The 144,179-nt window shown below is 44.5% G+C and overlaps 2 protein-coding genes, 2 long non-coding RNA genes and 10 other non-coding genes across 14 annotated transcripts; 6 read left to right on the top strand and 8 right to left on the bottom strand.

Moving 5' to 3' along the window:
- Positions 1 to 40,578: 40,578 nt before the first annotated feature.
- On the top strand, positions 40,579 to 40,651 carry trnaf-gaa (transfer RNA phenylalanine (anticodon GAA)). The gene has a single exon. It is a non-coding gene; the product is annotated as a tRNA-Phe (tRNA).
- A 10,937-nt stretch (positions 40,652 to 51,588) lies between these two features.
- trnay-gua (transfer RNA tyrosine (anticodon GUA)) lies at positions 51,589 to 51,675 on the top strand. The gene is given in 2 exon segments: positions 51,589 to 51,625; positions 51,640 to 51,675. It is a non-coding gene; the product is annotated as a tRNA-Tyr (tRNA).
- Positions 51,676 to 57,966: 6,291 nt separating this feature from the next.
- LOC131129747 (uncharacterized) lies at positions 57,967 to 59,914 on the top strand. The gene is made up of 6 exons (XR_009129881.1): positions 57,967 to 58,369; positions 58,472 to 58,542; positions 58,724 to 59,032; positions 59,105 to 59,182; positions 59,300 to 59,356; positions 59,438 to 59,914. It is a non-coding gene; the product is annotated as an uncharacterized LOC131129747 (long non-coding RNA).
- A 3,739-nt stretch (positions 59,915 to 63,653) lies between these two features.
- LOC131130313 (U1 spliceosomal RNA) lies at positions 63,654 to 63,817 on the bottom strand. Its single transcript, XR_009130012.1, has one exon. It is a non-coding gene; the product is annotated as a U1 spliceosomal RNA (small nuclear RNA).
- A 1,079-nt stretch (positions 63,818 to 64,896) lies between these two features.
- On the bottom strand, positions 64,897 to 64,968 carry trnae-cuc (transfer RNA glutamic acid (anticodon CUC)). The gene has a single exon. It is a non-coding gene; the product is annotated as a tRNA-Glu (tRNA).
- Positions 64,969 to 65,351: 383 nt separating this feature from the next.
- Positions 65,352 to 65,425, bottom strand: trnat-cgu (transfer RNA threonine (anticodon CGU)). Its single transcript has one exon. It is a non-coding gene; the product is annotated as a tRNA-Thr (tRNA).
- A 371-nt stretch (positions 65,426 to 65,796) lies between these two features.
- On the bottom strand, positions 65,797 to 65,874 carry trnav-uac (transfer RNA valine (anticodon UAC)). Its single transcript has one exon. It is a non-coding gene; the product is annotated as a tRNA-Val (tRNA).
- A 532-nt stretch (positions 65,875 to 66,406) lies between these two features.
- trnak-uuu (transfer RNA lysine (anticodon UUU)) lies at positions 66,407 to 66,479 on the bottom strand. Its single transcript has one exon. It is a non-coding gene; the product is annotated as a tRNA-Lys (tRNA).
- A 717-nt stretch (positions 66,480 to 67,196) lies between these two features.
- LOC131130316 (U1 spliceosomal RNA) lies at positions 67,197 to 67,360 on the bottom strand. The gene has a single exon (XR_009130015.1). It is a non-coding gene; the product is annotated as a U1 spliceosomal RNA (small nuclear RNA).
- A 1,010-nt stretch (positions 67,361 to 68,370) lies between these two features.
- Positions 68,371 to 68,441, top strand: trnag-gcc (transfer RNA glycine (anticodon GCC)). Its single transcript has one exon. It is a non-coding gene; the product is annotated as a tRNA-Gly (tRNA).
- A 342-nt stretch (positions 68,442 to 68,783) lies between these two features.
- Positions 68,784 to 68,857, top strand: trnat-agu (transfer RNA threonine (anticodon AGU)). Its single transcript has one exon. It is a non-coding gene; the product is annotated as a tRNA-Thr (tRNA).
- A 17,743-nt stretch (positions 68,858 to 86,600) lies between these two features.
- Positions 86,601 to 89,734, bottom strand: LOC131129694 (uncharacterized). The gene is made up of 6 exons (XR_009129872.1): positions 89,447 to 89,734; positions 88,547 to 88,641; positions 88,164 to 88,309; positions 87,940 to 88,046; positions 87,691 to 87,851; positions 86,601 to 87,551 (listed from the first exon to the last, which is right to left on the bottom strand). It is a non-coding gene; the product is annotated as an uncharacterized LOC131129694 (long non-coding RNA).
- Positions 89,735 to 98,757: 9,023 nt separating this feature from the next.
- Positions 98,758 to 102,454, top strand: LOC131129608 (uncharacterized). The gene is made up of 2 exons (XM_058073332.1): positions 98,758 to 101,601; positions 102,081 to 102,454. The coding sequence occupies exon 1, from the start codon at positions 99,228 to 99,230 to the stop codon at positions 100,392 to 100,394; it is 1,167 nt and encodes a 388-aa protein (XP_057929315.1). The 5' UTR covers positions 98,758 to 99,227; the 3' UTR covers positions 100,395 to 101,601; positions 102,081 to 102,454.
- Positions 102,455 to 124,047: 21,593 nt separating this feature from the next.
- On the bottom strand, positions 124,048 to 141,646 carry LOC131129477 (uncharacterized). Its single transcript, XM_058073095.1, has 21 exons — positions 141,628 to 141,646; positions 139,715 to 139,812; positions 139,545 to 139,604; positions 139,383 to 139,466; positions 139,081 to 139,114; positions 138,803 to 138,906; positions 138,466 to 138,732; positions 138,281 to 138,374; positions 138,055 to 138,122; positions 137,830 to 137,970; positions 136,436 to 136,468; positions 136,219 to 136,365; positions 136,088 to 136,150; positions 135,865 to 135,999; positions 135,705 to 135,767; positions 135,070 to 135,135; positions 134,839 to 134,979; positions 132,983 to 133,120; positions 132,771 to 132,838; positions 124,808 to 124,868; positions 124,048 to 124,718 (listed from the first exon to the last, which is right to left on the bottom strand). Exons 1-20 carry the CDS (start codon positions 141,644 to 141,646, stop codon positions 124,835 to 124,837), a joined length of 1,857 nt encoding a protein of 618 aa, XP_057929078.1. The 3' UTR covers positions 124,048 to 124,718; positions 124,808 to 124,834.
- Positions 141,647 to 144,179: the final 2,533 nt, after the last annotated feature.

Here is a 144,179-nt window from a genome sequence, read left to right as displayed (position 1 = left end):
TTCAAAAACCATTTGTTAAAGGGGTTGTTGAATGAGAAAAACAAAAAATTCTATTTCAAATTCATTTCATTTTAGTGAATTTTTCATGTTTTATATTTACTTCATCATGAATTGTTAAGATTTATGAAGAATACTAAAAAAGAGGTAGTTTTTGTGTGTTCCTTGTAATTCCGTTTACAAATTGCATTACATGAAATTATAATAGCTCAAATTATCATTGATGATGCTTTTCAACTCGTGAGAGTCTGTTTTAACGACAAGATTTTGGAATAATTTCATGTTTTCAATAGATTCACCATATTTTAAACCAAGCGAGATAACTTTACCAATTTTTTGTTTTACCTCTAATTTTCTGTTTTCGTTTGATCGATTGTATCTCTGAAAGAGTATTTCACACGATCTAATGAAAAAACTTTCGATACTCGTTTGATTCTCAAACTGAAAATCCGATTGAAGCATATCAGCTATCACAAAAATGCTATCTTCTTGAAATTCTTTCATAAATTCATCTTTAAGAAACTGGAAAATCGACTTATCGACTATTAAGCTTACAACTTTGTATTTTATAGCCAAGTATTTATATTTTCTGATCATTTTCAACCTGAACTTGTCATCCGCAACCTTGAAAATTTGTCGTAAAATAGGATCGAATTTTTCTGTGTCTAGATATAGCAGATTTTGTTCTTTCATTTTTTTGAATGTGAATTTGGCAGTTTTTTCATCTATGAATTCTTTTAATGTTTTCCTTGCCAGATCATCAGCATGATCATATTTCAAGCATCTTTCAATAACCTGTCTGGCTGAACCATGTTTCAGTCTAAATAGCTGCAAAGAATGAGCAACTATGTTGGGACAAATGGCATGCAATGTTCTAAAAAGAAACATGTCAACTTCCTTCTCATAAAGTCTGTGCATAATCAAAAATCTCAGGCATTCAAATAATAGTGCTAGTTTTGCTGAGGGTAAAATGTAAATGCCGTTAAAATTGACTCTGTTTTTTATGGTGTGATGCCAGTTGGTGTAGTTTTCAATATTTTTTGCCTTTGTTAACACTTGAATTATTTTTGTTCTGACATATGCGCATCTGATTTCATTGAAATAATTGTTGAGAAAAAATACTTGAGTCGGCTTTAACAATATCTCATTTTGATCGAGTAAGATTCGTAATTTCACGAATAAGGTGTCATTGTCAACAGAATGCCGACATATTCTCAGAGAAAAATAATTTCTCGTATATTCTGCCATGTCAAAACTCGAAAATTTTTCAATCGGTTTCTCAAATTCATTTTTGAAAGGATTCAATCCATTCTCATTGAACAGATCCAACGTGGTTTTTTCTATCAGTGGCTTGTTATACTTTTCTTTTATCTTACTAAAAGAGCTTATTCCAGCTGTTTTATTGACTAACTGTTTGTTAAGACAACAACAACTTTATCACTTTTTGGTTCCAGATCTGTGTTTGATTCAAAAATTGACTGCTTATCACCATCTGTTACGTGGTTTCCCCAAAATTTATAAAATAATAACAAATATAATGGATCACAGACAAACTGTATTTCATCTTTAATGTCATCTAACTGCTCTATATGATTATTTAGTAAATGATGAAGTGATATTTTTGTGACCATTGGAATATTTTCTATACATTTTATTTTATGTCGGTTACAAGCGGACTGTTGACCATTAACTGGTAAATATGTTGTCAGTGTTTCGATGAGGTCTCTTCTTATGGTATTGAAAATCATGAATCGTATATATTTTCAGGAACAAAAGCACCGGTACCTTCATATCCTAATATTTTTATTTTTAAGCATGTTGATTGACTTAGTAAATTCACAAATAATAGCTCATTATCTATTTTTCTGCCTGCAGTGCATTCTAAAATTGCTTCTTTAATATTTTGGTAGTCCGATTGTTCATTTATCTGAGTGGCAACAATTTTTGGTTTGAAAACTGTCAAGCCAGTACTTTCTTTTCTTCCGAGAATATGAAAAATACTATTTTTAAATTTATTTGGGACCATTTTTGTTTGTTTTTATTTTTTATTTTTTTTTATATTCCAAGTATCAAAATAAATAAATAATCACTGTAAACATTGTTTCAAAATTTTTCTAATGATTTTCAAGTCCATATTTGACGTTTTCCCTTAAATTTTCAAAATATAGCTGTCAAATCTTAATCTAGGATAATAATAAAATCGATAATTTATTCAATATCTTGAAGCTTTTCAGACGATACAAAAATTTCTTTGAGTAATTTCATTTATTCCTCCCAATACCGAAAACTCTTTTTCTATGCATGAATCCACATTTGGCAATAACCACTATTACCAGAGATATAATATTTAAAACATACATTATCATATTCCATTCAACTATATGATTTATTATAAAAAAAAAAGACCAATTGGGCAGACCATAAAAAACATTGTAGTGCTTCTATAACCGATTTGTTCAACCATCTGTTCCCAAAATGAAAGTGCACCATAGGTTGCATCAAACGGGTCTCCCACAATTAAATGGAAGAAAATCAAAGTTATTAAATTATAGAAGAGAGGAGTAACCATCAATGCTGTATTATTAGAGTTGAGAAGTGACCTTAAAATCAAATAACCAAGAAAAATGATTAAACTATGTGCCACCATTGCTCCTTTATGAACAGTCCATGCTATGTTTTGACTCAATCCTGACAGTTTTATTTCTCGCGAATTTTTCATTTTGTGGGCGAGTTCTTCAATTCAAATAGTGATTGATAGAAAAATGATACATTTGTTTTGAATTTAATTGTAAGTTTCATGCATCAAGTGTGAATAAAAAAATATGTAAAACATTCAATGAGAAAGAACTCATGTATTCTGAAAAAAGAGAATTAGTACTGGATCTTCGAGTTGATTATCATAATCAGAAGAGTTTTGCGTTAAGAGAATTGTATTTCATGATTGGAGAAACTATGATTTCCACTTGACTTTTTTATCTATGATCCAATAACTGCAATGAATTTTGTGTTGGAAAATTAGATTATCTTTACTATACGAAAATCTTAAGCTATCTTCAACACACCAAATTCTGTCTCTTGAATCGCTATGCATAAAATTATTCAAAAATGAAGCAGTAATGCTATAAAATGAAAGTTAAAATGTGTAAATATGTTTAAAACAAAATTTGTTATCTAAGATTATAAATCTATCTGAAAAAACAATCTCACTACGTTTCTAGACGATGTGAATTTTTGCTTTGGGCCCATGTATGGATGAAAGGATTATATTACTGTATTGTTTTCAATTTTAACCATATCTACCTCTTGTTTATAAAATACTTCAAATCTGAGTAAGAGCCATTCTGTCTCCTGATCTGTTAGCATTCATATCTTTTGTTTAAATGATATCTAATCTCAACAAACAATCAAATCAGGTTATTGTTCCCCATGTAAAGGTAGAATCTTAGATTCTCCTGGAAAAAAGAGAGTATTGTAAAAAATATGATATCTATTTGCAAATCGGTTCAAATTATATATGGCAACCAGTTTTTTGCTGTTTTTTCAAAAATCATTTGGGTTCGAATAATAAGCTCACCGTAGAAAAACTGTTCCGATAGAACATTCAAAATCGGTATTTTTGATAGATAACATCGCTCTCTATTTAAAGATAAAATTTCAATCCATCAGATGTACATTATCTAGATTTTTGTGATTTGATATCTTTTTATAGTTATTTTAGCAATTATTCATGAAAATGTTTGAAAGCATTGCACAAGATTTGATGACTTTTCGAAAATGATGTTTAATACAACAGAAAATGCTCTCTCTACTGTTAAAAAGCATAAATAGATCTTGTATGTGGCCATTAAAAATTCTCATGTCTCTTGAACGAAGCATGCCCACGAGGTCGTAAAAAGATTTCTTAATTTTTTAGTAGCAAGAACAATACTGGGTTCAATAATTATTTATAGATTGTTCATCCATGCGTACTCAACAAAAACAAGGAAAACTTCAAATTTATTGTGGGCCACAACATATGAATCACAGGATCGAACAATTGTTCAGTTCATCGGAATATTCACGATAATGAGATTCAGTTTCTTCAAAATTATCAAAAAACACAGAAATCTCATCAGAAAAGTCTTCAAATGAGCTTAATAATAATTCCATTATTGGTAAATTGTCTCGTACGGCTATACTTTCATATATTTCAATGATACCAATACTGCAAAACGTTAAAACAACCCTTATCTTCATGATTTCCTCAAAAAGAGGCTTTACTGAATCGTTCATTATATTTTCTTTTTTTTTCTAACGAATTTGTATGCTTTTTTTCAGTAATCTTTTCCGATGAATCGATGATTGCGATTATTTTTTTATCTATGAGTTGAACCCTTTCTAGAGCCTGTCTCATGGTATTTACTTGATTAATCGAAATAAAATTGTTTTCTAAAGGGGTTTTTCATTTTTTTCGAGTGTTTCTTCTAGAAAGCAAGACATTTCTTGATAATGACCACTTTCAGTAGACTCTTTTATTTTCTCTTCACGCCTAAATGTATTAAATTCATTAAATATGGATCTTAAAAGCACAGAATATTCACAAAAACGCTTCAATTTTCCCAGGAGAGATTTATTTTGTGGATACTCCAGCGTTCGAACCATTTCAGCGAAATTTTGAATGTCAGCAAAATTTTCAAACTCGAATTCTTTTGAAAGTGAAGACATTTTTGTAAGAAGCTCAGAATGTTTAAGCTTTTCCGCTGATTTATTGGTTAAAGAAACATTATCCGTTGAAAAAGAGTTACCCGGAGGATTGGATGCATAAAAAGTTTCAAAGCGCAACATACCTGATAATAAAGACAAGTTCATCATTGTCGCAGATGTATTTTGAAACCACCAATAAAATAAAATGAGAAACTTTTTCGAGCAATATCTTAACTGATTTTTTTTTTAATTTGATGATAGCCGAATAAACATTTTTGAAGCCCTGCCCACAACTTATACTTTCATAATATCAATGACGTAACATTTTTTGTATATATTTTAGGAGAAACTAGAAAATTCCCGCGGAAATTTTGATGGACTGGCCACCTGTGCTGTGAACCTCGGGCCCGGTGAGCCAACGGCTACCGCGGTAGCACCTAGCAAGAAAGCCTCAAGTACGGAAAAGGTTGATGCAGTCCCCTAGTGTCCCCACATCATGCCAAGTGTGTATTTGCCTTTAAACTTGAGTAAATTAGCTAAAATGCTAACATGCTAACGGCTACCCTGCTAGCACCTAGCAAGATGGCCTCAAGTTTAGAAACTACAAAGGTTGTCCTATAACCTCCCTTTATCATGCCATGTGTGTATTTGCCTGTAAACGTGAGTAAATTAGCTTAAATGTTAACATGCTAACAGTTTTCATGCTAGCACCTAGCAAGAGAGCCTCAAGTTTAGAAAGTGCCAAGGTTGTCCTATAACCTCCCTATATCATGCATTGTGTGTATTTGCCTTTAAATGTGAGTAAATTAGCTTAAATGCTAACATGCTAACAGTCGTCATGCTAGCACCTAGCAAGAGAGCCTCAAGTTTAGAAAGTGCCAAGGTTGTCCTATAACCTCCCTACATCATGCCATGTGTGTATTTGCCTTTAGACATGAGTAAATTAGCTTAAATGCTAACGTGCTAACGGCTACCATGCTAGCACCTAGCAAGAGGGCCTCAAGTTTAGAAAGTGCCAAGGTTGTCCTATAACCTCCCTACATCATGTCATGTGTGCATTTGCCTGTAGACATGAGTAAATTAGCTTAAATGCTAACATGCTAACGGCTACCATGCTAGCACCTAGCAAGAGGGCCTTATTTTAGAAACTGGCAAGGTTGTCCTATAACGTCCCTGCATCATGCATGTGGGTATTTGCCTTTAAACATGAGCAAATTAGCTTAAATGTTAACATGCTAACAGTCATCATGCTAGCACCTAGCAAGAGAGTCCCAAGTTTAGAAAGTGCCAAGGTTGTCCTATAACCTCCCTACATCATGCCATGTGTGTATTTGCCTTTAGACATGAGTAAATTAGCTTAAATGCTAACATGCTAACGGCTAACATGCTAGCACCTAGCAAGACAGCCTCAAGTTTAGAAACTACCAAGGTTGTCGTATAGCCTCCCCACATCATGTCATGTGTGTTTTTGCCTTTAAATGTGAGTAAATTAGCTTAAATGTTAACATGCTAACAATCATTATGCTAGCACCTAGCAAGAGAGCCTCAAGTTTAGAAAGTGTCAAGGTTGTCCTATAACCTCCCTACACCATGCCATATGTGTATTTGCCTGAAGACATGAGTAAATTAGCTTAAATGCTAACATGCTAACGGCTACCATGCTAGCTAGTTTCAACTTTAGAAACTGCCAAGGTTGTCCTATAACCTCCCTACATCATGCCATGTGTGAATTTGCCTGTAGACATAAGTAAATTAGCTTAAATGCTAACATGCTAACGGCTACCATGCTAGCAACTAGCAAGAGGCCCTCAAGTTTAGAAAGTGCCAAGGTTGTCGTATAGCCTCCCCACATCATGTCATGTGTGTATTTGCCTTTAAACGTGAGTAAATTAGCTTAAATGCTAACATGCTAACAATCATTATGCTAGCACCTAGCAAGAGAGCCTCAAGTTTAGAAAGTGTCAAGGTTGTCCTATAACCTCCCTACACCATGCCATATGTGTATTTGCCTGAAGACATGAGTAAATTAGCTTAAATGCTAACATGCTAACGGCTACCATGCTAGCTAGTTTCAAGTTTAGAAACTGCCAAGGTTGTCCTATAACCTCCCTACATCATGCCATGTGTGAATTTGCCTGTAGACATAAGTAAATTAGCTTAAATGCTAACATGCTAACGGCTACCATGCTAGCAACTAGCAAGAGGCCCTCAAGTTTAGAAAGTGCCAAGGTTGTCCTATAACCTCCCTACATCATGCCATGAGTCTATTTGCCTGTAGACATAAGTAAATTAGCTTAAATGCTAACATGCTAACGGCTACCATGTTAGCACCTAGCAAGAGGGCCTCAAGTTTAGAAACTGCCAAGGTTGTCCTATAACCTCCCTACATCATGCCATGTGTGTATATACCTTTAGACATGAGTAAATTAGCTTAAATGCTAACATGCTAACGGCTACCATGTTAGCACCTAGCAAGAGCGTTTCAAGTTTAGAAAGTGCCAAGGTTGTCCTATAACCTCCCCACATCATGCCATGTGTGTATTTGCCTTTAAACGTTAGTAAATTAGCTTATATGCTAACACACTAACAGTCATTATGCTAGCACCTAGCAAGAGAGCCTCAAGTTTTGAAAGTGCCAAGGATGTCCTATAACGTCCCTGCATCATGCATGTGTGTATTTGCCTTTAAACATGAGCAAATTAGCTTAAATGCTAACATGCTAACAGTCATCATGCTAGCACCTAGCAAGACAGCCTCAAGTTTAGAAACTGCCAAGGTTGTCCTATAACCTCCCTACATCATGCCATGTGTGTATTTGCCTTTAGACATGAGTAAATTAGCTTAAATGCTAACATGCTAACGGCTAACATGCTAGCACCGAGCAAGACAGCCTCAAGTTTAGAAACTGCCAAGGATGTCCTATAACGTCCCTGCATCATGTCATGTGTGTATTTGCCTTTAAACGTGAATAAATTAGCTTAAATGCTAACATGCTAACAATCATTATGCTAGCACCTAGCAAGAGAGCCTCAAGTTTAGAAAGTGCCAAGGTTGTCCTATAACCTCCCTACATCATGTCATGTGTGCAATTGCCTTTAAACGTGAGTAAATTAGCTTAAATGCTAACATGCTAACGGGTCCATGCTAGCACCTAGCAAGAGAGCCTCAAGTTTAGAAACTGCCAAGGTTGTCCTCGAACCTCCCTGCATCATGCCATGGGTGTATTTGCCTTTAAACATGAGTAAATTAGCTTAAATGCTAACATGCTAACATGCTAGCAATTAGCATTTAGCCACAGAGAGAGTTCAGAAGTTTATCTAAAAAATGAGCCATCAACCACGTTTCTCCGTGGCCGTATGGCTGAGCTACAAGGCTGTGAAAAGTCTGTAAATTCTCGTTTTCTCTGGAATGCGGCTGTTCTAAAAATAGAATGGTGTACCTAATCTAGTGGCCGATTTTTTTTTCTATCGCAAATAGCGTCGTCATGGTTACACGAAACGTTCCAAAAAATAAATACCGCTGTAGTCCCGAGCGTCACGATTCCGACGGTGTAACATGTGTGGGGGTCCTTCTTGCGGTTTTGGCCGCATTACGCGCACAAAAAGTGGAAGATTAAGATATAAGAATAACTAGAAAATTCCCGCGGAAATTTTGATGGACTGGCCACCTGTGCTGTGAACCTCGGGCCCGGTGGGCCAACGGCTACCGCGGCAGCACCTAGCAAGAAAGCCTCAAGTACGGAAAAAGTTGATGCAGTCCCATAGTGTCCCCACATCATGCCAAGTGTGTATTGCCTTTAAACTTTAGTAAATTAGCTTAAATGCTAACATGCTAACAATCATTATGCTAGCACCTAGCAAGAGAGCCTCAAGTTTAGAAAGTGCCAAGGTTGTCCTATAACCTCCCTACATCATGCCATGTGTGTATTTGCCTTTAAATGTGAGTAAATTGGCATAAATGCTAACATGCTAACAGTTATCATGCTAGCACCTAGCAAGAGAGCCTCAAGTTTAGAAAGTGCCAAGGTTGTCCTATAACCTCCCTACATCATGCCATGTGTGCATTTGCCTGTAGACATGAGTAAATTAGCTTAAATGCTAACATGCTAACGGCTACCATGCTAGCACCTAGCAAGAGGGCCTCAACTTTAGAAAGTGCCAAGGTTGTCCTATAACCTCCCTACATCATGCCATATGTGTATTTGCCTTTAAACTTGAGTAAATTAGCTTAAATGCTAACATGCTAACGGCTACCCTGCTAGCACCTAGCAAGATGGCCTCAAGTTTAGAAACTACAAAGGTTGTCCTATAACCTCTCTATATCATGCCATGTGTGTATTTGCCTTTAAACGTGAGTAAATTAGCTTAAATGTTAACATGCTAACAGTTATCATGCTAGCACCTAGCAAGAGAGCCTCAAGTTTAGAAAGTGCCAAGGTTGTCCTATAACCTCCCGACATCATGCCATGTGTGTATTTGCCTTTAAATGTGAGTAAATTAGCTTAAATGCTAACATGCTAACAGTCATCATGCTAGCACCTAGCAAGAGAGCATCAAGTTTAGAAAGTGCCAAGGTTGTCCTATAACCTCCCTACATCATGTCATGTGTGCATTTGCCTGTAGACATGAGTAAATTAGCTTAAATGCTAACATGCTAACGGCTACCATGCTAGCACCTAGCAAGAGGGCCTTAAGTTTAGAAACTGCCAAGGTTGTCCTATAACCTCCCCACATCATGCCATTTGTGTATTTGCCTTTAAACGTGAGTAAATTAGCTTATATGCTAACACGCTAACAGTCATTATGCTAGCACCTAGCAAGAGAGCCTCAAGTTTAGAAAGTGCCAAGGATGTCCTATAACGTCCCTGCATCATGCATGTGTGTATTTGCCTTTAAACATGAGCAAATTAGCTTAAATGCTAACATGCTAAAAGTCATCATGCTAGCACCTAGCAAGAGACCCTCAAGTTTAGAAAGTGCCAAGGTTGTCCTATAACCTCCCTACATCATGTCATGTGTGTATTTGCATTTAGACATGAGTAAATTAGCTTAAATGCTAACACGCTAACGGCTAACATGCTAGCACCTAGCAAGAGAGTTTCAGGTTTACAAAGTGCCAAGGTTGTCCTTCAACCTCCCTATATCATGCAATGTGTGTATTTGCCTTTAAACGTGAGTAAATTAGCTTAAATGCTAACATGCTAACAGTTATCATGCTAGCACCTAGCAAGAGACCCTCAAGTTTAGAAAGTGCCAAGGTTGTCCTATAACCTCCCTACATCATGCCATGTGTGTATTTGCCTTTAGACATGAGTAAATTAGCTTAAATGCTAACATGCTAACGGCTAACATGCTAGCACCTAGCAAGACAGCCTCAAGTTCAGAAACTACCAAGGTTGTCCTATAACCTCCCCACATCATGTCATGTGTGTATTTGCCTTTAAACGTGAGTAAATTAGCTTAAATGCTAACATGCTAACAATCATTATGCTAGCACCTAGCAAGAGAGCCTCAAGTTTAGAAAGTGCCAAGGTTGTCTTATAACCTCCCTACACCATTTCATATGTGTATTTGCCTTTAGACATGAGTAAATTAGCTTAAATGCTAACATGCTAACGGCTACCATGCTAGCACCTACCAAGAGAGCCTCAAGTTTAGAAACTGCTAAGGTTGTCCTATAACCTCCCTACATCATGCCATGTGTGCAATTGCCTTTAAACGTGAGAAAATTAGCTTAAATGCTAACATGCTAACGGGTCCATGCTAGCACCTAGCAAGAGAGCCTCAAGTTTAGAAACTGCCAAGGTTGTCCTAGAACCTCCCTGCATCATGCCATGGGTGTATTTGCCTTTAAACATGAGTAAATTAGCTTAAATGCTAACATGCTAACATGCTAACAATTAGCATTTAGCCACAGAGAGAGTTCAGAAGTTTATCTAAAAAATGAGCCATCAACCACGTTTCTACGTGGCCGTATGGCTGAGCTACAAGGCTGTGAAATGTCTGTAAATTCTCGTTTTCTCTGGAATGCGGCTGTTCTAAAAATAGAATTCTGTACCTAATCAACTGGCCCATTTTTGAACGTTTCCGTTAATAGCGTCGCCATGGTTACACAAAACGTTCCAAAAAATAAATACCGCTGTAGTCCCGAGCGTCACGATTCCGACGGTGTAACATGTGTGGGGGTCCTTCTTGCGGTTTTGGCCGCATTACGCGCGCAAAAAAGGGAAGATTAAGATATAATAATAACTAAACGCACAAGGAATAACAATATGGGCTGGCTCAGTAGCCAGCCCATAGACTGCTACTGCAAGTAGCAGTCTATGGGCTGGCTACTGGGCCAGTCCATAATAATAATAGCTAAACAACAATAACAATATGGGCTGGCTCAGTAGCCAGCCCATAGACTGCTACTGCAAGTAGCAGTCTATGGGCTGGCTACTGAGCCAGTCCATAATAAACATTACGATTACAATAGGGCTTTCGCACTGGTCAGTGTTCGAGCCCTAATAAAGTGAAGAAAGCTAAACATCTTGAACCACTTTTAATCCAAAAATGGATTACAGATTTCAAAATGGTCAGCACCATTCAACATTCATACATTCAAACAAAACCAGGTTAGTTTATTCCATATTTGGCTTTTTCAACTGCCTGTGAGCAGCCTTCATCACAGTGGTCACGTAATCTTCCCGTGACGTCTGTGACTGTCATGTCAGCTGATTTATAGTGATGTGGTCACCGCCTATATCTGTATAAGCCAGCTGACACGTCACAAGAACATCATGTGACCACTCTGATGAAGACTGCTAGCAGGCAGTCGAAACTGTCAGGTCAAGAAAAAACTAATTTTGTCTGTCAAAGGGGACCTATTATGCTTTTACCAGTTTTCTGACCTATAAATGTAGTTAGAATGTTGTATGTGTAACAGGTGTGTTCCAGCAATGGCGTTGTAATTCACCAAAAGTCCATCCTTAGTATTTGTTTTCATTTTGTCATATAATTTTCATGTTGAATTATTTATTTTACGTATATTGTCATTTTATTTTGAAAATTGTTTTATTTTGGTGACTTCCTGTAAGGAAGGCACTCCCCGCAGTTTCGCGGTACTCTCCTCAGACGGCGCGAGATCCCGCTGAGGAGAGACGAGCTCCTGTACTGATTTTGTTTTGTTCGTACAGGTACGTAAGCTCATGGTTTTTTTGTTCATTTGTTATAACGTTCATGATGAAACATAGGAAAAATGCCACTGTTGAATGGATTAAGCAAACTTATAGAAACGTGCATTAGCTGAGACGGCGCGAGATCCTGCTGAGGAGAGACGAGCTCCTGTACTGATTTTGTTTTGTTCGTACAGCTGATTTGGAATAAATCCTGCTCCACTGGCAAAACAGCGGTGATTCCCATCTCATCTGTTCACACAACACAACGCAGAGTTTGATCACCGTGAGACAAGAGAGGGTCGGCTAGACCGGCTACAGTGGTGCCGTGACCCGGATTCACTCCGCTCCAGGCTGGTTCATCGTCATCGCGGTTCCTGGAGCTGTGGATCAACATCAGCTTGGTCACCAGAGGTTGCTTTGTCTCACATATTAGTGTTAAAATGTTTATTCACAAGGTTTAAAAAAAAAAAAAAAAACTAAGGAAAAAGGGTTATTCAAGTGGTTAAAAGTGAGCTTTATGTGTCTGTTGTGAAAAAATGGATGATAACAGTCAGCTTAACAGTTTCAGTTTTGGGAGAGGTAGGCTGCCTGCCACACCAGTTAGAGATGTGAATGCTGCAGGCTCCCCAGCTTTCTGTTCTACTCGCATTCTTAACCGTACAGAGTTAACCGTTCAGCCCAGTAACGCACTCTCTGACAACTCAGCTACAACTGACCTGGCATTAAATTACTTGATAACAAGCATTGCACAGCAGGTGGGACAAACTATAAGGGATCAGTTAAAGGAAGAATGTAGAGAAAGTGGTGTTAGAGGTGCACAAGCTCAGAGCAGTGTCGGCCAGTTACCTAGTGACTCTACTTACCTTAACCTGACCGGTGCCAAGTTAGTCCTGCAGTCAGATGTGAAAGAGCCTCCTGTCTTCAGAGGAGATGAGTCGGACAAGATCACGTTGTGTGAGTGGGAAGAATTGATGAAAACCTACTTCAAGAAACGAGCCACACCCGTAGCAGAGCAACATTCTGAGATAATGTGTAAGTTAATGGGAAAAGCCAAAGACATTGTAAGAATCACTCTGAGAAGCAGTCCCTCACTGAAACCAGGAGAGAGCCCAGAAGTGATCTACAACATCCTCAGTCGACATTTTGGTGAGGTGAGTTTTTCATGTATGCCCATGGCGGACTTCTACAGTACAGTCCCAACAGCAGGAGAAACTCCTCTAGAGTATTGGGTTCGGCTAAACAAGGCAGTTGATGCAGCAGAAGAAGGTTTGAAAAGGCTAGGTCGACGTTTAGACAACCCCTGCCAAGAAGTTGCTATGATGTTTGTTAAGTACTGTCCAGATCCCTCACTGGCAGCAGTCCTCAAGTTTAAAGCACCGGACAAGTGGACTGTTAGTGATATTCAAGAGCAGATAGATCAATACCAGATCGAGGCCAGAGAACAGAAACTCTCCAAGTCAAAGCAGCCTGCACTTGTCACGGTTAACATCCAGACCCCTGCACCTGATAATTTGGCGCCGACATGTCAACCCAGAGAGCCTCCTGTGCAGGTTGAGAATAACCCAGCAGCCAAACCCCCCTGCGATGATGGTTGCTTGAGAACACTGATCGGTCTCTTTGATCGTGCTTTATCACAACATGTCCTGGCCACAGACAAACCGATCCATCCGGCACAGACTTACCAAAGGTCCTGTAGAGTCTGTCAGTCTCTTGAGCACTCTACCCTTGCACACTGCAGGCAGAAACGCTTGTGTCTGTCATGTTTTGAGCCAAATCACATCAAAAGAAACTGCCCTCGTCGCATGCCTGCTCAAAGTCAGTTCATCCCTCAACCACAAAACTTCCAGCCTTTAAACTAAGTGGTCCGCATTGGGAGAGGGGTCATGTGGACGCTAGAGAAGCAACCCTCAGTAAAGACAACATTGAACAGCATTATATTAGGGCATGTGCAGCTGCTCCAGTCAATGCAAAGGTGATAGTGCAGAATACACAGAGAATAGGTCCTTTTGATGAACTGTTTTACACTCCTGTCAGCATCAACAACAAGTCACACGTGAAGGGGATGCTGGACTCTGGCTCCATGGCCTGCACACTAAGTGAGCAAGCAGAACTACAGATGTTAAGTGACAATGTTCTATCAAATTCCATTCCTCTGACTCAAGAGATTGTTCTTGTGGGCTGTGGTGGAAAAATCAGCAAGCCTAAGTGCATGTATGAAGTTGAGATGAAAGCGTACGGAGAAACCTGTGTTGTTCCTGTTCTTGTTGTGCCAGGTCAACGTGATGATTTAATCTTGGGCACAAATGTCATCAGATTTCTTATGCACCAGCTGAAAATAAGCAGTGACTATTGGCGTCTCGTCTCCAGTGGCAATCTTCTTCCTGAGTGTGAGCAGTTTCTTGACCTCATGGCAAACTCATCCAGGTGGAGAGGTGAGGAGCTCCCGGAAAGGATTGGCACAGTCAAGCTTCAACAGTCAGTCACCCTGCTGGTGAGACAAGAACACCTTGTGTGGGGTAAGCTGCCGAATAATGTCCCAATGTCACCAGGAAGCACAGTCATTGTCGAACCCACCTCATCAAAGTCCATGCCACGCAACATCATGGTCGGCCGTGTCATTACGCCACTTTGGGGAGACAGATGGGTTCCCATGAAAGTGACTAACCTGTCCAACAAACCGATAACCCTCAGGAGGAACAGTAAGCTGGCAGATGTGTCTCCCTGCCTAGCTGTAGAAGATTTTGAAGTTTTCCAGGGTTCCAGTCAGCCTGGAAAAGCTGAAACAGACAACAGTCATGACTATGTCAAGCTCACAGATCTGAAACAGCGGCTGCAACAAATTGGTCTCAGCAACATTGACATTGACCTGTGTCACGCTGGTAATGAAGGGAAAAAGAAGTTAGTTGAGCTGCTCGAAAAGTACAATGACATCTTCTCAAAACACACGTTGGATTGTGGTGAGGCGAAAGGCTTTACCCACCACATCAGACTTACCGATGAGAAACCTTTTCGTCTTCCTTACCGCCGTGTGCCACCAGCCCACTACCAGAAACTGCGGCAGGTCCTGTCTGAGATGGAGGAGCAGGAAATAATCCGGAAATCTTTGAGTGAATATGCATCTCCTCTAGTCTTGGTGTGGAAAAAGGACGGCAGCTTAAGACTGTGCACCGACTTCAGGTGGCTGAATGCTCGCACATTCAAAGATGCGCACCCACTGCCACATCAGTCGGACTGCCTTGCTGCGCTGGGAGGAAACACCTACTTCAGCACCATGGACCTGACCTCCGGGTTTTATAACATCCCGATGGCTGAGGGAGACAAGAAGTACACTGCATTCACGACCCCTGTGGGTTTGTATGAGTATAATAGAATGCCACAGGGTCTGTGCAATAGCCCCGCCTCATTTATGCGCATGATGCTCAGCATATTTGGTGACTTGAACTTCAGCAGTCTGTTATGCTATCTCGACGATTTGCTGGTGTTTGCTTCAACAGAAGAGGAAGCTTTGGAGAGGCTTGAGGTTGTGTTTCAGAGGCTGCGACTCCACAACCTTAAGCTAAGTCCTAAAAAGTGTCACCTGATGCGATCTTCAGTCAAGTTTCTTGGTCACGTCATAGATGGCAATGGAGTGGCTGTGGATCCATCAAAAGTTGACGTAATCACAAACATGTCCAAAAGTGATCTGATGGAAGAAGATGGCTGCACCCCATCAGTGAAGAGGATAAAGTCTTTCCTTGGGATGGTATTCTACTACCAACACTTCATTCCAAGTTGCTCTGCCATAGCAAAGCCACTCTTTGCTCTCACTGCTGGACAAAAGAAAAGAGGAAAAGTCAAGTCACAAGCAAATGCTGGCTCTTTCAGGAAGCTCAAACCCTCAGATTGGTCCGGTGAGTGTGACGCAGCTCTGTCGAAGCTTAAAGACTGTCTTTTGAACTGTGTTGTCCTCACGCATCCGGATTTTACGCTGCCCCTGATCTTGTCCATTGATGCCTCGCTAGATGGACTCGGCGCTGTACTGTCACAAGTACCAGCTGGACAAGAGAAGGCCCGCCCCATAGCATTTGCCAGTAAGACCCTGAGCAGTTCTCAGAAAAAGTATCCAGCTCACCGGCTAGAATTTTTAGCCTTGAAGTGGAGTGTGTGCGAGAAATTTAGCCATTGGTTGAGGGGTCATTCATTTACAGTATGGACAGATAACAACCCACTCACCTATATCATGACAAAGCCAAAGCTCGATGCTTGTGAGCAGCGTTGGGTGTCCAAGCTTGCTCCTTATACATTCGACCTGAAACACATACCTGGTACAAAGAACACAGTTGCTGATGCTCTTAGCAGAGATCCCTTTGCCACGACAGTCGGTCATCGGCTCATCACAGAGCACTACGACCAACTGCTTGCTGAAGCTGAGGATGTCAGCTATGATGGCATTCAGGACACTCTCCGTTTAAAGGTCCAGTGTCATCGGGTAAAGAAACCATCCCGTACCAGCCCATCATCTCAGGTTAGTCCAAATAGACATCCTTGTGACTCTGTGGCCGTCAAGGCTCTTTTGGATGCTCATGACCAATGGGATACAGCTGCTGAGACCAGGGCTGTGGAGCTGTTTCAGTCTGTGCAGGATCTTTTGACACAGGGCCAGGATTCACTTCCTGTCTTCACCTTGGAAGACCTCCAGCGAAGCCAAGAGCTCGACGCCACCGTCTCGAAGCTGGTGCCGTTTGTCATCCGAAAGAGACGACCATCCAGGCGTGAAAGAGCAGGTCTTGACTCGAAAGCTGTGACGTTGCTCAAACAGTGGGACCGGCTTCACTTTCAGAATGGTGTCCTGTACCGTGTGACTAAAGACCCCCTCAGTAAACAAAAGAGGCATCAGTTTGTCTTGCCAGAGACTCTCAAGGAGACAGCGCTGCATGGTATCCATGACATTGCTGGACACCAGGGGCAAGCGAGAACTTTACACCTGGCGAGACAACGCTTCTTTTGGCCCAAGATGGAGTCTGACGTAAGAGATTACGTCAAGTGCTGTCAAAGATGCATTCTAGCAAAAACACCAGACCCTTCTGCTAGAGCACCACTTGAAAGCATCAGAACCTCTTTTCCCATGGAGCTCGTATGTTTGGACTTTTGGAGTGCAGAAGACAGCAGGCAGCGCTCCGTCGATGTTCTTGTCCTGACAGATCATTTTACGAAGCTGGCCCATGCCTTTCCATGCACAAACCAGACCGCCAAGCAAGTAGCTAAAAAGCTATGGGATCACGTCTTCTGTGTGTATGGGTTCCCTGAACGGATCCACTCCGATCAGGGGGCTAACTTTGAGAGTGAGCTCATAGCCGAACTGCTCAGACTGTCAGGAGTCTCATAGTCACACACTACGGCTTATCACCCGATGGGAAATGGAGGAACTGAGCGCTTTAACAGAACGTTAGGCAGCATGCTCAGATCGTTGCCCCTCAAGGAGAAACACAAATGGACACAACAAGTACAAACTTTGACGTTTGCGTACAATGCAACAGTACATGAAACCACTGGATATGCCCCTTTCCAGCTCATGTTTGGTCGTATTCCAAGGCTCCCCGTGGATGTAATGTTTAAACAGGTGCTGCACGACCCTGTGGTTGTCGATCACAAAAGCTACGTGAACACTCTGATGTCACATCTTAATGAAGCAGCCAGGATCGCTCAAACACATGCAATCAAGGAACAAGACAAACAAGCAAGAGAGTACAACAAAAAAGTAAAAGGCACTCACCTCAGCATTGGAGACCGAGTACTCATTGCAAACAAAGGCGAAAAAGGGAAGAAAAAGTTAGCTGATAAGTGGGATCCTACAGTGTACACGGTCAAAGACAGAAATCTGCAGACCCACACGTACAGGCTGGAGGACAATAAGGGCAAAACGAAAGTAGTGCACCGCAACTTAGTCCTCAACATCAGTTTCTTACCTGTGGTGGCGACTGAAAGAGAACTGTGTGACACTGGGAATGAGGATGGATCAAGTGTGACAAATTCCCTGGATTCTTTGGAGGAGGAGAACTCAGAGGAGAGGACAAGCGCATGGGTTATGAGTGAATCAGCAGATGCCGAGAGTCAGGCCAGCCTGAGTGGAGGACAGTCAGAACTGGACCAGCCCAGTCAGGATGCTGCAGCGTTGGATCATGAGGAGCTGTCTGCAGATGAGTTGATCCAGTGCGCACCAGACGGCAGAGACTCCAATAGAGACAGTGACATTAACAGTCTAGCTGCAGAACCTGACTCAGACTTCCTACATCCGTCAGACATGCTTCCAGTAGACACAGACACCAAGTCTAATCCAGACACTGACTGTGACACAGAGTCAGGGTTACTTCAGGCAAGCCCAGTGCTTTCCACAGACTCACAGGTGCCATCAGTAGATGCTGTTCATGACAGAGGCATACAAGTTAACCCATCAGCAGCTACGGAACATGTAGTCAGGACACGGTTTGGCAGAGTCAGTAGAAAGGTCAATCGTCTTATTGAATCCATGGTTCAAAAGCCTTTTGATATAAAAGATATGGCAAGTTCATTCAGCAGGAAATCTCAGTCACTCCTAACTTTGTTTTAGTGTATCAAGGTGTCCAGATACGTATGTAAATGTGTTGTGATTAATGGACAATGTCACTACCGTAGTGATTTTGTATGCGGTATGTTTTGCGAAGTTTAAGGTGACGGAGAATGTGTATGGTGTACACGGCATCATATCGACCTAGGAGAGACTAAGGCTTGATCACCCTTATGTTCTTTCTGAACCTATTTTGTGGGTTTCTCATGGAAGGTAAAGCTCAGAGCTTTTTAACTACCTCCGTCGGGTTTCAATGAGTGTGTGAATTGTTGTTTTTTTTGAAACGCTCACATGTACAGTCTGGATTTTGGTGAAGTTAGGAGGGGTGGATGTAACAGGTGTGTTCCAGCAATGGCGTTGTAATTCACCAAAAGTCCATCCTTAGTATTTGTTTTCATTTTGTCATATAATTTTCATGTTGAATTATTTATTTTACGTATATTGTCATTTTATTTTGAAATTTGTTTTATTTTGGTGACTTCCTGTAAGGAAGGCACTCCCCGCAGTTTCGCGGTACTCTCCTCAGACGGCGCGAGATCCCGCTGAGGAGAGACGAGCTCCTGTACTGATTTTGTTTTGTTCGTACAGGTACGTAAGCTCATGGTTTTTTTGTTCATTTGTTATAACGTTCATGATGAAACATGGGAAAAATGCCACTGTTGAATGGATTAAGCAAACTTATAGAAACGTGCATTAGCTGAGACGGCGCGAGATCCCGCTGAGGAGAGACGAGCTCCTGTACTGATTTTGTTTTGTTCGTACAGCTGATTTGGAATAAATCCTGCTCCACTGGCAAAACAGCGGTGATTCCCATCTCATCTGTTCACACAACACAACGCAGAGTTTGATCACCGTGAGACAAGAGAGGGTCGGCTAGACCGGCTACATATGCTGGTGTTAAACAATGCCACAGGTACTCGTAGGTCTGTTGGGATCAGTTTTAGCTTTCTTAGGTAGGAGCCCATCCTTGTCGTGCCAGGGCTTTGGTCTTGGGTGTACTGGATGAGTATCTTGCTCCCAGGAACCGTTGGAGATCTGGTACTCCTTTTCCTCATTTTTCCTTTGGCCTTTTGAGGATGTCTCTCCTCACTCTTTCCCACTTGGAGCCCCAAAGGAAATAAATGATGGCCCAATCCAGTTCTAAAAGCACATGTCTTTGGGGGGTAAAAACAGAGCTGATAGTAAAAGCAAAAGTAAAATCACAGCTTTATGATTAAAACCTTTCCCTTGTGATGGCCCTGTTTGGGTTCCATGTGACCCGTCATTAACATGCTGCTTCCCTGAGGTTGCCATGGGACCCAAGCCTGATTGCTGATGTGCAGCACCTGGGAGGAGGCTCCCAGGATAAAAGGGCTCCACCTCCAACAGCTCTCTCCTGCCCCTTCTTCAGACTTCAGGCTGCACCATGCTGTTGTTCTTGTTTGGCTGTTTAGTTTAGTTTTTGCTAGTGTTGGTGTGATGAAGCCCCATGAGGCTTGGAACCATTTCAGTCAACTGGTTCGAGAATGGATTCATTTCTTGAAGCTACATGTGCACACGACACCACCTGCTGGCCTTGGATACAATTGCAGGCAGCAATTCATATGTTTTGGCTCTTATAATTATGTACTCCACAATTTTCATTGACAAATGAGTCATCTAAAACATGTAGGAAAACATATACAGTATATATGAAATGCGGAATGTTTTCATGTCAATAAATGCTTCCAGCATCATGTGATATGGCTTGCTTCATCATGGTTTTATGTTACCTGGCATGGCCTCATACAGGCAGAGGACAGTTAAAGTGCTAAAGATGTATGCTTGTGTAACTTGGACAAGACGTTGGACATTTTATTGAAAAGTAATAGTTTTTCAACAATTTGTGGTTTGAGGCGATTCCTCTTTTTTGATACAACCTCTCCGGCCTTTGAGAAAATTCTTTCGCATGGCACGGTGTCATATAAGGGTGATAACTAATACTATATTCATTCTATCTCCATTTTATTCTAACACACAGAGGATGCAGGCGTGCATAAATAGGTTAAAGCCAACATGTATAAATTGGGGTACAGGGTTTTTTTGTCTTTCCCAGTAGTCCAAGGATTTTCCATCCTGCTCAGATTTGGCTCCGATATGTAGCGCTGGACCTCTACCGTGGCATCTGCTGTCACGTTTTGAGTCTTCTGTGCCTCCTTTACACTCGTGTCAAAACGAAGCCACAGTTTGCTTCCTAGAAGAAACCACATATCATGTGAATAAGTGTTCTGAAAGGAATGATAGATTTCAACATTCAAAATAATAGATTACCTCCGGTGTCATCATGAGAAGTAGATGCTTGGGGAATGTCCTGTTTGGACCTTATCAACGTGGCACACTCAGAGGTCAGCCGCTTGATCGCTTCTGATGCCTTATTTGGGCTGAAGAAGCCTATCACTTTAAATGGCGGGTCCAGGAGTGTAGCTAGGGACATGATGCTCATTGATTGTAAAGTGTGGAGCTTCTCCCGGAGGAGCCTTATGAGTTGCTCTCCCATTTCACGTGCAACTACTGAGGCCGGCTTTGTCACTTCCTCCTGAAGAGTTTGCTCAAGCATTTTCAAGAGGGGGACAACTTTAGAGGCACACACATGTTTCTCTGCTGACAGCTCAACTGTGGCATCATAAAACGGAGACAGCAGGGAAAGGCACCCTCCAACAATGGTGAATTCATCAGTTGTCAGGAGTGGTCTGTCGTGTTGGAGCCCTGCGGATGCTGCTCCAACTGGCTCCCTTAATTCGACCAATCATTGCAGCATTAAGTATGTGCTGTTCCATCGTGTCTCAACCTCCTGCAGTAGTTTCTTGTTTGGCATTCCAAGATGAAGCTGCACTTGTGTAAGCTTCTCCTTAGGAATACAGATGAGTAAGACTGTTCAATTACCGCAATGTCCTTTTGCCTCCCTTCTGTTTTGTGAGCATTAGAAACTCTGCACCAACCTGAGAGATATGAAAGAAGAGACAAAAGAACCAGTGACAACAAAAAGTGAAGTGCATACTTAAGTATAACTGTGAAACATACAGTAGTTGTTTACAGTCCTTAATGTGTTTAACACAAAAGATCCAAATACTCACCTGTGAGACATTAAACAAGGTAGGCCACCTGTGCTTCATGTCACTGATGCTCATTTGTATGTCGTATGTTCCTCTATGTGCAAAAGTTCTCCACATCAAGTCCTTAATGACTGGGCTGTCTCTCTTCTTTAATTGGTGATTAGTTGGTTTTGGTTCAGCTCCTGGAGGATAGCGAGGAAGAATACCACTTCACCACTGTTCCATGTTTTAAGGGAGCAAGGACATCTTAAATGAAGACAGGGTACTTACAGCCACAACCATAAATACTGTGCTTGACTTGGTAATGCTTGAGAAGCTCCCCTTCTGAAGTATCCTCCAATGTGCAGCGCCTACATTGCCAGGCCACGGGCCGCCACCTTAAAAAGGAGCATAAACAGTGTTAGGATGGTTTGTTTTTAAAAGTGCTGTCTAATTTCATGTACATCGTTTTTGGATTGCGTTTTAAATCCACAGTTCTAAAGAAATAATTATAATGCACATTCATTCATGCATTCATTTTCGATTGCTCATCCTCACAAGGGTCGCAAGGGGTGCTGGAGCCTATCTCAGCTGTCTTCGGGCGTGATGCGGGGGCCTCCCTGGACTGGTGGCCAGCCAATCCCAGGGCACATATAGACAAACAACCATTCACACTCACATTCATACCTATGGACAATTTGGAGTGGCTAATTAACCTAGCATGTTTTTGGAATGTGGGAGGAAACCGGAGTACCCGGAGAAAACCCACGCATGCACGGGGAGAACATGCAAACTCCACACAGAGATGGCCGAGTGTGGAATTGAACTGGCACAGGGGTGCTCACACTTTTTCAGCATGCGAGCTACTTTTAAAATGACCGAGTCAAAATGATCTACCCACTACAAAAATGCAAAACATCTATTTATTTTCAAATGTATTGAGGATTATTTGTACGTACAATGTATGTTGATGTACCTTACATAACCAAATGAGCCAATATTGCAAAACACACATAATTAACTATTAACATTTTTTGTAATTACCTGAGTTTACTTTGATGACTTGCACTGAATTGAACCAGCCAGGGATGCATAGTCCGGACAGTAGCTGCTGATAGCCAGGTTAGCCAGGCAAACGCACTTCGAAAAAGACATTGTGAAAAAAAAGTCCACCTCCCATTCCGTATGGAAGTGATATGTTTTTGCCTTTTTACTTGGTCCAGCTCCTTCACTCATTTTAGTGACCATAAACTTTAGCGAGGGCTTAAAATCTCGCAATTCGCCGACTAGCTTAGCACTTTGCATCGTTGTTTACGCATGAGGGGTGACCTAAAGGTCAAAATTCAGTTGTCATCTGATTGGTTGTCCTGTATGTCAATCAAGTAACGGGGATGGATGATAGGCTGACATCGTAAGTTCTGCTGCACTTAGAGACGTTGTTTGATTTGATTGGTCGCCCGAAGGGCAACATTCAGTTGTCATCTGAATGGCTGCCCTGTATATCAATCAAGTGACGGCATTGATGCTGGGATGATATTTTTTTAATGTCACGCCGCGATCGACCAGCGATCGACCAGTACCACCTCCGCGATCGACCGGTAGCTCGCGATCGACTTAATGAGCACCCCTGAACTGGCATCTTTTAGCTGTGAGGTCTGCCACTAATCACTCGCCTGCCAAAAATGCACATTGACATTAATTAATCTCCAAATATAATTATAGGAAAACATGCAGTAATTCATAATTCGAATTAATATTTCTTATATAAAACCATGAATAAATAATTTTAATGAATACTGTTGCCCATCTCTGTGTGGAGTTTGCATGTTCTCCCCGTGCATACGTGGGTTTTCTCCGGGTACTCCGGTTTCCTCCCACATTCCAAAAACATGCAAATTTAATTCCAAGTAGACTCCAGCACCCCGCGCGACCTTCGTGGGGGTGAGCGGTAGAAAACGAATGTTGAATACTCTTGTATTATAATTGTAATGAGCTCCGGAAGTAGCTCGGCTGTTCCCACAAGAGATTCCCATCGGAGCATATCGACATCACGTCATGTTACAAAAACAAAGTAAAACCAAGCAAAACACGGCGTACACACAAAGAGAGCGCGGTTAAAAGCTTCACTTTTCCGGTTCGATGGTCCGTTACCTGTTAAAGTATGTTCGCCCAACGAACCATGTTAGCTGAGCAATTTGGTGGCTAGCAAACATAGCTAAAGTTAGCTTACGCGCAACAGAATAGTGGTGACATTAAAAAAACAACACCCAGCGTATTTGAAGGAAGACGGGGTCGCTATTAGTTTAAAAATTGCAAGTGCTCTACTTACCGATGTATTGTCGTCCATATAACTTGCCGTGCTCGTCTTGATACCTTCGCTGGTGTTGTGTTGCCGGAAACTGTACCATAGACCTCTCATAACTCCACCCCTTTGGCCGCGAAGGGGGCACGTCATGACGGTCTACGTCACCAAGCTTAAGCTCTGGGTCATTTTCTGAGCGTAGTATTTTGTACATCATTCTGATTGAAACCATTTGTTTACGTTTTATTCTGAAGCAGTGCGTTGCGGTGTGTGGAATGCATTGGAACATCTTGCTCTTTATGGAAAAGTGGTTGGCTCTTAAAAGAGCCGTTGTGGTGAATCTACTGCAGATTTGCAGCGATTTCTCGGCGGAAGTTGAGATAGAGCGTCTCATTTCCCCTCTCGTTGAGATGGCAACCGTCGGCAAGCAATTCGTGGACGGAGATGTTGGAATGCGGGATGCGCTTCATGCCGCGTTGTCGTAGGAAGCCGCCAAGGACTCGGTTAATCCTTTTCCTCGCATTGTCCAGTCCACGTCCTGTGGGTGCCGTCTGGTAACGCCAGTTCCAACGGGGCAAGATATCCGAAAACATCACCACTGTGCCAGGTAGCAAGTGGATGATGTAGTCGAGATCCGCCATCATCTTGAGGAGAAGCCGGTGTTGTGCCGAGTTTTGCATGCCTGCCGGAATATGCATCCACCTCGCGGGAGCGCGCACGCTCAGTAAAAACCGAAAATATGTGACGCTGCGGGTTTTTTTCGCCACAGGACTTTAGATTACGTAGATATTATACTTTTTGTCTGCTTTATCATTTACTATGAGATACCTAAAGTACACAGTATATGAAAACTTCGATTGGCTTGGTATTTGTTAGGTATGTCAAGCATTTGACGCATGCGTATCCAGGAATACGGTGAGTGGAGCGGGTTAGACATTTACAATGTAATTGTGGCGCTTTGTAACACATTTCTTCCGCCATTTAGGTATTTCTGCATAACTAATGACAAATATGACCAAACCAACCAAACCACAAGGAAGAGTTGTTAACAGACAGTGAATGAGGCATGATGCAACAGTCGATCTCACCCGTTTGACATACTTTGGACTGTAAAATGAAAAATAAAAGTGTTGAACTTGGGGGCTCCACTCATTCATTCATTATGTGGCAACACAATGGTTATTTGGTGAATTTTAAATTCCCCATCAACAAATATGGGTGCATGCATTCTATGGCAGGGCAGATTTTGTGCCTGCCGAGATTTGCATGCACCCCCTATTTGGACTAAGATGAGTTCTACATGTCTATCATTTGAACAAAAAAGTTCCCCAATAGGAAATATGGGGTGCATGCATTCTACAGCGGGTGGATTTTGACCTGCCGAGATTTGCATGCACCCCCCACTTGGACCAGGATAACTGCTACATGTCTATAGTTCACATTATTTACTTTAAATACATCCATCTCTCATGTGGATGTCATCATTTGAACAAAAAAGTTTCCATATAGGAAATATGGGGTACATGCATTTTACGGCAGGGCAGATTTGCATCCACCCCTATTTGGACTAAGATAACTTCTACATGTCTATAGTTCACATGGTTTACTTTAAAGACACCCACCTGTCATGTGGACTTCATCATTTGAACAAAAAAGTTCCCATATTGGAAATATGGGGTCCATGCATTTTACGGCAGGGCGGATTTTGTGCCTGCCGAGATTTGCATGCACCCCCTATTTAGACCTGCGTAACTTCTACATGTCTATAGTTCACATGATTTACTTTGAAGACACCCACCTGTCATGTGGACTTCATCATTTGAACAGAAAAGTTCTTCAAGAGCAAATCGGGGTGCATGCATTTTACGGCAGTATGCCAATTTGCTTTTAAAATAATGTGTGCACAAAATGTGCCCTAAAAGAAATAGGAGCAGGAAAATGTTTTATACGAAAACTTTATATGAAAATATTTGAATTGTGTGAAAATTGTTTTAAACTATATACAGTAGAGAAATATACATGATCCATCAGCAAAACACATAAACACACACTCAATGGTCTTCTGCCCGCCTTACAGACAGAGAGGACAGAGATAGTCCGCATCAAGTGGTGGCTGACCTAAGCAACTGTGGTGGTACCACCTGCTGCAGTTGTCACAGCCAATCTGAAAATGACAAACATTTAAGGTGCTATTCACATCCGTCTTTTACTGTAGGCATTACTATCACTACAATAGTACTAAGTACAATTAGTACAAGTTGGCTTGTTAAGTACTGTATGTGTTCTGATATGTTCAATTTAATGTCATTACCCATAGCATGTCATCCGTTTCCTCAGACCCACAATGGTGGCACAGGTTCTTGAGGGATTCTAATTAAAAAAAAACATACACGCACACAAAAAAACGTTAATTAATTTGACAAAAAATCCACAAACTGTCCCTTTGATAATGAATTTTAACACAAACAAAAGAAGGCAAACGGTAGCACACCTGATTCACGGAGAAGAGTTTTGGCAATCTCTTCTCGCATGTTGTTGACAGCCCCTTTGCTGGTATCTAAGGTCAGGGGCTGGTCTTCCAGGATACACTGAGCAAACTGAAGACAAGTTATTAGATATGGACCCAATGAATTGTGATACTTTGTACATGCTTTGCAAAAAATATGGGGGGGGGGGTTACAGACATTGACAGGACTAATACAAGCTGAAAATCTGTTATGAATATATGTGTGCATAAGACAGACTGATTAAGTCATCATTAAAAGTCTGGCTATATGAAACTGCAACTGTACTCACTTTCAAGGCTAACATACCACATGATGTGCCATCACCCTGAAGTCCATGAGGAAGGGTACCACATGTCCACCTTGACACCTTACAGTCCCTCTTCCGCATGAATGCCCTTTGAAGAAATGATACATCTTTGTCTATACCAGATTGATGTTTTTAACTGCTTTCTTTAAGTTCTTCTTACCTTCTTGTTTCCAGGCATCTTTTTATTTTATCGTCAGTTTCCCCAAATGGATCCACAAACAAGGTCCTCTTTTCATGAGGATAAATGACCTTTTGGAAGGTAACAACTTTACAACTTTTCCACTACAACTACCACCAATTGAGACAATGAATGAACAGATTAATATTTGTTTAAAATGTTTCATAAACTGTAATCATACACTTCATATCAGTCCCAATAAGGACTATTTTATATGTAGGTATTCAAAGCGACAGTCAAAGCTTTACCGTTAACATCCAGTGATGATGTTGGTTAAAAATCCCCACAATAATATTGAACTGCATCGGATCCATCTGAAAATCAATCCAAACAAACAACTTGAAGGATAATAAAGTAAAATGTGACTATATAAAGCAATTGTGTAATCATTACTTAATTAGAAAAATATTTTCTCTACTAACTTTGAGCTTGGAGGTGTTGTGAGTCCAAATACGTGTCATTTCATAGCTGTCAATGACAGCAGCTTGATCACCGCTGTTGGCATTGGTGTATCGTTGGACAAGCAATGTTAGATATGCATTTATCACCTTAAAGACAACAAAAAGATAACATTTTGTTTCCACACAACACAGAAACATATTTAAACACTCATTTATGTATTCATGGATTAAAATATGGCCCAGAGGTGCCTAGTAAGAACAACCAATTAAAAAACAAATACACGCACACATTTGATCAGTACTCTCAATCCAAGATATACTTAATCTAAAGTCTGTCATTCGAAAGTAAAGAATTATTACCTCACTCTCAAGCTCTTTGCCAGGAGCGATCCGAGCAATGTCCCAACAAAATAGTTTATACTTTTCTATTTTTGAGAGCAGCACATGGTCACTAGAGTGGTTCCCAGTCCACACTGCTTCTAGATCTACAAAAGTGAAACGTATACGTTAATCACAGTTACAAGACTGAACACTGACTTGGAAACATTTAAACATCCATGCATACCAGATTTATTGTGTAAAGGCAAACATAAACATAATAAACATACATTTCTGTACTTCTGTGTCACTGTATGTGCCACAAATTTCTGGACAGGACATGTCCTTCAGCTGCAGAGTCTTGATATTCCGGTCCTGCTGCACCTGGGACAGCAACTGGGTGGACTGGGGCAGTTGGTCCTGTGGCAGCGAGGACAGAGGCAGCTGGGGCAATAGCTGTAGGTGTTGCGGCGAGGACATTGGCCGCAGGGACAGAAGCAGTCAGCACAGTGGCTGCAGGTGTCGTGGCAAGGACAGTGGTCGAAGGGACAGGAGCAGCCAGGACAGGTGCTACATGTGTGGCGGCGGGGACAGAGGCAGCTTGGACAGCGGCTGTGGTGGAGAGGGCTGAAGGTCTCTTTTTGAGGACGACAATGACTGTAGGTCTTGTGAGGACAGTGGCAGTGAGGACAGACACGCCTGGCACATTGACAGCAGTGGCAGCGGATTGGCACTCCAGTGCTCCAATTTTATGTGGAATCCGTGGAGTCTCCTGCCTGAAATGCTTCAGGTGGTCTATGCTAATTTTCTTGTAGTTAACTCCATTGTCGCCAAGTAGATCAGCACTTTTCCCGTTGATGGCTGTGATGGTGAAGGGCCCAAGAAAATTAGACTCCAGCTTCCCACCCTTACGCTGTTGGCTCCTCACATTCTGTCTCAACACTCTGTCACCCTCTGCGAAGCTGACTTGCTTCCGTTTTGAACTACTCTGTTGCACCATTCTCTGCTGAGATCGGGACACGTTTTTGATGTCCCTGATCACATCAAGCCGCCTAATGTCCTCGCAAACTGTCTCCGCTCCAATGTAATCCTCCACATTACTGTCCATCTGTAAAATAGACAGTAGCTCATGCAACATTTCCATTCTACAAATACATTCAATATGAAAGAAAACAGCATGGAAATATATTACTTCTTCAATTTCATAATAACAACATCAATTCTTCATAATGTAATTAAACTTAATAGTGCATTTCACAAACCAGAAAGTCCTCTGGAACTTCTGTTGGGTACCGGGCTTCACGGCCAAACATCAAAAAATAGGGGGAGAATTTGGTTGTCATCTGTTTTTTGGTACGCAACCCAAACATAACAGCATCCAAATATTCGTCCCACATTTCTGGTTTGCACCCTACCAGTTTACCAAGAGCCCTAAAAGAGAAAAAATAGATTGCAAATCTATTCAACAATATAATTTTTGAGGGACAACTTGGATGACAAGGTGACATTACTTACCTCTGGATGGTTGCGTTCATGCGCTCCACCAAACCATTGGTTTGAGGATGGTAGGGGGCACACAAACTTCTTTTGATCCCCAAAATATTGCAGACATTCTTATTGACCTGGTAACACATATACAATTTCAGACAATTGCATAACATATTAAGAAACCTTATTTTAAACACATAGTAATAAATTCCAAAAAGGTGTAATAATGTGTGATAGAAGAGTTTCAGCTAAAAGGAAAGGAAAGGTATCCAAAACCGTGGTGAGACCAGCCATGCTGTTTGGTCTGGAGACAGGAAGCAGAATTGGAGGTAGCAGAGATGAGGATGGTGAGGTTCTCTTTGGGAGTGACCAGGATGGATAAGATCAGAGGGACATTACATGTTAGAGGCCTTGGAGATAAAGTCAGTTATCGGCCAGACTGAGATGGTTGGGACATGTCCAGAGGAGAGATAGTGACTATATTGGTAGAAGGATGCTGCCAGGTAGGAGGCGTAGAGGAAGACCAAAGAGGAGGTTTATGGATGTATTGAAGGAGGACATGAGGGTAGTTGAAGGGAAAAGCACAAATAGAAAGAAGAAGAATAGATCCCAATAAGATATAAGTTCTGTGCTTACCGCATTTACAAACTCACTCCCTTGGTCCGTGAGAATGCGTTTCGGTGCTTCGAATTGATGAACAAATTTCAATATTTGTTCTGTGACCTCCTCAGCCCTTTTGGTCTTAAGGGGATAGGCTTGTGGCCACTTGGTGAAGTAGTCCACCATCACACACACATACATGTGTCCGTTTGTTGTGGTGGTTAGTTTTCCAATGAGGTCCATACCCACCAGTACAAATGGCTGTGTGACCTAAAAAAACACAAAAAAACAGTGGAACTTTAAATTAGCTTTGACACCAACCAGAACACCCGCGACCCTAGTGAGGACAAAGTAATAGAACAAATGATACCTTTATGGGAATATGCTGGACATTGTGCTTTATGGTATGCTGAGCCGCCTGGCAGACAGTACATTCTGACACCTGTGTAATGAACACAAGATGGATGTAAACTACGCAATTTGGATTCAGAAGAAATATATATATGAGAATAATTATTTTTCCAACAGTATGTTACGATGCTGAAGTTGGCTTCCGATACAGTACTTAAATATACATAAGATAGAATTGAAGGTCACATAATGATGAATCTTAGTGTTTTCGGTCTGTATTTGGTGACACTTCTTAATGTGAAAACATTTCATGTAAGACATTGCACTTTCCTGAAGGTGACTATTGTATTTGTGAATAAAGTCACATTTGCACATTTTCTTTCCATCTAGTTCATTTTAGACCTGCTCCACTTCAAAAACTATTATATCTGGACTTCTCAAATCAGGACTGGATTTATATGAAGACCCCAAAGACTCCTAAAAACAGAGTTTGTGTTTGTGAGTGTGTGAAATCTTTCTTTGTTAAAATGCAAGAAAAGGGTCATGACCTCAATATGAGCCAGCAGTAACTAGCTTGGCCAGTAATATTTTTTGTACAGCCAGTGTGCAAAAGACACACATACAGCACCTTCTGAGTGCCCTCCCCCAACATTGCTCATTACATTACGCCCTGCCGTAAAATGCATGCAACCCATATTTCCAACATGGGAACTTTTTTGGTCCAAAGATGAAGTCCACATGAGAGATGGATGTCTTTAAAGTAAATCATGTGAACTATAGACATGTAGAAATTACGCTGGTCCAAATAGGGGGTGCATGCAAATCTCGGCAGGTCAAAAATCTGCCCTGCCGTAAAATGCATGCACCCCATATTTATCACGTTCTGACCGTGTGGCGGAGAGGGTGGATCCCAAGATGCAGGACACAGCAAGCTCAGGTAAGGTCAAGCTGCTTTAATAGTTCAGGTGAGGAGACCCAATAAACAAAAGGCGCCGGAGCACAAAAAAGGGAGCTCCGTGGAAGGGTGCACGCAGGCACAACACAAAATACAAGGAAGAACAGAGCAGTCTTAGAGGCCAGCGGGCTACCGGACGGGTAGGAGGGTGCGTGGCCGAGGCGTGTGTAACGCTGGAGGAGGTACAGGAGTTAGTCTGTCACGTCCACAAAGGAATAATCCAGCACCCTCCTGCCGCAGCTCAGTGCCTAAAGAAGGGAACCGGAAATTAGCTTGATTGTCAGCAGCTGCGCCCGTCAGGTAGCTCCGCCCAACTCCAAGGAGGTCCACATCTGTAGATGCACACAGAGAGCAGTAAGAGTCCTAATAACCACATGAACTGGGCGTACCCCCAACCCGACACACAAGGTAACACATGTCACTGTGCAGCGTGACAATATTTCCAATATGGGAACTTTTTTTTTCAAGTGATGACATCCACATGAGAGATGGATGTATTTAAAGTAAATAATGTGAACTATAGACATGTAGCAGTTATACTGGTCCAAGTGGGGGGTGCATGCAAATCTCGGCAGGTCAAAATCCACCCGCTGTAGAATGCATGCACCCCATATTTCCTATTGGGGAACTTTTTTGTTCAAATGATAGACATGTAGAACTCATCTTAGTCCAAATAGGGGGTGCATGCAAATCTCGGCAGGTCAAAATCCGCCCTGCCGTAAAATGCATGCACCCCCTATTTGCTGATGGGAAACTTTTTTGGTCCAAAGATGAAGTCCACTTGATAGGTGGATGTCTTTAAAGTAAATCATGTGAACTATAGACATGTAGAAGTGATCTCAGCCCAAATAGGGGTGGATGCAAATCTCGGCAGGTCAAAAATCTGCCCTGCCATAGAATGCATGCACCCATATTTGTTGATGGGGAATATAAAATTCACCAAATAACCATTGTGTTGCCACATAATGAATGAATGAGTGGAGCCCCCAAGTTCAACACTTTTATTTTTCATTTTACAGTCCAAAGTATGTCAAACGGGTGAGATCGACTGTTGCATCATGCCTCATTCACTGTCTGTTAACAACTCTTCCTTGTGGTTTGGTTGGTTTGGTCATATTTGTCATTAGTTATGCAGAAATACCTAAATGGCAGAAGAACTGTGTTACAAAGCGCCACAATTACATTGTAAATGTCTAACCCGCTCCACTCACCGTATTCCTGGATACGCATGCGTCAAATGCTTGACATACCTAACAAATACCAAGCCAATAAATCGAAGTTTTCATATACTGTGTGCTTTAGGTATCTCATAGTAACTGATAAAACAGACAAAAAGTATAATATCTACGTTAATCTGAAGTCCTGTGGCGAAAAAAGCCCGCAGCGTCACATATTTTCGGTTTTAAGTGAGCGTGCGCGCTCCCGCGAGGTGGATGCATATTCCGGCAGGCATGCAAAACTCGGCACAACACCGGAAGCAGCAGGCAACCATCTGTCTTTCTCTGACGAAGTCAGGCCGCCCCTTACCACGGTTTGGGGCTGAAAATAGTGACAGTTAACACCGCCACGACCGTGGAGAAGTGCCGAAGTAAACGGTTTGTCTTGCATCAGCATCGTTTTCATTGGCGCCAATTTAATTCGGTATCGAGTCGGCGTTCCAACACCCTGACGGAGAACACTGGAGTTGCCATGTAACTCAGACGCCGCACAAGCAATGCTACAAGGTCAGTATCAAAGTTTTAAGTCACGTTGGCGCACGAATAGTGGCGTTTCGCTCCGACAATAGGACAATATACAGTATATAAACGATGTCGAAGTTGACGAGCTGGAGCCGAGGTCGCCATTTTGTGGACATAATTGGCGCGCAGATTGCTCGAAATGACGGAAGCAATTGTTTCAACCGGTTCATTTGCAATCCATAACATAATGTGAACGACTTTGGCCCAAATTGACAACGATTTTTTAAAAGTATGTTTCGCTACCCTCGTCATAGTCAATGACAACCGAAGCTAAAAGTGGTTTATTTGGAAATATTTCGTTTGACGTGAAAATCCCTTGATGTCGTGGTTATGTCGCGTGCATGGCGTGTTAAGTTTGTGTCGGAACTTGTTGCCGTCAGAGGCGAGGCATCTGTTAGGTGAGTGTAAGCCGCTGATTTTATCTTTGAGCATCATTGTGACAACGGAAGAGAAAGCACACTCATAATTAATTAATCATATTTTTTCATGGCGCCTAAAAAACTTACTTCTGTAGACCGCATCATTACAATAACCAAGCTCCGAACCCGGGGAGACAGAGCCTTCTCCATCGCTGCCCCCACCCTCTGGAACTCTTTGCCCCATTCACTCCGTGCTTGCCCTGACCTTCCCACCTTCAAAAAACAACTCAAAACCCACCTCTTTAAATCAGTTTTTAATGTCTAACTTTTTTATATCTGACTGCTGTTCCCCGCCCCGCTTTTACTCATGTTTTAACTGTGTATTAACCAATGAATGTTGTATTTTGGTGTGTCTTCTATTCTGTATACTTTATTCAACTCCATTCTTCTGTAAAGTGTCTTTGAGTATTTTCAAAAGCGCTATACAAATAAAATGTATTATTATTATTATTATTATTATTATTATTATTATTATAAGTATTCAATGCAGGAATGAATTTTATAAAACTGAGTATTTCATTACAGCAAAGGAATAGCAGCTAATCTTACAACTTCTGTTACAGATGAAAAGCCGCTTGTCGCTTAACAGCCCGTGGGATCCCTCTGCATCCATCTCAACATGAGCTCCAAATGGGAGCGTCATCTGATGCCATAGGTTCTCCAGTGGACAGTTTCACCTATTGCACGCACAAGACGGCATTTTCTGGAGCTTCAACCTTTTGCGTCCATCAGCAGTCTGTCGGCCCCCGGGGAAGGACTCATGTAATCGTGTTGGCAGACCATCAACAACATGGTGTCGGCGTTCTTCACAGGTAGGAAGACTTGTTCAAGTAAATGACATGATGGCCTTCATACATGTAGCACAATAACACAGGATAAATGAATAGATGATAAAAGATATGCAATTCATACACGAGTGCCATGACTAATGCTTTGGCTGTAAAGGTTGCTCTGGCTGTTACAGTACAATGTTAGCCGGCCAAATTCACAAGTAAAGGTGCAGTAATTTTAAGTGACCGCTAGATGGCGGAATTTCCCAGGCAAAGTCGCAGTGATTTTAAGAGACCACTAGATGGCGGAAATTCCCAGGTTAAGTTGCAGTAATTTTAAGTGACCACCAGATAGCGGAAATTCCCAGGTTAAGTTGCAGTAATTTTAAGTGACCACTAAATGGGGGAATTTCCCCGGCAAAGTTGCAGTAATTTTAGGTGACCACTAGATAGCAGAAATTCCCAAGTTAAGTTGCAGTAATTTTAAGTGACCACTAGATGGCGTAATTTCCTAAGTAGAGGAGCAGTAAGTTAAAGTGGCCACCAGATGGAGGCATAGGGTTAGGGTTAGCCTACCAATATGGTTAACCTTACAGGGTTAGGGCTAGAGGGTTAGTGCTAGAGGGTTAGGTTTAAGGCTAGGGCTAGGGTTAGGGCTACAGGGTTAGCTTTAGGGTTACGTCAGGCTAGGGCTAAGGGTTAGGGCTAAGGGTTAGGGCTAAGGGTTAGGGCTAAGGGTTAGGGCTAAGGGCTATGGCTAAGGGCTAGGGTTAGGGCTAAGGGCTAAGGGCTAAGGGGGGGTTAGGGCTAGGGCTGGGGCTGGGAGTTGGGTTTGTTAGGGGTTAGGGGCGAGGGTTAGGGCTAGGGCTAGGGTTAGGGCTAGGGTTAGGGCTAGGGTTAGGGCTAAGGGCTATGGCTAAGGGCTAGGGTTAGGGCTAAGGGCTAAGGGCTAGGGCTTAGGGCTTAGGGCTTAGGGCTTAGGGCTTAGGGCTGGGGTTAGGGCTAGGGCTAGGGGTTAGGGCTAGGGCTTAGGGCTAGAGGGTTAGGGCTAGAGGGCTAGGGCTGGGGGGGGGTTAGGGCTAGGGCTGGGGCTGGGAGTTGGGTTGGTTAGGGGTTAGGGGTTAGGGGCGAGGGTTAGGGCTAGGGTTAGGGCTAGGCTTAGGGCTAGGGTTAGGGCTAGGGTTAGGGCTAGGGTTTAGGGTTGGGGCTGGGGCTAAGGTTTAGGGTTGGGGCTGGGGCTGGGTTAGGGTTAGGGTAGAGGGTTAGGGTTAGGGCTAGGGTAAGTGTTAGGGTTAGGGCTAGGGTTAGGGTTAGGGCTAGGGTTAGGGCTAGGGTTAGGGCTAGTTAGGGTTAGGGCTAGTTAGGGTTAGGGCTAGGGCTAGGGTTAGGGTTAGGGTTAGGGCTAGGGCTAGGGCTAGGGTTAGGGCTAGAGTTAGGGCTAGGGCTAGGGCTAGGGCTAGGCTTAGGGCTAGGGCTAGGGCTAAGGCTAGGGCTAGGGTTAGGGTTAGGCGTGTAGGGCTGAGCCCCCCTGCCCCCTCTATTCGGGGGGGGGGGGCAGTAGAGAATGCTCTGGCCCCCCTCCAGTTGGGACCTCCTCCCTGTCGGGACTGGGAGATGGCCCTTTGCGGTTAGGGTTAGGGCTAGGGTTAGGGTTAGGGCTAGGGTTAGGGCTAGGGCTAGGGTTAGGGTAAGGGTTAGGGCTAGGGCTAGGGCTAGGGCTAGGAATAGGGCTAGGGTTAGGGCTAGGGCAGGGGTCAGCAACCCGCGGCTCCAGAGCCGCATGTGGCTCTCCAGCCTCTTTGTTGCGGCTCCCTTTGCAATGCTTGAATATTTTTTAGCACCCGTGTGGTGAAAATGCACGTCTTTGTTATGAGTTTACAAAAATCCAACTTTGTGTGAGACCATGAATGCATCCTGACTGAGTTCTGACTGGTGACTGAATGAGCAGACAGGATGCAATCCAGTTCTCTCTGACAGGTTAACATGAAGGGAAATGAGTAATACTTTGAGTTATTTGAGTTATTAATTATTATTCATGAGTTATTTGACGATTCTAAAAAATAAATTAGAGCTCATTTAAAAACAAAAGTTTATCTCCAGTACTAGCAAGAGTACTCCAACTCGTCTTTTTTTTTTCCCTCCAATGTTGTTTTAAACATACAACGTTTTGCGGCTCCAGGCTATTTTTCTTTAGTGGGCAAGTGGGTGAAATGGCTCTTTTCATAGTAAAGGTTGCCGACCCCTGGGCTAGGGCTAGGGCTAGGGCTAGGGTTAGGGTTAGGGTTAGGGTAAGGGTTAGGCGTGTAGGGCTGAGCCCCCCTGCCCCCTCTATTCGGGGGGGCAGTAGAGAATGCTCTGGCCCCCCTCCAGTTGGGACCTCCCCCCTGTCGGGACTGGGAGATGGCCCTTTGCGGTCGTGTGTCCCTCCTGCGGGCACGGGCACGACGCCTCCTGTGCTGTACTAGTGTCCAACCCCCCTCCCTTGGGTCCATGTTGGTAAACTGGGTATGAATTTGTATATATTTTTTTATTATTTTTTATGTTTTGTGATTTTTTTCTTGGTTTTTAGATGTTTTTTTTATTTTTTTAATTTTAAAGAATGTAAAAATAAACAAGTAAACAAACACACAAACAAACAAGTAAACAAACAAGTAAAGTTCTTAAACAAAAGAAGACCTTAACAGGCTTGGTGGGTGTGTCCTTGCGACGTTTCGGCCGCTATGGGCCTTCTTCAGGCAAACACACCACAAATCAATTCACCCAACTAATGCAGCTGGTGTTGATCCAACAAAAGCAAAGTACAAAGTGAGGCACTTCCAACTTGCGCTCAAACTTTAAGTTGTCTAAATCAAACTTGAAAGTTTAACTTGCATTTTAACTCATCCATCCTCTTTTCCTTCCTTCCCTTTCCCCATGAATCGAACCTTATGTATTGTTGTATACCCCTTCATGTATTTATATATTTATATGTTTTTAGATATTAATTAATTTATTTATATATTTATATGTTTATTTATTTATTGGGGTTAAGGTTAGGGTTAGGATTGGGGTTAGGGTTAGGGCTCGGGGTAGGGTTGAGGCTAGGGCTAGGGCTAGGGTTAGGGTTGGGGGTAGGGTTAGGGTTGGGGGTAGGGTTAGGGCTAGGGTTAAGGGCTAGGGTTAGGGTTAGGGTTAGGGTTGGGGTTGGGGCTAGGGCCCACATTCCTCCTCCCGTTCATCCACCTTCCCACCCTTTCTTCCTTTTAAGCTTTGTTTAGTCCCCCCGGCATTTTAGTCCCCAGATTCTGAATCCAATTCCTTTCTGCCCTTTTTCTATCCCTGTCTTCCCATCCCAACTTACTTTGCAATTCCGCAACTCGGATTTCCCTTAACCCATGTCGTCCAAAATGGCGAACCAATGGCTTATCCATTGTTTTTTTGTTTTTAATATTATATCTGTGTTGCCACATTCTGGTTCTGATAGAATTTTTGGTCTCGCCGACATATTGTTTTTTACATCTCGCGCAAAATAATACATATACACAATTGGATGTACCCAAAGTGAAATTTTGTTTGATTTTAAATACTCTGTTGTTCGTGCTATTAGTTATGAATTTCAATTTACAAAAATATTCCGGTGTGGGTTCCTTGCTCTCTCTCCGGAATGGCTTTAGTCTTGCGTTGACCAACATATCTCTGAGGCTTTTGTGTTTTCTGTAGGCTCTGATGGGGGTACATTTTGACCAGGCATCCATGTTCCCAATTTTCTCTTTGTAGTTTTTCTTTATTATTGAGGTGATTACCCTACTTGCCGTGGAAAAATAGGTAATTATCGGGATGCCTCTTGTATCATCCTTTCTTGTCCTGTCCCTGAAAGTCTTCAGACAATGTTGCAGCATTGGCCTTCTATACCCCCGTTGTCTTAATGTCTTAAATAGAATCCTTACTGCTTCCCAAAAATCTTCCTCCTGTGTACAAATACGGTCAAATCGTAACAGTTGGGATTTAACTATGCCTCTAAAGGTATGGGTTAGGGTTAGGGCTAGGGTTAGGGCTAGGGTTAGGGTTAGGGTTAGGGTTAGGGTTAGGGTTAGGGTTAGGGTTAGGGTTAAGGTTAGGGTTAGGGCTAGGGTTAGGGCAAGGGCTAGGGCTAGGGTTAGGGCTAGGGCTAGGGCTAGGGCTAGGGTTAGGGTTAGGGCTAGGGCTAGGGCTAGGGCTAGGGTTAGGGTTAGGGTTTAGGGTTAGGGTTAGGTTTTTGGCACTTATGGAACACATTTAGTGTGATGTGCTTTATTGCTTGGCACACACAACCATTGTTCGAAAATGCACTTTATTCACTCTCAAACACATTGTGAGCAAAGGATGATACGGCGGTTCATTGTGAGCCAGCGAATGGTGCCAGGAGGCTCAGTCCATGTGTGCCTGCCGCAACTTCGCATCCCGTTCTATCTGCAACAGTTTCATGGGGCTGAGAAGCACTGCTGTTGAGTTAGAGTGAAAATGAGAAAAAGTGTTTCACTCGCTGTGATAATGTATTTCAAGCAACCTAAAGGATTTGTGGTACAAATTATTCTCCATATAGGCACAATGTGTGCCACGTCCAAAAAAGCACTCCACTCGCTCAGAGAAGAGCGTTTTGGCACTTATGGAACACATTTAGTGTGATGTGCTTTATTGCTTGGCACACACAACCATTGTTCGAAAATGCACTTTATTTACTCTCAAACACATTGTGAGCAAAGGATGATAGGCAGGTCATTGTGAGCCAGTGGAAGGTGCCAGGAGCCTAATTCCAAATGTGCCTGGCGCAGCTTTGCATCCCGTTCTTTCTGCAACAGTTTCATGGGGCTGAGAAGCACTGCTGAAGAGTTAGAGCAAAACTGAGAAAAAGTGTTTCACTCGCTGTGATAATGTATTTCAAGCAACCTATAGGCTTTGTGGTAAAAAAATCTTCTCCATATAGGCACATGTGTGCCACGTCCAAAAAAGCACTCCACTCGCTCAGAAAAGAAGGGTTAGGTTAGGGTTAGGGTTAGGGTTAGGGAAGGGTTAGGGTTAGGGTTAGGGTTTTGGCACTTATGGAACACATTTAGTGTGATGTGCTAGGGTTAGGGTTAGGGCTAGGGCTAGGGCTAGGGTTTAGGGTTAGGGTTAGGGTTAGGGTTAGGGCTAGGGCTAGGGCTAGGGTTAGGGTTAGGGTTAGGCATGTAGGGCTGAGCCCCCCTGCCCCCTCTATTCGGGGGGGCAGTAGAGAATGCTCTGGCCCCCCTCCAGTTAGGACCTCCCCCCTGTCGGGACTGGGAGATGGCCCTTTGCGGTCGTGTGTCCCTCCTGCGGGCACGGGCACGACGCCTCCCGTACTGTACTAGTGTCCAACCCCCCTCCCTTGGGTCCATGTTGGTACACTGGGTATGAATTTGTATATATTTTTTTATTATTTTTTATGTTTTGTGATTTTTTTTCTTGGTTTTTAGATGATTTTTTTATTTTTTTTATTTTTTTTATTTTAAAGAATGTAAAAATAAACAAGTAAACAAACACACAAACAAACAAGTAAACAAACAAACAAGTAAAGTTCTTAAACAAAAGAAGACCTTAACAGGCTTGGTGGGTGTGTCCTTGCGACGTTTCGGCCACTATGGGCCTTCTTCAGGCAAACACACCACAAATCAATTCACCCAACAAATGCAGCTGGTGTTGATCCAACAAAAGCAAAGTACAAAGTGAGGCACTTCCAACTTGCGCTCAAACTTTAAGTTGTCTAAATCAAACTTGAAAGTTTAACTTGTATTTTAACTGTACAATCTGACAGTCCTTTGCTGCCACATCATTCCAGTCGAGGATAATGGACATGACCAGGAAAATGCCAGCTGTGGGATTTCAAGCAGTGCCTTCTGAGAGAAAAGATCTGGCGCTTGAGACCAATCATCCACACAACCTAAAACGGTGCCCTGATCAGGAAAAAACTGTGACCTTGTGAGGTTTGCTGACAACGGAGGACACTCAAAAGGAGCCGGAAAAAGCAACACACTCCTCAGCCTCCCTGGGAAAGTCTATTCCAGGGTGCTGGAGAGAATGGTACAACTGTTGGTCGAACCTCTGCTACAAGAGGTCCAATGTGGTTTTCGTCCTGGTCGCGGAACACTAGACCAGCTCTGTGACAAGTTGTTGTGGCCGAGTGGTTAAGGCGATGAACTAATCCATTGGGGTTTCCTCGCGCATCAAATCCTGCCGACAACGTACAGTTTTGGGGGCACTCTTGGTGTCAAGACATCACTGATGGTGGCGATCCATGGGAAGTCATCAGACCAAAATCGTGTCACAGGATTCATAGGAATTCATGTGAGAGTGCCCCCAATTCTGCCGACAACGTGCAGTTTTGGGGGCACTTGTGGTGTCGGGACGTCTGTGATAATGGAGATCCAGGTGAAATTGCCTGGATCTTCATGGTTGCTGACTGAATTGGCAGTTTCCCTTGCATTTCAACTGAAAAACAACGGTATAATCGGCAAAGTTCTTTGCAAGTTGTTGTGGCCGAGTGGTTAAGGCGGTGGACTAGAAATCCATTGGGGTTTCCCCGCGCAGGTTCAAATCCTGCCGGCAGCGTACAGTTTTGGGGCACTCGTGGTGCCAAGACTTCACTGACGGTGGCGATCCATGGCAAATCCTCAGACCAAAAACATGTCAGCGGATCCATGAAATCCTTTTCAGTCATGGTGTAAGGACGCCTGTTACAATAGAGATCTAGGTGAAATTGCCTGCACTGGAAAAAGCAGTGCGACCACCTTCGCAGCTGAAATAGCTCAGTTGGAAGAGCGTTAGACTGAAGATCTAAAGGTCCCTGGTTCAATCCCGGGTTTCAGCACAGTCCCTCTTTACGTCCTGACTTGGCAAATAGTTTGAAGGCCTTTGCTGAAAGGACCTTCTCACATGAACTCTGACTCTCTTGAGCACTGACTTCTTATGAAGGGGTCAGCCGTGTTGTACAATCTGACAGTCCTTTGCTGCCACATCATTCCAGTCGAGGATAATGGACATGACCAGGAAAATGCCAGCTGTGGGATTTCAAGCAGTGCCTTCTGAGAGAAAAGATCTGGCGCTTGAGACCAATCATCCACACAACCTAAAACGGTGCCCTGATCAGGAAAAAACTGTGACCTTGTGAGGTTTGCTGACAACGGAGGACACTCAAAAGGAGCCGGAAAAAGCAACACACTCCTCAGCCTCCCTGGGAAAGTCTATTCCAGGGTGCTGGAGAGAAGGGTACAACTGTTGGTCGAACCTCTGCTACAAGAGGTCCAATGTGGTTTTCGTCCTGGGCGCGGAACACTAGACCAGCTCTGTGACAAGTTGTTGTGGCCGAGTGGTTAAGGCGATGAACTAATCCACTGGGGTTTCCTCGCGCATCAAATCCTGCCGACAACGTACAGTTTTGGGGGCACTCTTGGTGTCAAGACATCACTGATGGTGGCGATCCATGGGAAGTCATCAGACCAAAATCGTGTCACAGGATTCATGGGAATTCATGAGAGAGTGCCCCCAATTCTGCCGACAACGTGCAGTTTTGGGGGCACTTGTGGTGTCAGGACGTCTGTGACAATGGAGATCCAGGTGAAATTGCCTGGATCTTCATGGTTGCTGACTGAATTGGCAGTTTCCCTTGCATTTCAACTGAAAAACAACGGTATAATCGGCGAAGTTCTTTGCAAGTTGTTGTGGCCGAGTGGTTAAGGCGATGGACTAGAAATCCATTGGGGTTTCCCCGCGCATCAAATCCTGCCGACAACGTACAGTTTTGGGGGCACTCATGGTGCCAAGACTTCACTGACGGTGGCGATCCATGGCAAATCCTCAGACCAAAAACATGTCAGGGAATCCATGAAATCCTTTTCAGTCATGGTGTAAGGACGCCTGTTACAATAGAGATCTAGGTGAAATTGCCTGCACTGGAAAAAGCAGAGAACCACCTTCGCAGCTGAAATAGCTCAGTTGGGAGAGCGTTAGACTGAAGATCTAAAGGTCGAGGACAATGGACATGACCAGGAAAATGCCAGCTGAGGGATTTCAAGCAGTGCCTTCTGAGAGAAAAGAGTCTTAATCTGGCGCTTAAGACCAATCATCCACACAACCTAAAACGGTGCCCTGATCAGGAAAAAACTGTGACCTTGTGAGGTTGAAGGAAAAAAACATGTCAGGGAATCCATGAAAATTGCCTCCATTGGGGTTTTCCCGCGCATCAAATCCTGCCGACAACGTACAGTTTTGGAGGCACTCTTGGTGTCAAGACATCACTGATGGTGGCAATCCATGGGAAGTCATCAGACCAAAATCGTGTCAGGGGATTCATGGGAATTCATGTGAGATCCCCCAAAACCGTGAGCTGCAATACCACTCACGAGTTGACAAGTCTCATGGTTGCTCATAAAATTGGCAAACATTTTCCATTGCATTTCGACTGATATACAACAGCATAATCTGTGAGGTTCTGCGTTTGTGACAATTTGTTGTGGCCGAGTGGTTAAGGCGATGGATTAGAAATCCATTGGGGTTTCCTGGCACATCAAATCCTGCCGACAACGTACAGTTTTGGGGGCACTCGTGGTGTCAAGACACCTGAACAAATAGGTCAGCCAGAAGGACCACGATGGACCATCCTAAATCCCACTAAGTCGTGAGCTGGAAGGACCACAGTGGGTCATCCTGAATATCACTAAATTGGCAAGCAGTTGTCCTTGCAATTTAACCACTGGTCTTTTGGGGCAGTCATGGTGTCAGGACGCCTGTGACCACGATGGATCATCCGAAATCCCACTAAGTAGTTGTGAGCCCGAAGGGCCACAATGGGTCTTCCTAAATAAAGCTAACACAGGTTCAAACTAACCGGTTCAAATTCTGCTGACAACGTGCAGTTTTGGGGGCACTTGTGGTGTCAAGACGTCTGTGACAATGGAGATCCAGGTGAAATTGCCTGGATCTTCATGGTTGCTGACTGAATTGGCAGTTTCCCTTGCATTTCAACTGAAAAGCAACGCTATAATCGGTGAGGTTCTTTGCAAGTTGTTGTGGCCGAGTGGTTAAGGCGATGGACTAGAAATCCATTGGGGTTTGGGGTTGTCAACGTACAAGGAGCCGGACAAAGCAACACACTCCTCAGCCTCCCTGGGAAAGTCTATTCCAGGGTGCTGGAGAGAAGGGTACAACTGTTGGTCGAACCTCTGATACAAGAGGTTCAATGTCCATGGCAAATCCTCAGACCAAAAACATGTCAGGGAATCCATGAAATCCTTTTCAGTCATGGTGTAAGGATGCCTGTTACAATAGAGATCTAGGTGAAATTGCCTGCACTGGAAAAAGCAGAGAACCACCTTTGCAGCTGAAATAGCTCAGTTGGGAGAGCGTAAGACTGACGATCTAAAGGTCCCTGGTTCAATCCCGATTTTGAGCCTTTGCTGAAAGAAATTTAACTTTACATCCAGCCAATGCCAGAGGAAATTAAAAGCCAAACCATCGACTGCAAGGGCACAAGTTGAGTCCACCGAGATACCAAGGTGACCCCAAAGGTAGCTCAGGTGTTTCTTTCACAGCTGTTTTTTAAACCTCGCACAGGAATCACTGAAACACAGTGAATCGTGAATCGTGGTGGAGGGGTTTGAGTGCCCGGGTGATTCGAGGGGCTATGTTTTCTGGGGCTATATGCCTCTGGTCGGGTCTTCCAAGGCAAACAGGTCCGAGGTGACAGGACAGACCAAGAGGGATTCAGAAGACCCTTATGATGACAACAAAGAGGAGGAACTGCACCTCGCCCCGTTGTGGGATACCAGGGCCTGTTCTGAATTCCGCTTTGGCCAATTGACACCACAAATGCTCAGAAGCAGTCCTCGTTAGTATAATGGACAGTATCTCCGCTTGTCACGTGGAAGACCGGGTTTTGATTCCCCAACGGGTAGTTGTTCTTTTGTATGTCACGTTGAACCTTGAGCAGGGTTGCGGTTGCAACAACCAGTCCGGGAAAACAAACCCCCCTCGAACAAGACGTCTTTTAATCATTTTCTTGAAGTGTTCAGCTGAGTTGTACAATCTGACAGTCCTTTGCTGCCAAATCATTCCAGTTGTGGATAATGGACCTGACCAGTAAAATGCCAGCTGTGGGATTTCAACCAGTGCCTACTGAGAGAAAGGAGCCTTAAGCTGGTGTAGGCCCTTTCCCTTAAATGTGAAACTAACCTCTTTTGTCCCCCTACTGTGCTCAAGTACAGTATGCAAGAAGATTTCTGCTACCTCATCCTAAGCACCGAGAAGGCCAAGGAGATGACCTGCACACAAGGAATAACTTGTTTAAGTAAACCTTTTCGACCTAGCTGACCCATCAAGAAGTCAATCTTTGTTTGCTAAATTCTCCCAGTCACCATGAGGATGTGCTGGTTTAGTGCATATGCATAGTTCCCATCGTGTAACGATGCATGGTGTGTTTGAGGGGGTGTAGCTCAGTGGTAGAGCATTTGACTGCAGATCAGGAGGTCCTGGTTCATATCCGGATGCCCCATGATGCACTGCCTTGGTTTTAGGATTATTTTATTTATTATTTACTATTTAAGAATAGTCTAAAAGTACATGGATGCGTGGCTCAAACACCCTTGAGAATTGCAACAACTTGTGGTAATGTGTCTCGAATCGGTGTAATATAACTCGATTGTTTCCGTTTTTGCATGGTTCCTTTGGTCAATCCAACTCAAGTGAGGTTGGTTTTGGTTTGTTTCTATAAAGGTATGGGAAGGTTACTGTTGTAACCCTAGATTGTATCCATTTTGGCTCCATTTTGCATGGGAGTTTATTGTTCAGTTGCATAAATATTGAAGTCAAAAGTCGATATTCCTTCTGATTATGACTTGCTAACTGCAGGCTGTATCTATGGCAATTTCGGGACCGGGGCTTCTTCATCTCTGTCCATGGCAAGGTCAAGTACAGTATGTCAGAAGTTTTTGCCTTGTGAGTTCCCCTCATTCATCAAGGGCCTGTATAGCGCAGTTGGAGCATCAGCTTTTTATTCGCAGGGTCCAGGGTTCAAGACCTGTTCAAGTGACCCCTTCCCTTAAATGTCAAACCAACCTCTTTTGTCCTCCTACTGTGGTCAAGTACAGTGGGTGCAATGAATAACGCATCTGACTACGGATCAGAAGATTCCAGGTTCAACCCCTGGGACTCGCCAACCTTTCCAATTGACCTGAGTCTAAAATTAAAGTTTTGCCTGCAGACAAATTTGGAGCAGCTGAAATGGGCAAACTGCACCTCCGAGTCCGAGTTCATGGGTTTTGCCCGGAAAAGGACAGCTCTGCTCTTCATGAGGTGGTCGGGTGTGTTGCACCAGCCTGCAGACATCCTGTACACTACCATGTCACATTGCTCATTTATAACAGTAGGAATAGAAGTAATCCTTTTGTGCAGAGCTTCGACCATGTTCAGAGGAGGCAGGGGTGTTCTGTGCTTCCATTGTCGGGGCGGCTGTGGCCGTAAGGTGGTCGGTGCTTGCCGTGGCGGTAATCTTAGAACCCATTGGTGGATACCATTGGTAAGGGATGCCGTCAAGCTGAAGATCTTTTTGGCTCATAGGACTTCAACTGACAGGGGGGGGGGGGGGGGGGGGTTGGGGAAGCCATGGAGAATGACTTCCGGACGGCTTCGAAGAGATTCTGGACCACCATCCGGCGTCTCGGGAAAGGAAAGCATTGCCCAGTGAAGTTCTATCAACTCTAATGTAATCTGACAGTGTGTACTTCAGGACCCTACAATGCACTTGTAGGTTCTGTAGTGTAATGGTTAGCACTCTGGACTCTGAATCCAGTGATCCAAGAACCTTCTTGCCCTGCAGCAATCGAGTGTTTGGACTGTGTCTTCCTTTAACAGTAAGTGTATGATGACTTATTTACTTACTCTCCAAATCAGTGGTGACTGTGGATCAAGATGAGTTCCTCAAATGACGTGAATGTCTGTGACAGCTGATGTCAAGGATCAGCTGGCAGCATGTGAGGAAGACACTTGGTTTGTGTGCGGGGCTACACAAGTCTTTCCAGTTCCAGTTAAAAGCCAGGCTCCTCATGTAGTTTCCATAAAGTACCAAGGGATTGTCCTGTTGCCCTTTTTTGAGGGCAAAAATGAGGCATTTGCAAAGTGGACCTCAGACCTGGTCACCTGAACAGGGACTCGAATCCCGGACGCTCAGATCAAAAGTTTAATGTTCAGGTGACTGGCTCAACCTTTGTCTTGTCTGACCATGAACTCTTTTTGTCCAGAAGATATTTGGATTGTCCATGTGGGCAGTTTAAGACCTCAGTCGATCTTGGAGGTGACAATTTCAGGACCACGGTTTATTCATGTCTGCAAGGTCAAGTACAGTATGCTAGCAGATTTTGCCTTGTGAGTTCTCCTCTTTCATCAAGGGCCTGGATAGCTCAGTTGGTAGAGCATCAGACTTTTAATCTGAGGGTCCAGGGTTCAAGTCCATGTTCCCTTAAATGTCAAGCCAACCTGTTTTTTCCTCCTACTGTGGTCAAGTACAGTATGCCAGCAGATTTCTGCTCCCTCGTCCTCAACAGTGAGAAGGCCAATGAGCTGACCGTGCACACAAGGAATAACTTGTTTAAGTAAACCTTTTTGACCATGCACCTTTGCCATCTTCCAGGACTGGTGCATCACACCCGAGCACCTCATGAAGACCAGAGGACAATCAGTCGTAACAATCAAGACGGGTTTGCTTTACCCTACTGGTTGTTGCAATCGTAACCCTGCTCAAGTTTCAACATGAAATTGTGACATACAAAACAGGAGCTTCCCGTCGGGAAATCACACAACTGTCTACAATTCTGAAAATTGTTGTGGTGTCGATTGGCCAAAGGGGAATTCAGAACAGGCTCGTGGCGCATGACCATTTTTGTGGTAGCTGACAACTTCAACCAGTGAAATCCATCCATTTTCTGTACCGCTTATCCTCATCAATGGACTGTATTCCACACCCGTTACCAGCATGGGGACATTCCAACCCAAGATGAGAACACATTGGGCCAGGTATAAAACAACTTTTCCCTACAAAGGAGAAATATTTGTCAATTTGGACAATTGTCAGTCTGCCCCCAATTTGGACACATTGTCGTGTTTCATTGTTTGGTAACTGCTTTGTGACTTCGCCAGTCCCCTTAAAAGCCCCTTCTTTCAGGTTTCCACAGTGTAGTGGTTATCACGTTTGCCTCAAACGCAAAGGGTCCCTATATCCAAACTGGGTGGAAACATGGCCTTTCAATTCCTTCTTTTACAAAAAAATCAAGGTGACAAAGAGCACAAGAGAACAAGGATATCTGCTTGATCTCTGAAGGTGTGTACACGAGCATCTGTCCCTAGTTTGGACACACAATCCATATTTCCCAGATGACTGATCGGGTGCATCACAGGCCTGCACGAAGGGGCTTTTAGGAAGGAGGTGGCCGCTGTGGTGTCGTTGCGTGCAAACAACATCCTCATCCTCGACACAGCGAAGACCAAGGAGGTGAATAATCGTCGGTTCTGTCCGCTTAGACTGGCATGATTTCACCAGTACTGTTGAAAGCCTGGCCACTCGTGTGGTTTCCTTCACGCAGTGGTTCACCTAACACTGACGACAGCCCTTCACCGACGCTGTGGATTAGTTGGTCAAAGTTCCTGTCTTGTAAACAGGAGACCCTAGGTTCAAATCCCAGCAGTGCCTTGTCGGTGTTTCTGCGACTCCTTTGCTGTTTTTTTCTCTCCAACATGTCAAGTAAATGTTTTGAATCAGATGTCTTGTTCTGTTGAAGAAATACCCATCATTTCTGATGTCATATGTAGTATACATGTCATATGTACTACAATGCTCTCAAAGGCAAAACCATTGTGAATTTGGACATTTGTGGGGCTAAGAAAATAGACCACATTAGCAAGAGCAAAGAGGTTGGGGTTTAACATTTAAGGGAAGGGGCCCACAACTCACCGCCTGAACAGATCTTGAACCTTGGACCCTCAGATTAAAAGTCTAATGCTCTATGAACTGAGCCGGCTAATTAATTCATGGCTAAAGGCAAATGCACCCGATCAGTCATCCGGGAAATATGGATTGTGTGTCCAAACTGGGGACAGATGCTCGTGTGCACACCTTCAGAGATCAGGCACATATCCTTGTTCCCATTCGTCACCTTGATTTTTTTTTGTAAACTAATGAATTGAAAGGCCATATTTCCACCTATTCGACCGAGGCCAAAGACAAATCCGATCTATAGTCATTACCTGCCCAAAGTCAGTTCCCTGAACAGGTATGGAACCTGTGCCGCGGCAGTGAGAGCACTGACTCCCGACCACTAGACCACCAGGGACGGTATTCTGGCTGCACTCAGAAAGGTCCTGACAGTGTGTCCATCAAAAGAACCAAAATAGTTATGAGACCTTCTCTGCCTACAGTACAACAGCAGGGGAATTAGCTCAAATGGTAGATCTCGCTTTGCATGTGAACGGTAGTGGGATCGATACCTGCATTCTCCAAGGAATCCTTTGTTTTATAATAGAATAGATGTTGGGATCAGAAATGAGTCCAGGATCAGTCCCTCAGCATCCTCAGTCAGTGAGTAAATTACCAAGTCCCAATCACAATTTTGGCGTCATAAACAGCCACAGATATCAATCAAAACCCAGTCCCAATTACATTCTCCTGCCAAGCACCTTGTCTTATTGTGTAGGCAAGTGGTGCAATGGATAAAGCATCCGGCTACAGATTAGAAGATTCCAGGTTCAACTCCTGGCTCGCTCGGCAACCTCTCCAAAATAAAATGCAATTTTGCCTGCAAATGGGCAAACTGCACCTCCAAGTTCATGGATTTCGCCCGGAAAGGACAGCTCTGCTCTTCATGAGGTGCTCGGGTGTGTTGCACCAGCCTGAAGACGTCCTGTACACTACCATGTCACATTGCTTATTTATAACTGTAGGAAAGAAAAGTATTCCTTGTGTGCAGAGCTTCGACCATGTTCAGAGGGAAGCAGGGGTGTTCTGTGCCTCCATTGTCGAGGTGGCTGTGTCCGTAAGGTGGTCGGAGCTTGTCGTGGCGGTTATCCTAGAACCCATTGGTGGATACCATTGGTGAGGGATGCCGTCAAGCTGAATGAGTTCTATTAGGCCTTTTTGGCTTATGGGACTTCAGCTGACAGGAACCGACAGTCCAAGCGGTCCGTGGCATTCGCTGAGGCAAAAACTCTGACATGGGAGGAGTTTGGAGAGGCCATGGAGAATGACTTCCGGACGGCTTCGAAGAGATTCTGGACCACCATTCGGCGTCTCGGGAAAGGAAAGCAGTGCACAGTGAAGTTCTATCAACTCTAATGTAGTCTGACAGTGTGTACTTCAGGACCCTAAAATGCGCTTGCAGGTTCCATGGTGTAATGGTTAGCACTCTGAATCCAGTGATCCAAGTTCAAGTCTTGGTGGAACCTACTTGCCCTGCAGCAATCGAGTGTTTGGACTGTGTCTTCCTTTAACAGTAAGTGTATGGTGACTTATTTACTTACTCTACAAATCAGTGGTAACCCTGGATCAGGATGAGTTCCCCAAATGACTTGAATGTCTGTGACAGCTGATGTCAAGGATCAGCTGGCAGCATGCGAGGAAGATACTTGTTTTGTGTACGGGGGTACACTAGTCTTTTTGTCCAGAAGATATTTGGCTTGTCCATGTAGGCAGTATAAGACCTCAGTCGATCTTGGAGGTGGCAATTTCGGGGCCGTACTATTTTTTTTTACCTTTCCCCGGGCGGTTGGCAGCCTTGATGGGGGTGTTTCACAGTTGACTGGGTTGTGCGCTGTTGGTTATGGGGCCCGGGGAGTTTTAGGCCTGGGCTTTTGTCACCGCCATGCTGTTTTCCTTGTGGTGGTGTACTGTTGGTAATGAGGGCTGGGGTGTTGTCGACATGGGCTTTTGTTGTTCCTTCACAGTCCGCATTCTCTGCACTTGTGGTCTAAATTTTGGGTAGAGGATAATGGGGTCCACTGCCCCCATTGATCTGCTCCTTGCAGTCTTGGTGACCAAGGTGTTTGTTGCCGCTCTGTTTTGACATGCTGTTTTCTCTACCTCTCCCTGGTCTTTCTGCAGCCTTGTCAAGGGTGTTTCACACGTGGGTGGGTGATCACCCACCTGTGGATGGGGTCCACTCTCTGGTGGGTTGTCACCATGAGCTTTTGTTGTTCCTGGAGCACATAAAGAAGAGTGGTCAATACGGGGGTTGAACCTTGGCGTTATTAGCACCACACTCTGACCAACTGAGCTAACCGACCACAGGTGGTGGTGTACTGATCGTTGCTCATGGTCGAAATTTGTGTTCCAGGACAATGGGGTCCACCTGCCCCCATTTGTCTTTTCCATGCAGTCACGGTGGCCGAGCGGTTAAGGTGTTGGACTCGAAATCCAATTTGGTCACTTATGAACTTTTTTTCCCCATTGGCAAACTATTATTGTGTCCGTGCCAGATACACAGGATTTCCTTTTCTACTAAAGGCACCATTGTCAAGTTTGCATGCTTTGCAGGCACTATGCTTGAGTTGTTAAATTACATGCCTAGGAAAGAGGGGCTCGTTGGTTCCAAGTCCAGTAGTCCTCTACTGGTATTTCCATGACTCTGGTTTTCATACTTTTTATCAGAGGTCATCTTAAGGTACAAAGACTGTTTTCTGGAGAAATGCAAGACCCCATGGTGCGATTGGTCTTCTTTGTACACTTTTCAGCAGCAGACATGTTAAAAAGCACCCCTGGTTTACTGCCCAGGAGCAGAAGCCTCAGACACTTTAGAATGGGGGTGACGCCACTTCAAGACGCAAGAAGCTGTCAGAAGTGTGACACTTGTGTTGGAGCCCTTGCATTCTTCCCAATTTGCAACCCTTTGTATCGGTGCCAAATGTACGGGATTCCCCCCTGCTGTATTCCCCACCCGTTACCAGCATGGGGACATTCCAACCCAAGATGAGAACACACTGGACCAGGAACACAGCAACACACGTGGCACAGACACAGTTTGACCCTGACCGCCCCGACTGAAAAAGCAGACCACCGCCTTTACAGCTGAAATAGCTCACTTGGGAAAGCGTTTGACTGACATTCAAAGGGTCCATGGTTCAAGCCCAGGTTTGAACACAATCCCTGTTTCTGTTGCGACTTTTCAAATAGTTTGAAAAGCCTCATTGGCTGGCTGAAAGGACCTTAATTTCATTCTTCAAAAGGCCACCCATTCAGACAATGTTAGAGAAGGTTACAAACCAAATCATTGACTCCAAGCGCACAAGTTGAGTTGAATCGTTTACCACTGATATGTGTTTGAACTCAAATCTACAAGTAAACTAGGAATCTTACTCTGACTCTTAGAGAAGACACTGTGCACTGTTGTGATTTTTTTGACGGACATGAATTAGGAACCAAATGGTCCTTCGACTTCGACCTGCAACACAATTCCACTGTGCCTATGCAGGCATTGGTGGATCAGTGGTAGAGTTCTCGCCTGCCATGCCACGACCTGGGTCCGATTCCCAGGCAATGCAACAGGGCTGTTATTATACCTTTCATTGGTGAAAAAAGTGCCAAGACCGTTTTCGGGACCAACACATGACCTCTGAATTCGATCAGAAAAGTCGATCATCTCTACCTGAGACTTGATTATCTCCAAAATTCTGTCAAAAGTGGCATTCTCAGCCACAGCGTGTTGGAGCCCGCAACCTCAATGAGACGCCGTGGAACACTCAGATGTACTCACTCGCCCCAAACCAACAAGCCCTTCGATAGCTCAGTTGGAAGAGTGGAGGACTGTAGTGGTTCAAGCTTGCATCCTTAGGTCGCTGGTTCAAGTCCGGCTCGAAGGACAAGCTGTTTGCTCTTGTCTGAAGGACCTCAGAGGAAGTGTGCTGGGCTCATAACCCAGAGGTCAATGGATCGAAACCATCTTCTGCCATCTGCATATCCTTATTCCCATTTGTCACCTTGCTTTTTTTGTAAAAGTAGTAATTGAACGGCCATGTCTCCACCCAGTTTCAAACTGGAGACCTTTTGCGTGTTATGTGATAACCACTACACTGTGGAAACCGGGGGGAAAGGGACTGCCGAAGTCACAAAGCAGTTGCCGAACAATGAAACAAGACAATGTGTCCAAAGTGGAGGCAGATTGACAATTGTCCAAATTGACAAAGATTTCTCCTTTGTTGGGAAAATTGTAGTTCATTTTACATGTTCCAGAAATAATGGGCTTTTCTTCAACACTCCAGCAAAGGAACCAAAATAGTTCTCTGCCAACGCTGCAACAGCAAGCGATCTAGCCCAAATGGTAGTGTGCTCGCTTCGCATGCGAGAAATCCTTTGATTTTTGTTGATGTTCTCTTGACTAATCAAATCAACAATATTTGTATAGCACTTTTCCTGCAAATACATGCAACACAAAGTGCTTTACAGAATTAAAAACAATTACCACAATTAAAAGAAAAAACACCCAAATACTAAGAATGTACTGTTATCACATTTATTTTTGCATTTTTCAAGACAAATCTTAGTTAATCACACACTCTCACGCTGCCCCCTTGTGGCCAAACTTGAGATAGCTTTCGTTTTTGCCCAAACATGTTCCAGCTACTCAGTCTGCACACAGCCACCACACAGTGCACATCAGTGACGGTTCATCTGCAGTTTTCAGCCTTGGGGTATCTTAGTCCGTAGGTTTTGAAGTTTTATATGTGTTTCTGCAAATATGAGTGTTTAATAAAACGTAAACTAGCATTTTGAGCTACAGTTGAATGTGAATGCTATGCTAGATTTGCACATGTGACTGTTAGCTAGGCTAAACGTTTTCATTTTGAGTTTTTTATACTTTCACTTTGCATTTTCTTTCATTTTTGATGAAGCCTGTACACATTGCTGATACACTGTTTTATTTGTGTATTACAGTTTTACAACTTGTTACAAGAGATTACTGCCTGCAAGCCAAGTAAAGCTCTAAGAACATACATGGCCACGGAGTATTTCTTTGGTTGTTTGCTATCTGTCTAGCCTTGGTAGACGTCACACCATCGTGAGGACAGAATAGTAAAAGGACTGTTACACAGCGGGCTAAAACACCATCTGCTGTTACTAAAGCACGTGTCCAGACGATACAAGATGGAGCAGCAAAACGAGTCGGACCAGCCGCAAAAGCTCTACGACACCAGGTCAGTCGCCTCAAAAACAAAGACTTCAAGGTCCAGCAGGTCCTCAACCAGCTCCGCAGCCACCAAAGCAAGGGCTAGTGCCGAAGCAGCCCTGGTGGAGGCGAAATATGCAGCCCGAGAAGCAGAAATGATGAAAGCAAAGGCTAAAATAGAGGCTGAAGCAGCACAACGCAAAGCAGAACTGGAGGCCAGTCTGTATGTGCTAAAGATCGAGAGAAGTGCCACGGCAGCCGCAGCTGAAGCAGCAGTCTATGAAGGCGCAGCAGCAGTGGAAGGCAGCTCTCTCGAAGACCTGGCACAGATCCCTCCAGAGGACACCGCTCAACACACCAGCGAGTATGTGAAGGCTCACTATGTGACACCCGACGCTCAGCAGCCAGCTCCGGTCCCACAGCAGCCACTCACCACATCCACGCCAGCACCACGAGCATCATTACCAGCACCACCATCTTCAGTCCAGTGGTATCCGCTCCCCGGCACCGTCACAAACCAGCCTACGACCTTTGTTAATGGTGAGGTTATGTTTGATTACAATCAAAATAGGTCCTCACATTGTCCTCCTGCTCCAGTGTCTCACACAGCTAGCCTCAGAGACTATCCTTGTGAACCAGCACAAATGACTGATCTTACTAAACATCTCGTTAGAAGAGAACTTGTGAGCTCTGGACTTTTGAAATTTGATGACTGTCCAGAAAACTACTGGGCCTGGAAAACCTCTTTCCAGGATGTGATTAGAGGGCTTAATTTAACAGCTAGAGAAGAGCTTGATTTACTGTTAAGGTGGCTCGGCCCCGAGTCTTCCACACAGGCTATGCGTATCAGGTCCGCACATGTTCACAACATTACAGCAGGAGTAGCTTTGGTGTGGGAGAGGTTAGATGATAACTATGGCTCACCAGAGGTCATTGAGAATGCTCTTTTGTCAAAACTAGAGAACTTCCCTAAAATCTCGAACAAAGATAATCAGCGTCTCAGAGAGTTAGGGGACATTCTTTTGGAGATTCAGGCAGCTAAGGCAGAGGGATATCTGCATGGTCTAGCTTATCTTGACACAGCTAGGGGTGTAAATCCTATTGTGGAGAAGCTTCCCTACGGTCTGCAAGAACGCTGGATATCACTCAGGTCTATGTACAAAGAAGAACACAGGGTTTCCTTTCCACCATTCACTTACTTTGTAAGTTTTATATCCAGGCAAGCAAAAACCCGAAACGATCCAAGTTTTGCGTTCTCATCGAACTGCGCTGTAACTCAGACAAAACATGAAAGATATGCAAAACAATATAACAATCCCAAAACAGTTTCAGTGAGAAAAACAGAGGTAACAGCAAAACCTACAAGTAACAGTGTTAAAGAAAAGAAAACAGATGAGCCAGCAGATCAATGCCCAATACATACCAAGCCACACCCCTTATCAAAATGTCGTGGGTTTAGGGTCAAACCGTTAGATGAGAGAAAAGCTTATCTAAAAGAAAACTCAATCTGTTTTCGCTGTTGCGCTACCACAAAACATGTAGCCAAAGACTGTAAAATAGCTGTGAAATGCAAAGAGTGTGGCAGCGACAGGCAGCAGTTTTATTGATACATCTGAAAGATATCTTTCCTGTTGAAAATTGTTCAACATGCAGAAAACATTTCATTCCAAATACACAAAAACAAATCTTCTGACCAAAGGCCTGGGGGCTCACTTCGTAGGGCATCAGACTCTGAGTATCAAGAGTTCAAGTCCCTTCAGAGATCAAGCACATGTCCTTGTTCCTATTTGTCACCTTGACTTTTTTTTGTAAAAGAAGGACTTGAAAGGCCATCTTTCCACCCAGTTTCGACCTGGGGACCGTTTGCGTGTTAGGCAAATGTGATAACCATTACACTATGGAAACCTGAAGGAAGGGGCTTTTAAGGGGACTGGTGAAGTCACAAAGCAGTTGCCAAACAATGAAACACGACGATGTGTCCAAAGTGGGGGCAGATTGACAATTGTCCAAATGGACAAAGATGTCTCCTTTGTAGGGAAAATTGTTCCAGAAATAATGGGCTTTTCTTCAACAAAACAAGACATCACAATCGCGGCTTGAAAGAAACACCTTAGCCACCCTCGGGGTCACTTTGATATCTCGATGGACTCAACTTGTGCCCTTGGAGTCAATGGTTTGTAAATAGGCTTGTAACCTCCTCTAACCTTGTCTGGATGGCTGGATGTCTGGCCTTTTGAAGAATGAAGTTAAGGTCCTTTCAGCCAGCCAATAAGCCTTTTCAAACTATTTGCCAAGTCACAAAATAAACAGGGATTGTTCTGAAAACCGGGCTTGAACCAGGGACCTTTAGAACTTCAGTCTAACGTTCTCCTAAGTGAGTATTTGTCAGGTTCAAACTCCTGTGACACTTGTAAAAACACTTAAATACAAAAATACAGAAGAGACAGACAACAATATTCAAAGTTTCTCGCAGCGAGGTGAGTGAAACCACATACCCAGTGACATGCCGCTCCACTCTGAATATGCAGTTCACACTCCTCTCCTTTTATTCTCTTTCGGGGGTCCCTACTACATGGTCGTGCAACTCTAAGGGGGGGGGGGGGGGGGGGTGGAGAAGACAGTTGCACGAGCTGTATTTGTTTGTCTATGTGAGTGTGTGTATGTGAGAGCAATTACTTTTAATGTTTTATGAGTTCTTATCTTAACACATTCTTGCAGGATTAACATGAGCATCTGCAGAGTCGCTGTTGGTGCATCCAAGCACCTCCAGGACCTGGGGGTCGCTGAGGGTCTCTGATTAGGGTCACGGGAACATTCTTTCTTCAGCACATTCAAACACTTTCTATTGTCTAAGCAAATGGATATAAGGGTGATAACTAACAAAATAATACCTGTATCTACATTTTATTCTAACACTCGCCCGATATGCGCTCCGCAGCGCCTTGTCATTCCAGCCGCTCTCTGTCGCTATCCAATCGACTCGACAACCGGCTGCGGGAGCGCAGCACACAGCAGAGGGCGGAGCCTCTCCGACCCACACGTCGGCTCCAAATCCCTCCTCCTGGGGCTCTTCCGGCACCACTCCTCCCTCCCTGCTCCAGCAGTGGCTGTGCCTGTACTGTGGGAGTCCTACACACAATTTCCCGCTGTCCAGTTCGCCCAGCACGCCAACGCTCTTCCTCCACCAGGAATATTCCCCAGCTGCTGGCACTGCCCGCTCCAACCACACCGGCTGCGTCATCCGCTTTGGTGGGCCGACTTCAGGTGGAAGGTACGATATCCTGGGCGGGGGAAGCTTCTCCTACCACAGCATTAATTGACTCTGGGGCGGACGAGAACTTCATTGATAGCGGACTCGTCAGTTCTCTCAACATTCCTACTGTTGAGCTTGTCCCCCACAAGAATGTCCGCTCGCTAGATGAACATCACCTGGCATGCATTACGCATCAGACGCGCATCATATCCTTGGTGCTGTCGGGTAACCACCACAAGGTCACAAATTTTTTTCTTATGCCCTCTCGCTCAGCTCTGTTAGTACTCGGCCTCCCCTGGCATCCCGTGTGTGTGTTGTGATTGTGATGTTTTGTCACTCAGCGCCACTTTGCAGTTTGTTGACATTTGCTGCCAGCCAATCAGGATGCGACACAGACGTCAGACAAGTAAAGAGACTCGCCTGCCACGCGGGCATGATTACCATTACCATTACCATCGATCAGGGATGGCAACTGAATTAAGAATCAATGCCAGAAACCTGCAACAGGATTTCAGATAATGTTTTGATGCAGACTGGTCATGATGCCTCTGAAGTTCACCAAAGCAGACCTGACTTAAGGTGACTACACTTCCAAAGTTCCCAGTGATGACTGAACCTCTCGCTTCTTGTCTTCCCAGAGAAACTCGGTCAGCTGTGGATTTGATCAAAAAGGCCAGGTTAAGCAGAAAAAGGCCTGCTCGCCGGAGACCGGGGTTCGATTCCCCGACGGGGAGTTCTTCTTTTGTATGTCACAATGTCAACAAACAAACCCTTCTCATTAGAACAAAACCTCTCTTAATCTTCTTCTCAAGGTGTTCAGGTGTCTTGTACAATCTGACAGTCTTTTGCTGCCAAATCATTCCAGTCGTGGATAATGGAGCTGACCAGGAAAATGCCAGCTGTGGGATTTCAACCAGTGCCTCCTGAGCTTAAGGAACCTTAATCTGGCGCTTTCGATCACTCATCCACCCAACCTAAAACGGTGCCCTGATCAGGAAAAAAACTGTGACCTTGTGAGGTTCACTGACAACAGAGGACACTCAAAAGGAGCCGCACAAAGCTGGGTACTTGTACAGATGTCAGCAGCAGAGTGGCGCAGTGGTAGCGTGCTGGGCCCATAACCCAGAGGTCGACGGATCGAAACCATCCTCTGCTATGGCTGTACTCTTTACGTGTCCTTTGAAGAGCTTGCAGATGTATGGTCTTTGTTACTTAGCTGACCTGGTCCAGTAAAGAGTTCACGCTTCCTTTACTGCTGTTCTCGATGCATTTATTGCTCTTGAGTGCATTCACACGCCATTGCGGGACATTGAAGCATCGTGAAACACCGTAACTGTCCTCACTAGTCCATTGTCACTCTTATGGACTTGAAAAATCCCAGCCAGTTTCCATTCGTTTCGGGGAACCTCCTCCTCTTTGACGATCACCACATCTCCAACTTGCATGTTTCTTCTTGGCGTATGCCATCTTTGTCTCAGAGCAGTGTTGGTCAGATACTCCTTCCACCATTTGTTCCAGAACTATTCCGACAAATATTGCAATTATCTCCATCTCATTTTAGTATACAAGTTTGTGCCCTGATTTCTTTCCTTCCTCCAATAACAGTATTGTCAATTGATGCGGAGCGCCTAGTGCATAGTGCTACTTCCGTAGGGTCTCACTTCATGCCACGGACGCCCTGAGGACCAGACAAGGTGTGTCAACCTCACCCTGGTTCGACGCTTCCAACCTGACGTACATTGACCCTTGGATAGGTTTTCCTGGTGTTCTGGGCCCCGTTTCACGAAGCAGGTTCAACCAACTCTGGAGTCTAACCCTGAACTCTGAGTTGATCTACTCTGAGACAGGAAACTCTGAGTTACGGGTTTCAGAACAGGTGATTTCAATTGGTTCAATCAACACAGAGTTTGTTCACTCTGAGTTAAGCGCGTGCACCACGACTTTAAAAAGCCCTGATCAATGGAGCCCCGTTCCCTCGATTCACCATGGCAACGAGTGATAAGAAAAGATCGTCATATTTCAGTCCTCTGGAACTGGATATATTAATGCGGTCATACGGCGAATTTGAAAGCAACACGGCTGCAGCAGCGAAAGAACGCGAGTCGGCGTGGGAGAAGATTACTGCTCGAGTCAATGCGTAAGTTTAAATTTATTATATACATTTATGTAATCACAATAATATTAGGCTACAGATGCAAACAAGTAGAATGGTGTTATAGCTACAATTTATGTCACTTAGATGTAATCCCACCGGCGAAAAAAGAACGTGGAAGCAGCTGAAGATGAAATATAAAAACATTGTTCAAACAGGTAAGCCCTCAGCATAACAGTCAGGGTGCCTCTTTTTAATCATGTTTACCACTAAATATCATTCAGCGGCTGTTTCAGTGCGCATTATCTCCAACATAATATTGTTTTCACACACATAAATGTCCTCACCTGTATACAGTTAAATCAGACATATGAAAAGCAACATCTAACTTCTACTCAGCCAACAGAAAGCGGGCATCTGCCCGCAAAACTGGCGGAGGACCACCCCCACCACGTCTGACCGAGGCAGAGGAGCAGGCCATGAGTCAGACTGTCGGGAGGCCAGTCGCAGAGGGGATCCCTGGAGGGACCTCATCCTCGGACATGATTACACAGGAGCCACCAGCTTTGATAAGATGTAATAGGCCTAGGCCTCAAACTTTTTTGGGGCCTATATTTCAATGTTAATTTCCCTTTCATGTGTTTTTCTTTTGTCTCAACAGATTCTGAAGGCGTACTTGGTCTAGTGGATCCATGTGCCACTTTAACTGTAAGTAGCCAATAGTCCAGAGATTATGCCATATTTAAAGTATAGCATAGTGAAACACAACACTCTAAACAGGATGATGAAGATGATGGGACCACAATGTCTGCTGCCTTCTCTGTGGTGTCTGAGAGGGAGCCCGAGAGGCCTACAGAGGTAAAATCTTGATGTTACTGATTTCCTCTCCATTCACATGTCTTTACATGCTTTTGTGGATTATAGTGACTTTTAGCCTACACTGAAGTATTAACGGATTCTTATCCATTTTAACAGAGCATGGCTGGGCAGCAGGAAGAGGGTCCCTCAACCTCCACAGCACAGATTGACACAGTGAGATATTCAGTAAATTCCAGAGGTTAATTCAGTGGAATTCATGTGCAACTGTATAATGTCATCCTTATGTGTTCCCAGCTACCACTAAAAGAAATCTACAAAGTGCATTTATTAAAAACAGTACAAAAAACAGAAAATGAAATGGTGCTGCTGGACCGCCAGATAACTAAAACGGATCTGGAAATTGAATTATTAAAACACAAGTTAGAGGTGGGTGCATGGTCATAGGTGAATTGTGTTGATGATTGTAACAATTAAAAAGTAAGAAACCATTTTTTTTTCTTATTTGTAGGAAATAAAGAAGACCAAATAAAAATTTTTTTGTCTTTCTGTTTATTTTACTGCTGTTGGTGATGGTGATCCAAACTGGCTTTAAACACGCACGGCAATGAATGAATCACACCGTGTGTAGCGTAAGAGGGCGGAGACAGAAAGAAACTCGAGGTTCATTGAAGAAAACCTGGTCCCGACCAGGTTATGTTCACAGAGTCTGTTGCCATAGTAACTGACACCGAGGTTAAGTTACCTCTCTCTGTGAAACAGGCTGGAGTTACTCCTCTGTCTCTGGTTTGACTTACCTCCCTTTTTGAAACGGAAAACTCACAGTTTCCCTCATTTCAGGGTTAACATACTCCGAGTTTTCACTTAAGCTGCTTTGTGAAACGGGGCCCTGTTGGTTATGAGGGCGGGGTGTTGTCGACGTGGGCTTTTGTTGTTCCTTCACGGTCTACGTTCTTTGCACTCGGGGTCTAAATTTTGGGTAGAGGACAATGGGGTGGCCGCCCCCATTGATCTGCTTCATGCAGTCACGGTGCGCGAGAGGTTTGCCACCGCTCTGCTTTGCCATGCTGTTTTCTTGACCTTTCCCCGGTCAGTTAGCGGCCTTGATGGGGGTGTTTCGCAGTTGATTGGGTTGTGCGCTGTTGGTTATGGGGCCCGATGGGTTTTTGCCGTGGGCTTTTGTTGTTCCTGGAGCAGATAAAGAAGAGTGGTCAGTACGGGGGTGAACCCATGACCGTGGCTTTATTAGCACCACGCTCTGATCAACTGAGCTAATCGACCACAGGACACCATTGCATCAAATGTTTCCAGCTAAAATCGACTAACTCATCCTTAACAGACCGCATTCTCCGTGCCATGCTGTTTTCTTTACCTTTACCTGGTCGGTTGGTTGCCTTGATGGGGGTGTTTCGCAGTTCACTGGGTTCTGCGCTGTTGGTTATGGGGCCGGGGGGTTATGAGGGGCAGGGTGTTGTCGACGGGGGCTTTTGTTGTTCCTTCACGGTCCGCATTCTCTGCACTCGTGGTCTAAATTTTGGGTAGAGGATAATGGGGTCCACTGCCCCCATTGATCTGCTCCTTGCAGTCTTGGTGACTGAGAGGATTGTTGACGCTCTGCTTTGACATGCTGTTTTGTTTACCTCTCGAGGGTGTTTCACTGGTGACAATTGACACTTTGGTCTCCCTCCCTTGTATGAACATGTTTCCCCATTGGTGAGCTGTTTTTGTGTCCGTGCCAGATGCACAGGATTTCCTTTTCTACTAAAGGCACCATTCAAGTCAAGTTTGCATGCTTCACAGGCACGATGCTTTAGTTGGTCAAATTACATGCCTAGCAAAGAGGGGCTCATTGGTTCCAATTCCAGCAGTCCTCTACTGGTATTTCCATACTTTTTTATCAGAGGTCATTTTGAGATACAAAGCCTGTTTTCAGGAGAAATGCAAGACCCCGGGATACAACAGGTCTTCTTTGCACACTTTTCAGCAGCAGACATTTTGAAAAGCACCCCTGGTTTACTGCCCAGGAGTAACAGCCTCGGCCACTCTGGAATGAAGGGTGACGCCACTTCAAGATGCAAGAAGCTGTCAGGAGTGGGATTCGAACCCACGCCTCATTCGAGACTGCACCCTGAAGGCAGTGCCTTCGACCACTCGGCCACCCTGACCCTCCAGAGGCCTTTTTAAAAGGCATTCACACACTCTGCGTTTTGTTTCCCATGTGGGTATTATGTTATGTTAGTCCAGATTAACAGCCTAGTTATTTGTGTCAGTCCCAGGGACCATTTCCAGACCCTCGTATGACACTTGTGTTGGACTCTTTTGGAGAGCCCTTGCATTCTTCCCAATAGGTAAACCCTTTGTATCGGTGCCAAATATATACGGGATTCCCCACCTGCTGACCGAATGACACACGACAAATGGCGTCGTCTCAACGTTGCAAGCAGTTACTGTCTAGAAGAGTAAAGGCAGCATTGCCAGGTTGACATGCTCAGCTGGCACTATGGCTTAGCTGGTGAAAGTGCCTGTCTAATAAACAGGAGATCCTGGGTTCAAATCCCAGCCGTACCTGGGTGCTTGGTCCGTGAAACTTTGGCAGCTGAATTTTGATCCACGTACCTCTTTTTGTCACTTGCCCTTCAAAAACGAGTCTACGGTGCATCCAAACCTGACATGATTGTTGTGGATCCCATTACGCCAGAAGGAGCTAAATCCAAAGAGTATGACATTGTGATGTTTTGTCATTCAGTGCCACTTTGCATAGGCTCAGCCACTTTTCTCCGACATGTGGCATTGTTGGTTCAGTGGTAGAGTTCTCGCTTGCCAAGCGGGAGCCCTGGGTCCAATTCTCAGCCAATGCAGTGTATCTCAGCTTGTACCTTTCTTTAGAGTTCATGTGAAAAAGTACAAAGGCTCTTTTTCCTGCGAAAGGGCAGAACTCAGAATGACACCTGAAAAGTAAGAGAACGGACCACCTGACAGTTAAGGTGGACAGCACTTGAGTATTTGCACATTTCTGTCAGAAGTAGAAACTTATTGAAACCTTACTGCATTGATGCTGATGTAGTCTCTGTGCAATTGGTCAGAGCGTTGGCCGGGCCGCGCTTGTGTTGTTGACATTTGCTGCCAGCCAATCAGGATGCGAGACAGATGTCAGACAAGCAGAGAGACTTTGGAGAAATGAAGTCAGGTATTTGAATCCCGTCTAAGCCAGCAGTCAAGTCACAGTTTTCTTCTCCACAATATTATTTTTTTCCAATTAATCCCTATATAATTACAAATTATTCCTATCAGGCTTATATTGATACCAGTGCTTGAAATAAAATACAAAATCAATGCAATGTCACAAAGAATATTTATTTATCAGGTTGCCACACTCAAGAACACTCTCAATAATAATAAAAAAATCTACATGTAAGCAGTTATGAATAATGAATATACACATTGTTCACTTATTTTGCCGCCTTTGTTTCTCCTTTTCATAGAAAGGAGAGGCCTGGAACTCCCTCCAGCTCATCTCTTTTTCCATCCTGTGCTCTCTATAGATGGAGAACACTTTGGCAGGACAGTAGATGTACTTCTCTGAAGCCAGTGTGGATGCGGGGGCTTTTCCGGCCCTGCTTCAGCTGCATCCTGCAGAGGCACTTTCGGACAGGGGGTGGAGGAGATTCCTCCCTCTTTCTCTTCTTCTGCTGTTTTTCCTCCACCCTCTTTCTTGTCTCATCCACCTCTCGCTGGAAGAAGTCTGTTTGACTGAAATCTTTAAATGGCATCTTAGGGTCTGTCAGACCTTCTGCAGCAATAAGATTATCTGACAGGGCCTTGTTGATGAACGTCGTGGTTGATGTCCCATCCACTTGATGTTTTGATTTTGGTTGGCCACAGCACAGACATGGTTTTTGTTTGAGTTTTTTGGCACAGGAGGTGGTTGCTGCTGCTCCAACGGGGTATGAGCAGGTGGTGGTGGTGAAATAACCATCACTGCAGGCAGTGTCACTACAGGCACAAGATGCAACTATTCCAACAAAGGGACAAATGATTACGTTTTTACCTGGCTTTGCTTTGGCTGAGCGAGAAGTCCTTTCAGGCAAGAAAACAGCAAAAAGCAACACACACCAGCCGTGACTCAGACAAAACACAGAATACAAACAACAACACGATTACGACTATAAGCTATCCTTTTTTAGGTGAGAACCATGAACTCCTACTCAGAGGTGCGGATTGCTCATTCTCGCTGCTTCAAATTTGCCTGCGAGCAAACCTTGAACTTTAGACTCAGATCAATCGAAATGGTTGCCGATGCCCCTTTCTCTGTCTTGTTGCCGTTTCTCATTGAGGTTTCCTGACTGAGAGCAGATCGGCCTCACGGCTGGTTGGTTGTCTCCCGTGCACGGGCAGACCTTTCCAGCAAGCATTGGTAGTGCTGGGCTGGTCGTTTCTTGCTCGGTCTGGCTGCACTCGCAAGCCAAGGAGCTCGGCGCGGTGCTGCACCTCCCTCTTGTTTTAAACACGGGATAAGGGGGGAGCGCGAACGCAGTCCCCCACTACCACAAATTATGCAGTCGAGATTCCCGCATTTGGGGAATTCGCAGAGGTCAGCTCAACCCATGTGCAATGGCTGAGCCTCGCCCTGGGTGAACCACCTTCTTGATCATGGTATCTCCCCTGGCAGGTAAGTATGAGTTGCACCGGTCCCGCCCGGACTAGTCTCTCGCACATGTCACATGCTGAGTGGTGGTCTCATCAGGTCGCCCACAACAAGCCCAGCCACTTGACCTGTGTCCAAATTCAGAGACAGGACTCTGGTTATCTCAAGGAGTCAGTGTGTATGGCACTCTTGTGACTTCATTCTGAGCTAAGGCAGCGGCAGCAAGTGGCTTAGGGCAGTTGCTGCAGACGTTCAATGCGGAGACTGAAGTACTGACTCCACGTCCCTAGTCACACCATGTAACATGAGAGGCCAATATGTTGAACCCTGACACGTGTAGATGTGCAAGGTCGTTGTGAGTCAGTGGGTTGTCAGGTTCAAACTCCTGTGACACTTGTAAAAACACTTAAATGCAGAAATACAGAAGAGACAGACAACAATATTCAAAGTTACTCGCAGCGATGAGAGTGAAACCACATACCCAGTGACATGCCGCTCCACTGAGTTCAAACTCCTCTTTATTTATTCTCTTTCGGGGGTCCCTACTACATGGTCATGCAACTCTAGGGGTGGCAGTTGCACGAGCTGTATTTGTTTCTCTATGTGTATGTGTGTGTATGTGAGAGGAATTACTTTTATTGTTTTATGAGTTCTTATCTTGACACGTTCTTGCAGGATTAACGTGAACATCTGCAGGGTTGCGGTTGGCGCATCCAGGCACCTCCAGGACCTGGGGGTTGCTGGGGGTCTCTGATCAGGGTCACAGGAACATTTCTTCTTCAGCACATTCAAACACTCTTTCTATTGTCTAAGCAAATGGATATAAGGGTGATAACTGATGCTATATTCATTCTATCTACATTTTATTCTAACAAGGATCTATCCCTGAGCATCCGACAAATGCTCTGTCTCACCCTAAACCCAGTCCTGACAGCATTCTCAGTCGAGGACCTTGTCTTATTGTGTTGTCCATTGTGTGTCCATGTTTTCTTTATATTTCTGTTGTCAGTCGCTTCAGGATGACAACGGTTTGTGCTTCAAGATGACCCCAACCATTCGACTGAGGCCGAAGACAAATCCTAGCTCCAGTAAAAACCTACCCAAATGTCAATTCCCTGACCGGGAATCGAACCCGGGCCACGGCGGTGAGAGCGCCGAATCCTAGCCACTAGACCACCAGGGACTGCTTTATGTCTGCACTCAGCAAGGCAGAGACAGTGTCACTTTGACGTACTCCAGCAAAGGAACCAAAATAGTTCTGTGACTGGACCTTCCCTGCCAACATTGCAGCAGCAGGGGAATTACCTCAGATAGTAGAGCGCTTCCCTTAAATGTTAGACCCGAACCTCTTTTGTTTTGCTAATGTGGTCTGTTTTCTTAGCCCCGCAAATGTCCAAATGCACAATGTTTTTGCCTTTGTCGAGAGCATTGTAGTACATATGACATTTATGCTACATATGACATCAGAAATGATGGATATTTCTTCAACAGAACATGACGTCTGATTCAAAACATTTACTTGAAATGTTGGAGAGAAAAAAATGGAGTCGCTGAAACACATATGCAAGGCACTGCTGGGATTTGAACCCAGGACCTCCTGTTTACGAGACAGGAACTTTGACCAACTAAGCCACAGCGCCGGCAAAGGAGTGTCTTCAGTGTTAGGCGAACCACTGCATGACGGAAACCACACCAGTGGCCAGGCTTTCAACAGGACTGGTGAAATCCTGCCAGTGTAAGCGGACCGAATCCACGATTATTCTCCTCCTTGGTCTTCGCTGTGTCAAGGATGAGGATGTTGTTTGCATGCAACGACACCACAGCGGCCACCTCCTTCCTATAAGCCCCTTCGTGCAGGCCAGTGACGCACCCGATCAGTCATCCGGGAAATATGGATTGTGTGTCCAAACTGGGGACAGATGCCCGTGTACACACCTTCAGGGATCAAGCACATATCCTTTTTCCCATTTGTCACCTTGATTTTTTTGTGAAAGAAGGAATTGAACGGCCTTGCTTCCACCCAGATTCCAACTAGGGACCTTTTGCATGTAAGGCAAACGTGCTAACCACTACACTATGAAGGGTGAGCCCTTTAAGGGGACTGGTGAAGCAGTTGCCAAACAATGACACAAGATGATGTGTCCAAAGTGGGGGCATATTGACAATTGTCCAAATCGACAAATGTTTCTCCCTTGTAGGGAAAATTGTTCCACAAATTATGGGCTTTTCTTCAACAAAACATGAAATCACAATCACGGCTTGACAGGTTTGGCTTGTAACCTCCTCTAACGTTGTCTGGAGGGGTGGCCCTTTGATGAATGAAGTTAAGGTCCTTTCAGCCTGCCAATAAGCATTTTCAAACTATTGGCAAAGTCGCAACGTAAACAGGGATTGTGCTCAAACCCAGGCTTGAACCACGGACCTTTAAATCTTAATTCTCGCACTCGCCCGACTGAGCGATTCAGCTGCAAAGGTGGTGTTCCGCTTTTTCAGTAGAGGCTAAAAGAGGGGCCAGGGTGAAGCTGTGTTTCTGCCACATGTGTTGCTGTGTACCTGGCCCAGGGTGTTCTCATCTGGGGTTGGTATGTCCCCATGCTGGTAATGTGGGGTCTACACTTCTCCGCCTGAACAGGGACTTGAACCCTGGACAATCAGATTAAAAGTCTGATGCTCTACCAACTGAGCTATCCAGGCGCTTGATGAATGAGGACAACTCACAAGGCAAAATCTTCTGGCATACTGTACTTGACCTTGCAGAGATGAAGAAGCCCCTGTCCCGAAATTGCCACCTCCAAGATCGACGGAGGTCTTAAACTGCCCACATGGACAAGCCTAATATCTTCTGGACAAAAAGAGTTAATGGTCAGACAAGACAAAGGTTGAGCCAATCACCTGAACAATAAACTTTTGATCTGAGTGTCCGGGATTCAAGTCGCTGTTCAGGTGACCAGGTGGCCACGAGCCCTCCAACTAATGCACCTGCAGTTTAAGGCTATGTTCTGGATTATCAGTGTTTCGCCAAGAGTAAAATTGGGTCGAGCGAGAAGTCCTTTCAGGCAAGAAAACAACAAAAAGCAACACACACCAGCCGTGACTCAGACAAAACACAGAATACAAACAACAACACGATTACGGCGATAAGCTATCCTTTTTTAGGTGAGAACCATGAACTCCTACTCAGAGGTGCGGATTGCTCATTCTTGCTGCTTCAAATTCGCCGTTTCTCATTGAGGTTTCCTGACTGAGAGCAGATCGGCCTCACGGCTGGTTGGTTGTCTCCCGTGCACGGGCAGACCTTTCCAGCAAGCATTGGTAGTGCTGGGCTGGTCGTTTCTTGCTCGGTCTGGCTGCACTCGCAAGCCAAGGAGCTCGGCGCGGTGCTGTGCCTGCCTCTTGTTTTAAACACGGGATAAGGGGAGAGCGCGAACGCAGTCCCCCACTACCACAAATTAAGCAGTCGAGATTCCCGCATTTGGGGAATTCGCAGAGGTCAGCTCAACCCATGTGCAATGGCTGAGCCTCGCCCTGGGTGAACCACCTTCTTGATCATGGTATCTCCCCTGGCAGGTAAGTATGAGTTGCACCGGTCCCGCCCGGACTAGTCTCTCGCACATGTCACATGCTGAGTGGTGGTCTCATCAGGTCGCCTACAACAAGCAATTCAAACAATTCAAACAATTCAACAATTCAAAATCATTTCCAGTGAGGTTAATTTCCAATAATTGTAAAAGTTGTTTCTGGGGTCTTGTCCTGTCAGGGTATTCATCAAATATGTATTTGACAGCTTCTAGGCCCCTCTTGGTATCGATATTCGTGTACATATTGTCCACGTCTAGCGAAAAAAAATCAGTGTTTCGCCAAGAGTAAAATTGGGTCGAGCGAGAAGTCCTTTCAGGCAAGAAAACAACAAAAAGCAACACACACCAGCCGTGACACGGAGCGCCGTCTGATGACGTCGGGAGTGTCGTCCCCATGCAACTGGGAGCCAGTCGCCTTTCGTCAGTGGAGAGGAGTCACCGTCCACGCCTGTGGCTGTGCCTGTACTGTGGGAGTCCTACACACAATTTCCCGCTGTCCAGTTCGCCCAGCACGCCAACGCTCTTCCTCCACCAGGGATATTCCCTAGCTGCTGGCACTGCCCGCTCCAACCACACCGGCTGCGTCATCCGCTTTGGCGGGCCGACTTCAGGTGGAAGGTACGATATCCTGGGCGGGGGAAGCTTCTCCTACCACAGCATTAATTGACTCTGGGGCGGACGAGAACTTCATTGATAGCGGACTGGTCAGTTCTCTCAACATTCCTACTGTTGAGCTTGTCCCCCACAAGAATGTCCGCTCGCTAGATGAACATCACCTGGCATGCATTCCGCATCAGACGTGCGACATATCCTTGGTGCTGTCGGGTAACCACCACAAGGTCACAATTTTTTTTCTTATGCCCTCTCGCTCAGCTCTGTTAGTACTCGGCCTCCCCTGGCATCCCGTGCGTGTGTTGTGATTGTGATGTTTTGTCATTCAGCGCCACTTTGCAGCGGCACATCCACTCGACAATTTAATTTGTTCTCCGACAGTGTTTCCCGATGTGGCATTGGTGGTTCAGTGGTAGAATTCTCGCTTGCCAAGTGGGAGGCCCGGGTCCGATTCCCGGCCAATGCAGTATATCTCAGCTTGTACCTTTCTTTAGAGCTCATGTTGAAAAAGTACAAAGGCTCTTTTCCTGCGAAAGGGCAGTATTCAGAATGACACCTGAAACGTAACAGACCGGACCACCCGAGAGTTAAGGTGGACAGCACTTAGTGAAACCTGACTGCAGTCATGCTGTTGTACTCCCTGTCGCGCAATTGGTCAGCACGTTTGGCTGTTAACTGAGAGGTTGGTGGTTCGAGCCCACCCAGGGACTCTCAATTCACACATGTGTTGGACTTTGGACTCCCTCCCTTGTATGAACATTTTTCCCCACTGGCGAACTGTTTTTGTGTTGGTACCAGATGAACTGCTGGCACTGTGGCTAAGCTGGTCAAAGTGCCTGTCTAGTAAACAGGTGATCCTGGGTTCAAATCCCAGCAGTGCCTGGGTGCTTGGTCAGTGAAACTTTGGCAGCTGATTTGTGAACCATGTACTTCTTTTTGTCACTTGCCCTTCAAGAACGAATTGACGTTGCATCCACAGCTGACATGATTGTTGTGGATCTCATTACGCCAGAAGGTGCTTGAATCCAAAGAGTATGACATTGTGATGTGTTGTCATTCAGCACCACTTTGCAGAGGCTCATCCACTTGACAGTTGAATTTTTTTTCTCTTACAGTGTGTCCCCACGTGGCATTGGTGGTTCAGTGGTAGAATTCTCACTTGCCAAGCGCGGGCCGCGTGGGTGTTGTTGACATTTGCTGCCAGCCAATCAGGATGCGAGACAGATGTCAGACAAGCAGAGAGACTTCGGAGAAATGAAGTCAGGTGTCCGAATCCCGTCTAAAAATCAGTCAAGTCACCATTTTCTTCTCCACAATATATTTTTTTTCCAATTAATCCCTATATGATTACTATCAGGCTTATATTGATACCAGTGCTTGAAATAAAACACAAAATCAATGCAATGTAACAAAGAATATTTATTTATCAGGTTGCCATGCCACACTCAAAAACACTCTCAGAAATAAAAAATGAATACTAATCACAAGCTATGAATAATAAAAAAAAAATGTTCATTTATTTTGCTGCCGTTGTTTCTCCTTTTCATAAAAAGGAGAGGCCTGGAACTCCCTCCAGCTCATCTCTCTTTCCATCCCGTTCTCTCTACAGATAGAGAAGACTTAGTAGTAGAGGCAGTAGATGTACTTTCCTGCTTGCCCTGGAAAGTCAGTGTGGATGTGGGGGCTGTTCGGATCCTGCTTTAGCTGCATCCTGCAGAACCGGCACTTTCGGACAGGGGGTGGAGGAGATTCCTCCCTCTTCCTCTTCTTCTGCTGTTTTTCCCTCCACCCTCTTTCTTGTATCATCGAGCTCTCGCTGGAAGAAGTCTGTTTGACTGAACTCTTGAAATGGCATCTTGGGGTTTGTCAGACTTTCTGCACCATATTTTTGGAAAACTTTTGTGGGGCAATAAAAGTATCTGACAGGGCCCCGCTGATAAAAGTCATGTATTGATGTCCCATCCCCTTGATATTTTGATTTTGGTTGACAACAGCACAGACATGTTTTTGTTTGAGTTTTTTTGACACGGGAGGTGGTTGCTCCTGCTCCAATGGGGTATGAGCAGGTGGTGGTGGTGGTGGTGATGGTGGAATGACCATAGCTGCAGGCAGTGTCACGACAGGCACAGCAGAGGTAGTGCTTAGCAACTGCCAAAGCTGCTGTGTATGTTGCAGCTTCTCTGGGCTGGTATTTAGTGAAGATGATGTATTGAGAAATTTACTGTTGTGTTTCATGTATTTGGAAATATGCAATTTTGATGTTGGATGCAGCATGTTGTTGGGGTCTTTGCTGGACTTGTGGACAAGAGTGCCATACTCCCGAACCACAAGCTTGATCATGTCCTCGTGCCCACGGTGTTTATTAAGGAGCTCGTCAATTGCCGACTTCTTTGGAGACGGCCAGCGCTTGTGGTCCAACACAAATACTCTCCCTCCAGTCTTCACTGGTCCAGTGCGGGCAGCAGTCGGAGAACATTGGATGGGCAATCTTCTTGTGGGCTCTAGGCAAAGAAAACCATGAGCTACACATTCGTTATTTGGTTCAAACAAGATGCAACACTATTAGAACAAGGGGACACATGATTAGTTCAGATAAGTTTTTACCTGGCTGTGGCTGAAGCTCAGAAACAGAAGCTTTATTGTCCAACTCAGATGCTGGGATAGGGGCCACACGACTAGACGTAGTCGCAGTAGCAGTTTGAAGAGGGTGAACAGAGTGGGGAACAAAGTTGAAAAGCCTGGTGGGAGGTGTGGAGGAAGGCTGCACTGGTTCTGCTCCCTGACCAGCTCCTTGATCAGACAGGATGCCTGGAGAAGGAGCACTTGTGGCGCGGCCGGGGTCCTTCTTGGTTTTATATTTGTCCCAGTCTAAAGGGACCGAACAACACTCTGGCTCCCTGTACTCCAGGCCAAACCTGGACAAACTTTTCTTCGCCAAAGACCCGTCTGGAAACAGCATTCAGGGAGCATATCAGTGCAGGGTCGAAAACAGGCGGGAGACAAACGCCTGGCAGTTTCAGGTCCAGCAGACACTGATAGTTCCAGCGACACACTCCTGTCATGGCCTGGGCCTGGAACAGCTCTGGGGACACCTGCGTGCCGGTCACCCTTTTGGCCTGGTGGAAGTGGTAGCCCTCCTGCTGCGACGTGCCTCTGATGGGGATCCAGACGGGGACTGCTGCACGCTCACCTGGCACGTGGTTTAACTGTATCGTTCCTCCATGGCGGTACAGTATGCCCCCTTCCACCTCAGGATCACTGAGGCAACCGCGCAGAATGTGGACACGTTGGATCCTCCATCTCTTTAGCCTGGAGGGCTTATATAGAGGGATGCCATTCGGATCTGTGGTCAGGTGAAAGTGTCAGGCTCCTGTGACACTTGTAAAAACACTTAAATACAGAAATACAGAAGAGACAGACAACAATATTCAAAGTTACTCGCAGCGAGGAGAGTGAAACCACATACCGCTCCACTCTGAGTATGCAGTTCACACTCCTCTCCTTTTATTCTCTTTCGGGGGTCCCTACTACATGGTCGTGCAACTCTAAGGGGGGGGTGGAGAAGGCAGTTGCACGAGCTGTATTTGTTTGTCTATGTGTGTGTGTGTATGTGAGAGCAATTACTTTTAATGTTTTATGAGTTATTTATCTTGACACATTCTTGCGGGATTAACATGAGCATCTGCAGAGTCGCTGTTGGTGCATCCAGGCACCTCCTGGACCTGGGGGTCACTGGGGGTCTCTGATCATGGTCACGGGAAGATTCCTTCTTCAGCACATTCAAACACTTTCTGTTGTCTAAGCAAATGGATATAAGGGTGATAACTAACAAAATTAAAACTGCGAGCAGTGATGAGCGGGCTCGAGCACCCCAACGCGGTCGGGGGTACACGCGGGTCGGGGGTGCGCGCGGGTCGTGGGCGCGCGCGACCGGACGGGCGTGCGGACGCGCCGTATGAAAAACCGCGGTGATCGGATAAGCGGTAAGGGAGTTATGGCATTTACAAATTTCCGCCAGGAGGGGGCGACGCCGGCGGCGAGGCGGGTGCGCGGTCACGTCCCGTCCGACGTCCCAAACCGCCATAAAAAAATTCGCAACGATCGGACCGTGCGGTAGGTACTTGTGGCGGATATACGTTTCCGCCTGTTGGTGGCGCTATACAGTCTATGCGCCCACATGGTAACGGACCGGAGGGTACCCCGAACCACCAGAAAAAATTAGGTGCGGATCCGACCGTGCGGAAGGAAGTTACGGCTGATATACATTTCCACCAGTTGGTGGCGCTATAGCGTATGTACACACACTGTCATAGACCAGAGGGTACCCCGAACCACCAGAAAAAAATTCGGGCAGATCCGACCATGTGGGAGGAAGTTACGGCAGATATACATTTCCACCAGTTGGTGGCGCTGTGTTTTGAACATGGGTTCTGGAGCGTTAGGTGCGTCCTGTCATGATAGACTTCTCCACCAAAAATCATAGTGATACGTGCAACGGGTGGCGAGGGATAATGAATTGAAACTTCTAGGTGGCGCTAGTGTGTCAATTTAGATTGGTGTCACATGGGAGCACCACCAGGGCGCTCAGGCCTGGATTCTGACCTTACGTGTAAGATTTCAGCAGCCTGTGACCTTCTGCGGGCAAAATATGAGCCTTCAATGGTCAATGGCGAAGGCTGACCATTCGCCGTGGCCACGCCCACCACATGTGCTTTACACACATCACAGTCCATCGACTGACATCATCAGTCTGTCAGTCAAACTGTGTATTGACTTTGATGTACATTGCTTCAAGGCAAGGCCAGACACCAGGCAGGGCCAGATAAGGTTAAGGTTAAAGTAAAAGTTTGGTGGCGTGCCACGCCCACATCCTAAGTAGCAGCCCAAAATCCTTCGCAATTTAACGTGGGCCATCCGTCTAGTGTCCGTTGATGCTACAACGGACTCATTCGGTCAAACCCCCTAGGAGGAGTTCGTCGAGATACGACCCCTACATCCTCCCCCAAATGGCCGCCGCCACCTAAAATGGCCGACTTCCTGTTAGTTTTTGAACATGGGTTCTTGAGACTTTTTTGTGCGTCCTGTCACGAGTGATGTCTCCTCCGAAAATCATGCCCATACGTGCAACCGGAGGCGAGGGATAATTATTTTAAAACTTGTAGGTGGCGCTAGTGAGTCAATTTGGCTTGGTTTCAAATGGGGGCCCCACCAGGGCCCTCAGGCCTGGAATCTGCCCCCCCTTATGAGTTTTCAAGCACATGCGACCTTCTGCGGGCGAATGATGAGCCTTTCTTTGTAAACGGCGAGGCCTGAGCATTCGCCGCCAGGCCACGCCCATCACGTGCGCTTTTCCTGCATCATGGTCCATCAACAGGCTTCACCAGGCTGTCAGGCAGTGACCTTGTGACCTCGGTGTTCATCTGATGAATCTCCTGCCAGAAAAGGCCTCATGTAGATCACACGCATTTAGCCTGTCGCCAATAGGTGGCGCTGCGACGAAATCAGGAAGTGACCTACGGGGACCTTCGGGGCGGGGCCATGATCACATGTACCAAGTATGATGAAGATCTCACCACGTGGAGCCAAGTTATTCACGTCTACAGTTACGCTCAGCGTGCAAGGCCCGGACAGATGAAAAAGGGCAAAATTTGGGGGCGTGCCACGCCCACATCGTATGGAATATCCCAAAATCCTTCGCAATTTAACGTCGGCCATCCGTCTAGTGTCCGTTGATGCAACAACGGACTCATTCGGTCAAACCCCCTAGGAGGAGTTCGTCGAGATACGACCCCAACTTCTGGCCCGAAAAAGGCCGGCGCCATCCAAAATGGCCGACTTCCTGTTCGTTTTCCAATATGGGTTCTTGAGACTTTTTAGTCCGTCCTGTCACGATAGACGTCTCCACCAAGTTTCGTGACGATAGGTGAAACTGGTGTCGGGGGCCAATTTTTTCAAAAATAAAAGGTGGCGCTAGAGAGTCAATTTTGGAACATTGTTTTCGGGACCCCCACCAGATCGAAATTTTCGGCAGACCTGACGCGCTTGCCAAATTTGGTGAGTTTTCGGGCATGTTCAGGCCCTCAAAATGGCCGTCCTTTCGTCAGAATAATAATAATAATAAAAAACGGAACGATTACAATAGGGCTTTCGCACTGGTCAGTGCTCGAGCCCTAATTAAAACTGCAAGCAGTGATGAGCGGGCTCGAGCACCCCGACGCGGTCGGGGGTACGCGTGGGTCGGGGGTACGCGTGGGTCAGGGGCGCGCGCGTGTCCGGACGGGCGCGCGGACGCGCCGTACGAAAAACCGCGGCGATGGGATAAGCGGTAAGGGAGTTACGGCACTTGCAATTTTCCGCCAGGAGGGGGCGACGCCGGCGGCGAGGCGGGTGCGCGGTCACGTCCCGTCCGGCGCCCCGAACCGCCATAAAAAAATTTGCGACGATCGGACCGTGCGGTAGGTACTTGCGGCGGATATACGTTTCCGCCTGTGGGTGGCGCTATCCAGTCTATGCGCCCACACGGTAATGGACCGGAGGGTACCCCGAACCACCAGAAAAAATTAGGTGCCGATCCGACCGTGCGGAAGAAAGTTACGGCTGATATACATTTCCACCAGTTGGTGGCGCTATAGGGTATGTACACACACTGTCATAGACCAGAGGGTACCCCGAACCGCCAGAAAAAAATTCGGGCAGATCCGACCATGTGGGAGGAAGTTACGGCAGATATACATTTTCACCAGTTGGTGGCGCTATAGAGTCTATGGACACGCAGATTCAAAGAGTGGAGGGTGACCCGACCGACCAAAAAAAAATTTAGAGACGATCCGACCATGTGGAAGGAAGTTACGGCTATATACATTTCCACCAGTTGGTGGCGCTAGAGAGTCTATGTATACACACAGTTATAGACCAGAGGGTACCCTGAACCACCAAAAAAAATTTAGAGACGATGCGACCATGTGGAAGTAAGTTATGGCTATATACATTTCCACCAGTTGGTGGCGCTATAGAGTATATGTATACACAAAGTCATAGACCAGAGGGTACCCCGAAACACCAGAAAAAATTTGGGGCTGATGCGACCATGTGGAAGGAAGTTACAGCTGATATACATTTCCACCAGTTGGTGGCGCTATAGTGTATGTACACACACAGTCATAGACCAGAGGGTACCCCAAACCACCAGAAAAAAATTTGGGCAGATCGGACCAAGTGGGAGGAAGTTACGGCAGATATACATTTTCACCAGTTGGTGGCGCTATAGAGTCTATGTACACACCCAGTCATAGACCGGAGGGTATCCCAAACCACCAGAAAAAATTTGGGGCAGATCCGACCATGTGGAAGGAAGTTACAGCTGATATACATTTCCACCAGTTGTGGCGCTATAGAGTCTATGTACACACACAGTCACAGACTGGAGGGTGACCGAACCCACCCAAAGAAATTTGGAGACGATCCGACCATGTGGAAGGAAGTTACAGGTGATATACATTTCCACCAGTTGGTGGCGCTATACAGTCTATGTACACACAGTATAACAGACCAGAGATTGACCCAACACACCCAAAAAAAATTCAAGACAATCTGACCATGAATCAGGAAGTTACGGCAGACATACATTTCCACCAGTTGGTGGCGCTGTGTTTTGAACATGGGTTCTGGAGCGTTAGGTGCGTCCTGTCATGATAGACGTCTCCACCGAAAATCATAGTGATACGTGCCACGGGTGGCGAGGGATAATGAATTGAAACTTCTAGGTGGCGCTAGTGTGTCAATTTCGATTGGTGTCACATGGGAGCACCACCAGGGCGCTCAGGCCTGGATTATGACCTTACGTGTAAGATTTCAGCAGCCTGTGACCTTCTGCGGGCAAAATATGAGCCTTCGATGGTCAATGGCGAAGGCTGACCATTCGCCGTGGCCACGCCCACCACATGTGCTTTACACACATCATAGTCCATCAACTGACATCATCAGTCTGTCAGTCAAACTGTGTATTGACTTTGATGTACATTGCTTCAAGGCAAGGCCAGACACCAGGCAGGGCCAGATAAGGTAAAAGTTAAGGTTAAAGTAAAAGTTTGGTGGCGTGCCACGCCCACATCCTAAGTAGCAGCCCAAAATCCTTCGCAATTTAACGTGGGCCATCCGTCTAGTGTCCGTTGATGCTACAACGGACTCATTCGGTCAAACCCCCTAGGAGAAGTTCGTCGAGATACGACCCCTACATCCTCCCCCAAATGGCCGCCGCCACCTAAAATGGCCGACTTCTTGTTGGTTTTTGAACATGGGTTCTTGAGACTTTTTTGTGCGTCCTGTCACGAGTGACGTCTCCTCCGAAAATCATGCCCATACGTGCAACGGGAGGCGAGGGATAATTATTTTAAAACTTGTAGGTGGCGCTAGTGAGTCAATTTGGCTTGGTTTCAAATGGGGGCCCCACCAGGGCCCTCAGGCCTGGAATCTGCCCCCCCTTATGAGTTTTCAAGCACATGCGACCTTCTGCGGGCGAATGATGACCCTTTCTTTGTAAACGGCGAGGCCTGAGCATTCGCCGCCAGGCCACGCCCACCACGTGCGCTTTTCCTGCATCATGGTCCATCAACAGGCTTCACCAGGCTGTCAGGCAGTGACCTTGTGACCTCGGTGTTCATCTGATGAATCTCCTGCCAGAAAAGGCCTCATGTAGATGACACGCCTTTAGCCTGTCGCCAATAGGTGGCGCTGCGACGAAATCAGGAAGTGACCTACGGGGACCTTCGGGGCGGGGCCATGATCACATGTACCAAGTATGATGAAGATCTGACCACGTGGAGCCAAGTTATTCACGTCTACAGTTACGCTCAGCGTGCAAGGCCCGGACAGATGAAAAAGGGCAAAATTTGGGGGCGTGCCACGCCCACATCGTACGGAATATCCCAAAATCCTTCGCAATTTAACGTCGGCCATCCGTCTAGTGTCCGTTGATGCAACAACGGACTCATTCGGTCAAACCCCCTAGGAGGAGTTCGTCGAGATACGACCCCAACTTCTGGCCCGAAAAAGGCCGCCGCCATCCAAAATGGCCGACTTCGTGTGCATTTTCCAAAATGGGTTCTTGAGACTTTTTGGTCCGTCCTGTCACGATAGACGTCTCCACCAAGTTTCGTGACGATCGGTGAAACTGGTGGCGGGGGCTAATTTTTTTTAAAATTCAAGGTGGCGCTAGAGAGCCAATTTTGGAACATTATATTTGAAACCCATAAAATATCAAATTTTTCGCCAGACCTGATGCGCTCGCCAAATTTGGTGAGTTTTCGGGCATGTTGAGGCCCTCAAAAAGGCCGACGGTTGGCAGAATAATAATAATAATAATAAACATTAAAACTGCAAGCAGTGATGAGCGGGCTCGAGCACCCCGACGCGGTCGGGGGTACGCGCGGGTCGGGGGTACACGCGGGTCGGGGGTGCGCGCGTGTTCGGACGGGCGCGCGGACGCACCGTACGAAAAACCGCAACGATGGGATAAGCGGTAAGGGAGTTACGGCACTTGCAATTTTCCGCCCGGAGGGGGCGACGCCGGCGGCGAGGCTGGTGCGCGGTCACGTCCCGTCCGGCGCCCCGAACCGCCATAAAAAAAATCACGACGATCGGACCGTGCGGTAGGTACTTGCGGCGGATATACGTTTCCGCCTGTGGGTGGCGCTATACAGTCTATGCGCCCACACGGTAACGGACCGGAGGGTACCCCGAACCACCAGAAAAAATTAGGTGCCGATCCGACCGTGCGGAAGGAAGTTACGGCTGATATACATTTCCACCAGTTGGTGGCGCTATAGCGTATGTACACACACTGTCATAGACCAAAGGGTACCCCGAACCACCAGAAAAAAATTCGGGCAGATCCGACCATGTGGGAGGAAGTTACGGCAGATATACATTTCCACCAGTTGGTGGCGCTATAGAGTCTATGGACACGCAGATTCAAAGAGTGGAGGGTGACCCGACCGACCAAAAAAAATTTAGAGACGATCCGACCATGTGGAAGGAAGTTACGGCTATATACATTTCCACCAGTTGGTGGCGCTATAGACTCTATGTATACACACAGTCATAGACCAGAGGGTACCCCGAACTACCAGAAAAAATTTGGGACCGATCCGACCATGTGGAAGGAAGTTACAGCTGATATACATATCCACCAGTTGGAGGCGCTATAGCGTATGTACACACACTGTCATAGACCAGAGGGTACCCCGAACCACCAGAAAAAAATTCGGGCAGATCCGACCATGTGGGAGAAAGTTACGGCAGATATAAATTTCCACCAGTTGGTGGTGCTATATAGTCTATGTACACACACAGTCATAGACCAGAGGGTACCCCAAACCACCAGAAAAAATTTGGGGCCGATGCGACCATGTGGAAGGAAGTTACAGCTGATATACATCTCCACCAGTTGGTGGCGCTATAGTGTATGTACACACACAGTCATAGACCAGAGGGTACCCCAAACCACCAGAAAAAAATTTGGGCAGATCGGACCAAGTGGGAGGAAGTGACGGCAGATATACATTTTCACCAGTTGGTGGCGCTATAGAGTCTATGTACACACCCAGTCATAGACTGGAGGGTATCCCAAACCACCAGAAAAAATTTGGGGCAGATCCGACCATGTGGAAGGAAGTTACAGCTGATATACATTGCCACCAATAGGTGGTGCTATACAGTCTATGTACACACAGTATAACAGACCAGAGATTGACCCAACACACCAAAAAAAATTTCAAGACAATCTGACCATGAATCAGGAAGTTATGGCAGATATACATTTCCACCAGTTGGTGGCGCTATAGAGTCCATATACACACACAGTCACAGACTGGAGGGTGACCGAACCCACCCAAAAAAATTAGGAGACGATCCGACCATGCGTGAGGAAGTTACAGCAGATATACATTTCCACCAGTTGGTGGCGCTGTGTTTTGAACATGGGTTCTGGAGCGTTAGGTGCGTCCTGTCATGATAGACTTCTCCACCGAAAATCATAGTGATACGTGCAACGGGTGGCGAGGGATAATGAACTGAAACTTCTAGGTGGCGCTAGTGTGTCAATTTAGATTGGTGTCACATGGGAGCACCACCAGGGCGCTCAGGCCTGGATTCTGACCTTACGTGTAAGATTTCAGCAGCCTGTGACCTTCTGCGGGCAAAATATGAGCCTTCGATGGTCAATGGCGAAGGCTGACCATTCGCCGTGGCCACGCCCACCACATGTGCTTTACACACATCACAGTCCATCAACTGACATCATCAGTCTGTCAGTCAAACTGTGTATTGACTTTGATGTACATTGCTTCAAGGCAAGGCCAGACACCAGGCAGGGCCAGATAAGGTAAAAGTTAAGGTTAAAGTAAAAGTTTGGTGGCGTGCCACGCCCACATCCTAAGTAGCAGCCCAAAATCCTTCGCAATTTAACGTGGGCCATCCGTCTAGTGTCCGTTGATGCTACAACGGACTCATTCGGTCAAACCCCCTAGGAGGAGTTCGTTGAGATACGACCCCTACATCCTCCCCCAAATGGCCGCCGCCACCTAAAATGGCCGACTTCCTGTTGGTTTTTGAACATGGGTTCTTGAGACTTTTTTGTGCGTCCTGTCACGAGTGATGTCTCCTCCGAAAATCATGCCCATACGTGCAACGGGAGGCGAGGGATAATTATTTTAAAACTTGTAGGTGGCGCTAGTGAGTCAATTTGGCTTGGTTTCAAATGGGGGCCCCACCAGGGCCCTCAGGCCTGGAATCTGCCCCCCCTTATGAGTTTTCAAGCACATGCGACCTTCTGCGGGCGAATGATGACCCTTTCTTTGTAAACGGCGAGGCCTGAGCATTCGCCGCCAGGCCACGCCCACCACGTGCGCTTTTCCTGCATCATGGTCCATCAACAGGCTTCACCAGGCTGTCAGGCAGTGACCTTGTGACCTCGGTGTTCATCTGATGAATCTCCTGCCAGAAAAGGCCTCATGTAGATGACACGCCTTTAGCCTGTCGCCAATAGGTGGCGCTGCGACGAAATCAGGAAGTGACCTACGGGGACCTTCGGGGCGGGGCCATGATCACATGTACCAAGTATGATGAAGATCTGACCACATGGAGCCAAGTTATTCACGTCTACAGTTACGCTCAGCGTGCAAGGCCCGGGCAGATGAAAAAGGGCAAAATTTGGGGGCGTGCCACGCCCACATCGTATGGAATATCCCAAAATCCTTCGCAATTTAACGTCGGCCAGCCGTCTAGTGTCCGTTGATGCAACAACGGACTCATTCGGTCAAACCGCCTAGGAGGAGTTCGTCGAGATACGACCCCAACTTCTGGCCCGAAAAAGGCCGGCGCCATCCAAAATGGCCGACTTCCTGTTCGTTTTACAATATGGGTTCTTGAGACTTTTTGGTCCGTCCTGTCACGATAGACGTCTCCACCAAGTTTCGTGACGATCGGTGAAACTGGTGGCGGGGGCTAATTTTTTTTTAAATTCAAGGTGGCGCTAGAGAGCCAATTTTGGAACATTATATTTGAAACCCATAAAATATAAAATTTTTCGCCAGACCTGATGCGCTCAGCAAATTTGGTGAGTTTTCGGGCATGTTGAGGCCCCCAAAAAGGCCGACGGTTGGCAGAATAATAATAATAATAATAATAATAATAATAAACATTACGATTACAATAGGGCTTTCGCACTGGTCAGTGCTCGAGCCCTAATTACGATTACAATAGGGCTTTCGCACTGGTCAGTGCTCGAGCCCTAATAATAAACATTACGATTACAATAGGGCTTTCGCACTGGTCAGTGCTCGAGCCCTAATTAAAACTGCAAGCAGTGATGAGCGGGCTCGAGCACCCCGACGCGGTCGGGGGTACGCGCGGGTCGGGGGTACGCGCGGGTCGGGGGCACGCGCGCGCGGACGCGCCGTACGAAAAACTGCGGCGATGGGATAAGCGGTAAGGGAGTTACGGCACTTGCAATTTTCCGCCAGGAGGGGGCGACGCCGGCGGCGAGGCGGGTGCGCGGTCACGTCCCGTCTGGCGCCCCGAACCGCCATAAAAAAATTTGCGACGATCGGTCCGTGCGGTAGGTACTTGCGGCGGATATACGTTTCCGCCTGTGGGTGGCGCTATACAGTCTATGCGCCCACACGGTAACGGACCGGAGGGTACCCCGAACCACCAGAAAAAATTAGGTGCCGATCCGACCGTGCGGAAAGAAGTTACGGCTGATATACATTTCCACCAGTTGGTGGCGCTATAGGGTATGTACACACACTGTCATAGACCAAAGAGTACCCCGAACCGCCAGAAAAAAATTTGGGCAGATCCGACCATGTGGGAGGAAGTTACGGCAGATATACATTTCCACCAGTTGGTGGCGCTATAGAGTCTATGGACACGCAGATTCAAAGAGTGGAGGGTGACCCGACCGACCAAAAAAAATTTAGAGACGATCCGACCATGTGGAAGGAAGTTACGGCTATATACATTTCCACCAGTTGGTGGCGCTATAGAGTTTATGTATACACACAGTCATAGACCAGAGGGTACCCCGAACCACCAGAAAAAAATTGGGACCGATCCGACCATGTGGAAGGAAGTTACAGCTGATATACATATCCACCAGTTGGAGGCGCTATAGCGTATGTACACACACTGTCATAGACCAGAGGGTACCCCGAACCACCAGAAAAAAATTCGGGCAGATCCGACCATGTGGGAGAAAGTTACGGCAGATATAAATTTCCACCAGTTGGTGGTGCTATACAGTCTATGTACACACACAGTCATAGACCAGAGGGTACCCCAAACCACCAGAAAAAATTTGGGGCCGATGCGACCATGTGGAAGGAAGTTACAGCTGATATACATTTCCACCAGTTGGTGGCGCTATAGTGTATGTACACACACAGTCATAGACCAGAGGGTACCCCAAACCACCAGAAAAAAATTTGGGCAGATCGGACCAAGTGGGAGGAAGTGACGGCAGATATACATTTTCACCAGTTGGTGGCGCTATAGAGTCTATGTACACACCCAGTCATAGACTGGAGGGTATCCCAAACCACCAGAAAAAATTTGGGGCAGGTCCGACCATGTGGAAGGAAGTTACAGGTGATACACATTTCCACCAGTTGGTGGCGCTATACAGTCTATGTACACACAGTATAACAGACCAGAGATTGACCCAACACACCAAAAAAAATTCAAGACAATCTGACCATGAATCAGGAAGTTACAGCAGATATACATTTCCACCAGTTGGTGGCGCTATAGAATCTATATACACACACAGTCACAGACTGGAGGGTGACCGAACCCACCCAAAAAAATTTGGAGACGATCCGACCATGTGGAAGGAAGTTACAGGTGATATACATTTCCACCAGTTGGTGGCGCTATACAGTCTATGTACACACAGTATAACAGACCAGAGATTGACCCAACACACCCAAAAAAAATTCAAGACAATCTGACCATGAATCAGGAAGTTACGGCAGACATACATTTCCACCAGTTGGTGGCGCTGTGTTTTGAACATGGGTTCTGGAGCGTTAGGTGCGTCCTGTCATGATAGACGTCTCCACCGAAAATCATAGTGATACGTGCCACGGGTGGCGAGGGATAATGAATTGAAACTTCTAGGTGGCGCTAGTGTGTCAATTTCGATTGGTGTCACATGGGAGCACCACCAGGGCGCTCAGGCCTGGATTATGACCTTACGTGTAAGATTTCAGCAGCCTGTGACCTTCTGCGGGCAAAATATGAGCCTTCGATGGTCAATGGCGAAGGCTGACCATTCGCCGTGGCCACGCCCACCACATGTGCTTTACACACATCATAGTCCATCAACTGACATCATCAGTCTGTCAGTCAAACTGTGTATTGACTTTGATGTACATTGCTTCAAGGCAAGGCCAGACACCAGGCAGGGCCAGATAAGGTAAAAGTTAAGGTTAAAGTAAAAGTTTGGTGGCGTGCCACGCCCACATCCTAAGTAGCAGCCCAAAATCCTTCGCAATTTAACGTGGGCCATCCGTCTAGTGTCCGTTGATGCTACAACGGACTCATTCGGTCAAACCCCCTAGGAGAAGTTCGTCGAGATACGACCCCTACATCCTCCCCCAAATGGCCGCCGCCACCTAAAATGGCCGACTTCTTGTTGGTTTTTGAACATGGGTTCTTGAGACTTTTTTGTGCGTCCTGTCACGAGTGACGTCTCCTCCGAAAATCATGCCCATACGTGCAACGGGAGGCGAGGGATAATTATTTTAAAACTTGTAGGTGGCGCTAGTGAGTCAATTTGGCTTGGTTTCAAATGGGGGCCCCACCAGGGCCCTCAGGCCTGGAATCTGCCCCCCCTTATGAGTTTTCAAGCACATGCGACCTTCTGCGGGCGAATGATGACCCTTTCTTTGTAAACGGCGAGGCCTGAGCATTCGCCGCCAGGCCACGCCCACCACGTGCGCTTTTCCTGCATCATGGTCCATCAACAGGCTTCACCAGGCTGTCAGGCAGTGACCTTGTGACCTCGGTGTTCATCTGATGAATCTCCTGCCAGAAAAGGCCTCATGTAGATGACACGCCTTTAGCCTGTCGCCAATAGGTGGTGCTGCGACGAAATCAGGAAGTGACCTACGGGGACCTTCGGGGCGGGGCCATGATCACATGTACCAAGTATGATGAAGTCATACTTGTGCGCCAGTTGGTGGTGCTATAGAGTGTATGTACACGCAGTATAACAGACCAGAGATTGGGTCACCCGGGCAAAAAAAATTTGAGAACATATGCTACTTAAACCTTATTAAGTGTGTGAAATAGAAAAAAAGACTGGGTTTGTCAAATTAACCATGTTGTGGAATATCTAATGATGGATGCAAGCTAAAAACATTTAAACAAAGTCATGTACAAACAAAATAAAAAGTTTAATTATGTAAATTGAAATAACCATCAAAGTGAACAAATACAAAAGGCAAGAACACTATGATTTATCATTCAACAAACTTTTTTCCTGTTTATCCTCACAAGGGTCGCGGGGGCATGTACATACAGTCAAACAACCATTCACACACATTCATACCTATGGACAATTTGGAGTGGCCAATTAACCTAGCATGTTTTTGGAATGGGGGGGGGGTGGTTATTTCTGCCTTGGTCTCTTCTCCGGACGGGGTTTTTCGGGACATCTTCGCTGTCTTCCTGTTGTCGTTTCGTCGCCAGTCTGAGTCTCTGAGTCCCGCATGTCTGTTTATAGGAGAATTGATGAAATAACAGATGAGTGACATCTACTGGTGAAACGCTGGAACAACCATTGCATGAACGGCCATCAATCACGTAAATAATATCATCAGAATCATATGTTTTACTACACATAAAATGACAATATTGCAACATCAACACAATACATAAAATTTAATCTATTAAATATGAAATTTCTCACCATTTCGTTCTTTCCCCTCCGCTGCGTCAACTCGTTGGTTGGCCTCTGCCAAGGCTTCTTTGAGTTGGCTGATGGTGTTTTTTTGTTTTTTTAATAGTTCAGCCCTTCTTTGTCTCTCGTCGACCTGTCTGGCAGCGAAACCCAGAAAAGTCTCGGCCAGCACGCAGCTTTGCGAAAATAGGTCCTCGCGGGACACACACTGGTCCTGGGACGAGTACTGTTAAAACAAACATATTATTAACAGTCATTGATAGTAACGCATGGTAACATGCAACACAATGTTTCATATGACAAAATGAAGTGTACATGGAGATCCACATGTACAATATCAAATGTTATTGTTAATATTATTGAACCGTAAAACTATAGAAACAATAAAATATAGTCTAGCTTCAGAATAATAATGATATTGAAAAGTAAAATCACAGAAATACTTACACACATCAGCCGGCATTTGGTTCTCAGAGCTTGCACCTGAGGGTTTGTGGCTCTGGGCGATTTCGCCGGGGAAGAAGAGTTTGCCATTCTAGAAACAAAAAGAGATGCATAATATGTGTCCACATTTACTTAAACATGAATTGCATTCATGGTCAAAATATGGGGAAAAATAGGAAAGCGCTTACCTTTCAGCTGCGTTCACGGTGATAGACAGAGGTAGGAAAAAATGATCGAATGACCTCTTTTATACGTGATTCTACGACGATGTGATGGGCGTGGAATTCTTGGACACTGGACAGTTGTCATGTATTATTGGATGCTCCACATGTGGGCATGGCACAGCGGCACACTGTTGTATTTGATTCTGGCGTTGTTTGAAGGTTCAAACGATGCATTCATGGCCCTTTGATCATCTGTTGGAATCTCAGAATGAAACACCTGTGCAGGCCGTCCGTTGCAGCAAAGACACCCGACAGTGTATAAATGGACATTTTGTCATACTGTCGAGACAGTTACATCGATATTACTGCTGCGAATTAAGTACTTGATTATTTTCCTTTCTAATTAATTTATGTCTCAAATGAAGTGCATTTTACACGAATGCACGTAATGTTTGAGCAAATGTGGGTATATAACATGTGATGTATTTCTTTATAGAATGGCACATTTCTCGTCTCCTGCAAGGTTTATCAGCATAGATGACCCCGAGGTGGACTCCATCAGGAGCCAGTGCCAGGTGTTGAGTGTAAGTATTTGTAATTGCAATCGTAAATGTTTGTATTGTATTGACTGTTAACATGATAAAAATAAGAAACAATGTTATTTATATTGCATAACAAGATCGTGGTATTATATAAGAGCCAAATACGATGTCACTTGAATGAAGTGAGCATGTACCATTTTTGCATATGTGTATAAATTGTAGTAATGTATGAATCTTACAAAAATGTTGTTACTAAAACCAATTGCAAACAGTGTACTGTTACACAGTTAAGTATCATGCTCATTTGTTAATGTCTTCAGGTAAAGGTTGTAATAAGCTAATCGTTAATGATAGCGTCTAGTATTGCAAATAATCTAATTTTTATTGTATTTGTGCAGTATTGATGCAGAGATCGCAGTGTGCCCAGGGTTGAATTAAATCAACAATGTGTGGAGGTGAGCCATGACATTATGGCCTATGTGACCAGGGAGATGGAGCAGAAGGAACGGGAGGAACTCGTGAGCAGGAGACAAAGGGCTGAAATTGCCAAATATAAATTTGGTCTCCAACAAGCTCTGCTAAGAGCTGAGGTGGCTGATGCAACGTGTCTTTTTGTTGGAGATGGTGAGAAAGTTCATGCATAAATTTATTGTTTTCAATTTCTGATCTATTAATGTGGATTTGTGTGTATCACTAAAACTTGTGATGTTTTCAATATACAGAAAAAAGAGAATGTGGCACCCAAACCGGAGAAGAGGAGACAAGTGCCTCCCCCTAGATGTAAAGTGTGTATTTTTGTAAATTTTTTCATCGGTGTTTGTAAATTTGTTGGAAGTTATCGAAATAAATTATATATTAGACAATTTCTCTTGTTTTTTTTGCTCATCAACTACTACACAAACCTGCACACATAATATTCCACCTTTTAAAGGGAGACACTGGTGCCCACGTAATTCTGTAGAAATGGAAGTAAACACACACACACACATAAATATATACAGTGTAATGGTGTTCCAAAACTACAATTTCAGCAAGTAGAAAATGAGATTATTGTTGAACAAAACAAATATGCAATATTTACTTGATGTCTTTAATGTCATAATGGACTATCAAATATAGAAAATATATAAAAATGAGTATCTAAAATGTATTTTCTCTTTAATCTACTTCAGTACTTCCTGTCAATATATGAAACAAGAGTGAATGCAGAGTTTCAGCACACCTGAAGATACACAGGTGCGTAGGAAGCAGGTGTAGCCAACAAAGTGTTCAAAAAGAGGTTCCTGCACACTGTGTTGCTCTCATTCATTAGTTTATTTAGGAAACGTTTCAGTCCGTTTGACCTTCATCAGAAATATTAGCTAGACCTAATATGTCTGATGAAGGTAGACCTAATATGCTAGACTTAATATGTCTGATGAAGGTAGCCCTAGTATGCTAGACTTAATATGTCTGATGAAGGTAGACCTAATATGCTAGACTTAATATGTCTGATGAAGATCCAACGGACCGAAACGTTACCTAACTAAAGTAATGAATGAGAGCCACACAGTGTGTGGGAACCTCTTGTTGTATATAATATATGAAACAAACCATGAAAATTTTTTTGACAAAAATATAAAATATAATATATCTACTAACAGAGTCTGAGAAATCTCTATTTGAAATATATAACCTCAGGGTACATCAACATGAGCATATGAGTATATGGCTGAAATGGATGCAGCATGTGGCTCAAATGCACAAAGAAGGACATTTTGATGACATTCTGACACTTATGGAAACATCAACACATGAACTCCTACACTTAGGGGGCTGTATGTAAGATTGTGGCTATTGTGGCTGTTGCTGTGTCTGCTCATCACATCTGTGCTTGAATTGTTGCTCTGACATCGCTTTTCCTTGCTGGAAACAAGGACATCAGTTTTGGTGTCCTTTCACCTCCCTTCTGGCACCTTCCTCTCCTGAAAGAGGGATATGAAAGAAGAGACAAAAGAACCAGTGACAACAAAAACTGACGTGCATACTTAAGTATAACTGTGAAACATACAGTAGTTGTTTACAGTCCTTAATGTGTTTAACACAAAAAATCCAAATACTCACCTGTGAGACATTAAACAAGGTAGGCCACCTGTGCTTCATGTCACTGATGCTCATTTGTATGTCGTATGTTCCTCTATGTGCAAAAGTTCTCCACATCAAGTCCTTAATGACTGGGCTGTCTCTCTTCTTTAATTGGTGATTAGTTGGTTTTGGTTCAGCTCCTGGAGGATAGCGAGGAAGAATACCACTTCACCACTGTTCCATGTTTTAAGGGAGCAAGGTCATGTTAAATGAAGACAGGGTACTTACAGCCACATCCATAAATACTGTGCTTGACTTGGTAATGCTTGAGAAGCTCCCCTTCTGAAGTATCCTCCAATGTGCAGCGCCTACATTGCCAGGCCACGGGCCGCCACCTTAGAAAGGAGCATAAACAGTGTTAGGATGGTTTGTTTTTGAAAGGTTTTCATAAATCCAGATCCAGTAGTACTTTCTGGAACACCTCAAGACTGTATTAGAGGGACGTTGGGTACCTCTTAAGATCCTTAAGAGTGCAGAGGATAGTGCTGCCCTCAATCACTATGCCGACATCAACTGACCCATCTTTCCGCAACAGGTAAATCGCCATCACTTCATCTGCCATCTGCTCTTGAATGCTGGTTGATCCATCCCCAGCATCCTGCAGACATTGTAAAGGCAGCTGTTAAATGCTCACGTTAAACGTGCATCTCACAAGACAAGTAGCACCTCCTGTCTTCTAATGTCCACAGCTGCTTTACACCATACAAAAAACAGCTCCATCTTGGTGTGCAGTAAAGATAAATTAACTGTAAATATAAATGTACTGCTGCTGTGCACTTCGAGATTACATTTGGCCAAACCTTGAAAATCATGAAAAGTACAGTAGTATACCAACCTCAAAGTCCTTGAAAAGGGCACTAGCATGTTCAGCAAGATAGTCAATAAGGAATCGGATGACAACGTCCCTTGTCTGCTCACGTTGGATTCCATCTGCCGGACAGAAACATTGAAGCAGTGCTTTGATTCACAGGAAAAACTTAAGTCTCAAACATTTCAATAGAATTTGCATGAGAGGGAAGTTTGTAAGTAGTGATGTCAGCAAAAAAACTAAAACCTAAAAATTTGCCAGGCGCATGAATATAAGTGGATATTGTGGTGCGGTGTGCAAAGGATGTGAGAGATTGAGGCACAGAAAATTAAGGAAGAAAAACCAAAAACTGTTTAAAGGGGCTGTATGTAAGATTGTGGCTATTGTGGCTGTTGCTGGAGTGAAATAAAAAACAATCTGTATTGCAACTAGCAGCAGGAACGAAGCGGTAGCATCTGTTGTCACAGTGATATCTGGTTCAGGCTTCTGTGGCTTAAGCGGGTAGGATGGACGACTATTTTGCTTCTTACTTTCAGTCACAGTAACTAAAAGCAGAGGTCATGTCACTCAGGTGCTGTGCTGGTTATTGTTTCACTTTCACCGCCCTGACATTGTGTCTGTGCGCTGTGCACCTACAGAAGGCTTGTTGTCACATCTTTATTTCAAATGAATATGTTTTCTTAGTCTCTGATGACAGACATATTTTGCGATATTTTATTTACTTGATGTGCATTTTGTACATACGTACAGCTCCTTTGAGAAAGAATGGAGGAAAGGATGAGTAATAAATAGGAGGGAGAGTCAGAAAAGATAAATGTCAGCTGTATGATGTGAACAGAGAATGGAGAGAAATGTGAATGAGACAGGTGGAATGATGACTATTGCAGGTAAGGTACAAATTTAATAGGTGGAGGATGGTTTTAATACCTGAAGTAGAATGTTCGTCTGTGCTTGAATTGTTGCTCTGACATCGCTTTTCCTTGCTGGAAACAAGGACATCAGTTTTGGTGTCCTTTCACCTCCCTTCTGGCACCTTCCTCTCCTGAAAGAGAGATATGAAAGAAGAGACAAAAGAACCAGTGACAACAAAAAGTGAAGTGCATACTTAAGTATAACTGTGAAACATACAGTAGTTGTTTACAGTCCTTAATGTGTTTAACACAAAAGATCCAAATACTCACCTGTGAGACATTAAACAAGGTAGGCCACCTGTGCTTCATGTCACTGATGCTCATTTGTATGTTGTATGTTCCTCTATGTGCAAAAAATTCTGCACATGAAGTCCTTAATGACTGGGCTGTCTCTCTTCTTTAATTGGTGATTAGTTGGTTTTGGTTCAGCTCCTGGAGGATAGCGAGGAAGAATACCACTTCACCACTGTTCCATGTTTTAAGGGAGCAAGGACATCTTAAATGAAGACAGGGTACTTACAGCCACATCCATAAATACTGTGCTTGACTTGGTAATGCTTGAGAAGCTCCCCTTCTGAAGTATCCTCCAATGTGCAGCGCCTACATTGTCAGGCCACGGGCCGCCACCTTAAAAAGGAGCATAAACAGTGTTAGGATGGTTTGTTTTTAAAAGTGCTGTCCAATTTCATGTACATCGTTTTTGGATTGCGTTTTAAATCCACAGTTCTAAAGAAAGAATTATAATGCACATTCATTCATGCATTCATTTTTGATTGCTCATCCTCACAAGGGTCGCGAGGGGTGCTGGAGCCTATCCCAGCTGTCTTCGGGCGTGATGCAGGGTACACCCTGGACTGGTGGCCAGCCAATCCCAGGGCACATATAGACAAACAACCATTACCACTCACATTCATACCTATGGACAATTTGAAGTGGCCAATTAACCTAGCATGTTTTTGGAATGTGGGAGGAAACCGTAGTACCCGGAGAAAACCCACGCATGCACGGGGAGAACATGCAAACTCCACACAGAGATGGCCGAGTGTAGAATTGAACTGGCATCTTTTAGCTGTGAGGTCTGCACGCTAATCACTCGCCTGCCAAAAATGCACATTGACATTAATTATATCTCCAAATATAATTACGGGAAAACATGCAGTAATTCATAATTCGAATTAATATTTCGTATATAAAACCATGAATAAATAATTTTAATGAATAATGTCGCCCATCTCTGTGTGGAGTTTGCATGTTCTCCCCGTGCATGCGTGGGTTTTCTCCGGGTACTCCGGTTTCCTCCCACATTCCAAAAACATGCAAATTTAATTCCAAGTAGACTCCAGCACCCCCCGCGACCTTCGTGGGGGTGAGCGGTAGAAAACGAATGTTGAATACTCTTGTACTATAATTGTAATGAGCTCCGGAAGTACCTCGGCTGTTCCCACAAGAGCTTCCCATCGGAGCATATCGACATCACGTCATGTTACAAAAACAATGTAAAACTAAGCAAAACACGGCGTACACACATAAAGAGAGCGCGGTTAAAAGCTTAACTTTTTCGGTTCGATGGTCCGTTACCTGTTAAAGTATGTTCGCCCAACGAACCATGTTAGCTGAGCAATTTGGTGGCTAGCAAACATAGCTAAAGTTAGCTTACGCACAACAGAATAGCGGTGACATTAAAAAACAACACCCAGCGTATTTGAAGGAAGACGGGGTCGCTATTAGTTTAAAAATTGCAAGTGCTGTACTTACCGATGTATTGTCGTCCATATAACTTGCCGTGCTTCGATACCTTCGGGCTGTTGTGTTGCCGGAAACTGTACCATAGACCTCTCATAACTCCACCCCTTTGGCCGCGAAGGGGGCACGTCATGACGGTCTACGTCACCAAGCTTAAGCGCTGGACTTAAGCATTTATTTATGTAAGCGATTAAATGATTTTCAGAGGTTTTACTAAGTTAGTAAACTTTATTATTGTTATATTTAATAAGGCTCTGGGTCATTTTCTGAGTGTAGTGTTTTGTACATCATTCTAATCGGTCAGATCCGTTCGACAACCATTTGTTTACGTTTTATTCTGAAGCAGTGCGTTGCGGTGTGTGGAATGCATTGGAACATTTTGCTCTTTATGGAAAAGTGGTTGGCTCTTAAATGAGCCGTTGTGGTGAATCTACTGCAGATTTGCAGCGATTTCTCGGCGGAAGTTGAGATAGAGCGTCTCATTTCCCCTCTCGTTGAGATGGCAACCGTCGGCAAGCAAGTCGTGGACAGAGACGTTCGAGTGCGGGATGCGCTTCATGCCGCGTTGTCGTAGGAAGCCGCCAAGGACTCGGTTAATCCTTTTCCTCGCATTGTCCAGTCCACGTCCTGTGGGTGCCGTCTGGTAACGCCAGTTCCAACGAGGCAAGATATCCGAAAACATCACCACTGTGCCGGGTAGCAAGTGGATGATGTAGTCGAGATCCGCCATCATTTTAAGGAGAAGCCGGCGGCAATTTTGGCCGCCGAAGCCAAAACTATTGCCACCAAGGTGTATGAGCAGCAACTGTGGAGGTGTCGCTCCCGTTTGCAGCTTCTGGTGTATAAAAGGCACCAGATGTTCCCACCTCCTGCCGCCTTGTCCATGCCAGGTGACTTGGCAAGGGAGGCCGAAATTCGGATCTCGGCGGTGCAGCCTGACGTGTCTTTCCAGCCGGGTCACAATGGAGCTGCCGATGAGCCACAACGTTGTCCTCTGCGTCCCGTTCATCGTTATGCCGATAGTTGCACTTGCAGCTTATTTATACAGTGAGCACGCAATGCCATTGGCTAGTTTTCCCTCCGTTCGTCCACGTAAACATTGTTTGGTTTAATGCGCCCAATTTCAAATTACATTCATTCCGCCAATAGCTGATCGATTGATAGGTGAGTGAGGCACGATTGGTCAATTTAAAAAATATTGACCCGCCCAACTTTCACATTACATTCAATCAGACGATCGCTGATAGGTTGTTTGTTTGGTGACTTACGATTGGTCATTTATCCAAAGGCGGAGCCTGACAGGTTGGTTTTGTGAGCTACGATTGGTCAGTTCTTCCACGGTGTGGTGCATGGTGCTATAAATGCTGCTTCGCGTGCCCGCTTCCCCCCCCTTTCTGCTCGACCGAACAGAAAACTTTTCGAGAGAACGCTTTTTGCATTGCCTCAGACAAAGACAAAGACAAAGGACCTAAATTCGACGGAAACTGCAGTTTGCCATTGTGTTGGACTTCATCTGCTGACATAGAGGTGAGTTTTTTTTTTAATAGACTTAGTAAACTGAAATATATTCATTTGTAAGAATGAGCGCCATCGCAGGAATGCACGTCCGGTTGGAGCTTAACTCCATTTTGTTTTTTCTTCGGCTTTTTCTCCACATGTGTATAATTTTATGTATTTGTATGTTGTCGTTGGTGCCGCCGCAAGGTAACTGCATGTTTGGGATACACTAACGGTCGGAACTTAACTCAATATAGCTCAAGTTATATTCGGTGGTGCTGCACGTAGGCCGCTTGTTCAGGATACACGAACGGTCAGAGCTTAACGCTGTATAGCGAAAATTATATTCGTTGTTGCCGCACCTTAAACGAGCCGTTAGCGGGCAAATTGGCGGCACTGATGACAAAGGCCCCGAAATGGCGGCGTCGTAAATGGCGTCGTTGATGCCACAGGCCCCAAAATGGCGATCCCCCCCCCCCCCCCCCCCCCCCCCCCCCGCCATCTTATCGCAGCGGGCGGGGAGAAAATAAATTCTCACGGAAGGTTTTCAACTTTTTTACCTGTTTTCTCTGTTTCCAATGATTTTAACCCCCGTCACTCATCTAAACCACTACCGCGTTGCGGAGGAGAAGACGCCCACCTTACGTTTTCTTCATTTTTCTTGTTTGCAATGATTAATCCGTCATTCATCCAAAGGGCCACACCCAAGTGTGCATGTGCCCACTCAAACGCACACAATATGAGGGGGGTGGGGGAAGATGGTGCTCTTGCAGTAAAACACACAGCTGGTGTTTATTTATTTGTTTTCTGCATAATAGTTGTATTTATTGACAAAGTTTGATTTATCATTTTATCTCTGTGTGGAGTTTGCATGTATTCTGTGCGTGTGTGTTTCTCCGTGTACCCCCTCCCCCACTGGCGACTCCAAATTGTCCATATGCATTAATGTGACTGTCAATAGTTGTCTCTGTGACCCATGCTTGGCTGGTGAGCAGTGTGTAGTCCACCTCTTGCCAGCTGGGGTAGGCTCCAGCATGCCCACGACCCTTGTGAGGATAAGCAGCACAGAAAATAAATGGATTTATTCATTCATTTTCTACCGCTGCTGCAGGAGCCTATCCCAGTTGTATTCAGGCGAGAGGCAGGTACATCCTGGTTGTCAACCAATCACAGGGCACATAGAGACAACCATTTATACTCACTTTCATTTGACCCCCACCCCCCACACACACTCCATATTGTCTGTGGCCATGAATGTGACTGTGAATGGTTGTCTATGTGCCCTGTGTTTTGCTGGTGACCGGGATGTAGTCCACCTCTCGCCTGATTATAGCTGGGGTAGGCTCCAGCATGCCGGCGACCCGTGAGGATAGGCAGTACGTAAAATGTATGGATATGTTCATTCATTTTCTACTGCTGCTGCTGGAGTCTATCCCAGTTGTATTCGGGCGAGAGGGGTACATCCTGGTTGTCAGCCAATCACAGGGCACATATAGACAACCATTCACACCCACTTTCTTGCCTATGGACAATATGGCATCGCCAATGGGGGGCACGGAGAAAACCCACGCACACACGGGGTAACCAGAGAGCATGGAAAAGAGCATTTAGAAGCTTAAGTACATGGCGTGTGAACTGACATTGATTTCATTGTTTTCTTTTAGATGCCACGAAAGAAGGGTTTCCGTATGCGACGCACACCCAGGGCTGCCCAAGCTGTTGACTGTGCAGTTGCGCCAAAAGGTAGGGACGAAGTATCTTCACTGTCACCAGTGGAGGTACCAACAGGTGGGTTACAAAAGGTGGTCAAAGGGTCATTTCATCAAGGCAATACAAGGTTTAAGTATGCAGGAACACAGTGTATGGCGATTGCCTTTTGTGCCACTGCTTTACACAGTATTAAAAATGTCTTGTTGTGGGATACTGCTGATCTTGACATGGCTGTTGTTGAAGGCGATCAGTTGTATACTACACTAAGGGAACGTCACGTAATTCGTGACACATCCCACTTTTTTCAGTCCATGGTTCCACTTGTAAGCCCGTTCAAATATCTAAAAAGGAAAAGGGCCCTGGACAAAAAATGTAAATATGTCGCTGACATGTGCATAAGGGAGACAAAGAAACTAATGACTATGAAGAATTGCAGAGAACAAGCAGTCTTTAGGCAGAGAAAGAAGATGAGTGTTGAAAAATATAGAAATTATGTCATTCATAAAAATAGAGTTAAAACATCTAGCATCTATAAGTATAGAAATGACAGCTTGCATCGGGACAGGGTCAAGATGTGTAGTGTGAGTAAGTATAGAAGTGACAGCTTGCATCGGGACAGGGTCAAGATGCAGAGCATAAAAAAATATAAAATGGATACAAGGCACCGGGCCAGTGTCAAACTAGCCAGTATGAAGAAATATCTCAGTAATGTAGAACACAAAATGCGTGTCATTGCAGATGTCAAGGCACGAAGGCATGCTGCAAAGTTGCCAGAGGAAGAATTTGATGTTGTTGTTGAGCAGATTTTATAGAACGTGAAGAATGGGCCCCAATTTGTCTGCTGTGTGTGCCATAGGTTGATGTTTAAACATCAGGTCCTGCAGTGTCACAGAGAGCATTACAGCAGAAGTAGTGCAAGTGCTTCTCTTGTGAACACGTGCATTAATGAGGAGTATTTGCACCAATGTAATGCAGAGTGCACGGTACCATGTGTCTTGGTGGAGTCTGGTAGAGGGCAGCTGTGGGTTTGCTACACTTGCCATTACAAGATTAGCAAAGGGGAATTCACACCTGAAACTGTGGCAAATAATTTGAGAGTGGACCCGATTCCTCCTGAGCTGGATTGTCTGAACAGTTTAGAGCAGCATTTAATTGCACTAAATATCCCCTTCATGAAAATGCTAGCATTGCCCAAAGGGGGGCAAAATGGTGTCCATGGGCCTGTGACTTGTGTTCCGGCCAATGTTGTTGAAACGACAAATTTGTTGCCACGGTCCAATATGGAAGGCTCTATGCTCCGTGTCAAGCTCAAAAGGAAGCTGACTTACAAAGGACACTATGAGTACCATTTTGTGGACAGCATGCACAATCGAGAAGCCTTGAGGTATTTAAAAGTGTCAAATGTGCATTATGAAGATATCGAGTACAACGAGGAGTGGGTCAATGACTTTTGTAGGGAACCTGATGCCTCTCAGGTGGAGGACAGTGGTCCTGCTGTAGATGTCACACCGCCTCTAGATACAGAAGATGAGCTTCTCCATGATAGACAGCAACACTGCATGTTTCAGGACACATGTTTAATGCCAGTTGACATTGGTCAGGAAGCGCTAGATCAGTATTACGACAATATATTGAATGTGGCTCCGGCAGAAGGCAATAATCCTGTGAGGTTGCTTTCTGACCATTCGAATGAAGCTAGATGTTTCCCTGTGTTGTTTTGCACATGGTCGTTTCACGTTTCATGATACTCGAAAATATAGGCTGACGGCGTCGCGATATTTCAATAATCGTATCATGCATGCTGATAAGCGGTTTGGGCAGAATGTGGAATACATATTCTATGCTCAGTACTTGTGTGAACTTGTGCAGGTGGTGTCGAGCATTTCCATTGCTTTATGCAAAGGAATTGCTGGTTTGGTGGCAAAAATGGCCAAGGATTTGTTGACCAACGATGAGTCGTTAAAGACATTGTTGGAATGTGACCAGGGCTATCGTTTTCTGAAGCCCATCAGAGGCACTCCAGCCTTTTGGCAGAGTACACAGCGCAATATTTTGGCTTGTGTGCGTCAACTTGGTGTTCCCACGTGGTTTTGCTCTTTTTCATCTGCTGATTTACGGTGGAAAAACATGTTGGACTGCATTTTGAGAAAAGAAGAACGCAAACGGCTGCAGAGTTGGAGTGGGCTGACAGGTGTGATATGTTGCGACGGAATCCTGTGACTGCTGCACGGATGTTTGATTTCTGGTGGCATGTCTTGGTGATAATGTCTTCGAGCCAACCGATTGGCAAAGTTGTAGACTATTTTTACCGGGTGGAATTTCAGCAGCGTGGTTCCCCGCATGTACATTGTTTGTTCTGGGTAGAGAATGCCCCACGGATTGACGTTAACTCGGATGAAGAAGTCGCAAATTTTATTGATAGATATGTTACTTGTGAATTGCAGACACAGGATGAAGGATTGACAGAGACAACAGTGTCTTCTGTGCAGCAGCATTCTAAGCGACATTCTAAAACATGCAAAAAGAAAAACACCGTGTGCCGTTTCGGTTTTCCCAAACCCGTGTCAGGACGAACATTTATTAGCCATCAGTTTGACGGACAGGGACAAAAAACATGTACTTGTCAGGATAGCCAATCAACCGGTGTTAAAACATGCACATGTCCAAAAGCATCCCAAAATGCCGCAAACATGAAAGCAGAAGACGCGTCCGCAATTGTGACATCCATTAAAAAAGCGCTTGCTGACGAGAACCACGCGTATCAAAGTGTGGAACATTTGTTCCATAGTCTCGGTATAACACAAAATACTTTTGAGTCCGCACATCGCCGCTTGGGTCGTCGTACGGAAGTGCTAATGAAGTGTCAAATCAATGAGATTGAATGAGCAAACCTCTGCTGAAATGCTGGAATGCTAATATGGACATCCAGTATGTCGTTGATGCGTATGCGTGCGTGGTTTATATAATCTCATATATTTCCAAAGCTGAGAGGGAGATTGGATTGCTGCTGAGTAATGCCCAGAAAGAAGCATCCAAACAGGCAAACGTCAGTGCCAAAGAGGCCTTAAAAAGTCTTGGCAGTGTGTACCTGCACAATAGAGACGTGTGTGCACAAGAGGCCGTTTACCGGGTGACAAATATGCATCTTAAAGAATGCTCGCGCAAAGTAGTTTTTGTTCCAACAGGGGACAATGTGGTCAAAATGAGTTTGCCTGTGAGTGTTTTGCGACAAAAAGCTTAATCAGCCGAATTAACAACGGAAGACATGTGGATGACCAGCATTTTCGACCGTTATAAAAACAGACCAAACGACGACACGTTCAATGACATGTGCTTGGCACAATTGGCTTCCGAATACCGCATCATCAGCAAAAACCAAAGGTCGGCATCCAAAATTGAACCTAAAAACAACTACGGACATGTGACAAAACGTACACGGACCTAACCTGCCGTAGTACGCTCTGCGCGCTTTTCAGAAACCAAAAACCCAGAGTTGTATTATCGTAGCCTTTTGCAGTTGTATCTGCCATACCGGGTGGATTTGCAGTTAAGACCTGCCAACTGCCCAACATTTGAAGAATTTTATGACAATGGTGCGGTCCGATTAAATGATGGGTCGATGCATTCTGTTCGATCCATAGTGGAAACAAATAAACAACATTTCGACAACGACGGGGATGAACTGGACAGCATCCAAAGATCTATTGATCACAGCGGTGTTGCTGAGGATGCGTGGTGTCTGCTTTGTCCAGAACAAGAGTTGGAAAGGCTACAGTGCGAAGAAGAACGTCGGAAAAAAACAGCAGTTGGTCGAAGAAGAGGCAGAAGTAATACCTGACTTGGCAAATGAAAATAGAACCGCTCTAAACTTACAAAAGCAAAAGTCAATGAGTCGAAATGATGGCTTGGCATTAATCCGCTCCCTAAATAATACTCAAATGGACATTTTTTACAAAATTAGACAGTGGTGCCTTGATAAAGTAGGTGGGAGAAAACCCGAGCCTTTACACTTATTCATCACAGGTGGTGCCGGGACAGGAAAAAGCCACCTAATTAAAGCCATCCAATATGAGGCTACCAGGTTGTTGTCAACAATGTGTCGGCAACCGGACAATATTTCTGTCTGTCTAGCTGCACCAACAGGGATTGCTGCTTACAATTTGAATGCCACAACAATACACAGCACATTGAGCATCGGCAAGGATACCCGTTTGCCTTACACACCACTGGGTGAGGAAACGGTGAATTCCTTGCGTGCCAAGTTCGCGGACCTCCAAATTTTGATTATCGATGAAATATCGATGGTTGATCACAAGTTGTTGACGTACATTCATGGTAGGCTCCGACAAATTAAGCAAACCGGTGACTATGCTGCATTTGTCAACGTCAGCATCATCGCCGTCGGTGATTTTTACCAGTTACCGCCAGTCAAAGGAAAGCCTCTTTATGTCGAAGACGCCACTTTCAACTTGTGGACAAATCTTTTCAGTGTTGTCGAACTGACAACGATAGTCCGGCAAAAAGATAATCAGTTTGCAGCATTGCTAAATAGACTCCGCAAACATCCAAAAGGCGCGGCGTTGTTGGAAACAGACATAGAACTTTTGAAACAGCGCGAAACGGGTGAGGTCAGCTCCGCGTTACATGTGTTTCCAACCAATCAACAAGTAAACGAATACAATCTAAAACAGCTTTTCAGGATCTGTCCGGAGTACACCACGATAAAAGCTGAGGATTTCAGCCAAAACAAAAAATCCGGTAAATTAGAAAGAAAAGTAGGGCACCACAGCAAAGTTTACAACACGTGTTTAGAGGAAACTCTGCACATCGCTAAAGATGCACGTGTAATGCTTTGCAAAAACATCGATATTGACGACGGCTTAGTTAACGGGGTTAGTGGCACTGTCTCTGATGTTCTTTTCCAAAAGGATGACACATTTCCGAGTAAGATCTATATAAAGTTTGATGATGCCAAAGTAGGTCAACAAAGGCGCGCACAAACTGCTGAGTCTGTCACGCTAAAAGACAGTACATTTATTCTGCCAGAGGAAGAAAAAGTAACTAAAAGCGGTGGCATGCGTCGCCAGTTCCCTCTGAAGCTCGCTTGGGCTTGCACGGTGCATAAAGTCCAGGGTGTTACCGTGAGCAATGTAGTTGTGTCTCTAGACAGGGTGTTTTCCGCAGGGCAGGCGTATGTTGCATTGAGTCGGGTCACAGCTTTCGACGGTTTGATTATTGAAAAGTTTAATGCCGAAAAGATTTACTGTAATGATGCCATTAAGAATGCTGTAGGTAGGATGCCAGCATTTTTGACAGAAAGTGAACCAACACAAACAAATGTACAACCACCACATTTCACAATTTATTTGATGAATGTCCAAAATTTGACAAAACATGCGTCAGATTTGGCAGCATGTACACAGCACCTGCAGCCTAACTGCATCGCTGTGACAGAAACGTGGCTGCCAACGGCATGTACACCCAGGAGTGTAACCATTCCTGGGTACCATTTCCATAGCCAACCACGATGTTTGTCTTACTCCAGCAGTAACCCTGCTTTGGTAGAATTACAAGGGCAACAGCATGGCGGAGTTGGCATGTACATTGCAGACCACCTGCACTGTAGTGTTGTCGCCGCCCCAAACTTCAACTTGGAAGTTTTACTGGTGAACTGCTCCTCACCCAGTGTGTTAATAGCAGTTGTGTATCGACCACCATCCTATCCAATGGCGTTGTTTCAAGGTCACCTTGGCACGCTGCTGGATTGGTTGCACCAGAAGTACGCCAGCATTGTCGTACTGGGAGATTTTAATGAAAATTTGTTAAAATCTTCCACTATCAGCACATTCATGGCTAGGAAAGGGTTCTGCCAGTCAGTCAAACATCCTACCACAGAAAAGGGTACACTAATTGACCATGTTTATGTCAAAACATCACACTTTGATGTAGAATCGGTTGTGATGCCCACTTATTTCAGTGATCATGAAGGGATTTTGTGCTCTTTTAAACACTAAATTTAAAACACACACACACACACACACGCACATACACATTCCACTTCAGCGTTCTTCTGGCAGTCTTATGGTGTAAGTGTATTGTATAGTGTAAAATAGGTTTAGGTTCAACCAGTGGACAATTTACAATCCACGAGTTTACTTGCCCACGAGAACGGTGGATTGTATTTGTCAATCACGGAATAAAAGTGAAATCACTGGTCATAGTTAAGATCCCAGTTTCTGTTTAGGATAGGAAGTATTTTCCTTATTTGTCAACCCAGTAAATTAACATGTACATAATGTAAATATGTACATAATGCAAATATGTACATATGTAAATATTGTAACATCTGCATAGATTTTAAATAGTATACATATTGTATATATGGAAATATGTAAATGTGTATATATGGAAATGTGTATATATGGAAATGTGTATACGTATATGTAAATGTGTATATATGTAAATAGTACCTGATGAAATGATCCCAGTGCTGCCTCACTCACCTGTCCTCTTGTCTTGATAGTTACCGCATGTCTGCCTTAAAGTTAAATACAAAAGGGATTCAAACCTTTTTCAACAGTTATTTTTCCAACCAAATTGTATTAGTCAATCACTGGTGCAAAATTCAACCACTGCCCAAAATTAAGAATCAAAGGGATTAAAACTAAGACTTTTCTGAACACGTTGGTATTTTTCTAACCAGTGGACATTTTCCAATCCGCGAGTTTACTCTTCCGAGAACGGTGGATTGTGTTTGTCAATCACTGGCGAAAAATACGTTTTTTCAGACACGGTAATGCAAACAATGAGGGCAATGTAAATATGTAAATGAATATGTGAATATGTAAAGATGTAAACTTGTAAACATGTAAATATGTAAATATGTAAACATGTGAATATGTAAATATGTGAATGTATATTGTGACTAACCTCTGCTCTTGTCTTTCTAGTTGCCGCCTGTCTTCAGTTCCACACGCATCCTCTTTATATTAAACATAGTAGCAGTAGAAGTGCATGCGTATGTTAACATAGTAGCAGTAGAGGTACATGCGTAGATTTAACATAGTAGCAGTAGAATAGCATAGAAGTAAAACTAATCCCATAAGTGCATCATACCAACTATTATAATAGCAATGTAGTCGTTTGCATGCATGTGAGGTTTCATCAACAGGACAAGACCCCTCTGACAGTGTGAGTGTCCTCTGACAACTGCTGCATGTGGTAAGATATGGAGCTGTTTTCACTATTCATATTGGTCAAATTCTGTTCATGTGTGAAACACTTGACTTTTTTGCCACTTGACATTATACTCGCATGTGATTTCTCCCGATACGTAAACCGGGCTCCAGACCACAAGTTAAACTTTGCTTTGTAGGTAAATAACATCTTGAAATGTTGCCAGTCGCATAAAAACACTTTCTTTTTGACCAAGTAGCTTTAATTAGCTGGAAGTTGGAAACACCTCCACTATGCTAAATGGGACACAGAATCTTACATGATTTTATGTTCTGCAGGGGAAAAATGTTAACCTGTTAACCAAAATGTATGGGGGCCTTGTGCTTGTGCTACTAAAATTATACATAGAATGCCATGGTACTTGTAGTACAAAAAACCTTCCTCATGCTGTCTTCTTTGACCTTTTTATATGATCATAGCAAGTTTACTAACGTATTTGCTTTCACTCTTTCTCTGACCTGTAGTGAATGCTGGCTGCTTCCAGAGGAGGTCCCACCATTGCACCTTGACATCCACCCATTGATGACTGGATAGGATACTGGTGATTCCGGGAACTGGTCATCGTGGGACTGCAACTGCTGATCCTTTCCTCCACCCATTCTTAACCCTCTGTCCTTTCTTCACCACTGTCTACCTACCATCTCTCCCTGTCATCCCTCTCAACCCAACCGGTCGAGACAGAAGGCCGCCCCATAGAGCCTGGGTTCTGTCCAAGGTTTCTCAAAGAGTTTTTCCTTGCCTCCGTTGCCAAGTGCTTGCTCGTGTGGGGTTCAGTTGGTTCTCTTTCTAGATAACTTCCATATGATGATTAGAATTGGCACTATATCAAATAAATTGGCTTGACATAACTGCTTTTGTCATTTCTGCATGTTTAGTACATAACCCCACACGTGTTCATTCATAGTTTAGACAATCTACAATGTCAACTCTGTCTCTGCTGCTATCCTGCAAAACACTCCACCCACTTGGACCCTGGGTGGACCACAGAGATGCTTCACAGACCAAGGACCCAACCAGCAATCGTGGAGTCCACCAGCATGGCACATCAAAATATAGCTGGGATTGGTTCCAGCACACCTATGACCCATGTGGAGGATGAACAGCATAGAAGGATGGTATAATGATGAATGTCAGCATAATTGTGTCCATAATTGACTGTGTGGAAGGGTGTTATGACAGATATTGACAACTCTTTCAAAGGTGGGTATGTGGTCATGTCCTGTTTGATCTCACAACTCCCTAAAAGTCTCGGGCCAGACAGACCATGTAAAATGTAGTTATACTTTTCCAGAGGTTGGTAGCGCTATACAGTCTAAGGTGGGTACATGGTCATGTCCTGTCTGTGCCACCATAGAAAAAAATCAGACCATATAGAATGGAGTTATACAATTCAAACAGTTGGTGGCGCTATATGTACAGACTGATTTTCCTTCCATGTGTAAGGAAGTTACGGCAGATAGACATTTCAACCAGTTGGTGGCGCTATAGAGTATGTACACAAAGTATAACAAACTAGAGATTGACCCAACACCAAAAAAAAATTCAAGACAATCTGACCATGAATCAGGAAGTTACGGCAGATGTACAGCTCTGCCTGTTGGTGGTGCTCTGGTCATAGACCACCAGAAAAAATTTGGGGCAGATCCGACCATGCGTAAGGAAGTTACAGCTGATATACGTTTCCACCAGTTGGTGGCGCTATACAGTCTATGTACACACAGTATAACAGACCAGAGTTTGACCCAACACACCAAAAAAAATTTCAAGACAATCTGACCATGAATCAGGAAGTTACGGCAGATATACATTTCCACCAGTTGGTGGCGCTATAGAGTCCGTATACACACACAGTCACAGACTGGAGGGTGACCGAACCCACCCAAAAAAATTAGGAGACGATCCGACCATGCGTAAGGAAGTTACGGCAGATATACATTTCCACCAGTTGGTGGCGCTGTGTTTTGAACATGGGTTCTGGAGCGTTAGGTGCGTCCTGTCATGATAGACGTCTCCACCGAAAATCATAGTGATACGTGCAACGGGTGGCGAGGGATAATGAATTGAAACTTCTAGGTGGCGCTAGTGTGTCAATTTAGATTGGTGTCACATGGGAGCACCACCAGGGCGCTCAGGCCTGGATTATGACCTTACGTGTAAGATTTCAGCAGCCTGTGAACTTCTGCGGGCAAAATATGAGCCTTCGATGGTCAATGGCGAAGGCTGACCATTTGCCGTGGCCACGCCCACCACATGTGCTTTACACACATCACAGTCCATCAACTGACATCATCAGTCTGTCAGTCAAACTGTGTATTGACTTTGATGTACATTGCTTCAAGGCAAGGCCAGACACCAGGCAGGGCCAGATAAGGTAAAAGTTAAGGATAAAGTAAAAGTTTGGTGGCGTGCCACGCCCACATCCTAAGTAGCAGCCCAAAATCCTTCGCAATTTAACGTGGGCCATCCGTCTAGTGTCTGTTGATGCTACAACGGACTCATTCGGTCAAACCCCCTAGGAGGAGTTCGTCGAGATACGACCCCTACATCCTCCCCCAAATGGCCGCCGCCACCTAAAATGGCGGACTTCCTGTTGGTTTTAGAACATGGGTTCTTGAGACTTTTTTGTGCGTCCTGTCACGAGTGATGTCTCCTCCGAAAATCATGCCCATACGTGCAACGGGAGGCGAGGGATAATTATTTTAAAACTTGTAGGTGGCGCTAGTGAGTCAATTTGGCTTGGTTTCAAATGGGGGCCCCACCAGGGCCCTCAGGCCTGGAATCTGCCCCCCCTTATGAGTTTTCAAGCACATGCGACCTTCTGCGGGCGAATGATGACCCTTTCTTTGTAAACGGCGAGGCCTGAGCATTCGCCGCCAGGCCACGCCCACCACGTGCGCTTTTCCTGCATCATGGTCCATCAACAGGCTTCACCAGGCTGTCAGGCAGTGACCTTGTGACCTCGGTGTTCATCTGATGAATCTCCTGCCAGAAAAGGCCTCATGTAGATCACACGCCTTTAGCCTGTCGCCAATAGGTGGCGCTGCGACGAAATCAGGAAGTGACCTACGGGGACCTTCGGGGCGGGGCCATGATCACATGTACCAAGTATGATGAAGATATGACCACGTGGAGCCAAGTTATTCACGTCTACAGTTACGCTCAGCGTGCAAGGCCCGGTCAGATGAAAAAGGGCAAAATTTGGGGGCGTGCCACGCCCACATCGTACGGAATATCCCAAAATCCTTCGCAATTTAACGTGGGCCATCCGTCTAGTGTCCGTTGATGCAACAACGGACTCATTCGGTCAAACCCCCTAGGAGGAGTTCGTCGAGATACGACCCCAACTTCTGGCCCGAAAAAGGCCGGCGCCATCCAAAATGGCCGACTTCCTGTTCGTTTTCCAATATGGGTTCTTGAGACTTTTTGGTCCGTCCTGTCACGATAGACGTCTCCACCAAGTTTCGTGACGATCGGTGAAAGTGGTGGCGGGGGCTAATTTTTTTTAAAATTCAAGGTGGCGCTAGAGAGGCAATGTTGGAACATTATATTTGAAACCCATAAAATATCAAATTTTTCGCCAGACCTGATGCGCTCGGCAAATTTGGTGAGTTTTCGGGCATGTTCAGGCCCTCAAAATGGCGCTCAAAGGCGGAGAAGAATAATAATAATAAGAAAAAGAAACAGAACGATTACAATAGGGCTTTCGCACTGGTCAGTGCTCGAGCCCTAATAAACATTACGATTACAATAGGGCTTTCGCACTGGTCAGTGCTCGAGCCCTAATAATAATAACTAGAAAATTCCCGCGGAAATTTTGATGGACTGGCCACCTGTGCTGTGAACCTCGGGCCCGGTGCGCCAACGGCTACCGCGGTAGCACCTAGCAAGAAAGCCTCAAGTACGGAAAAGGTTGATGCAGTCCCATAGTGTCCCCACATCATGCCAAGTGTGTATTTGCCTTTAAACTTGAGTAAATTAGCTAAAATGCTAACATGCTAACGGCTACCGTGCTAACACGTAGCAAAACAGCCTCATTTCCTGAAAAGTTTGGGTCAGTCCTACAGTATCCCCACATCATGCCATGTGTGTATTTTCCTTTAGACATGAGTAAATTAGCTAAAATGCTAACATGCTAACAGTTATCATGCTAGCACCTAGCAAGAGAGCCTCAAGTTTAAAAAGTGCCAAGGTTGTCCTATAACCTCCCGACATCATGCCATGTGTGTATTTGCCTTTAGATATGAGTAAATTAGCTTAAATGCTAACATGCTAACATCTAACATGCTAGCACCTAGCAAGAGGGTTTCAAGTTTACAAAGTGCCAAGGTTGTCCAATAACCTCCCGACATCATGCCATGTGTGTATTTGCCTTTAGACATGAGTAAATTAGCTTAAATGCTAACGTGCTAACGGCTACCATGCTACCACCTAGCAAGAGGGCCTCAAGCTTAGAAAGTGCCAAGGTTGTCTTATAACCTCCCTACATCATGTCATGTGTGCATTTCCTTGTAGACATGAGTAAATTAGCTTAAATGCTAACATGCTAACGGCTACCATGCTAGCACCTAGCAAGAGAGCGTCAAGTTTAGAAAGTGCCAAGGATGTCCTATAACGTCCCTGCATCATGCATGTGTGTATTTGCCTTTAAACATGAGCAAATTAGCTTAAATGCTAACATGCTAACAGTCATCATGCTAGCACCTAGCAAGAGACCCTCAAGTTTAGAAAGTGCCAAGGTTGTCCTATAACCTCCCTACATCATGTCATGTGTGTATTTGCCTTTAGACATGAGTAAATTAGCTTAAATGCTAACATGCTAACGGCTAAAATGCTAGCACCTAGCAAGAGGGCCTCAAGTTTAGAAACTGCCAAGGTTGTCCTATAACGTCCCTGCATCATGCATGTGTGTAATTGCCTTTAAACTTGAGTAAATTAGCTTAAATGCTAACATGCTAACAATCATTATGCTAGCACCTAGCAAGAGAGCCTCAAGTTTAGAAAGTGCCAAGGTTGTCCTATAACCTCCCTACATCATGCCATGTGTGTATTTGCCTTTAAACGTGAGTAAATTGGCTTAAATGCTAACATGCTAACAGTTATCATGCTAGCACCTAGCAAGAGAGCGTCAAGTTTAGAAAGTGCCAAGGATGTCCTATAACGTCCCTGCATCATGCATGTGTGTATTTGCCTTTAAACATGAGCAAATTAGCTTAAATGCTAACATGCTAACAGTCATCATGCTAGCACCTAGCAAGAGACCCTCAAGTTTAGAAAGTGCCAAGGTTGTCCTATAACCTCCCTACATCATGTCATGTGTGTATTTGCCTTTAGACATGAGTAAATTAGCTTAAATGCTAACATGCTAACGGCTAAAATGCTAGCACCTAGCAAGAGAGTTTCAAGTTTACAAAGTGCCAAGGTTGTCCTTCAACCTCCCTATATCATGCCATGTGTGTATTTGCCTTTAAACGTGATTAAATTAGCTTAAATGCTAACATGCTAACAGTTATCATGCTAGCACCTAGCAAGAGACCCTCAAGTTTAAAAAGTGCCAAGGTTGTCCTATAACCTCCCTATATCATGCCATGTGTGTATTTGCCTGTAGAAATGAGTAAATTAGCTTAAATGCTAACATGCAAACGGCTAACATGCTAGCACCTAGCAAGACAGCCTCAAGTTTAGAAACTGCCAAGGATGTCCTATAACGTCCCTGCATCATGCATGTGTGTATTTGCCTTTAAACATGAGCAAATTAGCTTAAATGCTAACATGCTAACAGTCATCATGCTAGCACCTAGCAAGAGAGTCCCAAGTTTAGAAAGTGCCAATGATGTCCTATAACATCCCTACATCATGCCATGTGTGTATTTGCCTTTAGACATGAGTAAATTACCTTAAATGCTAACATGCTAACGGCTAACATGCTAGCACCTAGCAAGACAGCCTTAAGTTTAGAAACTACCAAGGTTGTCCTATAACCTCCCCACATCATGTCATGTGTATATTTGCCTTTAAACGTGAGTAAATTAGCTTAGATGCTAACATGCTAACAGTTATCATGCTAGCACCTAGCAAGGGAGCCTCAAGTTTAGAAAGCGCCAAGGTTGTCCTATAACCTCCCTACACCATGCCATGTGTGTATTTGCCTGAAGACATGAGTAAATTAGCTTAAATGCTAACATGCTAACGGCTACCATGCTAGCACCTAGCAAGAGAGCCTCAAGTTTAGAAACTGCCAAGGATGTCCTATAACGTCCCTGCATCATGCATGTGTGTATTTGCCTTTAAACTTGAGTAAATTAGCTTAAATGCTAACATGCTAACAATCATTATGCTAGCACCTAGCAAGAGAGCCTCAAGTTTAGAAAGTGCCAAGGTTGTCCTATAACCTCCCTACATCATGCCATGTGTGTATTTGCCTTTAAACGTGAGTAAATTGGCTTAAATGCTAACATGCTAACAGTTATCATGCTAGCACCTAGCAAGAGAGCGTCAAGTTTAGAAAGTGCCAAGGATGTCCTATAACGTCCCTGCATCATGCATGTGTGTATTTGCCTTTAAACATGAGCAAATTAGCTTAAATGCTAACATGCTAACAGTCATCATGCTAGCACCTAGCAAGAGACCCTCAAGTTTAGAAAGTGCCAAGGTTGTCCTATAACCTCCCTACATCATGTCATGTGTGTATTTGCCTTTAGACATGAGTAAATTAGCTTAAATGCTAACATGCTAACGGCTAAAATGCTAGCACCTAGCAAGAGAGTTTCAAGTTTACAAAGTGCCAAGGTTGTCCTTCAACCTCCCTATATCATGCCATGTGTGTATTTGCCTTTAAACGTGAGTAAATTAGCTTAAATGCTAACATGCTAACAGTTATCATGCTAGCACCTAGCAAGAGACCCTCAAGTTTAAAAAGTGCCAAGGTTGTCCTATAACCTCCCTATATCATGCCATGTGTGTATTTGCCTTTAGAAATGAGTAAATTAGCTTAAATGCTAACATGCAAACGGCTAACATGCTAGCACCTAGCAAGACAGCCTCAAGTTTAGAAACTGCCAAGGATGTCCTATAACGTCCCTGCATCATGCATGTGTGTATTTGCCTTTAAACATGAGCAAATTAGCTTAAATGCTAACATGCTAACAGTCATCATGCTAGCACCTAGCAAGAGAGTCCCAAGTTTAGAAAGTGCCAAGGTTGTCCTATAACCTCCCTACACCATGCCATATGTGTATTTGCCTGAAGACATGAGTAAATTAGCTTAAATGCTAACATGCTAACGGCTAACATTTTAGCACCTAGCAAGAGAGCATCAAGTTGAGAAAGTGCCAAGGTTGTCCTATAACCTCCCTACATCATGCCATGTGTGTATTTGCCTTTAGACATGAGTAAATTAGCTTAAATGCTAACACGCTAACGGCTACCATGTTAGCACCTAGCAAGAGGGTTTCAAGTTTAGAAAGTGCCAAGGTTGTCCTATAACCTCCCTACATCATGCTATGTGTGTATTTGCCTTTAAACGTGAGTAAATTAGCTTAAATGCTAACATGCTAACAGTTATCATGCTAGCACCTAGCAAGAGACCCTCAAGTTTAGAAACTGCCAAGGATGTCCTATAACGTCCCTGCATCATGCATGTTGTAATTTGCCTTTAAACATGAGCAAATTAGCTTAAATGCTAACATGCTAACAATCATCATGCTAGCACCTAGCAAGAGAGTCCCAAGTTTAGAAAGTGCCAAGGTTGTCCTATAACCTCCCTACATCATGCCATGTGTGTATTTGCCTTTAGACATGAGTAAATTAGGTTAAATGCAAACATGCTAACGGCTAATATGCTAGCACCTAGCAAGACAGCCTCAAGTTTAGAAACTACCAAGGTTGTCCTATAGCCTCCCCACATCATGTCATGTGTGTATTTGCCTTTAAACGTGAGTAAATTAGCTTAAATGCTAACATGCTAACAATCATTATGCTAGCACCTAGCAACAGAGCCTCAAGTTTAGAAAGTGCCAAGGTTGTCCTATAACCTCCCTACACCATGCCATATGTGTTTTTGCCTGAAGACATAAGTAAATTAGCTAAAATGCTAACATGCTAACGGCTACAATGCTAGCACCTAGCAAGAGAGCATCAAGTTGAGAAAGTGCCAAGGTTGTCCTATAACCTCCCTACATCATGCCATGTGTGTATTTGCCTTTAGACATGAGTAAATTAGCTTAAATGCTAACATGCTAACGGCTACCATGTTAGCACCTAGCAAGAGGGTTTCAAGTTTAGAAAGTGCCAAGGTTGTCCTATAACCTCCCCATATCATGCCATGTGTGTATTTGCCTTTAAACGTGAGTAAATTAGCTTAAAGGCTAACATGCTAACAGTTATCATGCTAGCACCTAGCAAGACAGCCTCAAGTTTAGAAACTACCAAGGTTGTCCTATAACCTCCCCACATCATGTCATGTGTGTATTTGCCTTTAAACGTGAGTAAATTAGCTTAAATGCTAACATGCTAACAATCGTCATGCTAGCACCTAGCAAGAGAGCCTCAAGTTGAGAAAGTGCCAAGGTTGTCCTATAACCTCCCTACATCATGCCATGTGTGTATTTGCCTTTAGACATAAGTAAATTAGCTTAAATGCTAACGTGCTAACGGCTACCATGCTAGCACCTAGCAAGAGGGCCTCAAGTTGAGAAAGTGCCAAGGTTGTCCTATAACCTCCCTACATCATGTCATGTGTGCATTTGCCTGTAGACATGAGTAAATTAGCTTAAATGCTAACATGCTAACGGCTACCATGCTAGCACCTAGCAAGAGGGCCTTAAGTTTAGAAACTGCCAAGGTTGTCCTATAACCTCCCCACATCATGCCATGTGTGTATTTGCCTTTAAACGTGAGTAAATTAGCTTATATGCTAACACGCTAACAGTCATTATGCTAGAACCTAGCAAGAGAGCCTCAAGTTTAGAAAGTACCAAGGATGTCCTATAACGTCCCTGCATCACTCATGTGTGTATTTGCCTTTAAACATGAGCAAATTAGCTTAAATGCTAACATGCTAACAGTCATCATGCTAGCACCTAGCAAGAGAGTCCCAAGTTTAGAAAGTGCCAAGGGTGTCCTATAACCTCCCTACATCATGCCATGTGTGTATTTGCCTTTAGACATGAGTAAATTAGCTTAAATGCTAACATGCTAACGGCTAACATGCTATCACCTAGCAAGAGAGTTTCAAGTTTACAAAGTGCCAAGGTTGTCCTTCAACCTCCCTATATCATGCCATGTGTGTATATGCCTTTAAACGTGAGTAAATTAGCTTAAATGCTAACATGCTAACAGTTATCATGCTAGCACCTAGCAAGAGACCCTCAAGTTTAGAAAGTGCCAAGGTTGTCCTATAACCTCCCTACATCATGCCATGTGTGTATTTGCCTTTAGACATGAGTAAATTAGCTTAAATGCTAACATGCTAACGGCTAACATGCTAGCACCTAGCAAGACAGCCTCAAGTTTAGAAACTGCCAAGGTTGTCCTATAACCTCCCGACATCATGCCATGTGTGTATTTGCCTTTAGACATGAGTAAATTAGCTTACATGCTAACATGCTAACAGTTATCATGCTAGCACCTAGCAAGACGGCCTCAAGTTTAGAAACTGCCAAGGTTGTCCTATAACCTCCCTACATCATGCCATGTGTGTATTTGCCTTTAGACCTGAGTAAATTAGCTTAAATGCTAACATGCTAACAGTTATCATGCTAGCACCTAGCAAGAGAGCCTCAAGTTTAGAAAGTGCCAAGGTTGTCCTATAACCTCCCTACATCATGCCATGTGTGTATTTGCCTTTAGACATGAGTAAATTAGCTTAAATGCTAACATGCTAACAGTCATCATGCTAGCACCTAGCAAGAGAGTCCCAAGTTTAGAAAGTGCCAAGGTTGTCCTATAACCTCCCGACATCATGCCATGTGTGTATTTGCCTTTAGACATGAGTAAATTAGCTTAAATGCTAACATGCTAACGGATAACATGCTAGCACCTAGCAAGACAGCCTCAAGTTTAGAAACTGCCAAGGTTGTCCTATAACCTCCCCACATCATGTCATGTGTGTATTTGCCTTTTAACGTGAGTAAATTAGCTTGAATGCTAACATGCTAACAATCATTATGCTAGCACCTAGCAAGAGAGCCTCAAGTTTAGAAAGTGCCAAGGTTGTCCTATAACCTCCCTACATCATGCCATGTGTGTATTTGCCTTTAGATGTGAGTAAATTAGCTTAAATGCTAACATGCTAACATGCTAGCAATTAGCATTTAGCCACAGAGAGACTTCAGAAGTTTATCTCAAAAATTAGCCATCAATCACGTTTCTACGTGGCCGTATGGCTGAGCTACAAGGCTGTGAAAAGTCTGTAAATTCTCATTCTTTTCACTGGCATGAGCTGTTCTAAAAATAGCCCAAATGTCCCTAATTTTTTGAACCATTGATTTTTGCGTTTTTCAAACGCGAATAGCGTCGCCATGGTTACACAAAACGTTCCAAAAAATAAATACCGCTGTAGTCCCGAGTGCCACGTTTCCGACGGTGTAACATGTGTGGGGATCCTTCCTGCGGTTTTGGCCGCATTACGCGCACAAAAGTGGGAAGATTAAGATATAAGAATAACTAGAAAATTCCCGCGGAAATTTTGATGGACTGGCCACCTGTGCTGTGAACCTCGGGCCCGGTGCGCCAACGGCTACCGCGGTAGCACCTAGCAAGAAAGCCTCAAGTACGGAAAAGGTTGATGCAGTCCCATAGTGTCCCCACATCATGCCAAGTGTGTATTTGCCTTTAAACGTGAGTAAATTAGCTTAAATGCTAACATGCTCACAATCATTATGCTAGCACCTAGCAAGACAGCCTCAAGTTTAGAAAGTACCAAGGTTGTCCTATAACCTCCCTACACCATGCCATATGTGTATTTGCCTGAAGACATGAGTAAATTAGCTTAAATGCTAACATGCTAACGGCTAACATTTTAGCACCTAGCAAGAGAGCATCAAGTTGAGAAAGTGCCAAGGTTGTCCTATAACCTCCCTACATCATGCCATGTGTGTATTTGCCTTTAGACATGAGTAAATTAGCTTAAATGCTAACACGCTAACGGCTACCATGTTAGCACCTAGCAAGAAGGTTTCAAATTTAGAAAGTGCCAAGGTTGTCCTATAACCTCCCTACATCATGCCATGTGTGTATTTGCCTTTAAACGTGAGTAAATTAGCTTAAATGCTAACATGCTAAAAGTTATCATGCTAGCACCTAGCAAGAGACCCTCAAGTTTAGAAAGTGCCAAGGTTGTCCTATAACCTCCATACATCATGCCATGTGTGTATTTGCCTTTAGACCTGAGTAAATTAGCTTAAATGCTAACATGCTAACGGCTAACATACTAGCACCTAGCAAGACAGCCTCAAGTTTAGAAACTGCCAAGGATGTCCTATAACGTCCCTGCATCATGCATGTGTTAATTTGCCTTTAAACATGAGCAAATTAGCTTAAATGCTAACATGCTAACAGTCATCATGCTAGCACCTAGCAAGAGAGTCCCAAGTTTAGAAAGTGCCAAGGTTGTCCTATAACCTCCCTACATCATGCCATGTGTGTATTTGCCTTTAGACATGAGTAAATTAGGTTAAATGCTAACATGCTAACGGCTAATATGCTAGCACCTAGCAAGAGGGTTTCAAGTTTAGAAAGTGTCAAGGTTGTCCTATAACCTCCCTATATCTTGCCATGTGTGTATTTACCTTTAAACGTGAGTAAATTAGCTTAAATGCTAACATGCTAACAATCATTATGCTAGCACCTAGCAAGAGAGCCTCAAGTTTAGAAAGTGCCAAGGTTGTCCTATAACCTCCCTACAACATGCCATATGTGTTTTTGCCTGAAGATATAAGTAAATTAGCTAAAATGCTAACATGCTAACGGCTACCATGCTAGCACCTAGCAAGACAGCATCAAGTTGAGAAAGTGCCAAGGTTGTCCTATAACCTCCCTACATCATGCCATGTGTGTATTTGCCTTTAAACATGAGTAAATTAGCTTAAATGCTAACATGCTAACAGTTATCATGCTAGCACCTAGCAAGAGAGCCTCAAGTATAGAAAGTGCCAAGGTTGTCCTATAACCTCCCTACATCATGCCATTTGTGTATTTGCCTTTAGACATGAGTAAATTAGCTTAATTGCTAACATGCTAGCACCTAGCAAGACAGCCTTAAGTTTAGAAACTGCCAAGGATGTCCTATGACGTCCCTGCATCATGCATGTGTGTATTTGCCTTTAAACGTGAATAAATTAGCTTAAATGCTAACATGCTAACAATCATTATGCTAGCACCTAGCAATAGAGCCTCAAGTTTAGAAAGTGCCAAGGTTGTCCTATAACCTCCCTACATCATGCCATGTGTGTATATGCCTTTAAACGTGAGTAAATTAGCTTAAATGCTAACATGCTAACAGTTATCATGCTAGCACCTAGCAAGAGGGCCTCAAGTTTAGAAAGTGCCAAGGTTGTCCTATAACCTCCCTACATCATGCCATGTGTGTATTTGCCTTTAGACATGAGTAAATTAGCTTAAATGCTAACATGCTAACGGCTAACATGCTAGCACCTAGCAAGACAGCCTCAAGTTTAGAAACTACCAAGGTTGTACTATAACCTCCCCACATCATGTCATGTGTATATTTACCTTTAAACGTGAGTAAATTAGCTTAAATGCTAACATGCTAACAATCATTATGCTAGCACCTAGCAAGACAGCCTCAAGTTTAGAAAGTGCCAAGGTTGTCCTATAACCTCCCTACACCATGCCATATGTGTATTTGCCTGAAGACATGAGTAAATTAGCTTAAATGCTAACATGCTAACGGCTACCATGTTAGCACCTAGCAAGAGGGTTTCAAGTTTAGAAAGTGCAAAGGTTGTCCTATAACCTCCCTATATCATGCCATGTGTGTATTTGCCTTTAAACGTGAGTAAATTAGCTTAAAGGCTAACATGCTAACAGTTATCATGCTAGCACCTAGCAAGAGAGCCTCAAGTTTAGAAAGTGCCAAGGTTGTCCTATAACCTCCCTACACCATGCCATATGTGTATTTGCCTGAAGACATGAGTAAATTAGCTTAAATGCTAACATGCTAACGGCTACCATGTTAGCACCTAGCAAGAGGGTTTCAAGTTTAGAAAGTGCAAAGGTTGTCCTATAACCTCCCTATATCATGCCATGTGTGTATTTGCCTTTAAACGTGAGTAAATTAGCTTAAAGGCTAACATGCTAACAGTTATCATGCTAGCACCTAGCAAGAGAGCCTCAAGTTTAGAAAGTGCCAAGGTTGTCCTATAACCTCCCTACATCATGCCATGTGTGTATTTGCCTTTAGACATGAGTAAATTAGCTTAAATGCTAACATGCTAACGGCTAACATGCTAGCACCTAGCAAGACAGCCTCAAGTGTAGAAACTGCCAAGGTTGTCCTATAACCTCCCTACATCATGCCATGTGTGTATTTGCCTTTAGACATGAGTAATTTAGCTTAAATGCTAACATGCTAACATGCTAGCAATTAGCATTTAGCCACAGAGAGAGTTCAGACATTTATCTCAAAAATGAGCCATCAATCACGTTTCTACGTGGCCGTATGGCTGAGCTAAAAGGCTGTGAAAAGTCTGTAAATTCTCGTTTTCTATGTGCTGTTCTAAAAATAGAACAGCGATTCCCTAATCAAGTGGCCCATTTTTTAACGTTTTCGTTAATAGCGTCGCCATGGTTACACAAAACTTTCCAAAAATTAAATACCGCTGTAGTCCCGAGCGCCACGTTTCCGGCGGTGTAACATGTGTGGGGGTCCTTCTTGCGGTTTTGGCCGCATTACGCGCGCAAAAAGTGGAAGATTAAGATATACGGAATAATAACTAAACAGCAATAACAATATGGGCTGGCTCAGTAGCCAGCCCATAGACTGCTACTTGCAGTAGCAGTCTATGGGCTGGCTACTGAGCCAGTCCATAACTAGAAAATTATCGCGGAAATTTTGATGGACTGGCCACCTGTGCCGTGAACCTCGGGCCCGGTGCACCAACGGCTACCGCGGTAGCACCTAGCAAGAAAGCCTCAAGTACAGAAAAAGTTGATGCAGTCCCATAGTGTCCCCACATCATGCCAAGTGTGTAATTGCCTTTAAACTTGAGTAAATTAGCTTAAATGCTAACATGCTAACAATCATTATGCTAGCACCTAGCAAGAGAGCCTCAAGTTTAGAAAGTGCCAAGGTTGTCCTATAACCTCCCTACATCATGCCATGTGTGTATTTGCCTTTAGACATGAGTAAATTAGCTTAAATGCTAACATGCTAACATGCTAGCACCTAGCAAGACAGCCTTAAGTTTAGAAACTGCCAAGGATGTCCTATGACGTCCCTGCATCATGCATGTGTGTATTTGCCTTTAAACGTGAGCAAATTAGCTTAAATGCTAACATGCTAACAGTCATCATGCTAGCACCTAGCAAGAGAGTCCCAAGTTTAGAAAGTGCCAAGGTTGTCCTATAACCTCCCTACATCATGCGTTGTGTGTATTTGCCTTTAGACATGAGTAAATTAGCTTAAATGCTAACATGCTAACGGCTACCACGCTAGCACCTAGCAAGAGAGCATCAAGTTGAGAAAGTGCCAAGGTTGTCCTATAACCTCCCCACATCATGTCATGTGTGTATTTGCCTTTAAACGTGAGTAAATTAGCTTAAATGCTAACATGCTTACAATCATTATGCTAGCACCTAGCAAGAGAGCCTCAAGTTTAGAAAGTGCCAAGGTTGTCCTATAACCTCCCTACACCATGCCATATGTGTATTTGACTGAAGACATGAGTAAATTAGCTTAAATGCTAACATGCTAACGGCTACCATGCTAACACCTAGCAAAACAACCTCAGGTCCTGAAAAGTTTGGGGCAATCCTACAGTGTCCCCACATCATGCCAAGTGTGTATTTGCCTTTAAATGTGATTAAATTAGCTAACATGCCAACGGCTACCATGCTAACACCTAGCAAAACAGCCTCAGGTCCTGAAAAGTTTGGGGCAGTCCTACAGTGTCCCCACATCATGCCAAGTGTGTATTTGCCTTTAAACTTTAGAAAATTAGCGAAAATGCTACCATGCTAACGGCTACCATGCTAACACCTAGCAAAACAGCCTCAGGTCCTGAAAAGTTTGGGGCAGTCCTACAGTGTCCCCACATCATGCCATGTGTGTATATGCCCTTAGACATGAGTAAATTAGCTAAAATGCTAACATGCTAACAGTCATCATGCTAGCACCTAGCAAGAGAGCCTCAAGTTTAGAAAGTGCCAAGGTTGTCCTATAACCTCCCTACATCATGCCATGTGTGTATTTGCCTTTAGACATGAGTAAATTAGCTTAAATGCTAACATGCTAGCACCTAGCGAGACAGCCTTAAGTTTAGAAACTGCCAAGGATGTCCTATGACGTCCCTGCATCATGCATGTGTGTATTTGCCTTTAAACGTGAGCAAATTAGCTTAAATGCTAACATGCTAACAGTCATCATGCTAGCACCTAGCAAGAGAGTCCCAAGTTTAGAAAGTGCCAAGGTTGTCCTATCACCTCCCTACATCATGCCATGTGTGTATTTGCCTTTAAACGTGAGCAAATTAGCTTAAATGCTAACATGCTAACAGTCATCATGCTAGCACCTAGCAAGAGGGTTTCAAGTTTACAAAGTGCCAAGGTTGTCCTATAACCTCCCTACATCATGTCATGTGTATATTTTCCTTTAGACATGAGTAAATTAGCTTAAATGCTAACATGCTAACGGCTACCATGCTAGCACCTAGCAAGAGGACCTGAAGTTTAGAAAGTGCCAAGGTTGTCCTATAACCTCCCTACATCATGCCATGTGTGTATTTGCCTTTAGACATGAGTAAATTAGCTTAAATGCTAACATGCTAATGGCTACCATGCTAGCACCTAGCAAGAGGGCCTAGCAACATAGCATCAAGTCTTGAAAGTTGCCAGGCACTGCTGTGGTGTCTGTACATGTCATGTGTTGTTTTCCAATTGACAGCAGCATTTGCATTGCCATGGAGGACTAAAGAGCAGAGAGTGTATGACATGCGGGTCGATACTGAACTATCGATTCCTGACATGATGATAACACAGCTTATTGCTGTATCATGGATTCTATAAAAATGTTGATATTTTGATACTTTGGTCTTTCAGGTGCCTGGAGTCACTGTGCTTAATTAGAAAAATCTAACTTTTAAAATCTACACAATAAATGAGCTGTATGGTATCAGCTGGGAAGGGAATCATTGGAATCGCACATGTCAAGAAAAGGGGGTTTTTGAAGGGAGGGGCTGTGAGGAGGAGGAGGTGGTGGCCATGGCAGTGAATGAGCTCAGAGGGCTGAATCGCTCATGTCGAACAGAAGCTTCTTACGGCCAAACGATTCGAGATATCGACACCACGAGATGACCGTGACCGGCCCGAGGGTCGGGGCTTCGCATAGATCTGCTCGTTTTGCATATCGGTTGAGAAACGACCGCAAGATGACGAGTTGAAAACACAGAAAATTAAAGATTTGGAGAAAGAAAAGACGGCCTCTTTAACATGGGAGTGAATGGGAGACATGCCGGCGCTCTTCTCGCTTCTGAGGGCCCAGAAGGCAATCCGTACATCTCTCAGACATAAGAGTGACATTTTTGGAAAGGGGACAAGATTTCCTACGTTTTCACCAAATTAAATCGAGCTGGCTAAAACGGTGTGGCCAGGAAGAGGAGTTGTTTGCAAAGCCAAAAAGTTTTCTCTTCGTCTCCCCTGCCACAGTGGAGTCAGAGTGGGAGACGCTGCAACTGCGCACACCTCCTTCTGACGAAGATAGAGGGAAAACTAAACATCCTACGACAAAACTAATTAGCCACAGAGAGAGTAGAGAAGTTTATCTCAAAAATGAGCCGTCAATCACGTTTCTACGTGGCCGTATGGCTGAGCTACAAGGCTGTGAAAAAGTCTGTAAATTCTCGCTTTTTCACTGGCATGAGCTGTTCTAAAAATAGCCCAAATGTCCCTAATTTTTTGAACCATTGATTTTTGCGTTTTTCAAACGCGAATAGCGTCGCCATGGTTACACAAAACGTTCCAAAAAATAAATACCGCTGTAGTCCCGAGTGCCACGTTTCCGGCGGTGTAACATGTGTGGGGATCCTTCCTGCGGTTTTGGCCGCATTACGCGCACAAAAGTGGGAAGATTAAGATATAAGAATAACTAGAAAATTCCAGCGGAAATTTTGATGGACTGGCCACCTGTGCTGTGAACCTCGGGCCCGGTGCACCAACGGCTACCGCGGTAGCACCTAGCAAGAAAGCCTCAAGTACGGAAAAGGTTGATGCAGTCCCATAGTGTCCCCACATCATGCCAAGAGTGTATTTGCCTTTAAACTTGAGTAAATTAGCTAAAATGCTAAAATGCTAAAATGCTAACATGATAACGGCTACCGTGCTAACACGTAGCAAAACAGCCTCAGGTCCTGAAAAGTTTGGGGCAGTCCTACAGTGTCCCCACATCATGCCATGTGTGTATTTTCCTTTAGATATGAGTAAATTAGCTAAAATGCTAACATGCTGACAGTCATCATGCTAGCACCTAGCAAGAGGGCCTCAAGTTTAGAAAGTACCAAGGTTGTCCTATAACCTCCCCACATCATGACATGTGCTTAGTAGCCTTTAATCATGAGTAAATTAGCTTAAATGCTAACATGCTAACAGTTATCATGCTAGCACCTAGCAAGAGAACCTCAACTTTAGAAAGTGCCAAGGTTGTCCTGTAACATCCCTACACCATGCCATGTGTGTATTTGCCAGTATACATGAGTAAATTAGCTTAAATGCTAACATGCTAACGGCTACCATGCTAGCACCTAGCAAGAGAGCCTCAAGTTTACAAAGTGCCAAGGTTGTCCTATAACCTCCCTACATCATGCCATGTGTGTATTTGCCTTTAGACATGAGTAAATTAGCTTAAATGCAAACATGCTAACGGCTGCCATGCTAGCACCTAGCAAGAGGGTTTCAAGTTTACAAAGTGCCAAGGTTGTCCTATAACCTCCCTATATCATGCCATGTGTGTATTTGCCTTTAAACGTGAGTAAATTAGCTTAAATGCTAACATGCTAACAGTTATCATGCTAGCACCTAGCAAGAGAGCCTCAAGTTTAGAAAGTGCCAAGGTTGCCCTATAACCTCCCTACATCATGCCATGTGTGTATTTGCCTTTAGACATGAGTAAATTAGCTTAAATGCTAACATGCTAGCACCTAGCAAGACAGCCTTAAGTTTAGTAACTGCCAAGGATGTCCTATGACGTCCCTGCATCATGCATGTGTGTATTTGCCTTTAAACGTGAGCAAATTAGCTTAAATGCTAACATGCTAACAGTCATCATGCTAGCACCTAGCAAGAGAGTCCCAAGTTTAGAAAGTGCCAAGGTTGTCCTATCACCTCCCTACATCATGCCATGTGTGTATTTGCTTTTAAACGTGAGTAAATTAGCTTAAATGCTAACATGCTAACAATCATTATGCTAGCACCTAGCAAGAGAGCCTCAAGTTTAGAAAGTGCCAAGGTTGTCCTATAACCTACCTACATCATGCCATGTGTATATTTGCCTTTAGACATGAGTAAATTAGCTTAAATGTTAACATGCTAACGGCTACCACGCTAGCACTTAGCAAGAGAGCATCAAGTTGAGAAAGTGCCAAGGTTGTCCTATAGCCTCCCTACATCATGCCATGTGTGTATTTGCCTTTAGACATGAGTAAATTAGCTTAAATGCTAACATGCTAACGGCTACCATGCTAGCACCTAGCAAGAGGGTTTCAAGTTTACAAAGTGCCAAGGTTGTCCTATAACCTCCCTATATCATGCCATGTGTGTATTTGCCTTTAAACGTGAGTAAATTAGCTTAGATGCTAACATGCTAACAGTTATCATGCTAGCACCTAGCAAGAGAGCCTCAAGTTTAGAAAGCGCCAAGGTTGTCCTATAACCTCCCTACACCATGCCATGTGTGTATTTGTCTGAAGACATGAGTAAATTAGCTTAAATGCTAACATGCTAACGGCTAACATGCTATCACCTAGCAAGAGAGTTTCAAGTTTACAAAGTGCCAAGGTTGTCCTTCAACCTCCCTATATCATGCCATGTGTGTATATGCCTTTAAACGTGAGTAAATTAGCTTAAATGCTAACATGCTAACAGTTATCATGCTAGCACCTAGCAAGAGACCCTCAAGTTTAGAAAGTGCCAAGGTTGTCCTATAACCTCCCTACATCATGCCATGTGTGTATTTGCCTTTAGACATGAGTAAATTAGCTTAAATGCTAACATGCTAACGGCTAACATGCTAGCACCTAGCAAGACAGCCTCAAGTTTAGAAACTGCCAAGGATGTCCTATAACGTCCCTGCATCATGCATATGTGTATTTGCCTTTAAACATGAGCAAATTAGCTTAAATGGTAACATGCTAACAGTCATCATGCTAGCACCTAGCAAGAGAGTCCCAAGTTTAGAAAGTGCCAAGGTTGTCCTATAACCTCCCTACATCATGCCATGTGTGTATTTGCCTTTAGACATGAGTAAATTAGCTTAAATGCTAACATGCTAACGGCTACCATGCTAACACCTAGCAAAACAGCCTCAGGTCCTGAAAAGTTTGGGGCAGTCCTACAGTGTCCCCACATCATGGCAAGTGTGTATTTGCCTTTAAACTTTGGAAAATTAGCGAAAATGCTAACATGCTAACGGCTAACATGCTAACACCTAGCAAAACAGCCTCAGGTCCTGAAAAGTTTGGGGCAGTCCTACAGTGTCCCCACATCATGCCATGTGTGTATTTGCCCTTAGACATGAGTAAATTAGCTAAAATGCTAACATGCTAACAGTCATCATGCTAGCACCTAGCAAGAGAGCCTCAAGTTTAGAAAGTGCCAAGGTTGTCCTATAACCTCCCTACATCATGCCATGTGTGTATTATCCTTTAGACATGAGTAAATTAGCTTAAATGCTAACATGCTAACAGCTACTATGCTAGCACCTAGCAAGAGGGCCTCAAGTTTAGAAACTGCCAAGGTTGTCCTATAACCTCCCTGCATAATGCCATGTGTGTATTTGCCTTTAGACATGAGTAAATTAGCTTAAATGCTAACATGCTAACAGTTATCATGCTAGCACCTAGCAAGAGAGCCTCAAGTTTAGAAAGTGCCAAGGTTGTCCTATAACCTCCCGACATCATGCCATGTGTGTATTTGCCTTTAGACATGAGTAAATTAGTTTAAATGCTAACGTGCTAACGGCTACCATGCTAGAACCTAGCAAGAGGGCCTGAAGTTTAGAAAGTGCCAAGGTTGTCCTATAACCTCCCTACATCATGCCATGTGTGTATTTGCCTTTAGACATGAGTAAATTAGCTTAAATGCTAACATGCTAACGGCTAACATGCTAGCACCTAGCAAGACAGCCTCAAGTTTAGAAACTGCCAAGGATGTCCTATAACGTCCCTGCATCATGCATGTGTGTATTTGCCTTTAAACATGAGCAAATTAGCTTAAATGCTAACATGCTAACAGTTATCATGCTAACACCTAGCAAGAGAGTCCCAAGTTTAGAAAGTGCCAAGGTTGTCCTATAACCTCCCTACATCATGCAATGTGTGTATTTGCCTTTAGACATGAGTAAATTAGCTTAAATGCTAACATGCTAACGGCTAACATGCTAGCACCTAGCAAGACAGCCTCAAGTTTAGAAACTACCAAGGTTGTCCTATAACCTCCCCACATCATGTCATGTGTATATTTGCCTTTAAACGTGAGTAAATTAGCTTAAATGCTAACATGCTAACAATCATTATGCTAGCACCTAGCAAGACAGCCTCAAGTTTAGAAAGTGCCAAGGTTGTCCTATAACCTCCCTACACCATGCCATATGTGTATTTGCCTGAAGACATGAGTAAATTAGCTTAAATGCTAACATGCTAACGGCTACCATGTTAGCACCTAGCAAGAGGGTTTCAAGTTTAGAAAGTGCCAAGGTTGTCCTATAACCTCCCTATATCATGCCATGTGTGTATTTGCCTTTAAACGTGAGTAAATTAGCTTAAAGGCTAACATGCTAACAGTTATCATGCTAGCACCTAGCAAGAGAGCCTCAAGTTTAGAAAGTGCCAAGGTTGTCCTATAACCTCCCTACATCATGCCATGTGTGTATTTGCCTTTAGACATGAGTAAATTAGCTTAAATGCTAACATGCTAACGGCTAACATGCTAGCACCTAGCAAGAGAGCCTCAAGTTTAGAAACTGCCAAGGTTGTCATATGACTTCCCTACATCATGCCACGTGTGTATTTGCCTTTAGACATGAGTAAATTAGCTTAAATGCTAACATGCTAACATGCTAGCAATTAGCCACAGAGAGAGTTCAGACATTTATCTCAAAAATGAGCCATCAATCACGTTTCTACGTGGCCGTATGGCTGAGCTAAAAGGCTGTGAAAAGTCTGTAAATTCTCGTTTTCTATGTGCTGTTCTAAAAATAGAACAGCGATTCCCTAATCAAGTGGCCCATTTTTTAACGTTTTCGTTAATAGCGTCGCCATGGTTACACAAAACTTTCCAAAAATGAAATACCGCTGTAGTCCCGAGCGCCACGTTTCCGGCGGTGTAACATGTGTGGGGGTCCTTCTTGCGGTTTTGGCCGCATTACGCGCGCAAAAAGTGGAAGATTAAGATATACGGAATAATAACTAAACAGCAATAACAATATGGGCTGGCTCAGTAGCCAGCCCATAGACTGCTACTGCAAGTAGCAGTCTATGGGCTGGCTACTGGGCCAGTCCATAACTAGAAAATTCCCGCGGAAATTTTGATGGACTGGCCACCTGTGCTGTGAACCTCGGGCCCGGTGTCTGCCGTGCCGCCGAACATTATGCATTGCCTATTGCAGGAATTATTTTGTACAAACTATTTGTAAAAGGCATCTAGTGGCATCACATTGGAAGTGAAAGCTTAAATGTGTTCATACATGTGACCTGACATCAGCAGTTGTTTCCAAAGTTGGGGTTTCTCAACTTACTGTCATAAGCCTCATAAGCCAAAATAGAACCAAACAGTAGATTTCAAGGCATGTGCAGCTGGATGAAGGAGCCAGGAGACTGAAGTCGGGGTTTCCCTGCTGAGGCTGCTGCCCTTGACCCAACCTCGGAAAAGCAGATGGGTGGAATGCAGCGGAATATTAGCACTTTTTTCAGTTTAAAAAGACCATGGAAGCAAAACCTGTACTTAAGTTCATATATAAAACCAGACAATTTCTGAATAAATCATTTGACAGTTTATTTAAAAAGGAACCACAAGATGCAACAAAGCCTTAAATTCTTGAAGTCAAAATGTCAACAATTACACCAGTTATGAACAGTATTGTGATGTATAATATTCTGTAATATAGAAAGATAAAATCAATGACAAACACTTCATGTAGCAAGGCAACATGTCCCGTATGTAACTCAACAGTTTAGGTCAGCGGCCCAAGGCACATCAAATATTTCAGAAAAAAACCCCAGCAGTAATTAAAAGAAGCGTTCAATGACATATCGCACCAACTCACAACAAAACAAGTGATCTTGAGGCACTTTGGTTCACATTATTATTATCATCATTAGTTTGGTCTAGCCTCAAGTTTATCATAAATGAACAACAGAAACCCACATGAGCAAGCACCTGGCAACGGAGGCAAGGAAAAACTCCCACTTGGGAAGAAACCTTGGACAGAACCCAGGCTCAGTGGGGCAGCCGTCTGTCTCGACCGTTTAGGTTACAATAGAAAAATGTTTGGTACAGCATGATTATGCATAATAATGGTCTTTATACATAAAGGTGCAAACGCTTGAGAACAAAAAGGCATAGTGAACATATGTATGTGGTAGGTAACTACGTATTAAAACAGGAACAGGAAGTATTAACACGTCCGGGAAATGTTTGTGTAAAGGATTGTCCTTTCCCTAAACAGACACACACACAAAAACCCAGTAAAAATTGTATCAAGACTGAATTCTTAATTGTCAATTCAGAAAACAAACTGTCAACACACCTTTTCTGTCATGTCCTGCAGTTGGTATCAGAATGCGAGTTGAACCTGTTCTCCTCTGTAGCTGTAAAACACACAAATCACAAATCTGACACTATCAGCTTTTTATCCACACAGGAAGTCAGCTGGGATATTCATATGCTGAGCATCCCCAATATACTGTATAGACTCCACGTGACATATTGCGGAAAAGTACTGCGACTACTACAAATCTATGAGCTTTGCTTTTCACGCAGCAGTGCCTACTACAGGGGAGAGAAAGACAGACAAGTTAGTCAAATGTTATCAGTAACTGTCATATACATATACACTTTATACATGTTATATATTGTGTAAAATGTACTGCCACTAATACAAATCTTTGAGCTTTGCTGTTCTCAGCTCTTTGTGCAGCAGTGCCTACTACAGGGGAGAGAAAGAGAGACAAGTTAGTCAAATAAATTAGTAACTGTCATATAGATACTGTATATACACACACACACCCAAACAGTATATACTTTTATATTATATATTGCGGAAAAAAAAGCGGTCCGATGACTACATATCAGCAATGCTGATACCAATAACTGTTCTCATGTCTTCAATGCAGCAGTGCCTACTACAGGGGAGAGAGAAAGAGAGACAAGTTAGTAACAAGTCAGTACAGTAATTGAAAAAGCTGAAAGTAATACTATGACCGAGTAGAACATAACAGCCTCAAACAGGCTATTCATGCAATAGTGCCTACTACAGGGGAGAGAGAGAGAGAGAGACAAGTTATTAGAACGTTCCATCATAAGTGACATGAAGTTTCAGGAATAGGGAGAACATTGAGAACATGGAGAACATGACTATGCCAACACTGCCCGTTCAGAGATAATACAGTAATTCTGACTAGCGTATGTATCTACTACATATAATAAAGCGACATCTTCCGGTTGGGGCTAAAGCGTGTGCAGCAGCATTTCTGAAAGGCAGCCCATGAGCAGACGTACAGCATACCTAGCCTTCAGGACACAAGCACGGAGTACTTACGTATGTGAGATGGCGTGGATGGATGGAGGGGAAGAAATGGCCACAAGGTCATTGCAAGCAAATGTTCATTGGGGACAAGACAGCATGTGTAGACCAGACCAGGGCCTACAAAGATGTTAAGATACAGTACACCGGACTGTGGTAACTGTAGTAAGAATGCAGAACACCTGACTGAATGCAAGACTGCGGTTGAGAAATGTAAATGTGATCAATCAGTGTCTGCTTGCCAGTTGTTGCCTTGCCGATGAGCTGAGTATAGCCTCTGGACTCAAACAACTCCAGTATAGGCTTCTTACGTTTCGAAAGCAGGTCCTCGTTGAAGTCGCCACAAACAACAATGGTGTGGCTTTCCATCATTGCCAAGGTGTCCAAGAGGTTTGTCAAATTAGGTAGAAATGTGCCCAGACTCAAGTTCGGTGGTCGATAAACAGTAGCCACCACAGCCGTGATCGGCACCATGACTTTAACCACCAAGAATTCAAGGTCTGGCACATTCTGGACAAACCGAAGGGGCTGGCCTTGAAGTTCCCTCCGACAGTAGGCTGCAACCCCGCCTCCCTCTTTCGCAGCCATGTCTGGCCTGTTTAAGTAGGAAACACATCTGTTCCGTACAAAAACAGCGTAGTCCTCCAGCTGCAAGTGTGGCGAGATGGAACCAGACAAATGGGTTTCCGTCAAACAAAGCACATCAGCCAGTCTCAGCTCATGATGAGATTTGATGTCCTCCATGTGACACGCGAGGCCCTCTGTGTTATGGTGGACAATCTTCAAAGTCGGAGAAGGCCCTTGTGCAAAGTGCAACAGCGGTCTGACAGACAAGAAAGAAGCGTGCAACATGCTGTCCATTGCCAAAGCAATGGTGGGATCAGCATATATTTTCTTCTCATCCAAGTCCATGATCTTCAGTCCCTGGAGCGAGGTCGTGCGACTTAGAGCGACGTAGGCCATTCCAGGTTCAAACACGCGCTTCAGAGATACGACCGCAGAAGATAGCGTCATGCCTTGCACTTTGTGCGCCGTGCATCCAAAGGCCAGTTTTGCCGGGAATTGCCGCCTCACCAGTCCTTTGATGCTTAAACTTTCCTCTGACTTTTCTATGTAGGCCAAATCGTCCCCGGATCCCTGAAGTTTCTTCCGAAATTTCAGGCCTGCTCCAGGATTGTCCAAAGAAATGCCAAGAAAAGTAACAGCGGCCTGTGGTCCACGGACAATGTTCATGATGGTCCCGAAGGTGCCGTTCACGAGACCATCCTCAATGTCCAAGTTCCGGATGATCATGACTCGCGCTCCTACAGCGGCTTGCAGGTTGTCGGGCAGATCTCTTTTCCTCCCGGTTATCATGTTGGACACGATGACCAATTGTCCGGTCCGGGGGTCTTTTCTGTAGTTTTCTGCCGGAATGTCGACCACATTCAGTTTCAAAGCTGCCACAGTTGCACGGTTGTGTTCGTCAACCTCCTTATTGGTTGCAAAAATGTGGAGCGTACTGGTGTGACACTGCGATGTTTGGACAGTAGCCTGCTGCAGTAAAGCCCGGTCACTTTCATACAAGGGCTCCTCCTTCCTCTTTTCCCTTACCCTGTTCAAAAGCTGGGCAAAGGTCAGGTCCTCCTTCTGTCGCATGATCTCCGTAAGTCGGACCAACTGAAAGTTGGTCCAGAGGTCAAGGACATTATCCTCATACACACAGAGGGGTTTGGCCCTTCCAAGAGGTGGCAGCTGGTAAAAGTCCCCAACTACAAGCACAGAGATCCCTCCAAAGGTCTTCCGGTTGCCCTTGACTTGCTGGAACCGCCAGTGGACATACGCAAAAAGATCCTTGGAGACCATTGATATTTCATCAATGATTAAAATCTGCACGTTGGAAAGACTCGCCCGCAAGGTGTCCAGCGCGTTGCCGAGTCCTTGATATGGAGGCCTCAAACTTCTTGGGAGCTTCAAGACCGAGTGCAAGGTTTTCCCAGAAATGTTGAACGCAGCTGTGCCGGTAAATGACGTCAACAGAACCGTGGGTTGAGACAAATCCGCATCGGTACGAATGCCAGGAAGCTGCCGAAAAATCTTGGTGGCCTCCTGGTAAATGCACTTGATGACATGCGACTTGCCACATCCAGCTCCCCCTGAGATGAAATAATGAAAGGGCTCAAGGTCGCGATCAGAAACGCGCTGCAAACACCAGTCGCGTACGGCATAGAAGACGGAAGCCTGCATGATGTTAAGACTGCGGTACATCCTCCTCACAAAGTCCGGACTCAACTGGGGTGCTTCAAAGGCCGGCAGTGCTGGGGCGCCGGAAAGGTCAGCCTGATAGGCAGGAACATCATCCTGCTCATCCCGCTCGTCCGCTGCGTTTGGCATCATGGCCTTCAGCGCAGCAAGACATTCCAGGCGCTCTGCTTCCACCTCTGGCGCAAAAGAGTTCCACGCATTAACAGCTGGACCTTCCTGTTGGAGTCGCTCCAAAGCCTTGTCCAGTTTCTTCGCTTGGCCCTCAAACCGCTTCATTTTCTCATCAACGATGGCCTTTGCAGGACCTAGCCTTGACCATCCGTCCAGGTAGAATGACTCATAAGTTGGGTGGGAGTCGCTGGTCAACTCACGGTCCGTCCTGTGGGGCAAGTAGAGTTTGAGAAGGGCCCTGAAATATTTTTCAGGAACCTTTGTCATGGAAAACCGCGTGTATCTTATGACGGCAGGTTTTCCCCTGGTCCTCTTCTGAATGCAACCCATGTCGTTCAAAAGGGGAATGACATTTGGCCCTTCTCTCTGGTGACCGTAGACCACCCGGTAATCAGACGCAAACTCTGCCAGACACATAGACTCAAACGCCTGCGTACGTGGTCTGTTGGCGTACTTTTCCGGCAAACTTGACATCCACACTTCAGCTGAATCTGGGTGCATGGTCATAAGCCGACTCATGGGCAGACTCATTCGGAAACCGTCCTCGTCGGTTTGGAGGAACACCACATTGCGTGAGGACTTCTTCAGGGGCAAACTGCATGTTCGTGCCACTGCTTCCTGAGCACTTACCTCTCTGTGCTTTGAATACGCCTGCATGATCTTTTGCATCTCCTCCTTCTGGTTGGCGTCAGACTTTTGCACGTCCTTGATGACAGATTTGAGGAACTCTGTCATCTCGTGCTCCGGCTTGGAGATGTAAGACATCATGTACATGATGCAGCTGATATCATCCAGAATATACTGGATGTCCATGTTGGCGTTCCACGCACGCAGCAGATGGGGGTTGTAGGCATTAGTCCAACTTTCTTGCGGTGTACGCTTCAAGTGGACAGCCATCCCAGTGCTGAGGTTCTCAACATAGTGCTTATACCGACCCAGGGTCAGCTGGCACGAATTGAGCAGGTCCGTCAAGTCCTCCGGAACCTGTGTGTCCATAAGACGCTCTCTTAGCTGTTTCAGCTTTTCCTTGGACTCCCTCTGTTTCTTCGCCAACTTGGTCCTTTTGGCACGGGCGTCTTCCTCCTTCCGTCTCTTCTTCTTGGGGTCATCGTTTTCCTCTTCGTCATCACTGGTCGGGTCCTCAAAGGGAAAGGTAATTGTGGTGACATCCATGGGCAGTTTAGGGAATCCAAAGCGACAGGAGACATTTCCTTTTTGGCAAGATTTGGTGTGACTGCGGCTGTGAGTTTGAACACTCGTAACCACTTCATGGAGTTCCGGATCCTTGGTTTGATCGGGGATGTGGCAGGTGATATAACGGTCGATGAATTCGACCACTTCGCCACAGTAGATGGGATCTGGTTCCTCGATCACCGGTGCGTCCTTTATCCACACCACCATGTGTATATGAGGACTTCCTCGTGCTTGAAACTCAACACGATAAAAGTAGTCCTCGACTGGGCCGATGGGCTGCGCAGGAGACAGAATAAGCTCTAAGAGAGCATCTACCCTTTTCTCAAACATGCGCATGACCGTGACTGGATTGCTGCGGAGAATCTCGCATTTAGCGTTCCAGTCCAGATCTGAAAAGTGATCCTCCTGTTGGCCTTGCTGCGCTTTTATCACAGCAGTGACTTCAGGCCATCTCATTTCCGCCGCAGAAAAGGTAAGAAAAAATGTTGGCTTCCCCAACTGCCTGGCCATTGCGTGGAGCTCCCGGTGAGCTTTCTCCCAGTATGCTGGTGTTCCTCGGAGTGGCTGCATAAATCTGGTCGCTTCCCTGTTCTGTATGAGCCGCTCCAACGCCGCCTTGTCCTGGATCATCCGGTTCAGAATTTTCCTCCCATCCGCAGTGTGAGGTTTTCCTTTCCGCGACTGAATCGACATGCTGTTATTGGCCATGTACGTTTCAATGACAAATTGGGCAAAGAAAAGGTAGCCCTGATCTTCAGCAAAGCGTGGATCAACTGAAAACAATCTGGTGTTGAAGTAAGAACTCGGTGATACTTTAACGATCCTCTCCTCATCCATTGTGTTCTTTCCCGTTGGGAACAGAACAGGAAAGGCCATGGCCTCCAGCTGCGGCACAGCAAAAAATCCAACAGGCTTGTTTTGTTGGGCAGGAGCAATGCTGAATATCCCATCCCCAAATGAAAGACTTTCCTGTGCAATGTCAAGCGGCTGCATGCATGTATCGAGCATGAGGCCCGGCCGAAGTTCCTCCTGATCACGTTCAACATGCTGTGCCTGCGTAACTTGGGCGTTGCTGGCCTCTTGCTGCAAGGATGATGACGGCAGGGCGGATGGCTCCTCTTCCCCTTCAAGGACACTTTCAGCTGCTGCACTGTCATTGATGCACACATCCCTGTACTGTGGATGAGTGTCTATCAGCGTCCTGAGCCCAGCTATAACATTCGCCATATTTACCGTATAAAAATGCTGATGTCCTTTATACCGAAGGCGTCTCTTCAGCTTTACCTGCAGCAGTTGAGCTTCGCTACGTGGCCTAGGTAGTGAGTTCACTGCTGCTTCCATTTCCGACGGTACGCACACTACTGAGCCATGAACAGCTCGTTGCCGTCCTTTGGGCAATGCTACAATTTTTGCAAAAGGTATAATTTTTGCTATCAGCTGTCTCTCGAGTACATTTAAATCGGACAGCTCTTGGGGAATGGGTGCCAGATCCAACTTATTTGCAACTGCCAGAGGTGGCATTGCACATCTCCTGAGGTGGGAGTCACAGGAGTGACATATCCATTCCTGCTTTCTCTCTTGCGGGGCAGTGCATGGGGCAGAACAATTGTTGCAGACATGAACATATTTACCTGTCAAGCTGGCGGCCACTATGTCATGGTTGTCGCTATATTTTCCTCGATTGCATTTCTGTACCTGATTTAGGAAAAGAGCACGGTGGCATACAGTACAAACATATGTGGGCCCATGTGCGACTCTTTCGCGGAACGACGATATTGCTGCTTTCATTACAGCGCTTGCTGGATCCTGCACATTGTTGGCTGAATGTTGAGTTCTAGTCATGTATTTAGTCTTTATTTGAAGCGCGCATTGTAATTTGTGCCGAATACGCTGCCCATTAAGACGGTTCTTTTCGCAACGCTGAACATGATGTAGCCTTACATTAGAATGTCTATTACTATCTCTCACATATTTCTTATGTTGAAAATAAGGATTGTTTCGATAATTCTGCATCCATGTTTTCATGAAAACAGCCCACCTTTGCTTAAAACCTGGATGGTTGCGATATTTATCTCTTAGTTACGCCCTATATCTTGCCTGAAAAGCTGGATCCCGGTGATACCGCTCCCTCAGATATAACTTTTGTCTCGCCTGAAAAGCTGGATCCCGGTGATACCGCTCCCTCAGATATAACTTTTGTCTCGCCTGAAAAGCTGGATCCTGGTGATACCTTTGCCTGATATATACTTTTTTTCTCATTTTAAAATCTGGGTCCCGGTGATACATTTCCTTAAGATTCAGCTTCTGTCGTTCAACAAAAGCCAGATCAGATTGATACCTTTTCCTGACATATGCTGACATTAAAGTCTTTTTGGTCGTTGGTCTTCTGTGGTATTTTTTAGCAACGTGCGCCTTCTGTTTATTCTTAAAGGCACTATCACACCTGTATCGCGTGGTAAAGTGGTTTAATTTTTGTTGGCGGTAATTAGTGTCTGATACATACTTGATCTTCATTTGTAGAAGTTTTTTTTGACGGGGATTGGGTTCTTTTGAAGCTTTGTACAGTGTACATTGTTGGCACTTTAGTGCCCTTTTCATAGCGGTCCGTCGCCTCGTTTTACTCACTTTGGAAAAATCTATTTGAACATGGACGCATGGTGGTACTATCAGCTCCTCTTGATCTGTCTCAACACATTCTCCTATTGCTGCATCTGTTACTTTGGTGGGCTCTGAAGTGATTACGACATCCAACTGCACCTGTCTGTCACTTGCTATCTGTTCTAATCCAAAGGAAACCGGTACCAACTCGTAGTTCGCATCGGGGCTGCGATCCGAAAGGAGCTCATGCACATGGTTGACTAAGTCATCTAAGTGAGAAAATGTCATCATAATCGCAGTTCCGTTTGGGTCTGGCAAACCTACTGCAGATCGACTGTGCGAATCAAAAAAACCGTAGCATCCTGACCTATCACGAAAAACCGCAAAGCACTCTGGAGCCACAATCAGAAAAGCATGAGTGACATCTTGTGAGAGGCACTCAAGTTGTCTGGCAAGTGGCAACAAATACGGATCTATTAGGGAATTGCTGCGATCCCTCACCAAACCAAATTTCGGCTCTAACTGTGTAACCGTGTATGCATTGTTGTCGGTGTGAACTATCTTTGGCATTTCCTCTTTGGTTAAATGATTGCTGATTAAACGTAGTCCTAGCCCACATATTGTCCACGCATAGAGTGAGTCTCCATTTTCAAGAACTCTGTCAAGAACGTCTGCATCAAAATGAAACCCCTCAGCATGGTAGGCCAAGAACGTCAGTGCCATACACGTGCACTGATTATTGCGAGTGCAATCGTCATACCTCAAATCCATCTGGGAGTGAGTGGCCCGGACGGTACGAATGCGTCGACCAGCTTCTGTGCCACAATCCTGAAATGTAGTATTTGTCATGTTAACATACATTTGTGTAATCAGGTTAGTTTTTACCATAGAAAAGCTTACATTAGCCTTGTTTTACCAATGCAACTTTTCAGTAGATCTAGTAGGCGTATACATTTCCTGTGTTAAAATTACCTGGCTGGTCCCATCCAGGACAATGTGCAGTAGTGGCAATGAGGACTTTGCACAAATGTCTCTCTGAACCACTGTCTCTGGACTGCAAGGCGGTGATGGTGTTGACGGCAGATCTACAGTAGCCAGTGTCGCCTCAGTCTAAATGAGAAGGCAAAACTAACTTAAAAATGGCACACAAAATACCACCTTTAATATAGTAACAAATATAGTGTGTGTACAGTGAAGAAAATAAGTATTTGAACACCCTGCTATTTTGCTATTTCTCCCACTTAGAAATCATGGAGGGGTCTGAAATTTTCATCGTAGGTGCATGTCCACTGTGAGAGAGATAAACTAAAAAGAAAAATCGAGAAATCACAATGCATGATTTTTTTAACAATTTATTTGTGTGATACAGCTGCTAATAAGTATTTGAACACCTGAGAAAATGAATGTTAATATTTGGTACAGTAGCCTTTGTTTGCTATTACAGAGGTCAAACGTTTCCTGTAGTTTTTTACCAGGTTTGCACACACTGCAGGAGGGATCTTGGCCCACTCCTCCACACAGATCTTCTCTAGATCAGTCAGGTTTCTGGGCTGTCGCTGAGAAACACGGAGTTTGAGCTCCCACCAAAGATTTTCGATTGGGTTCAGGTCTGGAGACTGGCTGGGCCATGCTAGAACCTTGATATGCTTCTTACGGAGCCACTCCTTGGTTTTCCTGGCTGTGTGCTTCGGGTCGTTGTCGTGTTGGAAGACCCAGCCACGACCCATGTTCAATGCTCTGACAGAGGGAAGGAGGTTGTTCCCCAAAATCTCACAATACACGGCCCCAGTCATCCTCTCTTTAATGCAGTGCACTCGTCCTGTCCCATGTGCAGAAAAACACCCCCAAAGCATGATGCTACCACCCCCATGCTTCACAGTAGGGATGGTGTTCTTCGGATTGTACTCTTCATTCTTCTTCCTCCAAACACGCTTATTGGAATTATGACCAAAAAGTTCTATTTTGGTCTCATCTGACCATAAAACTTTCTCCCATGACTCCTCTGTATCATCCAAATGGTCATATGCAAACTTAAGACAGGCCTTGACATGTGCTGGTTTAAGCAGGGGAACCTTTCGTGCCATGCATGATTTCACATCATGACGTCTTAGTGTATTACCTACAGTAACCTTGGAAACGGTGGTCCCAGCTCTTTTCAGGTCATTGACCAAGTCCTGTCGTGTAGTTCTGGGCTGATTCCTCACCTTTCTTAGAATCATTGAGACCCCACGAGGTGATATCTTGCATGGGGCTCCACTCCGATTGAGATTGACCGTCATGTTTAGCTTCTTCCATTTTCTAATGATAGCTCCAACAGTGGACCTTTTTTCACCAAGCTGCTTGGTAATTGCTCCGTAGCCCTTTCCAGCCTTGTGGAGGTGTACAATTTTGTCTCTGGTGTCTTTGGACAGCTCTTTGGTCTTCGCCATGTTACAAGTTAAAGTCTTACTGATTGTATGGGGTGGACAGGTGTCTTTATGCAGCTAACGACCTCAAACAGGTGCATCTGATTCAGGATGATACATGGAGTGCAGGTGGACTTCTAATGGGCAGACTAACAGGTCTTTCAGGGTCAGAATTCTAGATGATACACAGGTGTTCAAATACTTATTTGCAGCTGTATCACACAAATAAATTGTTAAAAAATCATGCATTGTGATTTCTGGATTTTTCTTTTTAGTTTATCTCTCTCACAGTGGACATGCACCTACGATGAAAATTTCAGACCCCTCCATGATTTCTAAGTGGGAGAAATAGCAAAATAGCAGGGTGTTCAAATACTTATTTTCTTCACTGTATATGATAAAAATAGAAAATGCTTGTTTTACCCAGCTGGTCCCATCCATGACAATGTGCTGTGGTGGTGTGGAGGATGGCACACACGTCTCCTCTGTGACGACCACTGGCCCGGGACTGCAAGGTGGTGTTGGGGTGGAAGGCAGCTCCACACGATGTGGTGTTTCCTCCATCTACACACACACACACACACTTCTGTCATGCCATTTTTCTACACCAACAAATATAGGCTGCATATATTATAAGAAAAAAGTGCATTTTACCCAGCTGGCCTCATCCTGTACAATGTGCTGCACTGGCGTGGAGGAAGGTGGCGGTGTTGCCTCCATCTAAAAATGTACACACACACACACCACTTTACTAACAATGCACACACACACACACGTTCACAACCAGAACAACATTTTATTTTTCTCCCATGACATATTTCATTCATTCATTCGTTCGTTTTCTATCACTTATCCTCATGAGGATCGCGGAGGTGCTGGGCCTATCCCAGCTGTCTTCGGGCGAGAGGCGGGGTACACCCGGGACTGGTGGCCAGCCAATCCCAGGGCACATATAGACAAACAACCATTCACACTCACATTCATACCTATGGACAATTTGGAGTGGCCAATTAACCTAGCATGTTTTTGGAATGGGGGAGGAAGAAAAAACCCACACGTGCATGGGGAGAACATGCAAACTCCACACAGAGACACACTCATCCATCGTGCAGCCACTATGACATAGTTAAATATGCATAGTTGCATAGCTTATATGCATAGTTGGATATGCATACTTCTTGCCCAATTATATTTTCCTAAACAATCTTTGCAGAAAGTTGCTTATCACAGTCCTGTGTGGAACCATTGAACCAAGACGAACAAGGGATGACTGTACATGGACTACAAACCTGCAGCTCTCCCACTCTCCTCTTGGAGGCTGGACGACGCCGTTGGCACTCTGCAGTCACCGCCTGACGTGGCACAGAAAAAAAAGGAAATATTTCACATGCATAACTTTTTTTAGATGTATTTGTGAATAATATACTTTCTATGAAGCGGCGAAAGTACCTTCTTGCCCTTGGGGATAACTGTGGAGGTCTCAGGGCTTGGAAGATGCGATGGAGCCAGCTTGTCCATTGCAACCAGCATGGGCGGGCTGAACCACACAGGGTTCACAGGGATGTTGCACTGCAACAGGTCCTCCTGTCAAAAAGTACCAAAATACATATACTAAGACTTGAAACTATCGCCATCCTAACATCCATGCTCGTCTCCATCAACTGTGACAAACCTGCTGCTTGCACATCCCTTTGCTGGGGTCACGGGGCACCTTGGACTTGACACGCCGACTCCTCTGTTGCGATAAGTCACATTATGGCTACATGTACATATTCTTGTCCATTTTTCAACATTTTTTTTTACCCCCTCTGCGCTGCCAATGAGTGTCCAGTCAAAAGGGTTGGAAGGATGCTGCACGGTGACCTCACCCTTCACAACCACTTTCGGCAGGAACACTCGCGTCGGTGGGGACGTCTGAAGAGAAGGTGCCGGTGGTGCAGTCGTCTCCAGCTGATGGGACACAGAAAAGGCAATCATAACGTGGCATCCATTACACATGGAGATGCCTTTTTGAAAGTACCTTCTGGAACAGGGACGACCAAGGACGATGGGGCTGATGGGGAACACAGGCAAAAATTATTTGCGACACATAGGTTTGATAAACCAACACAATGAGTCACATGCATGTGTTTTAGGGCTGGGACAACGCGTCAACATCATCGATGATGTCGACACAAAAAATAATCATAAACAATTTAAGGAGAACTTTAATCCACGTTTGGTGCGATTTACAATTTAAATGTGCAACTGTTAAACTATAGGAATAGGCCTCTATGAGATCTATTGAGACCTAACAAAATAAGAGCCGATTCTCAATTCTCAGTCTATTCTCAAACAAAATAGCCTACATTTTGCCTCTTTTAAACAAAATAAATCATATTATTAACTAATAGTATTTAATCAAAGAACAAAGTAGACTTGTAGCTGACCTTGGCAACGACATTTCGTTGGCAATTTCACTACTGTGTTTTTGTGCAATGACAATAAAGGGAGTCTATCTAGTCTATCTATGTCTACCTTTTGTTCCTTTTTGCCAAAAGGCACGGATGAGAGGGGGAGATCCCACATAACAACAACACATAGGCTTATAGGTTTATATCAAGGCTACGGTGGTAACTGTCCTGGGCTATAGCTTACTTAACCTTGTGGTTTTTGTTGAGAAAAATGAGCATGTTAACATGCCGGGGGTGAATGCAGCCGAGTGACTGTCAGTCCAGCAGCTGAAAAGACCCGCTCTGACGGGGCCGAAGTCGTGGGGATGCAGAAATACGGTCTGGCTAACTTGGCCAGCATGGGGAACTTTCTGTCATTCACCTTCCACCAATCTGTCGGATTTCAATCCAGGGGTGGGGGTGTCTCCCTCAGAAAATTCTGAACCTCTCTTTCAACGCCAGCATTGTCTTGGGAGGATGAGATTGCTCCCTGAGGAGATGCGTCATTGCAGAAGCGTGCATAGTGGCAGTTACTTTTGGTTGTTGAATTATACTTGGAAATTGTGTCGCACTATTTGCAATGAACAGTCATTTTTAAGCTCGAAATGGTCACACGTTACACTTCGCCCTGCACACTTCATGTTTGATACTTTCAGATATGGCGGCAGGGCAGAAGTCAGCTCGCAGGCTGTTTTCTTGACCATCCTTAGGCTACATAAAAGTTTATTTCTTTTGTTGTTTTCAGATTCCATTGTGTACTTTGTTGTATTGTTCAAAATAATTCATTTTTGAACTTGTTAATAAAAATATATTTGTTTGATTCATGGAGATAAATTAGCTTGAATTGCTATATATGGTAAATTATTAAACGATAGTCTAATCAAAATCAAATCGATGCATCGAAAAACTAATTTCATTTAACCCAGCCCTAATGTGTTTGTGATTAAAATGTAGTGTGAATGAAGGTGCAAACCAAAAGTACCTCGCCCGGCGGTGACGTAGGAGGAGCTGGTGGCGGAGGTGGAGGGGGTGGGGCGGGTGCGGTACTCTCCAGCTGACGGCGGGCAGCAACCCACAGCAACCTGGCAAGCACAGGCATCCCATCGCTGTCAATGAGGTGTACCTGCCACACATAACCCAAAATGATTAGTAAACCTGGAAATATTCTACTTGTCCATATCCTTGCTATAGGACATCATCCACTTACGCCATCCCTACACCACATCTCAAGGCGTGACAGCGGGAAGTGGTCAGCTGAGGATAGGTAGGGAATACCTGCGGTACAGAAAGGAAAAAACAAATTCCTTATTAGTTTCTATAAACTTTTGTTTACCAGGTCAAGTCAATGAAATGACACTGGCATTTCACATCGTTGAGGTCTCCTACTTATGTTAAGCGTTGATAACAGTATGTCTTTATTTGAATTTGCATACCCATACTAGCTGCCACCCGACGGTACTCCCGGCGCAGACGATCCTGCTGGGCCACCACGACGTTCAGACGTGGAGGAAAGTCCACGACGACGACCTGAATAAATGAACATATCATCATAACAATATAAATTCCACTTCATGTAAATCATTATTTGCAACAAGAATATAGATCACAAGGTATTTACGTTAGGCCAGCGGCTGCAGGTGGCGGTCAGGAGCTGCCCGAAGTCGGTGGCTGCCTCGCCAACGGGACGACCCAAGTTGTTGCTGGGTGCCAAAACACAGACCGCCTCGGGAGAACGAGACAGAACCGCATTCTGCACCTCAGCCCACAACTGGGCCGCCGTGGCACCCGGGGTGGACATCACACCAAAAGACAAGGTTCCCTCTGGCATCTTCACAAATCCATCTGCAATGGCTCGCAGATGGGAGTCTCCAACGATTAGGACAAACTACAAACATACGTGAGGGCATATTCAATGTCGGTCTTCATGTACTCTTGTATTCAGACGTTCTACATACCCGCTTGCCCTGAGCCACGGCTGGAATGACCAGCTTGTGGTTCTTCCCAGTCACTGCAGAAACTGGCCATTTCCGCACGGTGTGGCGCCGCCCAGTGCCTCGGACTAATCACAATCACAGACACAATTAAAAAGGTAAATCCTCCAACCTTAAACAAAATAGATACCGTAGCAATGTTTTGCACAGTACGAGACTACAGTCAATACATTTTAAACAGTGAAAGAAAATAGACATTAAAATGATAAAAAAATGTGTATTCAAGTCACAGGAGGGCTGACCGTGTCTCAGAGGCTGGTGTCTGGCCGGAGACTCCTAAGGAAGTAGCACAAACATTTAAAAAACGTGAGTACAAGTAAAACCAAACAGTACCAATATATCTTTAGCAAAATCAGTCAGCAACTACAGTATGTCTATACAGTAACATACACGTCTTACATGTAAACACCAGCAATTTATCTGTTATATTCACATTTCTCATCAAACAGTCACCAGACCAGTCAGTGAATATCTACAAAACTTTAGGTGCAGCACGAATCACAATTATCCCATACATTTTCCAAAAGGCTGACGAAATTCTTACCTGGGCAACCACAGAAGAAGTGGCGGAGCAGGCATCCACCACACGGGGCTGGTCGGCCAGAGGGGAGGTCTGGAACCTGGCTCTCTGATTACACATTAGAGGATCTTAAGTTTATGACAATGAAGACAAATTCATTTTCAAAATGAAAAGTGAAACCAATACCTTCTTCGTGGGAGACTGCAGGGTGGTCCCCTCGCTGGTCGTCGAGGGTGGGGACCCAGGCTGTGAACAATGTCAATGTAGTACATATTAGTCCCAAAGGAATATTCTCTTTAATCATTTAGTACAGCTACAACACTGTAGTAAGAAATCAGTCATAAGAGGAAAAGTACCTGCTGGGGTGCGCTGGTCTGGCCCGTCTGTGGATCAAAGGTCCAGCTTCCTCCATCGGCGCTTCGCTGCTTCGGAACGCTTCCCCTTCCGTGGCATCCTGTTCACAGCAAAGACAAAAGCACAAAAACACTTCCCAACACTTTAATGTTGAAAATAGAGCAGTAGTACACTGCAAAGTACTAGGACAGTACTTTTTCCCCGTGTGTGTGTGTGTGTGTGTGTGTGTGCGTGTGTGTGTGTGCACGTGGATGGATGGATGGATGGTGTGTAGTGTTTTCAGTGACTCTAGTTTAGCAATATATGGTATGTGTTTATGCACTGTTGTCTTCTCTGGTGTATAGATATGAATGTAGTGATTGGCTAATGGTGGTAGGGATGATGATGATGATGATGCTTTCAGTCGCCTTCAGCTGTCAACAGATTTCCAAATCTCGCAATGTGCAATGCTCAGGGAGATGCTGGAAAGAACAGAAAATATTTAACTTCAGTAAACAAATCAGGATTAATATTGGCTGAACAACCCTGAGACCTCTGCTGATCAGTACAATAGCAAATTTCAAATTAGCTAATTTCCCCGCTGAGGGATGAATAATGGCATATCTTATCTTATCAATATGGCATCAATGTGTTGCGATACAATTGCAAATCGTTCTCAAAAGTCACTTCCACTTTGAACGAGCACATGGGACCACAGCACCTGCAGCTAGCATGCTCCATAAGCAACCCACACGACATACACATGCAAAGAACCCCTCTCTTTAGTATATGTTTTCTCATTTTTACTCTAAAAAGGAAACAAAAGCATTAGCAGCAGCTAATGGCATCAAGCTTTACTACAGTGTGAGCACATGGTACCACCGAGCACATGCACATAACTTATTTTGCATCCATAAGCAATCCAAACTACAAAAACATGTTAGAAAAAACATCTTTCAAATATGTTGTATTATTGTAACGTTGATAGGCAAAGAGAGTATTATTGCTGTTAAAAAGCATCAATCGTCACATTAATCATGCACACATAGGACCGCATGAACCAAGCTAGCTTAAACATGCACATAGCTTATTTTGCATCCATAAGCAATCCACACTATTGAAACATGCTAAAAAAAACACATTTTAAATATGTTGTATTATTTTAACGTTTAAAGCCAAAGAGAACATTATTGCTGGCAAAAAGCATCAATCGTCACATTAATCATGCACACATTGGACCGCATTGGACCAAGCTAGCTTAAAACGTGCACATAGCTTATTTTGCATCCATAAGCAATCCACACTATTAAAACATGCTACAAAAACATCTTTTAAATATGTTGTATTATTTTAACGTTTAAAGGTAAAGAGAGCATTATTGCTGGCAAAAAGCATCAATTATCACATTAATCATGTACACATAGGACCATGGACCAAGCTAGCTTAAACATGCAGACAACAGCTATTAAACAACAGCTAAAAGAACTTTTAAAACACGATAGAAATATTCTTAAAGTAAATGTATGTATTTCTGTGCTTTCACCAAGGGTGTACTTTAGCTGTACAACCAACAGGTCCAATCAACCAATTGCAAGTTGGGTGTGGCACTGAACTTCAGCAGAAGAGATCACCAAGACAAACAAACATACTTTTTACATCTATCAACGTTCATATCTAGCTTCATATTTGTCCATCAACTACAATTGGCAAGTAACAAAAACAACACTACTCTTAATTTAGAGGAGCATAATTGGATGCGTCTACTTACCTCAGTCGCAAGGAAGGAGTGAACTCGCTGATTGATCTGGTTGCGCATGCGTTGGTTGATTAGCCAACCAGGAGATACAGATGACGATTTTGAAAGTGGTGATATTTTATAGATCGATGCCAAGTCGAAATTGATATTTAGATACTTCTAAGGTATTGGTCCACTTACCGGAATCGGCGCTGTTCATACTGGATCGGCAAAATCCACCCCTCCCCCTTGTCTTTGGAAGCCATTAACACCACACACTCATCCTCAACAAACGTTCTGTGATAAATGAATGAAAAATAATATACAACCTGTAAAAAGATTGTAAGTTTTTTTTAAACGAGATTGAATTTGTGTTAAATAAAAACAACTACAAATAGAATAAATACAACAGAGGCAGTTCTGCTTCAATGATGCATTAGGCAACCCACGCTGTGGCCCCTCCCCCACCCTACCTCATTTCATTACATTGATTTTCACTATTTAAGCTATTTAAATACTATCAGTGATGTGGTATATGTTATTAGATAATGTACTTATAATACTAATAATAGTCCAACACAATTAAATCCAAAACAAATAGAGAAATGACAAAAGTATATTTTTATTTTAAAATCCTATTTTAATATTATTTAATATTATATTATTATTTTAATATTATTTTGAAATATTTATATTTTAAAATATTTTATATTCAGTGCACAAATCCTTCAATTACAACTCCCACTCCCACAACTGTTGTATTTATATCCCTGTTAATACAATTTCAACTCTAAGTCAAGAAAATACACTACTAATACGTTGAATATGACGCTGAAGACCCGAGTTCAATTCCACCCCTAGCCATTTCTGTGCATGCGTGCATGCGTGGGTTTTCTCCACCACCTTCCTCCCACATTCCAAAAACATGCTAGGTTAATTGGCGACTCCAAATTGTCCATAGGTATGAATGTGAGTGTGAATGGTTGTTTGTCTATATGTGCCCTGTGATTGGCTGGCCACCAGTCCAAGATGTACCTCGCCTCTCGCACAAAAGAGAGCTGGGATAGGCTCCAGCACCCCTGTGACCCTCGTCATGATAAGCGGTAGAAAATGAATGAATGAATACATTTAATATGCTGGTGTACATGAATTGATGCTCGCTCTACAGGTTTATATTTGGCTTGTCGGTCCTCTTCATCTTTCCTCCTCACATACATTTTCTCCGGGTATTCCAGGGTTATCCCACATTCCCCAAAACATGCGTGTTAGCTTCATAGGCCACTTCAAATTGTCCATAGGTATGAATGTGAGTGTGAATGGTTGTTTGTCTATATGTGCCCTGGGATTGGCTGGCCACCAGTCCAGGGTGGACCCCACCTCTCGCTCGAGACACAGCTGGGGTAGGTTCCAGCATACCCCCGCCGAGTGAGGATAAGCGGCATAGAAATTGGATGAATGGATGAACAGTTAGTATAGTAGCACCTAGCAAAAGAGCATGAACTACCCAATGTGCCAGGGCAGTTCAATAGTATCCACTATTATACTAGTATACACCATGCCATGGGTTTATTTACATTTAAACATGAATCAGCATGCTAGCACCGAAAAACATATGAAGTGGTGAAAGTGCCAAGTCACTCCTGTAATGATGTCATGTGTGGTTTTACAATTATCCATGCAGTAATGACAGGTGTTGATATGATAGGTGTTGATAATGGGGATATTTGATATGCCAGTCATATGAAGTGACTGCAGTCCCTGTGCTTACTTTTAAAGAAACAACTTTGAAAATCTACCAGATACATGAGATATTGAAGATCATGTAAGGAGTTAGCAATGTAGCATCTAGCAAGAAAACACCAAGTCCATAAAGTAGTCAGGCATTCCCATAGTGTCCCTACATTATGCCATGTGTGTATTTGACTTTAGACATGAGTAAATTAGCATATATGCTAACATGCTAACAATTAGCATGCTAGCACCTAGCAACGTAGCATCAAGTCCCAAAAGTGTCCAGGCAGTCCAATAGTGTCCCCACATCATTCCATGTATTTGACTTTAGACAAGAATAAATTAGCTAAAGTCTAACATGCTAACCGTTACCATGCTAGGACCTAGCAAGAGAGCCTCATGTTTAAAAAGTGTGAAGGCTGTCCGATAACCTCTCTCTATCATGCCATGTGTGTATTGGCCTTTAGACGTGAGTAAATTAGCTTAAATGCTAAAATGCTAATGGCGACCATGAAAGCACGTAGCAAGATAGCTTCAGGTCCCAAAAGTGTTAAAGCAGTCGCACAGTGTCCCCACATCATGACGAGTGTGTAGTTGCCTTTAAACATGAGTAAATTAGCTTAAATGCTAACATGCTAACGGCTACCATGCTGGCACCTGGCAAGAGTGCCTCAAGTTTAGAAAGTGCCAAGGTTGTCCTATTATCTCCCTACATCATGCCATGTGTCTATTTGCCTGTAGACATGAGTAAAATAGCTTAAATGCTAACATGCTAACGGCTACCATGTTAGTACCTAGCAAGAGGGCCTCAAGTTTAGAAAGTGCCAAGGTTGTCCTATAACCTCCCTACATCATGCCATGTGTCTATTTGCCTGTAGACATGAGTAAATTACCTTAAATGCTAACATGCTAACGGCTAGCACCTAGCAAGAGAGCCTCAAGTTTAGAAAGTGCCAAGGTTGTCCTATAACCTCCCTGCATCATGCCAAGTGTGTATTGCCTTAAGACATGAGTAAATTAGC

The sequence above is a fragment of the Doryrhamphus excisus genome, chromosome 5 (assembly GCF_030265055.1).
Source record: "Doryrhamphus excisus isolate RoL2022-K1 chromosome 5, RoL_Dexc_1.0, whole genome shotgun sequence".
Lineage (NCBI taxonomy): Eukaryota > Metazoa > Chordata > Actinopteri > Syngnathiformes > Syngnathidae > Doryrhamphus > Doryrhamphus excisus.
This window is presented reverse-complemented; position numbering and strand designations above follow the sequence as displayed.

Coding starts and splice junctions, on each gene's coding strand:
- LOC131129477 (XM_058073095.1), bottom strand. Junction 136,469..137,829: donor CTACGTCACCGCCGGGCGAG/GTACTTTTGGTT, acceptor GTTCCCCATCAG/CCCCATCGTCCTTGGTCGTC. Junction 134,980..135,069: donor TACAGGATGAGGCCAGCTGG/GTAAAATGCACT, acceptor GTGTGTGTGTAG/ATGGAGGAAACACCACATCG.
- LOC131129608 (XM_058073332.1), top strand. CDS start 99,228: ATGCTTTGCAAAAACATCGATATTGACGACGGCTTAGTTAACGGGGTT.